Below are 102,275 nucleotides of genomic sequence, written 5' to 3'. Positions count from 1 at the left end.
CAAGAGGAGGAGGGGGAGGAGGAGGAGGAGGACAGGAAAAAAGAGGAAGAGGAAAAGGTGGAGGAGGAGGTGAAGGGGTAAGATTTACCACTATCATAGGACAAAAATGTAATACAAAAAAGGCAAAACAAAAAACACTGAAAAAAAAACCCCACTGAGCTTTAACAAAAAACAATATGCACAAACCACAATTGCAACACCTTTTATTCCCTTCTCTTTCCCATATTTATTCAACACATTTAAATTTGAAAAACAAAGAAACAAACAAAAAAGACATGTATTTTATAGTAAGTACTGTAAGACAAGTTCTTGGACACTAAGAACAAATAAAGATGCAATGACAGAAATACTAAAAAAAGATTTGACCAGTCTAATTAATCTTAAGATTTCACTATGTTATTCTGATAAAGAATGAAATTTCCACTTTCTAAATATGTTTCTATCTCTGTGTTTTAAGTATTTTTAAATGGGTTAAAAAAATTCTTGAGTATTAAATAAGATTATACATGTAAGGTGCTTAGGACCATTCCAAGTTCAGGACAACCATTTGATAACTTTTGATTTTGTTGTTTTTATCATTCCTATCACAGTTGTTATTGGTGGTGATGATGGTGGTGATATTTTCCATGTGTTTTCAAGGCTTCTAATACCATTATTTATCTTTGTAGTATATGTGTTTTGGAATGGCTTAAGTGGTATTTGTACATGCTGTTAGGAGACAAATTTATTATTTCTACTTCATGTTCAATATTTCATTAAAGCCTTGCTGTAATTCTTTACTAGGCTATACAATTTGTTGACACCAAGGGCTAATAAATGTCAAAAGTTTAATTATTTGTGATTGAGCAATCTGGCTGCTTCCAAATTTATGTTATAAAATAAAATAAAATATTTTAAATAGTTATTTACTTATAGTTATTCAATATCTATAGTAAAAGTTCATAAATTAGTAATATAAATTAACTACTTACCACTTGTAGTACTAATAAGTGAACTGATTAAAAATGCATAACATAAGCAAAATACATCAAATGGTATAAACTTGATGTTTATTAACTGTATTATATCAAAAGCCTGCTCTTAAATGGGACAGCATGAGAATTATATAAAAAGACAATGAACTATTCTCTTGTATTTGATAGTTTCTGGTTTTTTGTTTGTTTGTTTTCACTTGCTTTGTTTTGTTTTTCAAGAGCTCTGAGATAGATATAGATATAGGTATAGATATAGATATAGATATATAAAATTTCCATGGAGTCAGCCTCTTTTCTACCCAGCCTCCTGAGATAAAGCCTGAGGTAGAGAAAAGGGCTGGTTCTCTACAGTGATTTTATTTATTATTATTATCTTATATTTGTGTGTCATTTCATAGCTTCCAAAGTGCTTTCACATAATTATTTAATACTCAAAGCCACTCTGTGGAGTTGGTATTGCTTCCACTTTTAAACTGAGAAAACTGATTTTGCATTTGCAAAGTGGTTCAATCTAGGACTGAGAACAAATTACTTTCTGAACATTCTGATGCATTTATAAGCATAAATTCCTCACCATACCATGTTCTATTCCCACTGCGACAAACCTTGCTCTGTATCTATAATCTGACTCCTACTCCTCTACATCTACTCTTCTCCATGTTCTCTGGTGATTTCATGGAATATGATTGCTACAGGCCAGTGGTTCTTAACTGGGGGCAATTTTGCCACCTCTCCACCAGTGACATTTGGCAGTGTTTGGGAACATTTTTGATTGCCACAACCAGGAAGGTGCTGCTGTTGTCTAGTGGGTAGAGGTCAGAAATGCTGCTAAACATCCTGAAGTGCACAGGACAGCCCTCACAACAAAGAATGATCTGGTCCAAAATGCCAATAGTGTCATTTTGTTTTTGTGATTCTGTCTCCCTAGTTTGGGTGATGGTCCACTGACCACAGCTGGGCCCAGTCATGGTGTTTGGCTTGGGGATCCAGACAGACATTTGAGGCAGGTCCTCCTTGGTGGCTAAAATTTTAATATGTGAAGCTCTGAGGCTATGTAGCATACCGCATGGAAAGAAAGAATGAAGTCCAAACACAGAGAGAAGCAGTGAAAGACTGTTTGTTGTCTCTGATACCTAGTTTCATCCCAACATTTCACATGAACTGTTTTGTTTTGATTTTTCAGAATATATCCTAATTCCATCCAGTAAGTTTTCCTCTTTTCTTAGGTTATTTTGAATTTAATTCCTCTGATTCAACTGAAGGACATTCGTACTACAAATTTATTTTAACTAAAATTTTCATTATTCTGAAACAGCATGAACAAAAACTCAATTTATAGATGTTCTTCATATCATCATGTGGTCAAAGGAACAGTTTCTTCTTAAGTTTTATTTCCCAAATCTTTGTTTTTGGTATCATCTCTAGCTCTCGTAGAACCACACACCCTATGTGCTTAGAATACTTGTTTTTATCTTTATTACACAAGTCACAGGTGGACTCCTTCAGCTAGATCAAGGGATTATTTGTATGAATCCCAGAGGTGTCTGGGAAAATTTTTCCATGGCACTGAGTTCAGGAATGTACTTTAACCAGGATATTCTAGCATAGATAGGCTGGGGTGATAGATGAGCATTTGCTTAATTCCTTAAAGTACTGTGTATTCTATTCTTCATTGTATAACTGAGAATATAGAAATGCTCCTGGCCCTGGTAAGGTGATCTCCAGAAAGTGTCTATACTACATTATGTGCAGGTTCGCCCTGGTATATGACTAGGCCAGAAGAAGACAGATATGCTTCTAGCCCTTCAGTCATTTACATTTTAACCTCTGCAACCATACATCTGCTGATGAGGTGTAGTACTAGGAAGTTTGCACTCTTTGGTGCTGGAGAATGTTGCTACTCTCTGCCATATATCCTGACATCCTTTTGTGTCCTTTACATGAGTAAAAACTGTTTGATGTTCTCAAGTGTTTATGCCTTGTTTATCCGTCAATCCATTTACATTGTTATTGTAGCAGTTGTGCAGAATGGAAATGACACAAAGACTCCATATCCAATATGGATAAATCTCTGTAGGGAAAACTTTCGGATAATAAAGGGGACAGAGATGATACCATGTGATACCATGTTGGTTTTCTATTTGCCTTTGATTTAGCTAAGGGCTGGAAAAAAAGAGTGTGAAAGAATCAGTATACTTTGTCAATAAATATTGACAAAATGTTAGTGATCCAATGCTATCTTGAGTCCTCCATTTAAATGGTCAAAGATCAGTTTGTTATTCCTTAAAACCAGATAAAAGTGAAGATAGTTGGGTTTGCTATAGGTTCCTCAGTCTCCCTTAGCAATGGACTACAGTGCTGTGTGGTAATAGACACTACACAAAGGGAGTCTGGGGAAGAGCAGGACGTTTACAAGGAACAACACACAGCAATGGGGGGAGGAACTACAGTCACAGGGCTTGATGACTCTAGACGTGGTAGGACCTGCAATTATTTATTATAATGATGAACCCTCTTCTAGATCATTCAACATAATGTTGCTGGGAAACCAGGTTAGTCAGCTGCAGGGGGCTGGGATGGAGTGAGGGGGCACTGGACAGTACCTTTCTTTGCCTTCCTTAGCAGAAATTCAACATTTTCGTCCTGAAAGAGGAAATTGCCAAAAGCACATGCCAACTTAAATTCAAAGTACCACCTGAGTGAAGGAAATATGATTATGGGCACCTAAAAATATTTAAAATCTAGGACTTCCCTGGCGGTCCAGTGGTTAAGATGCTACACTCCCAATGCAGGGGGCATGGATTCAATCCCTGGTCAGGAAACTAAGATCCCGCATGCCGCACAACACAGCCAAAATAATAATAATAATAATAAAATAAAAATATTTAAAATCTGAGGAGTACTAATGATATTCCCCTCATTAAACAGACTTTATAGACCTTATCATTAGAGAAAATTATAATCACTAACCTTCTGACTCACTCAAGTTGGGACAGTGCAGTGTGGTGACAAACCTGTGCAATAATTCATGTGAGTTCATGTGAGTAGGTAACTCTGCTGCTGCATTAGGAGAGAGTAAGGAAGGGTTCATTGAATGGAAACCTTGGAGTAGTCAAAGCTGAAAGACACAGGAAAGCTTTAACAATACAGACTTCCTTGGGGCACAATAGGAAATTGTACTTCTGGCTGAAAGCAGAGAGAGTGCTACAGGAAAGAACAATGGGCTTTGAGACCAAACCATCCTTGATCCAGCTACTCACCGTTTTCCCTTTGAAGTACAATCATAGACATTCTACAGAGCACACTCAAGACTACAGTTGACCCGTGTATAACACAGGTTTGAACTGCCCTGGTCCACGTATCTGTGGATATTTTTCAGTAATAAATAATACAGTACTACATGGTCCATGTTTGGTTGAATCTGCTGATGCAGAGCCATGGATACACATGGCTGACTATAAATTATACATGGATTAACCCCCACGTTGTCATGTAAGCTACTAATGAGGGACTCCAATAATTTTAAGATCAAAGATTCCAAGAAGAACCTGGGCATTGTCAGAAAAGCATTTAAACAAACAAAAAAAAGAAACAAGCAGCTCATCAAAGAGAATTGATTAAATGGAAATGATATATTCAGAAACCTGTCTACAAATAACAGGAAGTCACTTTCCAGGGGACAAGACTGTCCTTGTGAGAGGATTTACTTCTGACATTGAAGGCTTGTACTACACCGTGTGAGTTTCTGTATTCAGAAAAAAAAAAAAAGTGAGGGAACTTAGTTTATGGATGGCAATACTTGGTTAATGGAGAGGATTTGTGTCTGAAAGAATACCAGCTAACTGAAAATTTCTAGTAAAAGGAAAAAAGATGGGGTACATCAGCAAAATGGACAGAGATATATACAGTGTGGCTAGCATAAACCCCCTCTGAGATAACCAGATGAGATAGATAGATAGGTAGATAGATAGATAGATAGATAGATAGATAGACAGATAGATAGATGATAGATAGATGATAGATAGACAGATATATTTACGTATACATATAATGACTCAGTCAATGACCAGTGGTCTAACCACTTGTTTTGGCAAGTGGGATACAGGGAACCAGACTTTAAAATAACCTCATTTGGATGCTGGACTTAACAAGAAAAAGCCATGAGCTTTATCTAAAAATACAGATTAGTCATGTTGATGCCCATCAGTCACATTTAGAGGAGAAATCTGCTCGTGATTGAGATAAGATATATATGTTCGTGTAAGCTTTGGCAGTGTTAGTTTCCTGAGATGGGTGTGCTCAGGGCTGTAAGCTATGTTTCAATGGACACATCTCCAGAAATTGCTCTTCTTCCTTGGGATTGTCCAACTTCTAAACAGTCAAAGACATGTTTATATTTCAGTCAGTAAACAGGTCCCAAGGTTACATGGTTTATCACCCATGGGAGCAACAAGTTATACATAGGTTTTCTCTGGTATTGACAATTTTTTTGGTTTTGACTTTGTGACTCAGGCCTTGACAAAGACAAAAAAGGCTAAAAGACAAGACTATCCACAAATACAGACCCAAACTTAGATATCATCAGATCAGGAAGTAGCATTTTATAGCACAAACAGTATAAGAAAGGAAGGACAGGGAGTTTCCTGGTGGCCTAGGGGCTAGGATTTGGCACTTTCACTGCAGAGGCCCAGGTTTGATCCCTGGTCAAGAAACTATCCCACATGCTTCATGGCACGGCCAAAAATATAAAAAGAAAAAAAAAAAAAAAAGAGGAAGGACAAGGAAATACAATGGTGAAGTAATCCTCTCAACAATTCATATCAAACACAAAGTGGAGGAATAAGTAAAAATTTAAATGGGCACTTCAAGCAATTACTAGCCAAAATAGGAGAAGTGATAGAGCATTAAGTAATGTTCCAGATTAAAAGAATGTGTTTCAATTCATGTTGAAGGATGATAAAGGTAGATCACCAGTTGAATTGTTTCTAAGAGATGGAGTTGACAATGAGGGGATAGAGATGAAAGATGTAACTCATATCATAATTACCCAGGTAAGTTTTTAGACAATTGTTATTCCAGTCATTATATTAAGAGCAGAGATTCAGTTATATGTCTCCAAGATAGAAACATTAGAATTCCAGTAATCTGTGACTTGTTATACAAATGTGACTACTAGGATTTCATTAATAAGAGTGATAGGCTGGATCAGCCCTGTCTCTCATAACTAAGGCAGATATCATTCTCACAGAGTCTCCCTACCCAGGGGAAGGGAAACTCCATGGAGTTTGGAATGTAGGTTGGAATGAAGAGAGGAGAGAGTTTGGTCATACCATTTTTGCTGTTCACCATTTGGAGTATTTCTCAAGTATATCTCCTCCAATAGGGCAAAGGAAAGATGCAGATGGAGAATCAGGCAACACTAAATTGGCATTTTAAAGAAGTAGAGAACAAGAGAATGTGCCCTAAGCATTCTTACTCTGTATGTCTGCGCCCCTTAAGGAAGGATCTTGAGCGAAGACTCCAGCGCTGATTCAATAACTCTGAGTCTATTGCTATGGACTTGGACAAAAGGCAATCCCTGTGTGGGCAATAATGAGTGAACACTGTGAATGTGTCAATTCCTAGTGCAATAGTGTAATTTGAAAATAGAAGTGGGAATAATAGTTTATTTAATCAGTGTTGAGATTTTTCCCCTAAGAACCCAGGGGGAAAATTCCCTGACAAAATAGCCAGCCAGACCATGAACAGAAATGCAAAGCAGATACCATGTTTTAGAATACATCAAGGTATTGAAATGTATGCCAAGTTCCTAAATACAATGGAGAGGATTAGAAAGTGGCTTACATTACATAAATGACTATATTTTGTGCATAAAGCAAAATAACATTGCTTTTGTAGATGGTTTCTAAATCCTATATAAAAAGTATAGTCTTGGCATAACATGGTGCAATGATAATTGGTTTAGAGGCCATGAATCTGAATAAAAAAGAAAACTGATTTTTTATGAATCAGAGATATAATAAAGAAAAAAAACAGTAAAATGGGAACCCATGAAGAGTTTCTGTTTCTGGATCTTGGTCAAGAGTTAGAGCTGCAGAAGCTTTGTGAACATGGACAATCTAAACTTAGAAAGTTTTCAGACAGTAAGGTTATGGACAGCTAATCCTTTTAGATAGTCGGAAGAACTATTGATAATGCCAGGAGATCAAATGTCCATAGTTGGGGACAATGGCTGGGGATTCTGGGATCACAATTTAAGGGAGAACAAATCCTGACTCACTTTGGGTCAACAGTGACATAGCAGGCCATTAGTGGACCTTGTGAAGTGAGATATACCCCAAGAGAATGGCTCTCAGGCCCATCCTATTTTCCCACTGGTGAGACTAGGCTTACTGCCTGATAATGCCCCTATTGGGAGACAAGTCTCAATGTACCATGTGTTCTTGTCTCATATTAATAAGATATATCTAAATACTATTTAATGGCTGCAAAAATGTCTACTATGTGAATGCTCTCTACATCACCTGCCTCCTTTTATTGGGTGTTTGTGTTCTTTCTAACACATTACACGAACAACAGAGGCTATTGATTTTCCTGCTCCAAAGGAGATTCCCTACTACTTGAGTTCAGTTCTAACTTGATGGGGACATGGGAGAAATTTCTTCCTTTATGCCCCATCTCCACATAAGTTCTGTAAAGAGGGGATAACAAAGTCCAGGACTGTTCAATTGTAAGTTTTCTACAAGTGACCAGTTGATAGGAAAAGAGAGCAGGGACAACGTGTCCTAAGTCCTTTCTGCTTTGCTCACTGGTCTCCTCCAGACCTTCCCCCAACTCTGTTTTGTTTTGATTTGGCACACTGGTTGTTCCCCTCTCTAACCCAGGGCTTATATCTAGGGCTGACTTAACCAGTAGGCACAGTAGGCAAGGGCCTAGGGCCAATTACACTTTCAGGGACCCATGAAAATGTTTTAATTTTAATTTATTTTAAAATCAGAAGAAAATTGATATGATAATAATAATAAACATATAATGACACATCCAACCTAGATTATATTCACCTTTACACCAACACAGTTATAAAATATAATTTTCAATATTTTTTATGACGGAGGGCCTACGAAGGTAAAAGAGCCTAGGGACCAGCCCTGCTTAGATCTAGCACCGAGGTTGGTAATTTCTTTGAGTCTTTGGTGTGAGTTTGGGACATAAAATTATCCCTTGAGATACATGTGAGAGAAAATAGGGAGAAACAATTAGATAAATATTCTGAGATCAAGCCCTGCCACAAACACTCATATCTGAGCACTTGTCCAATTATTTCCTTGGGATAAATTAACTGGGATATCGAGAAATACAAATGCTGAAGATATTTGATTTGTTTTACCACAGTAACTGTTCACAAAATGTTAACAATTTATACTCCTATAATTAGTGGCTGAGATTACCTGTTTTTCACCTCTCGTCCAATGTAGAATGCTATCATTGTTTTTACTGTCTGTAAATCTGATTGATTACAAATTCTATCTTCATATTTTAATTTATTTTTTAAATACTACTGAAGTAGTACTTTTTTTTCCCTTAGGCTTATTGACCATTTCAGTTTTTCTATTGTTTGTCTGGATTTCTTACCCATTCCTCAGCTGGAGTTTTTATCGTTTTCTTATTGATAAATGAGACTATATTTAAGAATGATAACCATGCTATATCACGTGGGTAGCAATATCTGTCCACAGTTTGTTACTTGCCTTTATATTTGTCTGTGGTGCTGTTTTAAATCTCACTGTCAATAACCCCAGGCCTATATTCTTATATCTCACAAAGAAAGAGGGGCAATCTGCCTTACCAGCTCCAGCCCCAAACTCAAGAAGTACTGATTGGCTTAGCTTGGATCATGTTCTCATTCCTGAACTAATCACCATACCCAGAGAATGCAAAGAGAGACCAAGCAAGACTCTGATTGGCCCAATCTAGACTCTGTGCATATTCCAGTACATGGAGATGGAGGAGCAGGGCATCATGATAGACAGTCAAACCCTGGCTACACAGAGGTAGTAGATGGGAGGGTTCTGTATACAGAAACCACAAACACCATAGTTACTACAATTAATTGCAGCAATGTGCCACTGCAGTTTTTCCCAAATTGATTGTTGCCTTGAAATCACTTCTTGAATAATCAGTTAATCCCCAGATATGTTAGGCACATACCAAGACCAAAACAAATTTGCACTGCAATTCTGGCAAAATACAATTTTGAATTCGAAATTTCTGCAGTTGAAAATGCTGAATTTAAAAATTTAAACAGACTTCTTTACTAGATACTACAAGAATTCTCAGAGACTTAGGCAAAATGTGAATTAGGAATTTCTAAAGTGTGTGTAGGAGTAGAAAATAACACAACATTGTAAAGCAACTATACTCCAATAAAATTTTTTTAAAAATAACACATCATAAAAAAATAAAAATAAAAAATAAATAAAGTGTGTTTAGAATATGAAGAGCTTTTCACCCTTCTTACCATTAAGTACTTTCTCACATATCTGCTCTGTTTTCAAGAGAATATAGTTTGATAAAAGGCTACCATATATTAAATTCTTATAAACACTTGCATTTAGTTTTGAACTTTTAATTTTATTCCACTGATTTGTCTAGTTAGGTTAATGGTAAGAAATGGATTATACTGAGGTGATGGTTAATTGTATGTGTCAGCTTTACTGGGCCGGGATGCCCAGATAGCAGGTGAAACATTATTTCTGGGTATGTCTTTGAGAGTATGTCCAGAAGACATGAGCATTTGAATCAGTAGACTGAGTAAAAAAGATCCCGTCACCAATGTGGGTGAGCATTATCCAATTTGCTGAGGGCTACAATAGAACAAAAAGTTAGAGGAAAGGTAAATTAGCTTTCTGCTTGAGCGGGGTCTTCCATCCTCTCCCGCCCTCAGACATCAGCACTCCAGGTGCTTAGGCCTTCAGACTCAGATTCGGACTTAAAACCATTGGCTCTCCTAGTTCTCAGGCCTTCAGGTTTGAACTAAGACTGTACTGCCAGCTTTCCTGAGTCTCCAGCTTGCAGATGGCAAATCATGAGACTTCTCAACCTCTGTAATCATGTGAGCCTATCCCTCATAGTGGATCCCTTTCTACATATCTATATATGTCCTGTTGGTTGTGTTTCTCTGGAGAAGCATAATACAACTGAGATGCTGTTAACCAGGAGACCTAGTAGTATCATGGCTATCTCACTTCCCTCCATTCCTCAACACACACTCCCTAGCTGAGTGAGAATTATGGAAGGCAATGTAACTCTTTACTGTTAGCAAAGACTTTGTCCCCAAGCTCCCACTAAAGAACCATAGTGAGCTTGATTAAGCTATGTCCAACTATGGCCTGTGCACTCTCTCTCCCCAATACCTATCCCTAGATCTCAGGATTTAGCATTGAGTAGAACTGAAAGCCATACCAGAGGAAACAGAGCAAATGAATTTAGCACATGTATATCCCAGGCATATCTTAAGTGAGTAAAGACGGAAGTACTACAGACTCCAGAAGGAGATGTCCCCAAGCATGGAAGAAAAATAGTGAAGAGATCACACCCATGTTTATTATGACTTTTTTTCCTTTGAATGCTCCATTCCAAATAACATGGCCCAGCCAGTGCAATGACATATGACTAATGAAGTTTATTTTTTTCTAATTTTTATTGGAGTATAGTTGCTTTACAATGTTGTATTAATTTCTACTGTACAGCAAAGTGAATCAGCTATACATATACATATATCCCCTCTTTTTTGGATTTCCTTCCCATTTAGATCACCACAGAGCACTGAGTAGAGTTCCCTGTGCTATATAGTAGGTTCTCATTGGTTATCTATTTTATACATGGTATCAATAGTGTATATATGTGAATCCCAATCTCCCAATTTATCCCACCCCCCTTTCCCCCTTGGTATTCATATGTTTGTTCTCTATGTCTGTGTCTCTATTTCTGCTTTGTAAATAAGATCATCTATACCAATTTTTTCAGATTCCACATATATGCATTAATATACAATATTTGTTTTTCTCTTTCCTACTTACTTCAGTATGACAATATTACTCAGTATGACAATCTCTAGGTCCATCCATGTCTCTACAAATGACCCACCTTCGTTCTTTTTTATGGCCGAGTAATATTCCATTGTATATATGTACCACATCTTCTTTATCCATTCTTCTGTTGATGGACATTTAGGTTGTTTCCATGTCCGGGCTATTGTAAATAATGCTGCAATGAACATTGGGGTGCATGTGTCTTTTTGAATTATGGTTTTCTCTGGGTATATGCCCAGTAGTGGGATTGCTGGGTCACATGCTAGTACTATTTTTAGTTTTTTAAGTAACCTCCATACTGTTCTCCATAGTGGCTGTATCAATTTACATTCCCACCAACAGTGTAAGAGGGTTCCCTTTTCTCCACATCCTCTCCAACATTTATTGTTTGTAGATTTTTTTTTCTTTTTTTTTTTTTAATTATTTATTTATTTTTTATTTTTGGCTGTGTTGGGTCTTCATTTCTGTGCGAGGGCTTTCTCTAGTTGCGGCGAGCAGGGGCCACTCTTCATCGCTGTGCACGGGCCTCTCACTATTGTGGCCTCTCTTGTTGCGGAGCACAGGCTTCAGACGCGCAGGCTCAGTAGTTGTGGCTCACGGGCCTAGTTGCTCCGCGGCACGTGGGATCCTCCCAGACCAGGGCTCGAACCCATGTCCCCTGCATTGGCAGGCAGACTCTCAGCCACTGCGCCACCAGGGAAGCCCCATTTGTAGATTTTTTTGATGATGGCCATTCTGACCGGTGTGAGGTGATACTTCATTGTAGTTTTGATTTACATTTCTCTGATAATTAGTGATGTTGAGCATCTTTTTCATGTTGTTTGTTGGCCATCTGTATGTCTTCTTTGGAGAAATGTCTGTTTAGGTCTTCTGCCCATTTTCTGATGGGGTTGTTTGTTTTTGTAATTTTTTTTAACACCTTTATTGGAGTATAATTGCTTTACAATGATGTGTTAGTTTCTGCTTTATAACAAAGTGAATCAGATATACATATACATATATCCCCATATCTCCTCCCTCTTGTGTCTCCCTCCCACCCTCCCAATCCCACCCCTCTAGGTGGTCACAAGGCACTGAGCTGATCTCCCTGTGCCATGCGGCTACTTCCCACTAGCTATCTATTTTACATTTGGTAGTGTATGTAAGTCCATGCCATTCTCTTACTTCGTCCCAGCTTCCCCTTCCCCCTCCCCATATCCTCAAATCCATTCTCTATGTCTACGTCTTTATTCCTGTCCTGGCCCTAGGTTCTTCATAAACTTTTTTTTTTTTTAGATTCCATATATGTGTGTTAGCGTATGGTATTTGTTTTTCTCTTTCTGACTTACTTCACTCTGTATGACAGACTCTAGGTCCATCCACGTCACTACAAATAACTCAATTTTGTTTCTTTTTATGGCTGAGTAATATTCCATTGTATATATGTGCCACATCTTCTTTATCCATTTATCTGTCGATGGACACTTAGGTTGCTTCCATGTCCTGGCTATTGTAGATAGAGCTGCAATGAACATTGTGGTACATGAGTTTTTTTGAATTATGGTTTTCTCAGGGTATATGCCCAGTAGTGGGATTGCTGGGTTGTATGGTATTTCTATTTTTAGTTTTTTAAGGAACCTCCATACTGTTCTCCATAGTGGCTGTATCAGTTTGCATTCCCACCAACAGTACAAGGGGGTTCCCTTTTCTCCTCACCCTCTCCAGCATTTGTTTGTAGATTTTTTGATGATGGGCATTCTGACTGGTGTGAGGTGATACCTCATTGTAGTTTTGATTTGCATTTCTCTAACGATTAGTGATGTTGAGCATTCTTTCATGTGTTTGTTGGCCATCTGTATGTCTTCTTTGGAGAAATGTCTGTTTAGGTCTTCTGCCCATTTTTGGATTGAGTTGTTTGTTTTTTTGATATTGAGCTGCATGAGCTGTTTATATATTTTGGAAATTAGTCCTTTGTCTGTTGCTTCATTTGCAAACAGATAGAGAGATATACCATGTTCTTGGATTGGAAGAATCAATATTGTGAAAATGACTATACTACCCAAAGCAATCTACAGATTCAATGCAATCCCTATCAAATTACCAATGGTATTTCTCACAGAACTAGAAAAAAAATTTTTACAATTTGTATGGAAACACAAAAGACCTCGAATAACAAAAGCAATCTTGAGAAAGAAAAAAAAAAAAAACGGAGCTGGAGGAATCAGGCTCCCTGACTTCAGACTATACTACAAAGCTACAGTAGTCAAGACAGTATGGTACTGGCACAAAAACAGAAATATAACCAATGGTACAGGATAGAAAGCCTAGAGATAAACCCACACACCTATGGTCACCTAATCTATGACAAAGGAGGCCAGAATATATGATAGAGCAAAGACAGCCTCTTCAATAAGTGGTGCTGGGAAAACTGGACAGCTACATGTAAAAGAATGAAATTAGAACACTCCCTAAAACCATACACAAAAATAAACTCAAAATGGATTAAAGACCTAAATGTAAGGCCAGACACTATAAAACTCTTAGAGGAAAACTTAGGCAGAACACTCTTTGACATAAATAGCAGCAAGATCTTTTTTGACCCACCTCCTAGAGTAATGAGAATAAGAACAAAAATAAACAAATGAGAGCTAATTAAACTTGAAAGCTTTTGCACAGTAAAGGAAACCATAAACAAGATGAAAAGACAACCCTCAGAATGGGAGAAAATATTTGCAAATGATTAATGAAGTTTAATAGTCCTGCTTGGGGTGGAGTAAAAGGACTAGAATGAATATGAGAAGTTTGAGGCCAATTTGTTCATTCTTTCACTGGTAAGATTCTTATTCTTATAGTAATCTAGTGCATTTTCTCATCTTTCTCGGAGGAATGTCTCCTTATCCTTTCCTTTTTCAAAATTTTTTTGCTATTCCCAATCTTCTGAATTGGGATTATTTTGTCAAGTTACAAAGAAATCATTAGTATCTTTAATTGGGATTATTATAATTGTGATTGTATTCAATTTATATTATACATTAGTGAAATTGACACTTCTCAGTGTAGTTTTCCAATTCAAGATATTAGTTCCATATTTATCCAATGTATTTTTGTACTGTCACTCATTTCTTAGTTGCTTTTCTCTAGGGGACACTATTTTTGCTCTGTCTCTTGGCTCCTTTTCTTCCACTCTTTTTTCTATTTCTTCCCTGAGGCCTTCTTCCCCACATTCCTTGCTTTTTCCTCAACTCCTGCTGTCATGATACATTATTGTATTATAACCAGGTAATAGAAGTGTATGTATATATTTGAGTCCAGCTTAATAGTTTTATAATTTATGCAAAATTATTAGGACTTAAATAAAAGTTAATGGTCTCAATTAATAGTTCATTTAATGTCAAAGGGACTTTTGCATAAACATTATTCTGTACCTATTTTAATGCTAAATTTATTATTTATATTCTAATAAAAAATTATGACCATTAATTTTATTAAACTTGTATTAAATATTTACCTCTCCTTATAAAATAGATTATAATTGCAGCTTTAGAATGAGGTGTTCTATTGAACTATTTATATAACTTAAAAGCAAGACAAAAATAGTATTTTTGTAAATATAATAACTTAAAAACTTTGTCCTATTCTAAAATCTCAGTACTCTGTGTTTATTTATTTCTTTACTATTTCTACTTCTGATTCCCTTAGAGAGGTATAATAATGTTTATGTTGCTACCCTTCCAGGATGACACCCAAGAAAACTTTCCTCTAAGCAGGTTCTATCTTATTATTGTCCTCTCAAGTTCTGGAGCTCAAGAGTTAACATCCGGTCTTCCCTGGTGGCACAGTGGTTAAGAATCCGCCTGCCAATGCAGGGGACACAGGTTTGAGCCCTGGTCCGGGAAGATCCCACATGCCACGGATCAGCTAAGCCCATGCGCCACAACTACTGAGCCTGCTCTCTAGAGCCTGTGAGCCACAACTACAGAAGCCCGCACCCCTAGAGCCCATGCTCTGCAACAAGAGAAGCCACTGCAATGAGAAGCCTGCGCACCACAATGAAGAGTAACCCCCGCTCGCCGCAACTAGAGAAAAGCCTGAGCGCAGCAACGAAGACCCAATGCAGCCAAAAATAAATAAATAAATATTTTAAAAATAAAAAAAAATAAAAAGAATTAACATCCCTCAAATCTGGGTTGAATGCCATGTCAGCTTCCTGGGGCTACGGTAACAAACTACCACAAACTGGGTGGCTTAAAACAAGAGAAATTTATTCTCTCACATTTTTGGAGGTTAGAAGTTCAAAATTAAGGTGTAGGCTGGGCTGTCCTCCCATTGAAGCCTCAAAGAGATTAAGCTTCCTTCCCTCTTCCAGCTGCTAGTAGCCCAATGTATTCCTTACCTTGTGGCAGCATGATTCCAGTCTCTGCCTCTGTCTTCACATGGTCTTATGTCTCTTTGCCTCTGTGTCTTCACATGGAATTCTCTTCTCTGTATCTCTTCTCCACTTCTTATAAGGACATTAGTCATATTGGATTACAGTCCATCCTAACAACCTCATTTTAACTTGATTACATCTGTAAGGACCCCATTTCTAAATGTCATTCTGAGGTTCATGGGGTTAGGGCTTCCACATATCTTTTGAAGGGGCTCAATCCAATCCATAATAGGTGCCTTGACTGGGGATGCTGATATTTCTCTGAATAACTTCTGTTAAAGTAGCTTTTATCTTTCAGCCTCCTACACAAAGCAGAAACTAGCTATCTCCATCGTATCCCCAGTCTGATATAGGCACCATCCCTTCCTTTCTTTTTCTTCTTCATACTTAGAATGTGGATGTGAAACTGTAGATGGAGCACCTGTCTTGTGACCATGAGATAAGAAGCATGAGTGGAAAAGCCACATGCTAAAGATGATTAAGCAGAAAAATAGGAAGAGCTAGAAACATTGACATCATGTTGCCACTGCACCAGCCCTGGACTCCCCACCTTTGGACTATTATTTTAGAAAAAGTATAGCCCATTGTAGTTAAGCCACAGTAGATGAGTTTTTGTGCAACCCTCCCCCCCTTCAAAAACAACCTCAAAACAAAACTGCTGTGTTAATGGCCTGCTTCCCCTGACCTAATTGCTCATGCAAGCTTAATGAAGTGAATAATGTTTATCAGTGATTTAGTATTGGCACATCTTAGCAGCTCAACACAAGCAGCTGGCATCTTACTTTAAATAACAAATAGTATATGTTTTAGTTCTGTTTTTTGTTTTCTTTCTGTTTTAAATCAAAGTGTGACCTTCTCCATTTCCACACCTGTCCACCTCACAAAAGGACTATCAGTACCAGCTCACTTGTTCACGTGTCTGACTTCATCTTTGCCAACTTTGATTCTAGATGTCAGACAACCTCAGACACTGCCCACTGACAAATTTCCTGTTTTGGTTTCTGAGTTGACTGGCTAAATTTCTCAATCCTTTCTTTCTGCCTGGTTCAGCTTTCCTAACACTGACTTTGGCAGAAGCTTTTAACTCTCCTTACAACAGTCAGCCTCATGGCATCCTGGCTGAGCCTACCTATAATGAGAAAGGCTGACTGAGAAAAAAAAGAGACAGAAAACAAAAATCACCAATATCAGGAATAAACAAGGGACACTACTAGAGTTCTAGAGAAATTAAAAGAATGATAAGTGAACATAATGAATAACTTTTTGTCAATAGATTCAACAATTTAGATGGAATGAGCAAATTCTTGAATGAGTCCACTTCCAAAACCAACATAAGAATAAAGAAAAATATTTGAAATGGCCGCCTGTCAAAAACTGTGAAAGGTCTGAGACTGTATCCTGCCAGCAAGTTAACAAGTTAGTCAAGGATACTTAGAGAAAATGCAAGACTTCTGGGTCAGAGACAAAGGACAGTATTTTACTCACAACAATGATAATAAAGCTTTTAAAAACATTTTTGTTTCTTAAATTTTATTTATATTAAAGACATACATATGCATACTTTAAGAAATCAAATAATCCTATAAGGCCTGTAATAAAAACAGAGCGTAGTTGCCCAGAACTACACCTGACAAAACATGCTTTAGAAGATGCTTTAGTAATGAAACTGAAAAAAAAAAAAAACATTCAAAGGAAACAGCTAAATTGCTGTTGAAACCACCATTTCCTTAGAGTAGAGCAAGTTCAAAATAATTTCCTTCTCAGAAGTGAGAAGTTAACTAGACTAAAATGTGTAGCTAGTTGAATAGTGTTAACATTGGATAAGTCTCAATGCTACAAGATTATATTGGCTACATTATCTGTTTGACCATTTATATCTTGTATTCCTACCTGTAAACACTCAGTTTATATTTAGAATGACTAACAAGTTTAACTCAGGAATGACTAAATCTAGCAGTGTTATTCAGTATAATGTAAGCACTTCATAAACACAAGCATTAATCTATTAATATTTATTCATTTCTGGATGTTTATTGATTTGGAAAGTACATTTATATCGTGTTTGAATTTATAATGATTTTGAAAACGTGGCCATCATAATTATCTTATGATAACTGGCACTGTATCAGAAAAGGACTGTTTAAAGAAAACATACATTAAATGAGGATCAAAAATTCAAAATAAAATGTGGGAGAAAATTATTTAAATGGGGTTTTCTTTTAAAAAATGAAAGTGCAAGGATTAGGTGTTAGTGATAAGAGAATAGGAATGTTTGAATTGGAAGTAATTGTATATAAGTTTATTAACAAATTTGTGTGTGTGTTATAACTGCTTTAGACCCGTGCCACCTTGTAACTGTGGTGACTTGAATATGAACACTTGGATAATGAGGATGCTATATTTTAATTGTTATGCAAGAATATGTTAGGACAGAATCTATAGAACCTTCTGATAATGAGGTGGACTAGGCTTGTCACTAAGTTCTTTCTAATTTTAATCTCATATTGAGAAGAAACTAGAATTTACTGTATAGAATTTACTATATATTTTTATAATTTGGAGAATTATAAAAAATGAAATATTCTTATAAGTACAGTTTTATACACAAAGTTCCTAGGTGATAATTAATATTCCTTAACTCTACCAGTCCATACTTTTGTGTTAGTCAGTATATTCATACTGATCATCATGGGTTATTTACTTAAAACATCACTGTCTAAAGAAATATAATGCAAGCCACACGTGTTATTTTAAATTTTCTTGTAGCTACTTAAAAAAGTAAAAAGAAGCAGGTGAAATTAATTTTAATACTAGATCTTATTTAGTCCAACAAATTCAAAATATTATTTCAGCATGTAATCAATATTAAAAGTATTAAGGAGATGTTTTATATCCTTTGTTTCATACAAATTCTTTAAAATCCGATGTGTATTTTACATTTCAAATACCTCTCAATTTAGACTAGCCACATTTCAAGTGCTCATTAGCCCAGGTGGCTAGTGGTTACAACACTAGACAGCACAGATTTAAGGACTGAGCTCTTGAAAGTGCTTTAGCTCTAAAGCACATCTTATCCAATATCCAAATAAGCTTCTGTTTACTTTCTATGATTTGAGGTGGGGATTCCAAATTAGAGGGTGTATGGACTGAATGTTTGTGTCCCCTCCAAATTCATATGTTGAAGCCCTAACCCCCAGGGTGATGGTATTAGGAGGTGGGGCTTTTGGGAAGATGAGGTCATGAAAGTGGAGCGCCCATGATGGGATCAGTGTCTTTTCTCTCTCTCTCTTTCCCTCTCTCTCCCCCTTTTCCTCTCCCTCTTTCTCTCCCTCTCCCTCTTCACCATGTGAGGACAGAGTGAGAAGGTGACCTTCTGCAAGCCAGGAAGAGGGCCTCACCAAGAGCCGAACCAGCTGGCACACAGATGGTGGGACATCTCAGTCTCCAGAAATGTGAGAAATAAAATTCTGTTGATTAAAACATTGGGAAGAGCTGATTAAAAGCAGTGATGGGTTGTTACGGTGTGGACATTCTAATGCACACCAAGGTGTGTGAGTCATTGGTGTAAAGAAGAGAGATAACCTTAAGTTTAATTCACTTCTTTCATTTACAAACTGTGTGAACGTGAGCAACTTACTTAATGCTGGCCCCCAAATGTAGCTGTGTAATACATACTTTCCAGGACCATAATGAAGTAAACATTAACTGAGAACAGGCTGGGTCACGCTATGCCATGTCATGGATCTCTGTCTTGTGAATGGACCATAGTCCTTTCTGGCAGAAGAAACCTGCCTCTTGGAGTAAGTGGAGTAGTCCAGCATGCAATTAGCAGGCTTCCCCAGTCTTGGGCAGGGCAGAAGCTAAAGGCAGAAAGCGAAGGCACAGTGCTAAGGCAACTGCACGCCAGCTCCCTCAGCCTCTCCACGTGGCAGCTGATTTTCTTGCACACAATCTGCAGTTTGTACAGAGATCTTAGCTCAGCTGCTGAGGCCAGTAGTATAAACACTGAAGCATATGAGTCATTCTCTGAGGTCACCCCAGCAGAGAGGCCCTGAAGGAACTTGACGGAGTACACGATAAAAACTTCTCTCTTGCCTTACGAAATCAGAACAGCATTACTCCATAGTGAAACAGAAAAGGAAGCACCAGGCAGACTTTTACACTGAAATTGAGTTAACTCAAATTTGGACTCTTATGAAATTAAGAAATGCAACAAGAGGAGGTGAACCCTCAGTAAATGTTTTCCTCTGAAACATATCTATGCTAAAGAAAGTGTTTAGAAATATTTATAGAAAGACAAGTGCAGCTATGTTTAAGAGTTTAGAAATGTTATGTTAGTCAATTCTCACGTTAACATTATCTTTGAATTCATACTTTTAAAAGTGACCACTCTGTTTAAGTATGAGCAGAATTGATCCCAGTGCTTATAACTTTGTTTGGGTGCTGTTTCTTTTGCCATATCGTACAACAAATCAAAGGCAAAATTTAGAAATTCCACTCTGGCCTCCTCTTTGGACAAAATATGCCTCAAAGTCAGCTAAAGTTAGGAGATGATAAACTAAAATCCGGCATAGACAGGGAGAGAAAATGGGAAGCACTCAAATATGCATATTGACAAGACACTCTCCCTGACCAAACTCTTTAGTCAGACTTCTCTAAACCCTGTTCCTGACTAAGCCTTGACTTGGCATCCTTATCCCCATCCTTGCCAAATGTGCATAGCCCAGTTTTAGCTAGAATCCTGCCAAATCAGTTTAGAGAAAATCTCCCCCACTCTTCAGATCTGATCACTCTAAATAGCTCATCAAATATCTCCTCCCCCACCCTTGCCACCTGATTACTCTGGCCTGCTACTAGTAATTTTCCATCCACCAAATCTCTCCCTCCCCCAACTCTGTTCCTTGGCTATAAATCTTGGCTGCCTTGTATTCTGAATTGAGCTCAGTTCTAAACTGAAGTCTCTTCATGGAAGCAACCTAAATGTCCATCAACAGATGAATGGATAAAGAAGATGTGGTACATATATACAACGGAATATTACTCAGCCATTAAAAAGAATGAAATAATGCCATTTGCAGCAACATGGATGGATCTAGAGATTGTCATACTGAGTGAAGTAAGTCAGGAAGAGGAAGACAAATATTGTATGATATCGCTTATATGCAGAATCTTAAAATGATGCAAATGAACTTATTTACAAAACAGAAACAGACTCACAGACTTAGAGAATGAACTTATGGTTACCAGGGGGGAAGGCTGGGGGGAAGGGATAGTTAGGGAGTTTGGGATTGACAAGTACACACTGCTATATTTAAAATGGATAACCAACAAGGACCTACAGTATAGCACAGGGAACTCTGTTCAGTGTTATGTAACAACCTAAATGGGAAAAGATTTTGAAAAAGAAAAGATACAAGTATATGTAAAAAAAAAAAAATTGTTCCACCTCCAATAATAAAGGGTAAATTAAAACAAAAGGAAAAAATAACAACTGAAGTCTCTTTTTCCCTATTGCAATAGTTTCTGAATTAAATCTATCTTTCCTGCTTTAACTAGTGTCTGGCTCTGGTTCTCTTTGACAATATGCACAAACAGGTACATATATACACATAGTTCTGATGTTAAAGGTCATATATGGTCTCAATGTCCATATGATGATGATGGAAGTATAAATTAGTACAAGTTCTGAGAGGGTAATTGGACATTCTGTATCTGAAATCTTTATAACACTCATACCTTGTTACTCAGTAATTCTATTTCTAGGAATCAATCCTACTATATATGCCTTATATATAAAGATATCCACAGCAGCATTATTTATAATAAAGAAAAATTGAAAAGAATCTGAATATCCAACAATAATTTGCTATGTAAGTTATGAGGCACTCATAATGGTTTGAGGAAACATTGTGCAGCCCTCAAAATGTTTGTGAAAAGTCATAATAACAAAAAACATACTTATGAAATGGTGGTAAGTAGAGAAAAAAGCAAGATACTAAATTGCATAAAACTATGCCCTCATTTAACAAATTTCTGCACGTGTATTATATAGATATTGAAAACATACATATGTATGTGAATGTATATATATGAACGTAAAACACTGAAAGAAGTACACCAAAATGTTAAAAGGTGGGGAGGGTCTTCTGAGGTGGACTGATAGATTTTTTTTTTCCTCCTCAAAAAGTCAGGATTCTTGGGACTTCCCTGGTGGTCCAGTGGTTAGGACTCTGCACTTTCACTGCCAAGGGCCCAGGTTCAATCCCTGGTTGGGGAACTAAGATCCCGCAAGACACTGGGTGTGAGAAAAAAAAGAAAAAAAAAGAAGTCAGGATTCTTAGTTGCAAACAAAAGAAGCCACTCTGGCAAAATTAAGCAGAAAAATCATTTATTAAAACAAATAAGGTAGCTGACAGAATGATTGAGGGGGCTGGAAAAACAATCCCCAGACTCAGCTTCCTAGAGCAATGCCCAGGTCTGGTTGATAAGAAAACCATCATCACCGCTGATGCTATGTTAAAAATGCCAACAACAGGACTTTTCTACAACTGCTGGCTGTCAGCAATTCTAGAAAGCTGGCTGTCAGCAACTAAACTGCAAACCCCAGAAGCTGTATGTGTCTGATGCCACCCATCCAGCAAAAATGGAAAAACTGCGGAGGCTATTTCCTCATGTTGCTCATCTCCAAGTGATCAGAGGAGTGACATAACTGACTTACACTGTAAAAGGATAATTCTGACTACTGGGAGGAGAACATAATGTAGGGGACAGAGGAGGAAGCGAGAAGACTGCTTAGGAGGTCATCGTGATAATCCAGGTGAGAGGTGAAGATAGATTGGTAGAAGGGGAATGGTGAGAAGTTGTTGAATTCTGGATATATTTCAAGGGTGACTCCTAGATGTTGGCCTGAGAATTTGGAAGACTGGGCTGTAATGTACTGAGACGGGAAAGATCATAGGTGGAGATTGTAACCAAGCAACGGGCTGGTGTGCCCGCAGCGCAGAAAGCCAAACTCTGACAGCAGGTGCTTGGAGCAAAGTAAGGGTTTATCGCAGGGTGATTTTGCAAAACTTTGTGGTCTTATTTTAGGCAGTTGTGAGCAAGAGACAGTGAGGTGTGTGTTACTAATCTAACTTGATATGGTTGGCTCTGCTTGAGAAGAAAACTCTGGTGTCTCAAGAGGAAGCAGTCTACACTGATATCAGCTACTTCTCATCAATGTGATCTGAAGGTCTCCAGCATTTGTACCAGAGCAGATGTCAGGTGTAGTCTTCTTTAGCTGTGAAATGTGTACCCAAGGCTCAAGCCCCTGAAGTTTGCCTGCCATCTAGGTAGTGAGGAGGACCTTTCAAGGAGATTCAAGGGTAGTCTTTGTTCTTACTGATTCCAAATCAGAAGGATGGGAAAAAATTGGAAATGTTAGTTTGGAGAGTCCAGATATTTGAGGAAATTAGAATTCAGGATCCAGTCCAATTTACAGATATGTACAAATCCACAAAGATAATTAACAGGATTAGAATCTAATATAGAGAAAGGTAAAAACAAAACTTTTCTCTCTACCATCCCCCCCATTTTTATCAAAGATAACCTTGGTAAAACTAATTTGTTTGCATTAAACTTGGCCTGGTAATTTATATTGACTATATAAGCTCCTTTTAAGACTGCCTTGCTGAAACAAGGTACCAGGTTGATTTTTCCAAGGGGATTTATTGGCTCCATAAAGTCAACCTTAGTTCCTTAAAGCTGTCTGGCCATATCTGCGTCTATGCATATCTCTGTCAAACATGACAATCCAGTCAAATCCTGGTAATATAGCCCATGTTTTCAACTGTGTCCTGTTACAAGGAGAACAGATTCTTATTGAACTTATGCAAATAACTAACTGTATTGCCACGAGAAGAATACTTAAGGGTTTCCAAATTCTGGAAGGATCAGGTATGGAGAAAAAGTAAATATTTCATCTTTGTTTACAAAGGTATATTTTACGAAAATGCTGCAAGACATAGATAGCTTGAGAGAAGTTTCCTTAAATTTGGAAAAACAAAACCTGAAAGAATTGTCAATATTTAAAACAGAAAGTCATAAAAATTATAATCATCCTCATCAGTTTATTCAGTCTGATGTAATTAATACTTGTTCTGCTTGAATCTAGTTGTTCCATTAGTTTTGGAAATTTTACCCAGTTCAGTTTTATGATCTTAAAGTTATCAGAAACCTGTACTTGTCAAAATCCTTTGCATGAATTTCTCTGAAGATGAAATATTTTTGCAGAAACACCTCTGCAAAAGCATCTGAGTAAAACAGTAACTCTGTAAATGACAAAAGACTTTTGAAAAATGTTCATTATTAAAGATCTGAAGAGAGTGCATTATAATGAAATTTTCAAGGATATTTGGTTATTTCTGTAACACATAATGTTTTATGATAATATCTGATCAGTTCACCCAAGATGGTCGTTCTCTTGCTCTCTGTACAGCCCTTGCTCCTAGTTCTGCTTTACCTACACCCTCCTCACAGGACTGATCTTTCCTCTTAATCATAGATCCTAATCAGTAAATGCCTAGATACTTGTCCCAGGCCCCAGCTAGTGATTGTTCTAAAGATTAGGGATAGCTTATCAAAGGGACAGACAGTTAAGGGCACACTCCTCTGCTGTTCTCCCTGGTAACCAAAGAGCCAACCTGAAGTCAATTCCCTCTATAACTGGTAACTTCTCCCCTTTGCCCCAGTGCCCCTGCCCCTTGCCCACCACCCCGTAACAAGGACTACTGCCATGTCCTGCCTGCTGTCTGCCACACACAGTGGGGTGTTGCCCCAGGACCTTGCTTCAGACACGGAAGATCCCCCCCCTACCCACTAAACCATTGACGTCTCTGTCACTGACTCTGTAAGAGGGAAGAAACTGTATTCTGTTTCAAGTTAATCACTAAAAGGATGTTGCCTATAAGCTTAAATTATACATAAGGGTTCATCTGTGGGAACTCTGCCTCCCAGGTAATGAGCATTAAGCTAAAATACCTTCGTTTAGCTCACAGAAAACATCCTGACCAGGCCCACCTGTGAATGACAGCAGGAGGGAAGAAATTAACACATCCCCTCCAGAGGCTGATGGGAACCAGGAAATGAGGGACTTTACTTCCTCCCCTTTTAGTATAAAAGAAGCTTGAATTCTAACTCAGGCAAGATGGTTCTTTGAGAGAGGAGCTAATCATCTTCTTGGTCTGCTGACTTCCCAGGTAAAGTCGGCATTCCTTGCCCTAACAATTCCTCTCTTGGTTTATTGGCCTGTCATGTGGTGAGCAGTACAAGCTTGGACTAGGATACAAATTGTGGCACAGCCAGCCAGGATCCTTGCTACTCCTGGCTAGCCGGTCGGATTGGGGAATTTTCGGGTTAGGCCCTAGCAGCTGCGGGATCACTTGTCCTGAGGATCTTCCCTTCAAAATTCCCCAAAGCCAGAAACTAGCACAATATTGTAAAGCAATTATACTCCAATAAAGATATTAAAAAAAAAAATTCCCCAAAGCAGCACCAGCTGCCCCAGTGCTTGGCATTTGGAACAGGAATCAACGTTTGGGAGCAGCTGACAGACTCCATGCAGTAGGGTAAGTCCCTCCGGTGTGTACAACTGGAAACTTTATTTCCTCTCCGTCTGGGGCTTTTTCTCTGGAATAAGCAAATCTGTTTTGTATTTGAGTAGGGTACCTGTTGGAGAGAGGAATGAGTTTTTGGACTTTTACCGGATTTGTGAACTTGTTCATTTGTTTATTTGGATACTAGCATTTGTGTGTACAGTTTGTGTTTTGTTTGTCTTGAATTTCTGTCTTTAAAAATGGGGAATGTTTCAACTATCCCTAAAGAAAGTCCTCTGAGGCGCATTTTGGATAAGTGATCTGATTATAGCTGTGAACTCATGGGTGAGAGGAAGATGCTATTTTATTTTAACAATGTGTGACCACAGTACCTGTTAGGATCTCCACAAGGGGTGTAGGCAGGGTTATCTTGGGACCCTGTGCACCATGTACTGCTACTGTTGCTGTGTTCATTACGTTGTTTATGGTCTCCTGTGTCATTGGTACGTGTAAAGCCCCAAGACCAAACTTGAGGGTTTATTTAGGATTTTCTGTTTGCCCTTTGGGTTTTTCATTTTGTTTAGTACTGTTTCTCCATTTACACCTGATCTCGGGTGGTCTTGGCCTGCAGCGGCTTGAAGCAGGGTTTCGGTTCCTGGCCAGTGATTGAGGTCGGGACACAGCAATGAGAGTACCGAATCCTAGCCACTAGACCAGTGGTCAGTGACAAGGCCCTGGCCCTATGGCTTTGCAGAAGAAGAATTCCCACAAAGACGGAAAGTAGTGAAACAAGTAAAGTATTTATTAGGAGAAAAAAGAAGTACAGTACATGTGGATAGACACACGGGCGGGCTCAGGGAGAGAGAATCGCACCCTCATGGCAATTTGAATCACTTCTCTGGGGCATTTCTTCCGGATTTCCTTTGGCCAATCATTTTGATTTGCCTGGTTCAAAGTCTGTATTTAGTATAGCTCAGGATTTTCCCATGTGTGAACGCGCATCTCTTAGCCAAGATGGATTCTACCGAAGAAGCCTAAGGGTAGGTTTGGCAACTTGGCATCACTCCCCTTTTGACCTCCAGGGAGCCCTTCTGCACATGTGTAGTCGGGAAGGTCTCCTGACTTCGAGAATGAAGAATATGTGGTCTCTTATCTTGGCAGGGCCCAGCTTCCTCTCTCAATTGTCCTGTTATTCTGGTCTCGGAGTATCGAACTCTGACCATTTGCCCTGAGGGCCCATCTGTCTCCTGCCTCACACTCAAATCAGCTTTGTGATATTTAAAACTTTTACTGATGTCAAATGGAGGAAAAGAACAGGAAAAAACAAAAAACAAAAAAGCTGTCCTTGTTGAAGAGTGAGACATTCCCAGGAAGAAAAGTTTCCACTTGGTTCCTAAAATCAGCAAAAGCTACAAATAGAAATAGACGAGTCTTTTCCATAAATATTAGTAAAAAGGGCTTAGCCATGTAAACAGGTGAGCTTGATTTGTCTCATCTGCTAGAAACCCAATTTGAATCCAATCTGTTTTGTAACTGAGTTTTACGTTGTTGTATCTGATTCATGGCTGAAATTTTGGAATGGGAGCTATGAGGTCTGTGTTTGTAGGTGTGTTATAGATGTGTGGCATTACCAATATTAATTTGTAAAAGAGCTCTGCTTGATTGACTTAAAGGAAATTAAGTGCTTATATAAATGCTCAAAATATAAAATTGGCCAGAATAAATTTTGGGTTCATGTGATCTAGGAAATATTCAGTATTGAATTAGTATCTAGTATTAAAGTTAGCTTGAGCTTGTTGGTTTGATTAATACGGACCTATCTTTAGGGTTATCAACATTAAGTATAATACTTTTATTGCACCCAGGTTTACTAGAAATCAAATAAGACCTTATTATTCCTGTTACAAAGTTTGTCAGCAAGAAAAATAACAATATGACAAAGCTTTTAAGTAAGTAAAATAGAGGTAAATGTGGTAAGAGTTTTAGGTGAACTCTATAGGAATAATTATGTTTTGGGAATGTCTATCTATAATAGTCTCTCCAGATTTTTATAGCTTTAAACTAAGTTAAAAGAAGAGAATTCATCGACTATCTGGGTCATTTCAAATAGGACAAAATATTAGAACATACGTTTATCAATCAGGAAATGCTGGTATGACAGTTTACAATTACTTGCATCTTGGTTTTCACTAGAGATTAAGGTTTTAAGGTTAAGAATTATAAGGGAAACATTTCAGTATGAAAAACTGTAGGATGTTTGTCTTCAACAAAGAATGAATGAGGAATTGAAACAGGAGGGAAGAGGACAGAGCACAACCTTTGGAAGAATGACATAGCCCGAGAACATGACATAAACTGATTAGAAACAAATGGGTCCAAGATGGCGGACAAGTTGACTTTCACTAGACCTTGAGCCTCAGTTTAGCTCACTGTAACACATCAGCGAGCTAAATGACACACCCACAGGCACCATGACAGTTCTAAGTCTGACCCTAAAGGTCAAAAAGTGAGCGGTGGCCCAATTTCTGGTAATCCCCACCCCTTCCCCAAAATAGCTGGAATATTCCTCCCACTCATTAGCCTATGAAATTACCCACCCCTATAAAAACTGACAACTCCATACTCTGGTGCCTTTTCTCACCTTCTGAGATGGCCCACACTCTGTCTGTGGAGTGTGTTTCTCTCTAAATAAATCCACTTCTCACCAATCACTTTGTCACTCACTGAATTCTTCCTGTGATGAGACATCAAGAACCTGATGTTTCATTAAGTCCCGAAACCAGGTGTGTGATCTCAGTTGGAAGGCTGTGGGTTTTGGCTGGGTTCGAGTCCTGGCCACGTGGGTTCAAGTCCCAGTCTGACGTGCATGGTTTCAGCATGAAAATACATTTTGTTAAAGGGAAAAAGGTGGTTCTGTCCTAGAGCTGGTTGTTTCTAAATGGAAAAGAAAGGAACAGATGAATAAGGATACAGAAAGTTGTGGAACGCTTGTGGAGGAGGAACGCTGAAAGAGTTTTGTGCATTGTCAGGATTGGCTAAGGTAAGATTGAACTTAAGAAATAGAATTTTAAAGGTAAAGTGGTACAAAACCTGAATTTGGTTCTCTAAGAGGACAAAGTTTTCTTGAAATATTGAACTTTTGGTAACTGAGTTTAAGTGATCTGTATTTGCCATTGAGATCTTTTATTATCACTGGTTAAAAATTTAGAGATATATATATATTTTTATAAATATTTATTTATTTATTTATTTATGGCTGTCTTGGGTCTTCGTTTCTGTGCGAGGGCTTTCTCCAGTTGCGGCGAGCGGGGGCCACTTTTCATCGCGGTGCGCGGGCCTCTCACTGTCACGGCCTCTCGTTGCGGAGCACAAGCTCCAGACACGCAGGCTTACGGGCCCAGTTGTTCCGCGGCATGTGGGATCCTCCCAGACCAGGGCTCGAACCAGTGTCCCCTGAATTGGCAGGCAGACTCTCAACCACTGCGCCACCAGGGAAGCCCCAATTTTTGATATTTTTGACAAGCTTCCCAAAGATCAAATTCTAAATGAAGCTCACTTGACCTCTAGTTAACTTTTGAGATTTTCCAAAGGGTCCCTGGAACACCTCAAATTATTTGGATTCTGTCCATCTCAGAGAGAGGAATATTTAACTAACTAGGCTTACTTGGTATGTTAAATTACATGGGAAGCACTGTCAAATAAATGGTGATAAAACTTCTTAGATTGTATCATGGGTAAACACTTAATATACACATTCTGGAAATGATATGGAACTTCTAAAGTCCTGGAATATCCTGGTAAATGATATCACTAATAATTTGAGTAATTATCTTAAACTATGTCACAGCAGTAACCAAGTTTCTTTTCAATTGCATTGTAATCCCAGCTGGTTGATGCCAAAACAAAAAGGCATCCCTTTAATGGTTAGAGATGATCAACTGCTATTTATGATTTTACAGTGGCTTTTGAATGACTATAGCAATTTTGTACAGAAGCGGGGAAGAATGATGAAATCCTTTATGTTCAAGTATTTGTCTTATTACATCAGGGAAAATAAAAGGAAGGGAATGAGAGTGAGAATATGTTGCTTCAAACCTAACTCCACTGACTGAGCTCACGACTTCCCTTCCTTCTAAGGATCAATTAGAAAATCCTGTGTTGACGTAGAGAACTGACTTATAGTTGCCAAGGGAGGGGGGGTGGAGGAGGGATAGATTTGGAGTTTGAGATTAGCAGATGCAAACTATCATATATAGAATGGATAAACAAGGTCCTACTGTATAGCAAAGGGAACAACAGTCAATATCCTGCAATTAACCATAATGGAAAAGAATATGAAAAGAAGTTATACATAACTGAATCACTTAGATGTACAGCAGAAATTAATACAAAATTGTAAATCAACTATACTTCAGATAACTTAAAAAAAGAAAAAATCCCGTGTTAGTTTCTGGGGCACAGGGACTTGGTCAGGTGTCACCATCTAAGACCCAACAGGGCACCCAGTTTGGGCCAGGAGCCACTCCCAGGGCAGGGCACTTTCCATTCCTGTTACCTCACATGAGGGCTAAATGCAAATGACCAGCCAGCGGGGTTTCTCAGACTTGTTTAACTGGAAAGACTGCAACACTCATTTATAGGGAGGATCCTCTACGCCTGAAGGCCAACTGGCAGCACCCACAGCTGAGCCAAATTGGAGCCCCAATGAGGGAAGAATGCCCATATTAGAGCAGTATGTATTAGTGCATCTTGGCAGGGCTTTGAAAGAGGGAACCAAAGCAAAAGAGTTTGAACAAAATTCAGGAAACTCAGCAAAAAAACAAATGAAGACCTCTCTGAATTTTTGGAAAGGATTTATCAGGCCTACTGACATCATCTTAATGCAGATTGTGAGGCCCCTGAAAATATAAGAATGGTAAACTTGCTCTTTTTTGGGTGGGGGGGCAGGGAGGGCAAACTGCTTCAGATACCAGGAGAAATTGCAAGAATTAGATGGTACATTTGGAATAAATCCTTCTCAATTGGTGGATGTTGCTTTTAAAGCGTTCAACAGGGTGAACAAAGAAAGAAGATGCAAACAAAACGCCACTTTTTGGACAGCAATATTGGATTCCCAGAAGGCTAGTTACTTGAAGAGAGGTAAGCCACTATTCGAGAAGGAACATGTGCTTCCTGTAAGGAGAAAGAACATTGGAAAACAGATTGCCCTAGGCCAAACCATAAGAAAAACAATAAAAGAGGCTCTCATATAGTAGAAAGAGAGGAACATGATGAACAAAGAAGCCCAGGGTCTCCCTTGGACTTGAGGTGCCTAATTCCCCACAGGAGCCCCATTTAAAACTTGACAGTGGGGAATGAGCTGATTAACTTTCTGATAGACCTCACCCTGAAGCTTTCCACCAGAACAGCTTGACATCACAGTCTAAAAATAGTAAAAAGACTGCCATCAGACCTCCCCAGATGGGGGACTCGAAAACAGAGGAACCTGCCACACCAAGGACTGGAAAATAGACTTTACTCAAATACCCTGACTGCAGGAAATTTCTGATAACCTGCTAGTGTTTATGGATACTTTTTCAGGATGGGAGGTAGCATATCCCACCTGGACAGAAGTCTCTGAAGTGGTTAAAGCCCTCCTAAGGGAAATTAGCCCCGGATTTGGGTTAAGGCATTGAAACTACTTTCATCCTGCAGACCACAATCAACAGGAAAAACCAAGAAAGTGAATCATACATTAAAAAAGAACATCTCTAAAATATGTCGAGACTAATTTAACCTGGGATAAGGCCTTGCCAGTTGCCCTGATACAGATTGGTGGCACCCAGAAGCAGGTTTAAATTAAGCCCCTTTGAAATATTGTATGGTAGGCCATTTCCAGGTGTCTGCCCAGGCGAGAGAATCTATAAATGCTCTAAGAGACCCAGCAGTTGCCAATTACATTAAAACTTTGGGCACTATACTAACCTCTTCATGAGTTTGCCCCCAACAGGTCTGCCTATCCAGCTGAAGTAGATGGTAATTTCACTGTAGCTGGAGAAGAGTCAACCTACCTATTTATGTCCAAATAAATAGCACAGGAATTTAGTATATGTATTGGGAACTGGAACAAAAACCCCAAGTTCAATTACAAATTAGATAAAGTGCTAAGGGGTTTCATCAGGTTCAAATAGTTGTAGATAAAAAAGGCCTGACTAAAGATTCTAAGGAATATTCATCACCTCCATTCAGCAGAAAGCCAGGGAAGTCTTCATCCCTTTCCCCACAAGACTGGAAGGGATATTGACAGTAGGGTACTGTAATAGGGAAGAACCTTTTGTATTTCAAGTTAATCACTAAAGGGATGTTGCCCATCAGCTTAAGTTATACATAAGGGTCCACCTCCCCGGGAACTCTGCCTCCCAGGTAATGAGCATTAAGCTAAAATACCTTTGTTTAGCTCACAGAAAACATCCTGACCAGGCCCACCTGTGAATGACAGCAGGTGGGAAGAAATTAGCACAACCCCTCCAGAGGCTGATGGGAACCAGGAAATGCTGGTCTTCACTCCCTCCCTTTTTAGTATAAAAGAAGCCTGAATTCTAACTCAGGCAAGATGGTTCTTTGGGACATGAGCCCAACATCTTGGTCTGGTGGCTTTCCAAATAAAGTCACTATTGCTTGTCCCAACAACTTGTCTCTTGATTTATTAGCCTGCCAAAGGGTGAGCAGTACAAGCTTGGACTGGGTAACATCTCCGGGCTCTTTCTTTGATCTTGAGGCTGGGCAAGTACAGGACTTGCAGGCCCGAGGGATGCAGCCCAATAGATAATAACTGGCCTTAGGACTGATAATATTATATCGGGACATATCAGATTTTCAGGAATTTCACATAATTTCCAAAACATTTATGTACCTATGTAAACACAACATAATCCTAGATCACATTAGCTTAGTTTCTGTTATTTTAATTTATATAAGTGCTTTTTAAGCCAATTAGATAGAGCTCTTCTGCAAATTAATCTTAGCAATACCATCCAGTGATAGATATATATCTCACATCTACTATCTATATAAACACACATGAACATACAGACAGATGCAAAGACCTTATAGACTTGTTCTAAAATTTCAGCCATGAGACAGGTACAATCATGTAAAGCTCATTAGTTATAAAAGTTGAATCTAAGTTTTTCTGGTAGATGGAATAAGTTAAGATTACCTGGTTAAAGCCTTTCAATAATATCTGTGGAGAAGCACTTAAAAGATTTTTCTATTTGCCCAAGTTTCAAATTACCTTTCCCCCTTTTGTTTTCCTTCTAACAAGAATGACTTCCTTTAAGTTTATAGAATATTTATATCTCAAAGCACAGGGAAGGAATGCAAGTTCCTCCAAGAAGGACTTTGGTTTCCCAAGGCTAATATTTACAGACCTCTGAGAGGGGGGGTTTTGGGATTGGTAAAGGAATAAGTGAACTTTGAACTGCCTCCAAAACTGCATTTCTAGTTTTACAAGGAATTTAGAGATAAGGAATTAAGATCAACTGTCTTTAAGCAATTGGGTTGTAACTTAAATGACACCAGAGGCTGATACACCCAAAATCCTTTTATGAGGGTTTTAGGTAGTTCTTCTTTCTCTCTGGGGACATGGTTTCACTTTAGCTTAGAGGAGGAGACTTAAGAAAATTCCCTTTAGGCTCTGAATATCAGTTTCCAATTCAGCCAAATTTCTGATCATAAAGTTATTAAATCCTTTCAGAGAAAAACAAATACCGTATGCTAACACATATATATGGAATCTAAAAAAAAATGGTTCTGATGAACTTAGGGGCAGGAGAGGAATAAAGGCAGACTCCTAGAGAATGGACTTGAGGACACAGGGAGGGGAAAGGGTAAGCTGGGAGGAAGTGAGAGTAACATTGACATATATACTCTATCAAATGTAAGATAGATAGCCAGTGGGAAGAAACCACATAGCACAGGGAGATCAGCTCGGTGCTTTTCAACCACCTAGAGGGGTGGGATGAGGAGGGTGGGAGGGAGACGCAAGAGGGAGGGGATATGGGGATATACATATGCATACAGCTGATTCACTTTGTTATACAACAGAAACTAACACAACATTGTAAAACAATTATACTCCAATAAAGATGTTAAAAAAATAAAATAAAAAAATAAAGTTATTAAATCCTTTCAAATATCTTGCTAGGTTTCAGCTGGAACAGACAGTAAATATTTCTGGCAGTATTAAGTAACTCCACGGACCCAAAAGGCATCTTAGTGTGCAAGTTACCACCTTCCCAAGATCTAGAGTCACTCCCATAGATAGCTAAAGAACCAATAGCCTGCTTGTCCCAGGCAGGCAGAAAGCCAAGCCAAGCTCTTAGGACACAAAACTAGACAAGCAAGAAAGTAATAGTTGTCCCTGGGAGAGGAAGCATCAATAACCAATAGGTCTGGATTTGGAAAGAAAGGGACAACGTGAAATTTTACTTTTCTCTCTCAGCTGAGCATTACAGAGATTCAGGAGATTGTGGTAAGAATTCTCACCCTTCAACTGGCTTCTGCCAGTTTTTCCAGGAATCCCCTCTGCAGACTCTGGTTTCTTATTCATTTTAATTTTAACTTCCCTTGGCTGTTTAAGAAAATAGCATAGCTTAAAACTTTCCCAGGGAATCCTTTGGAGTCTTGGAGTCCCATCAATTCTGGAAGGGGCCTATAAGGGAGCATAACTTTAGGGGTGGATTATGAAGGCATTTGAATTGATGTTGACAAATCATCATAGGCCCTTGAAGGGCAACCTCTTTTCTAGTGTCCCAGTTGATTACAACTAAAACAACAGTCTGTAGGTCAGCGTTTTAATGACGGGCCCCTAGGAATGTGCCCTGTGGGGGGCCAGGTATTTTAGGTGCCTGGCCCTGAAGCTCTTGTACCTGTAAAGATAATGGTTTAGGTGAACTTTTACTTATGATCTCCTGTCTTTAAATCTTCATTTGTCTTCTGCAACAATCTTTTTTTTATTTTTCCCCCATGAAGCTATTTTGGAATTTTGAAGCCTTTTGAATTCCTTTGTGTACTAATTAAAATAGGTATCCCATTCTGCTTGCTTAATTTGAGAACCCTTACTTTCAAGTGCACTTTTTAAATGACCTTGTCTAATCTGAATGTTCTGTCATGGCCATTGTAATCTAGGTTGTAACTCCCCAAGAGCTGGCAGCAATTTGGTAGGACCTGGGCTGAAAATGGAGATTCACCCACATCTCTGTCCAGCCCCCAAACTGTTTGACCCCCAACCTCATGGTTACCAAGCCAAATTCTTGGAGCTTCCACGACAAATATTTCTCACCTATAAAATAGGTGGGTGTGCTGTAAGGTAGTACACTTAGCTCTTTGGATTTTAAGGAACGCATTTTTGATTTATTTAGTTAAGCTTTTGGGTCTCTCGGTGTCAAACTAACATCTAAAAAGTGATGTGCTGCTGAGTTGGAAATTGTGTGATGTTTCACAGTGCACCTTCTCGCACAGAAATTTTCTAGAGGTTGGCGGGTGACCTAGTGTCAATCTAACCCATTCCGTGACCAACTTACTCTAACACAGGAGTTTTCAGGTTAAGTGGTGAGTGCTGTAACAGTTCTTAAATGCTCAATGCATGCCCAACCATTTTTGCAGCTTTTTGTGACTCTCAAGTTTCTCCCATTATCAACTAGACTTTGCTGGACTTAGTCCAGTTCAAGTGGGACCCAGTCCAACCTCAGACTCAGTTTGGTTTTTAAGTTGGACCCAGTCAACTCTGGCCAGTAACCACCATGGAATCTGGGGATTGGGAGACAAAACCAAGGTCAGAGTTTCCAACCAAATAGGGAATTGCAGAAAGCCAGTTAGATGGGGGGCTCCATGCAGAGAGAGTGGAGCTTAAAACCAAAAGGAACTTACCAATGGCCCTCGAAAATAACAGGAAAGACAGTGAACTCAAAGGTTGTATGGGGTACCACACCTGTGTTTCTCTTTGTCCCTAAATGCCATCAGAAGATAACTTTGGATCCCACTGTCACTGCCACCAAATCTGTTAAGTAACAAAAATTCAACTGAGTAAATGTGAAGGTCTAACTGGCTTTATCCAAGAATTCATGAATTGGGCAGCAACCCATCTAACAGAGAGAAGCTCAGAGGAGCTGTACAAAATGGAAAGCTCATCTTCTTTTGGCTGATGGAAAAGGGCACCGACCTCATTGGCACCGACCAGAAAATTCCAGACTGAGCAATTAAGACTACATTTCTGGGGGAGGTTCTAATTGCAATTAGGTTAGGTATTAAGTCTTTGTGAGCGCAACATAAGTGACTCCATTTTGGGCCTGTGGTTTCTTTTTTTAACAATTATACAGATCCCATGATTCTCTGAAATAAAAATTTCAGTTTATTTTCTAATTATAAAGATAGTTGGGCTTCCCTGGTGGCGCAGTGGTTGAGAATCTGCCTGCCAATGCAGGGGACACGGGTTCGAGCCCTGGTCTGGGAAGATCCCACATGCTGCGGAGCAATTGGGCCCTTGGGCCACAGCTGCTGAGCCTGCACGTCTGGAGCTTGTGCTCCGCAACGAGAGGGGTCGCGAGAGTGAGAGGCCCGCGCACCGCGATGAAGAGTGGCCCCACTCGCCGCAACTGGAGAAGGCCCTCGCACAGAAACGAAGACCCAACACAGCCAAAATAAATAAATAAATAAATAGCGTTCCCTTTAAAAAAAAAAAAAAAGATAGTATATGCTTATTGGAAAAAAAAACAAAAACAAAAAAAACCATAAACAACAGAGAAAGAAATAAAAAAGTGTCACTATTCAGAGATAAACCCTGAAAACAAATCTTTCTTAACACACACATACTTTTCAAGGAGATTATGGTGAAGACCCAAGATAAGAAAAGGAAAGACTTGGCAAAGTTGTGAGCCTGTTGAAACAGGTAAAAGTTCCTGTTGTTCTGAGCAAATGACTTCTTTGGGCTTTTGTTGTGGGAATGTAGTATGAATTAAGAAGTTTGAGGGTTGTAGCTTTGAGGAGCTAAGTTGCTCTGCAGAATCGTGTAAAAAATGGTCTCAGTAATAGCAGACTCCATTTTGCTTATTTTTGGAAATTAGAGAAAAGTAATTAGTTTATTTCATTACCAAGATAATATTGCTTATTCCTAGGAGTTGTACATGTACAGTGTGGTTTGCTCAAGCAACCACAAAACATCACGGAATTTCCTTGCTTGCAAGTTCTCACCTCTCTTGTTCTTGTGTTCAAAACCCAGGCAGTCTAGTTCAGAGACCCACAACAAGATGGAAAGCAGGCTTCAGGCCTGGTTACCAACTCAAGCTGGAGGAAGGTCTAACTGTTGATTGTCACTCCCTTGATCAAAAGCTTGCCTCTGAGCCCTACCCAAGGAGATGCTTCCCCTAGGTCAATATAATGGAAAGGAATGCTGGTATAAATTAGGCAGCCTGAACATAATTGAAATTATAATATATGAGTACCTTGTGAGGTGATTTTTTGTGCATGTGTGTGGCAACAATAATTCCACCTTAGGTTTCTGTAATGTTTCTTTACTTTTTAAGAGTTGCCATTAGATATTAATACCTCCCCCACCCCATTCCATTCTCCATATCTCTTGATTTTCTAAAACACTGGTGTTTTCTAAAACCAGATTACACCCCACCTATAGCCCTATAGTAAAATCTCTCTTATAACTTCCCAGCAGCTTTGTGATAAAATCCAAATCACTGGCAGAATCCAGAAGTCCTCCTTAATCTGAGTCTTATAGCTCTTCCTGATTGGCATAAAAGCACCATTTGGATTCTAAATTCCATGAGACCAGGTACCATGTTTCCTACCAGACGTAAGCAATACTTGAAGTCATCTTTATAGAGAGAGACAATGTGAACTGGCTCTTTCTCTCTTCTTGCCATGACATCATGTTTCCAACTTCACAACTAGAAATCCAGTTCCTATCCCCCAAATTTCTTTCATCTCTCCATCCCTTTTTCATTTGATCAACACCAATCCAGCTCAGTGAAGACCTCACTGCTATATGTAGGAAGCCATCTCTACTTTTCCCAGAATGGGTTAGGCATCCTCACCTGTGAGTCCTTAGCCCTTGTTCTCCTCTACCCTGGTCTTCAACTCTCCCTGTCTTTGTCACCACCAGCTCACAGCTCTTACCACTGTCAGCTTCTTGAAGGCAGTGACTATGTTTTTATCTTGTATTACTAACTTGAATACACAGAGCAGGAATTTAGTTGTGTTGAATTAATATGTTAACTAGTTCATTTGATCCTCCCAAACCCTCTCTGATTAAGAAGGTATAACAGAAAAGGTCCTCTTAGTCTCATTCAGTAAAGGATTAGAGAGGATTCAGCTGAGGATTAGAGAGTTTGATAATTCATCTGAGGTTTTACAGCTAGTTAGGAACAGAGCTTAAACTGAAATCTGAAATTGAGACCAGTATTCTTTGTACTGTTCTCTCTCTCTTTGCCCCCTCTTTCTCATGGGCACGCTCTGTCACCCCCCTCCACACACATATATTACACACATGCATCTGTGGGGAGGGGAAAGTTACCCCCTTCCCCTCTTGATTCTTTTTGGCTTGTCATATAATTAAAATGGCAAAAAGCAGATTAAGAGGAGAAAATCAAGCTTAATACGTACATATGGGGAATTCACATAAGCATGAGAAATTACAAAGATAATAAGGCAAGATGAGGTATATATGTCCTTCTGGACCAAGGAGAAGGCGGTAGAGGTCTGGGACTTCTAGGGGAAGTAAGATAATCCACAGGAAGATGAAAAGAGTTAATGCTTGGTAAACAAGTGTTTGCTGGGACCTCTAGAGATAGTGGGACTCAAAGAAGACTTTGATCAAACAGGCCTTGCCAGGTTCTTTCCTGTCTACCACACCTAGTTTATATTATACTCTAGTTATCTATGATGATAGCCCCTTCTTGGAGCGGGCCTTCTATCTTAAATTCTTTTAGGCAGTTAGGGGGACAGTCAGATGTTCTTCCCGAGTCTTTTGTGCCTTGCTTGTTTTCAGTTTGATGATAATCTGCACTTTGGGGCGGCCTGCCCTGAGCCCCATCAGTTCCCTCCTCTGAAACCTCCTTAATTTCATGTATAAAAAGCTGACCTGGTGACAGTGGAGATACAAGTAAGTAATAAATTGGTAAGAGATCAGCAAAGGGAGAAGAGAACATATATTAGAATGAAGATACACAAACAGGAAGGAACAAATTGGAGAACATTTCCCCCATGCCCTGGTAAACCAGTTCCCCAGTCCTGGGACTAAGTCCAATGATATGTGTGAGCTCCCTTTATCTGATGAAAAATGTTAATCTTCTCTTTTAGTAGATGTAAGTTAGATATTACTTGTCCTGTGATTCACAGAAAGCAACACTTTTCACCAACGACTGCACAAACTCTCCTCCTTGCTGGGCAGTCAGTGTATTTAGGGCATGATGATTTTGGAGCACCACAGAGGCTAAGGTATTAACTTCTTTTTTTTTTTTTTTAATTTCCTTTCCCATCTTCAAGCAGTTTGGTTTTTGTGTGTGTGTGTGTGTGTATTTTAATCTATCTATTTATTTATTTATTTATTTTTGGCTGTGTTGGGTCTTCGTTTCTGTGCGAGGGCTTTCTCCAGTTGGGGCGAGCGGGGGCCACTCTTCATCGCCGTACGCGGGCCTCTCACCGTCGCGGCCTCTCTTGCTGCGGAGCACGGGCTCCAGACGCGCAGGCTCAGTAGCTGTGGCTCACGGGCCCAGCCGCTCCGCGGCATGTGGGATCGTCCCAGACCAGGGCTCGAACCCGTGTCGCCTGCACCGGCAGGCAGACTCTCAACCACTGCGCCACCAGGGAAGCCCTAAGCTATTAACTTCTGATTGGAGTATTTTCAGGGTTTGCATAGCAGTGTTGAACTCTTCTTCCATTACTGCAGAGAGATTGCTTTTTCCAATTCATAATCTTTAAAGCTTGGGAATAAGACCCTCAGTGCTGAAAAGACATTGGGATTGTGATACGCAGCAGATTCCCTGTGATTTCTCAGCAAGCATGTTTATGTGGCACAACTTTATGAACAAAGGAACTCATGTTTGTAATTTGGCTGGCATTTAGGGTGGAGTATTTGGTGACAGAAGGAGACTGGTATCCAAATCCACATGGTCCTGACCATTTAGTCAGGAACCCTTTATGCATTTGGTTGTCACATAAAATAAAAAGACTAGAGTGGTTTACAGACAAGGTTAGAATGGAAGCTGTAATTCCCAGGGTCTGGGGTATTCCATGACTTTTGCCAGTGGTGCTGTAGTGTCCAAACGCCTCCATTCTCCATGCGCTCCTGTCAACATGTGAGAGTGAAACAGATTGCAAAATAGCTGATATAGGAGATCTGTTGTCGGGTTTTGGCAGCTGTAAAGCTTATTTCTGTCACCTAACCAGAGTAAGTCCAGATTTTTGATCCACACGTATATAGTTTGTGGTTTGGGGCAGCTTAATCATGGGGGCAGCTGCAGTATCCTAAATTGTACAAGGGTGACTTCTGAGACATCCGGAACATGTGGTGATTTGGCAGACATTTGTTCCCAAAATGGTGGTGCTAGAGTCATTTGCAATTTCCTTGAGAGGTTTAAAGATGTCACCTGTGGAACCAAACCACAGAATTTGATTTGCAATATTGTCCTGGTATGTCACCCAAGAAAGGTCCAGTGTCATGTTTGCTTTTAATGCAAAGGGAAAAATTTTCACCTATTTATCTGGGTAAGGGACAGTCTTTGGGCTTCTACAGATTTTTTTCTGGGGCCCAAATGACTCACTAAAAGAAGATGCAGAGTGATGATTTTCTTGTCATGGATATCATACCCTGCCGCTCATCCATCTTACGTACTTAGCCCACCACGTTCACATCAGCAGGAACCAAGACTAGTTCAGGCTCTCTTGCACTATCCAGATGTTGACATAATCAACAGTTAGGCTGAGTTAGCGTGGCCAGGGTTTGGTAAGTTAGCATAAGGGGGTAAGGGAGGGTTAGTAAGAACAAAACACAGGTTGAAAACGAGCCCAGAGTGGAGACTTAGAGGAGAAATAAGATAGAAAGAGACAAGCACTCTCCAGCTAGCCTTCTAATAAATGATTAATAAATGCAGAGAAAGGATTTGTTAATAAGAAAAAGTGGGGTTTTTTTTGTTTTTTCTTTTTAATGTGTGTGTATAGGGAGTCTTAAAAGTGGGGAAAGGGAGATAGGTGAAAGTGAGGCTTCTTGATCTGTGATCTTGGGGAAAGCTGTCTACTTCATGATGCTGGCTGCTTCTGGGGCCTGGGAATTGGCCCTGCAAATCTTTAAAAGTCACCTGGGGGATCTGTCTCCCACTTGTCTTGAGAGGGATGTTCTGGGCCTATATTGGCATGGCTTGCATGGATCCAGGAGGATTTTCCTTTTGACGACAGTGTAGGTGGTTGGCAGTACCTCATAACGTCCTTCCCAGGGAGGTGACAGCACATGTTTTCTTCTAAAGACCTTGAGGTACACTTGGTCTCCTGGTCGAAACGATGGCGAGGCTTATCAGTTGGTGGAAGCCAAGCCCCTTTTACCTGCTTCAAGTACATTTGTTGTTGTATCTAGCTAGTCATATCATCAGGTTGTTCACTTAAGTTCCCATAATCTTCACTTAACCCAGGAACGGAAGGTTTAGAAATACCAATGGACATTGGGTATCCAAAGACCATTTCAAAAGGGGTCAGTCCATCTGTCCTATTTGGAGTATTCTGGATCTTTATAAGGGCCAAGGGCAAAGCTTCTGGCCATTTAAGTCCAGTTTCTTGACAGATCTTTCCTAAAGTTTTTTTATGTCTAGATTTTTACGTTCCACTTTCCCTGAGGATTGAGAATGATATGGGGTCTGAAATTGTAATGAGTACCCCAGAGTTTTTGCAAGCAAGTGCTTTATGTTGTAAAATGAGTTCCTTGATCTGATTCAATCCATAAAGGAATGCCAAAGTGAGGAATAACCTCAGTTATTAATGTCTTTACCACTGTTGTGGTTGAGGCACGTCTAGTCCAATAGGATTCAGTACATCCACGAAACATGTGGACAACAGCCAAACAGTGAGAATAGCCTAAAGTTGGGGGGAAATCTATAAAATTCATTTGGAGTGCCACAAAGGGGAACGTGGGCCTTGGAGGATTTCTTGGGGGTATCCCAGGTATTTCCCAGAAATTTGGGGAGATTTACAAGTAGTGCACAGGGAAATACTTTGGTCAGAAATTTTATGGATGCCAGGGCAAGACCAATTGTCTTGTAGTCCCTTAATTCTCCCCCATCTGCACATATATCCCACTTGATGGGATATAAGCCAAAAGGTTAAAGGAAAGGGGGCTATAGGAAGTCCATTTGACCTGATGTATCCACCTGGTAATTGTTTAGCACCCTTTTGCACCCATTTGCCTTTTTCAGACTGTGGGGCATTTGCTTAACAGTTGATAAAATCAGTCAAGAATAAAGGCGCAAGTTTAAAAATTCGGTAGAGGAGGAATAAGGGTGTCCATTTTGAGCTGGATTTTAGCAACTCTGTCAGCCTGATCATTTCCTAAAGATATAGCATTTCCTTGGTATGGGCTGAACAATGAACAACAGCAGTTTTAGAAGAGAGGTGAATATCTTGTAATAAGGCAGCTGCTATATGGTCATTAGCAATAAGATTACCTGCAGAAGTTAAGCGGCCACGGGATCTGCAAATTGTGCCAACAGCAAGGCAGACTCCAAAAGCACATCTGGAATCTGTATAAATAGCGGCAGTTTTCCCTTCTGCTAAGGTACAAGCTCTAGTAAGAGCTATGAGCTCAGCAGCTTGGGCTGATTTTACTGTGGCATCAGAACGAGCATCAGGAGTCCCATGAGGGGAAACTGCAGCGTAACCAGTTATGTTTCCCAAGAAATTTCATTGACAGGAGCCATCACAAAATAGAAGTCAGTCTGGGTTACCTAAAGTGGTGTCTGAGAGAGCCTCTCGTGGCTTTGAGACCATTTCTGCGGCTGCAAGGCAATCATGTGTGATACAGCGGGGCTCTCCATCAGGGAGGGGTAGTAAAGTAGCTGGATTCAAAGGGTTACAACGACGTAAGATGATGAGAAAGTCAGCTCATAAGTGGCCTGTCACCGTGTAGAGAGTTGCTGTATCCTTTGAACTTGTAGAATAGCTGACACCGCCTGGGGAACATAGAGATGAATAGGGGAGCCTAACATGCCTAATTGGCTTTGTCAATCAAGGCGGCAGCTGCAGCCACCGCACAGAAGCATGGGGCACACCTAATGCCGCAGGAGCTAACTGGTATGAGAAACACGCTACAGGGACGTATCTTGAGAAGCAGAAGATTGTCCTAGAATGCCTGCAGCAGTCCCGTTATTTTCATGGCAGTATAGATGAACAGGTTTGTCAAAATTAGGTAAGCCAAGAATTTGGAGTGTGGACAAAGCTTATATTAAAGCTTCAAAGGAGATTAATGCCTCTGAAGGGCCAGGAAATAGGCTCTGTGTTGTGATCTAGGAGAAGAGCACACACAGAGGTTTAGCAAAGGCTGCAAAATTAGGAATCCACTGGCAGCAGTAGCCAGCTGCCTCCAGAAGTTCACGTAACTGTTTTTTTCATTTGGGGGAGGGGAATGGACAAAATCGACTCAACCCCATCACATTCAGCATTGTGAATGAATTCTAGGTCGAGCGATGATGTTAACCAGATATTCTAACCACGGTGTGCTGATGGGACTCCAAAAAAAATGTTTTTAAAAAGTATTTGGCAAGACCTTTATTGAAATAAGAGATGTTTTTGTTTAACCACCAGAACCTCAGTAAAAATTGGGACTATTATTTCTGGAGATTCCAGAACTTCCTTTGGAAACATCCCCCAACTCAAAAGAAAGTCTGATGTAGCCTCGTAAAAATCCATGTTGTAATAGGTGCTGTGTCACTGAGAACCACCGAAAAGACAGGGTTAAGGGCACAAAACGAGCTGCAAACCATATATGGAGAAACCCTTTTCTTCACACTTGTGATGAACTCATGTTCTGCTTTCCGTTTTCTCAAAGCAGAAGTCGACTGTGCTTTGTAAAACTGGCTCACCCACCCTCGGGACCTGCAGTGCCTCTGGATTCCAGCCTCCGGGGCTCCACGCCAGACAGTCTGAGCATGCGAGTCACACTTGCTGTGACAGCCTGCATGCTCTCTGTGGTCTCCAGTTCTTCCTCTCCAGCAAATACTTTGCCAGATATCGAAAATGAAGGTTTCATCAAAGACTGTGTTCGAATGCACAACAAGTTCCGATCAGAAGTGACTCCAAAAGCCAGTAATATGCTGTACATGGTAAGAAAAACATGAGTGCTTGTGGCAGAAGTCAGTCGAAAACAACAAATGTGGATTGATTTTGGTGGTGAATCCTTGCTAATCCTGACCAGTGCTCTCGCGGTGATGAAGGTGTGCTTTAAATTCACCACCTGCGATCAAAACGAACCCAGTTTCGCTCTGCCTACTCAATTCTTGTTATAAAGCAAGTATGTTTTACTTCTCTTTTTGGACACTTCCTTTGCACACGTCCTCAGGTGCAATTTATGTCTCTTTTTTGCCTGTTAATTTTTATGAGGTTTTTTTGGTTTCATTTTTTGTCTCTAAGTTGACTTTTTTTGTTGCCGGCAGAGTACTGACTTTCTCAGGAAGGCCGCAGGGCGTCTGGGGGAAAGGCTAGGATTCTGATTCAGTCAGGCTTGGGTTTGAATCCTAGGTCTGTGGCTTTGGCCTGGTTTTTAACGTTTCTGAGCTTCTTACGATAGGGGCTACTGTAGGTATGAAATTATAGAAAATATGTGAAACCAGCATATGTTATTTGGCAACATAATAGACCTTCAGTGAAATGTTGTTCTGTGTCACTCACTTTGATTCTAAATTCCTCGAAACTAGATTATCATGTCTCCCACTAACCCTAGTCAAAACTTGAAGACCGTAATATGATCCTTCTCATATGGAGGACCTACATGTTTGTGGTCCTTCTCCATTCTGGACATTGCACGTCACCTCCCATGCAAATTCCCACTTTGCTCACTGCGGTTACAGCGTTGGGTAACAAGTTCCATTCTTGACCCTCCTAGTGTTTCATATTTATTTCTGCAGACTTGGGACCCAGTACTAGCCCGAATTGCAAAAGCATGGGCAAGAAACTGTCAGTTTGCACACAACACACAGCTGAAGCCACCCCACAAGCTGCACCCAAATTTCACTTCGCTGGGAGAAAACCTCTGGACTGGGTCTCTGTCCCTCTTTTCTGTGTCTTCAGCCGTCACAGACTGGTACAACGAAATTCAATACTATGACTTCAAGACTCAGAAATGTGACAAGGTCTGTGGCCATTATACTCAGGTAAGTATCTGCCTTATATTCTCTTGAAGCTTTCATTTCAAGGGTAAGGAGAAAGCTGGAATCTGGTGTTAAGAAAAATATAGAGTAAGCTAGTGTCCCTGTAAATATGAGAGAGTAGGGGTTACAGGCTTACTTTAAAAATAAATAAATGGGACAGACTCCAATACCAGAGGAGATAGTGCTTGAAGAGTGTAGTTACCTGGACATAGGTAAAATGTGAGGCCCACCAATCTGCACAGCCTTTAAATAATTTTAATCACACCTGTCTTCCCATGGTATTTTGTTCCACTTGTGAGCAATCAAAGGACCTTATGAGTGAACGGATTTATTCCAGGTACGAGTTCTCTAGGAAATTTGAGTCAGTTGTTCTGGGACTATAAAACTGGGAGAAATAAGCCTCTCAGACAGAAGCATCAATAAGAATTGAAGGGGACTTCCCTGGTGGTCCAGTAGTTAAGACTCCACGCTTCCACTGCAGGGGGGGCATGGGTTCGATCCCTGGTCCGGGAAGATCCGCATGCTGCGCAGTGTGGCCAAAAGAAAAAAAAATTGTGGTAATAATAGTTGATGCTTCCATATCCTCTTAGTCTTTCAAACATGGACTGAGAATCTATGATGTGCCACATAAAGAGGAAAAAAAAAAAAAAAAGTCCCAGACCCAGTGGAGAGGTCAACATATAAATTTGTACAAATAATCCTGTAGCTACCCTGCACCCACATCTACAGTATTAGTCTCAATAGCCACATTCAGAGCTTCTCGATGAGATTTTTTTTTTTATTTAATTTTTGTTTGTTTGTTTTTTTGTTTTGTTTTTTTTTTCACTCGATGGGATTTTTTCTTTTTTTTTTTTTTTTTAATTCAAGTTGGTTTTGGCTTCCTAACTCTAACTCACATTTGCAACATGGTGGAAACAAATCCCTAGGAAAAGTCTTCTATAATCTTCTTAATATACTGCCTCCCTATATTGGCCCCATTTTATTTATTTTATTTCCTGGCAGTCCTTGTCAAACCAGTAACTAAAGGTAGTGAACCTATGTTTGACTGGTTTTAATGTAGAAAAAAATTGTTGGGGCTTCCCTGGTGGCGCAGTGGTTGAGAATCTGCCTGCCAATGCAGGGGACACGGGTTCGAGCCCTGGTCTGGGAAGATCCCACATGCCACGGAGCAACTAGGCCCGTGAGCCACAATTACTGAGCCTGCGCGTCTGGAGCCTGTGCTCCGCAATAAGAGAGGCCGCGATAGTGAGAGGCCCGCGCACCGCGATGAAGAGTGGCCCCTGCTCACCACAACTAGAGAAAGCCCTCGCACAGAAACGAAGACCCAACAAAACCAAAAATAAATATATAAATAAATAAATTTATTTAAAAAAAAAAAATTGTTGAAATGACATCTGAGGGCAAAAGCATTTCTAACAAGCCAGTTAACTTGGAATATTAGGTGTTTTTAAAGAGCAAAATGTTGGTAGAAAAACTCTCAATATAGTTCAGCCTTATAAAGATTCTGACCTCACTGGTGGTGTTATAGGTGAAACACGTTTGGCACAGTTATAGGAAATTGTTATAATGAGAGGGAAAGGGTTGATTTCAGTGAAATTTTCACCTTAAGGTTATTGTAATCAAGGAGGAGCTATCAAATCATCAGTAGCCTCTCGGTCCCTTTCTTGGAAATATAAGTAAGGGCTCCCCTAGACTTGCCCAATAAACCATCAATTTTGGTTTATATTAACAAATAAACTTAACCAGAAAATAAATTTCATTGGATTCCCACAAATCCTAAAGGGCAAGAAAGCTAAATCCAGAGTGCCTACAAATGGTATCTGGTGCCATTATGCACTGCGGTGTTAATCTCCAGAAGTAATTGTCAGTCTGAAGGTGCTGACTCTCACTCAGTCGGTGTTTAAGCTTCTCCCCTATTCTAGGCACTTTGTAAGGTACAGGTCATGCGTTTTAGTCCAGACTCCTGAAAAAACAGAGGCTGAGATCATAGCTTACGTGCTAAGATTTTACTGGGGAGTACAATCGCAGAGAAGTGAAAGGGAGGAGAAATGGCTTGTGGGGCAGGGAATGAGGGACGCAGCTGGGAATGGCCCCTGACCCTTAGGAGGTGACTTTTATTTGGAAGAGACGTGTGTAAGTGGATGTATTATAGCATATAGCTAGTGCAGCTCAGAGAAACTGACAAGGTGCCATGGGAGCAATGGGGACAGAGCAACTGACCTGGCCAAAGGGAGGTATGGAGACACAGGACTTGTTCATACAGCAGGAGACATATAAGTTGGTTCTTAAACTGAGTGAGAGTTTGTGAAATGAAAAGGAATGTAAAAAGAACTCCAGGCAAAATTAACAAGGTGTAGAAGACGTACAATGTGTACAAATGAACTTGGCATTTCAGAAGAATGGCAAGCAGCTTAACCCACCAAATACACAGTGATCCAAAGACTGTTAAATTGACAACAATCTCCTAAACCCTGCAAGTTAAAAGACACTTCATGTCCATCATTCCAGGAAGTCAAAACAAGAGGAGGAAACTTCATTATATGTCATAGAGGCCTGAGATCTCAGAGACGGCCCTCCCCAAATTAACAGCTTACTTGTAAATCTTCCTCTTGCATCTAGGGGGAAAAAAAAGAGGGCTAATATTTGGGACATAAGAAAACATTTCCTAAAATCCAGTTCCTTTCAGACAGGTAGCAGAGCCCAAAGTGAGTGATCCTAACCTGTTCTCTTTAAGAGACCACTACAGTCTACCCCCAACTCAAATGATGGAGAGGATGTCCAGGGCCCCCCTGGGTCTGGGAAGATGCAGCACCAGCAACTACTTTTTAAGTGAATGTGGTACTTAGCTCTCTACATTTAAGATCTCATTCAACTCTCACCACACACCTCTAAGAGATGCTATTATCCATAGATGAATAAACAGGCTCAGAGGGGTCAAGATGTTGTTATCCCAGTGTCATTTAGCTAGTAAAAGGAAGAGTTGGGATTCAGAAATAAGATACGTTGCTTATCTAGTAAAGTACTAGTATTTAGTAGTCATTGAACAAAGTTTAGATTTCTTCCATGAGCTATTTTTCCATCAATTGGAAGAAGGCTCTGACAGCTTGAAGACTTCCTGTTTTTATCCTTGCAAGAAATCTTGCTGGGAGGTCCAAGATTACTCAGTTGCCATTTTAAATTCATGCTGGAAATTACCTCAAGTGGGTATTTATAACTTCCCACTTACCCTCATCTTAATTGTTAATAAAAAACAAGCTATTTTCAGATTTTGGCCAGTGAGCAGTGGTTGTACAGAGTAAAGACAATAGATTCAGATGCATTATTTATTTATTTTTTGGCTGCGTTGGGTCTTCGTTGCTGTGCGCGGGCTTTCTTTAGTTGCTGCGGGGGGGGGGGCTACTCTTCATTGTGGTGCGCGGGCTTCTCATTGCGGTGGCTTATCTTGTTGTGGAGCATGGCCTCTAGGTGCGCGAGCTTCAGTAGTTGCAGCACCCGGGCGCTGTAGTTGCGGCACGTGGGCCCTAGAGCGCATGGGCTTCAGTAGTCGGGGTGCGTGGGCTTAGTAGTTGTGGCGCACAGGCTTCAGTAGTTGTGGCACGCAGACTCTAGGTGTGGCTCACGGGCTTAGTTGCTCCGCGGCACGTGGGATCTTCCCAGGCCAGAAATCGAACCCATGTCCCCTGCATTGGCAGACGGATTCTTAACCACTGCACCACCAGGGAAGTCCCCAGATGCATTATTACTTCATGAGAGTGTGATATTTCTTGACATGTTAATTCAATACTTTAGTTCTGTCTTCACTAGAGATTTAAATTGTGGAAGAATTCTGGTGTATTAATATGGAAGATTATTTAGGTTAGATATTTTGTTGCCGACAGTTCATCTTTGTAAAGTTTGGGAATAGTTTGACTTAAATAGCTGGGCGGCAGACTCCTCTGGTGGTCCAGTGGCTAAGACTCCACGCTCCCAATGCAGGGGACCATTTTAAATTCATGCTGGAAATTAACCTGCTCAGGGAACTAGATCCCACGTACCGTGACTAAAAGATCCCGCGTGCCACAACTGAGACCCGGTGCAGCCAAATAACTAACGAAATATTTAAAAAGTAGCTGGGTGGGCAGCAGCTCAGGTTTGATAGTGCTAAGAATGCCCACTAGATGGCACTATTGACCTCATTTCTTTTTATCCCCACCCGTTGAAATTTTTATTTTTACACCCTCCCAGAACCAACGGAAGTGTGCGATGTTTCACTGTTTGTCTAGCTGATTTTGTACATGTTGCATATTACTGATAATGAGTCAGATGGACTCATACTGAGAATTGAAAGGGGAAGATGGTGTAAAGGGGTTGTTAGCTAGGAGGAAGAGACATGCCTGCCCCCACTGGGTTGGGTTCCCCAGATGCAATGTTTTTGTTAGGTATAGGTTCCTGATTCTGCTAAAAAGGAAAGCACTCTGGAAGCATCTTGCTTAGGGCGTGGACTGTCCTCACAGCACTTTGTGGTCAAGTAGCATTAGGTTCCACCCCTCATCTAGGAAAAATTGGGGCAGGATGTATTTATTGATGTGTTATGAGGTTAAACATGTTGCATGTAACATGCTGAACACTACCCCGCCACTAGGAAAATTCTCAATGAGTAGCTCTTAATATTTTTTAATTATTTTTGTTTACCATATTAAAAAAGGAAAACATGCAACAGGAATCTGCCTGATTAAAAAAAAGTTTCAGAAGTTTTAAAGCAGAAGAATATTAATCATAAGAGAATAAAACATGAACATCTGCTGAGAGCTTGCTATGTTCCATAAGCTGTTCTAATCACTTTCTTATTAGCCCATTTAAAATGTCAAAATAAGCCTCTGGAGTAGGTGGTGTTGCCCTCATTTAATAGACGAGGACGCTGAGGCCAAGGTCACACAGTGGGTGGCTGAGCTGGAATATAAACTTGGTCTTTGTAACCCCAGAGCCCACAGAGTTGAACCCAGAACCTGAATGCCCATGAAGCTATTAAAAAGAGGCCAACTTGAATGGATAAATAAACTGATACATCCATGCAATAAATATTACTCGGCAATGAAAAGGAGAGTGACGAGTAATGAATTCAACAACATGAGTGAATCTCAAATGCTTATGCTTAGTGAAAGAAGCCAGATTGAAAAAGCTACATTTAAACTGATTCCATTTATGTAACATTCTGGAAAAAGCAAAACCACAAGGACAGGAAATAGATTAGTGATTGCCAGGGGCTGGGGGTGGGAGCTGACCACAAAGGGGCACAAGGGAGCTTTTGGGGAAATGTTCTAGATATTGAATATGGTGGCGGCTGCACAAGTACATGCTTTTGTCAAAATTCATAACCTAAAAAGGATGGCCTCTATGTTAATTGCAACCTGATTTAAAGAGAGCCCGACTAAAACACAAGATGAATGGTAACTAACACTTGCACTGTCTTGGAAAAAAGATCAGAAATGTAAAAGAAAGTAGAATAAAAGAAATAGCATAAAGCATTAAGTGTGTGTGGAGGAACCCAAAGATTAAGAATACTTGAGACTTGAGGTACAACACTGGAGGAAAGTGCTCAAAGACCAAAGGATCAAAATATAAAATGATTGACTCAGGCGCTCGTACTCCCAACATGGCCAGTTAGCATGCATAAGAATCACCTGAGGAACTTGTTAAACTAGAGAAACTTTTTGGCTGAATAATGTTCCAATATGTGTGTGTGTGTACCTGTGTGTATGTGTGTGTATATAAATATACTACCTTTTCCTTAAGGAAATCCTGTCATTAGCATGGATAGATCTACAGGTATTAGGCTAAGTGAAGTAAGTCAGACAGAGAGAGACAAATACCATATGATCTCATTTATGTGTGGAATCTTAAAACGAACTCTTAGAAAACAGATTGGTGGTTGCCAGAGGTGGGGCATGAGTGAAATGGGTGAACGTGGTTAAAAGGTACAAACTTCCAGTTATAAGACAAATAAGTCCTGGGGATGTAACGTACAGCGTGGTGACCATAGTCAACAATACGGTATTATGTATTTGAAAATTGCTAAGAGTGTATCTTAAAAGTTCACATAATTGTGTGTAGTGATAGGTGTTAACTAGATATTGTGGTGACCATTTTGTAATATATACAAATACTGGATCATTGATTACATTGTACACCTGCAACTAATATAATTTTGTAGTCAGTTATATCTCAATTTTTAAAAAATACAGATTTCAAGGACAATTCCAGTGACTCTTATGCAGTAGGACTGAGATGGGCCCAGAAATCTGCATTTTAAACAAAGCACCCCAGAGGAAGTCACTTCGAGATGCAGTGAATAGAAACGAAGAAATTTAAAAATAAATACAAAAATGATTGGGAAATTAAAGTACAAGCATCAAACCTGAGAATGAATGGCCATAAAACTAGGTGCTCTCGGGGAGATAGAGGCCTGATTTACTTGGTTACCTGGAGTTCCCTGCAGGGGATTCTAGGGTGTGAGATGGGAAGGGAGACACCCCACCTCAACCAGGGAGGGCCGTCCTTCACCAAAGGAGAGCACTGATCCTCTGTGGGAGACCAGTACCTGCCTCCCCAGCTCCTGCCCAGTTGTCACACAAGGAGGAGGACAGAATGCAAAGTGTCCCAGCCCCCCTGACACTGCCCACCCCTCCCTAGCTCCTCCCCCACCGCCTACTCCATCCACAGGCCTTGGAGGAGCTGCCTCCATCCTAATCCTCTTCCCCTACGCTACACACTCTCCCCGGAGAGCTCTTCTTAATTGATTATTTTTTTTCTTTTTGAGTAAGTTTGACCTTTTTCAGCAGACACACCGGCCTTGTCTCAGTTCTGTGAGTCTTTCCCACCTCGGGGTTGGTTCACACAGGTGTGCCCCCTGCTGCGAATCTTCTCTGGGCTCCCAGACCAGCTCGCTTTCAGCACCGGCCTCACTAACTCAGAGCAGGACCCCTGCTGCAAACTCCCTGAGCACCCTCTGCTTCCCCTTCACAGAGCTCAAAACCCTAGCATAACGCTTGCTTGACTGCTTCTCTCTACGTTTTGTGAAGGCACCCACTGGCTCCAGCTCATTCACCTTTCCATCTCCCTGTATTTGGTACAACTAGTCACAAAGTTGCTAAAAATAATTTAAAATTCAATTTCGTATCACTGTAAAAAGGAGTGCATTTAATTGCTGGCTTAAATCCACATACTAGATTTTTAAAATACTTTAAATACTTTTTTCTTCAGCCTTCTACTACAGCCAACAGTCTCAGTTAGGATGAGCCGTGTAATCTGTGTGGCCTAATGCAAAATGAAAACGTGGATCCCCTTGTCCAAAAATCATGGGGAAAGTGCCACTGAAAGTGCTAAAATGCGTGACAGCACTGAATTAAACCAAGTACGGGGCCCTTCTGATCATGGGGTCCAGGGGGACAGCACATCCCTCTCCCAGAAGCTGGCCCTGTTCCTGGCTTCCCTCCTATGCCACCAGCCACTCCTTTTCAATGTTTTGCTGGCTGTTTTTCTTTTTTTCTTTATCCCATGCTCTCATTTAGTTGTTTATCTATTATCTTTGCCTACATGATCTAATCCATTCCCACGTCTTCCAGGTTTGTGTCTCGAGCCATGCTCTGTCCTCTGACTTGCAGATGGTCGTCTGACGGGCATCTCAAGAGTAGCAGGAACTGAACAGAACCCCTTGTCTGTGTTCCCACCCACCTCCTCCTTCCCTCATTTTCCCTGTCTCAGCAAATGTTGTTCAGACCCAAACATTAACTTGATTTTTCTCTTTCCCTCTTACCCCACCCTCAAACCAAAAGCAAATTCTTTCAGCTTTACGCCTAAGCTGAACCATGAACCTGGTCAGTTCTAGGGAACCCCACTACCATCACCGAAGTGAGAGTCACCACCTGCTCTTTCCAGTACCAGTGAAGCAGTCTCCCAAATTCCCTCCCTCTTTTCACCCTTGTTCTTCTCAGTCCATCTAGTTTAACAACCAAAGTGACCTTCCTAAGACCTGAAAAAGGGACTCTCGCTCCCTCCACTACAAGATTCTCCATGAGCTGCTCCTCTGTCTCTGACCTCATTGCCTGTGATTCTCCCCCACTCCTGGATCCCAGCTCTGCTTGCCTTTATTTATTTATTTATTTATTTATTTTTGGCTGTGTTGGGTCTTCGTTGCTGCGCGTGGGCTTTCTCTAGTTGCGGCAAGCGGGGGCTACTCTTCGTTGCGGTGCACGGGCTTCTCATTGCGGTGGCTTCTCTTATTGCGGAGCACGGGCTCTAGGCGCGCGGGCTTCAGTAGTTGTGGCTCACGGGCTCTAGGTGTGCGGGCTTCAGTAGTTGTGGCACGCGGGCTCTGTAGTTGTGACTCACGGGCTCTAGCACGCAGGCTCAGTAGTTGTGGCACACGGGCTTAGTTGCTCCGCGGCATGTGGGATCTTCCCGGACCAGGGCTCGAACCCGAGTGCTCTGCATTGGCAGGCGGATCCTTAACCACTGCACCACCAGGGAAGCCCCTCTGCTTGCCTTCTTTCTGCCACTCTTGCACGCAAGCAGACTCCACGCCAGGGCCTTTGCCCCAAGGGCTCCCTCTGCACGGATGCTCTTCCTCCATCAGTTGGTCTCCTGCACGTTTTGAGCGCTGCCTCTTCATCATTCAGGCCTCACCTCAAATGCCGCCTCCACACTCGAGACGCCTTCCCTGCACACCCAAGTGAAAGCAGCCCTCTTCCTCCCCAGCAGTCACTCTCTATCCTGTTAGCCTGTTTTATTTCTTCATTGCGCTAGCTGTCAAAATTAGTTATTATTTATGTTTATTTCACACACACCTTGTACACACACACCTTGTACACACACAATTTCCAACGAAATTCTGACTACCTAAAACTTCCCTGGTGGTAACTGCTTTACCTAAGTAGAGTTAATATGCCTCACTGTGTTTATGAAGGCCTAATCATACTCAAGTGTTCATTTTAGTATCTCTCTCTTCTTAACAATCCGTATTTTCTTTCAGATTGTTTGGGCAGATAGTTACAAAGTTGGCTGTGCAGTACAGTTTTGTCCTCGAGTTTCTGGCTTTGAAACTCTTCGCAATGGAGCACATTTTATATGCAACTATGGACCAGGGTAAGTGCCCAAATTAACCTCTTTCTGGGAAAAAAAAAAAACTATTTTAGAAGTATTTATCTTCATTATAGAAAATAAATCTGGGTAATAAATAAAGTGTAAAAGAGAAAATTAACATTACCCTTAATTCCTCTGTCCAGAGATCTACTCCATTTACATTCTGATACGTTTTTCTTTGTATGTGTGTTTGTGTGTCTGTGTGGACACCTTTATAAACACTACATAAACACACACACACGAACACATTTTTAAGAGTAGGAGGACTAAAATGTTTTCAGGGACATAGATTAATTGGATATTGTAATAACACCACAAGATGGGAAGATTAATATTCCATTATATTTATTAACTTATTAAAAACTTTTCAAACCAGAAAACCCACTCTGAATTTAATTTCTCAATTTATATAACTTATTTCATTTACTTTTGACAGTTTTATTTTTGAAAGACATCATTTTTCTCCCTTTGGAAAATGGGAAGACACATGACATTCTCCCCCAACTTCCTTTAAACTTATATATGTGTGCTTATGCATTGTACACATACTTAGAAAACTGAGATAATGGAAATACACGTTTTCTATTTTTACTTAAAATTACATATGAGCATTTCCCATGGCATTGAAGTTTTAAACATGATTACGATAATTAAAAACAATGCCATAACGTTTGTATAAAGTTTACTATGTACTCTAAGCACAGTTCTAAGTGCTTCGCATATATTAAACTTATTTAACCTTCATGAAAAGTCTGTAAGTTCTACTATTACCCCTGCTTTGCAGATAAGACAACTGAGGCCCTGATAGGCAACCAGGGGAAACTAAAACTTCCTACTTCTTTATTGGGCAGAATACTTTAGGTCCCTTTGTCTTTCTGTGTTTTTAATTTATTGAAGTGTAGTTGATTTACAGTGTTGTATTAGTTTCTGGTGTACAGCAAAGTGATTCAGCTATACACGTATGTAATAGTTTGCATCTGCTAATCCCAGACTCCCACTCCATCCCTCCCTGACGTCCCCACCGGCTCTTGGCAACCACAAGTCTGTTCTCTGTGAGTCTGTTTCTGTTTTGTAGGTAAGTTTGTTTGTGTCGTATTTTAGTTTCCAAATACAAGTGATAGTATATGGTATTTGTCTTTCTCTTTCTTACTTCACTTAGTTTGATAATCTCTAGGTCCCTCCATGTTGCTGCAAATGGCATTATTTCATTCTTCTTTTATGGCTGAGAAGTATTCCATATATATATATACACCACATCTTCCATCTTCTTTATCCATTCATCGTAGATGGACATTTAGGTTGTTTCCATGTCCTGGCTATTGTAAATAGTGCTGCAATGAACATTAGGGTGCATGTTATCTTTTCGAATTATAGTTCTGTCCACATATATGCCCAGGAGTGGGATTGCTGGATAATATAGCAACTCTATTTTTAGTTTTCTGAGGACCCTCCATACTGTTTTCCATAGTGGCTGCACCAATTTACATTCCCAGGGAGGGAACGTAAACCCTCACTGTTGGAGGGTTCCCCTTCCTCCACACCCTCTCCAGCATTTGTTATTTGTAGACTTTTTGAGGATGGCCATTCTGAGCGGTGTGAGGTGGTACCTCACTGTAGTTTTGGTTTGCATTTCTCTGATCATTAGTGATCCTGAGCATCTTTTCATGTGCCTATTGGCCATCTCCATGTGTTCTTTGGAGAAATGTCAATTTAGATCTTCTGCCCATTTTTTGGGTTTTCTTTTTGTTGTTCTTGTTATTGAGTTGTATGAACTTCCCTTCATCGGTTGCATCATTTGCAAATATTTTCTCCCAGTCCATAGTTTGTTTTTTCGTTTGTCTATGATTTCCTTTGCTGTGCAAAAGCTTTTAAGTTTGATTAGGTCTCATTTGTTTATTTTTGCTTTTATTTCTATTACCTTGAGAGACTGTAGATATCTTTGTCCTAATCATTCCCATCTAGACAAGTCAGGCCTTTCCAGTAGCATGTTTCTCCCAAGATGAATTCTATTTCCCTAGAAGTCACAACTGCCTTGTTTTTAGCTTGTTTTTGAAGTAGCAATTTTCCCCTCTTCTTTATAGTATGGAATGCACAATTAAACAAAGTATGAAGTAGCATAAATGACTGCATTAAAAACATTCTAGAATTTAACTACTCAATGAGTACTGTGCTTTTTAACAATGAAAGATACTCCAGTGATTAATGTCCATTTTGGATATCTTTTATAATTATCAGAATCTCTACTATATTCCTTTGACTATTTTCCACAGGGTAGCATAAACATGAGGGTAAATTTGAGACAGCCTAAATTAATTTGGAGCCAAACGAGATTTGAACATATCTTTTTAGTTGGAAATGAGGTGTTAATAAAAAGTAATGTCTTAACTCTGAAGATTAATGTATAGTATTAAGGGAGAGGAGTCCATGAACTTGGATTAGAAAAAAGTTACATCTTTTTCACTAACTTCTATTGAAAGTAACATTTCTTTATGAAGATAACACTCCAATCATTATCAGCAATAGCTATGACTGTACTGCACTACCTGTATCTTTATCACAGATGTGTTCATATCACTTTCTAGTTGCTGCATCTCTCTCAAAATAGTTTTTATCACTACCTTGAAATTACTGTAATTATTAGACTCCCTGCTAGCTCTTACCTAATACTTAATAGAGAAGTACATATTAGTATATCACAAATATTTTTAACATGTTAATAACTATTTCAACTTAATTTGTTTCCTTTATAATCCTATGAACTTTATTTTAGGTATTTTAAAACTATTTTGAGAAAGAGCCCATAGGCTCCACCAGGCTGCCAGAGGGTACATGACATGAAAAAGTTAAGAACTCCTTTCCAAAAGTAGAGTTCCAAAAAAAATTAGAGCAATGGCAGGTTCATTGAAATAAATGTACAGCCTTTCATCATTACTACTCCAGAGATATTCATGGGGATATAAAATGTTTGGTTATTATTTCATTTTCTAATCTGTGATCTTGGTCAATTACTTACACTCTGTGCCTCAGCCTCTAGCTATGGGGATTAAAAAAATATAGTATCTTCCTCATAGGGTTATTGTGAAGATTGATTCATTCGAGGATGCTTAGAACAGTGCCTAGTACATGAAGAGTATTCAGTAATTATTATCTATTATTCTATCACATCTTTTATGTGAAAACAAATTACATTTTAGAAACTCCCCCATATTTCTTGTTATTTTCTTTCGGAAAGCCCTTTCCCCAGACAAATGGCTCCTATCCAATAAAAACTATGGAGGTTTGCTAGACTGAGGAGAACAAAAATGTGGGTCATGGTAGCTTTTCTAAGGTGGACAGTTTTTTGGATGGCAGTGATCACATAGGCCAGACAGTAAGTAGAGGGAGTATTGCTCTGAAATCAGACAAATCTAGGTTTCGTTCTGACTCTGACATCTGTACCTGGTGATTTTTGGCAAGTTACTTAATTTTTTAGAGGTTTAGTTGCCTTATCTGTAAAACAGAAATAAAAATAACTTCCTCCCCGAGTTGTCTTAAGAATTAACTGAGATGATTAAGACATAGGTTCCTAAACACGGGCACCTAGAATGAACTCTGCAAATATTAGCAGGCTTCCATTTCTGCTTCCCCCTCTCCTCTTCTCTTACCAACCCTCTGAATCTGCGGACTTCCATCCTAGGATTTAGCCCAGGACCATAATAAATTGCGATCGGAAAAAAAAAAAAGACAGAAACCAAAAACTCTCCTAATGGACAGTTTTCCTCTACTTCACAGAGGCAATTACCCAACCTGGCCATATAAAAAAGGATCCACATGCAGTGCCTGCCCCAGTAATGACAACTGTCTGGACAATCTCTGCGGTGAGTAAAAGGAGCAATCTACCAATAATACAATGTGTTCAAAACTCTTGTGACTTTCTACAGAGCTAAGAATGGAAACATTTGTTTTATCCTAACAGCTATTTTCAGGGAAAGTGGCATCAGGTAGCAATCAAACCAGTGGCTTACTGTCCTGGGAATGAATATATATGGTTCAAGAGAAATTTAAAGAAGCAAATAATATTCTTTAGTTAGCGCTAATCAGAAAAACAACAAAGCGACTCTGATGCTGGGAAACTGTAGACCCAAGATTTGCTAATTTCAGCAAGATCAAAAATTTGTATAACAAAGTTAACCGAAAGAATTCTGAATTGTGTGCTACTACCTGTACAAGCACTCAAGACTTGCATTTTCATCTGTAGAATTAAATAAATGAAATAAAGCTGCAACGTGGCACTTTTTCCTAGTTAGACAGCATTTACTGAGGAACAGTGTAGGCCAATGAAGATACGTTTCCAAGGATGTTTTACATAACTTTGAAATATTAATACACAACTGGCCAAGAGTCTATTTATGGTTCCTGTCCCAGACACATTCCTTTCCATCTCAGTATGTTTTGTTTTTTTTTTTACTTTTTGCCATGGTGTGAAGGAAAACCTCAATCAAGCTATTGCAGCTCTGCAAATCCTCTAGGACTTTTGTGTCCAGATCTGTAACCAACTGAACCCCTCAGGGCTGCAGGGCTGGGGTGGGGCTTAATTGCATAAATTTTTGTTTGGCCAAAGTGCTGCATTGCTTGCACATTTCCTAAGGTCCCTTCTGGGTTTAAAATTATAAAATTCTTTTCAACTGCTTTTCCCTTCCTCCTGATTTGTAAACACTGAGTTCTCACTTTTACTCCAGCTACAGAGACGTTTTTTCTACCGGCTTTCTGAGCCAGTCATTTCTCTCCAGTTCAACCATTCTTTCCCTCCTAATTAGTTTTGTTTAGAGAACTCACTAACATGTAGCCATAGTGCAACAAATCCCTTCTCAGAGCACCAATATGTTAACTGAATTTTTCATGTTGCTCCAACACTACGAAAGCATGTCTTTTTTTCTTCCAAGTTAGGCAGTATGACATAAGAGTTAAAACCACAGATTTCAGAAACAATATTTCTGAGTTCAATTTCCAGTTCCACCACTGTGACGCTGGGCAAGTGTCTGGACCTGTTTCCTCAATAATGAAATGTAGACGGTGGCACCTCTTCACAGGTTTCGTGAAACGAATGGAAAAAAACTATATCTAGAACAAGTGCCTGGCATACAGTATCACTCAGTAAATATTATCTATTATCCCCAAATTCATCCTTCCTGTAATCTCAGATCTTGAGTTTACTCTTGGTATTTTGGTGTCTTCTTTATGCCCAAAGTTTTAGATGGTATGTTTTTATGCTCATGAACAAGACTCATAATGCTTCTTTAGAATCTGTGATGAAAACTGAGACAATAATTTTAAATTATGTAAAAAGTAATTTAACTGTTGCCACTGGTTAGCTGTCTTTCCCACTAGACCCTGAATTCCAAACAGGCAGGAATTATGCCTATCTAATTCAACTTTGTAACCAAAGTGCCTAGTCTGGAAGGCAAATAATTGCTAATTTGCATATTTCCTAAAAAAAAATCATTCATTCTCTATAAAAATCTAGACAGTAACACCACCACCAGCACAATGATAACAAGAAGAAAACCGCTGGAGTTTTAGCTTTTGATCTTAGAGATCTAGCTTGAAATGGTCTCTAACCTTGTGGGATAAAATTCAGAAAATTAAGGCTGTAGTCCAATAATGAAAAGCCCCTGGGCTCTTAAGAAAGACAAAGGAAAACACACGCTAATTTGCAGGGGAGAAGGGTTAGAGGATAAAAGCTTTTATTTATCAGATTTCGTCTCTGACAAATTACGGCAAACACTGGAGGAAAAAAATCCCTTTGTGGTCTTCTAGATACTGGTAGGTTCAATAAATACCAATGGAGGCCAAATCAGGATGGTTTTGCAAAATGTGCTGGGCACACCAGTGGTACACAAGCTGATTTTAGCTAGTGCATGGATGACATTTGTTTCAATATTCAAAAGTTGAATGTTTAAAACAAACATTTAAAAAATATATATGTAAGAAAAAATATAACTAGCAAGCATATCATACCTTGATTTCATGGATGTAACTGCCAAGAAAAGTTAAAGCAGCAGAAGGTTCGTGGCAATTCACCACAAAGGCCAGTCAGTCAGTCACAGGTACGACAACCAGGGATGCTCACGAGTACCAGAGGGTCAGCTCCGTGATGGGTTCCACCACAGGAATGCAACAGCAGCTGGCACAGAACCAGTGTAAAAGAGGTGTCTGACCATTTAAAAAGTATAAGAAGGCTATGGCAGATGTGGAATTCTCTTCCCAGTGCTCTGAATGTCAAAATCTTAATAAAGCTCAGTGGAAGGAGAGGAGTAAATATGACTTTGATATCCAAATGCCCTACTGATATACTAATGACAGACCGGAATGCATGAGAGGCCACTGTCTCTTCATTACTGACTGATCATAGATAGTATCATTCTTCTCAGGAGAAACTTATTTTCAGGAAAATATTTTAATAAATTGCTCACACTGATTATTACTAATACTTATTTTTAATTGTTTTATTTTAATTGCATTTATTTTATCTGCCAGTTACGTTATGTAAAATGATTTTCCATTTATAGTAGTGGTATATAAAAAGTTTATATATAAAGGTTATATAAACAAGTTGATTGCAACAGTCAATGGTTATAATTAAGAGACTTGGCTTTTAAAAAGAAAACAAAACAAAAGCCTCACCAGTATCTATTCTTTTAATTTTTTTCTTTCTTCTGATTTTATAGCTAACCCACAACGAGACAAAGTGACACGTATGTATATAAACCTTAAATTGTATACAGTCATCTATCTGAGCTACGTTACTACTGCATTATGAGGAATAACATTTAAGAGGATATTTTATGTTTGTTTCACAGGTTACTACTCTGTTGTGTTTCCAGACTGGCCAGTATTTCCACGTAACAGATACACATCTCTTTTCCTCATTGTTACTCCACCAATCCTAATACTGAGTGTTATAATTATCAGTTTGGTCAAGCACAAATACCCTCATTTAGTTCTTCTGAACTAATACAATCCGGGGGAAAAAAGCCTCATTAATACATGGCTTTAAAAAATAAATAAAAATTGGGTGTATTTCTAATTTGCAGCAAATCCTTACTCAAAAGAAGCAATGGTTCAATTTCCTAACATTATAAGGTAAACTCATCTTTACGTTCCGCTTTTTATGAAGAAGCATTGTCTTCAGACTGCCACAGCTGCGACTTTCAGTGAGTAACCTATCCCCTGTATGCCTTAGCTTCTAAATATGTAAAATCAGTGAGCTAGATTTAGGTGAGTCCTGGCCCTCGTCAGTAAAAACATTTCTGTATAACCTGTTGCATGCTGCTTCGACTCTAAATATCTGGTTTTCCCTGTTCTCTTGCAAATTTGATGTCTTTCTGGTTTACTACTTCCTCAGACTCATACTGGTACAGTAATTAAGGGAATTAATTTAAAAGGCCTTGCTTTTTTGGATTATGGATTAATCTTGGAACAAAATGTAAAATGAGATTACAAAAAGGGATAAACCTAAATGTTTACTTGTTGCCATTAGAGCACTGGAAAATCTATTTTCCTCAAAACCAAATGCTGGGACATGATTATATTTAAAGACTAACCAATGGCCTCAGACATTGGATTTGATGGATAATTACAGTAGCCACACTGCAAAAATCTTTATATAAACAATCTTAAGAATTACCCCTAAAACCATGCCTAGACAAAACCTGCCTGGAATAGATTAGGTGCAATGCATATAAGCACATATAGACCACCTTCTAGTATAAAATTTTTCAAAAAACATGGAGCATACAATAATTTATAAAGAATTGCTGTTTATATAAACACTGTTATAAAGAACAAAACAAACTCAGAAAAAAGTGATCAGGGTATTACTTCTCATGGATAAGGCAACTAATGCCCTAGTATCTCAAAATCCTTTACAAAAGGAGATAGATAGCTTAATAAATTCTAGCTCAGGGTTTTTTGTTTTTGTATGTTACTTTTTTTTCTTCTTTTTCTTTTCATCTGCTTCCATTTTAAGCTTAACTTCTTCAGCTGTAAGAGCTCCCAGTTTCTTACTCTTTGCTTTCTTAACCTTTTCCTTGATGGCAGCCACATCAATTTTAGTTTCAGTAGAAGCTAAATAAATTAAAAACAATACATGTAATTCTTTAGATTATACCAAATAAAACAAAGAATACATATATAAGACAAAAATTTCAGAGTACTGTTACAACTGAAAGATCATCTTATAAAATATAAAACACTTGCTTAAAGGAAAGTTAGAAATTTCTTCTAACTAGGAGAAAACAAAGTACTTTAAAAATACATTAGTGAAAATATACACGAAAATGGCATTACACTTTAACTATTTGAACCAATTACTGGATTCAACTATATTAAAACTACATTTTTTCCCTTAAATTGTTTGAGATAAGATTTTTATTTATATTCTTTTCCGTATTTTGGAACTTTAGAGTATTCCTTAAAAAACTTAGTTTTCCTAATATTCAATTAATGACTAGTAGTATTTCATTTAACAAGATTTTGGTAATAAAGACAATAATCTGAGAGTATCTGGAGGTCCTCCTAACAGAACCCAACCCCATGTATTTAACACAAAAAGTGTGAACAAACCAGAGAAAAGCAGTGAAAAAAAATGCAACTTTTTCTTATTATTTAAAGAACAGCGCTCAGGACATAAAAGAACCACAAGATAAAATGTCATCAAACAACCCAGCAACTTGAGAGCAGACTTAAAGCCTCCACTAGAGTGGAATAGCTACACTTTAATCAGTAATAAACTGAGATTAAACTAGCTATTGAATACCTAACTGACCGATTGTACAAACTAGAAATTATAATGCTTAAGATATTTTTAACTTTTATATAACCAAGGATCTAAATAGTAGAATACAATACTTTTAAAGCTGTTAACACTGATATAAATTAACAAAATAGTAATGTTACATCTGGCTTTGACCAACAGGTCATGTGCAATGCTGCTGGTGACCTCCCTCCCCTCATTGTGCTACTGACCACTTTGGAGAGTTACCTTACAGAAGAGTACACGTGTTACTAGTGGAAAAGAAAATGCGAAAGAGGAGAAGATGGGTCAAAATGAGGCTAGGAATGAGAAGAAAAGGCATCAGAGTGTTTTCTCTGAGTGTCTTTTTAAAAGCCCCTGAGTAAGAAAGATCGTCCTGCCATTTTGTTGGTGCCTTTTAGCCCAAGTGATGAGAAATCCACGTTAACCATACAGGAATCAAATTTTAAGCCACAGATCACACAAGTAAAGGAAGTACAACTTCTGATAAGCTCTTTTTAAAGGGCATGATAGCAGAGCTCAGGGATCTTACTGTTTTATTTTTACAGAAGATTCACTGCTCTGGTTTATATCTTTCACAACAGAGTCCTTCCTCAGCACAGAGGTCAGGAAGGGACTGTCAATCTGGGATACTCTTAAATAGGCATTAGCTGCTACTAAATTATAAACTATCTCAGTCACCGCTTTTCCCTAGGATTTGTGATTAATGAAATGCTAAGAGAATTGATGAAACACATGGTTATTTCTTAACACTCAAAGAGCTTCAGACAAATCCACTATGGGTTTACTTTTCCTCTAACAGACTTTTACAGCATACCAAGAGTTGGAAAACAAGCATTACCTTCCTTAGGTTTCACAACTGGTTTTTCTTTAGGTGGAATAAACGCTTTGTTTCTTTCCTCTTGTCTCCTACTAAGAGCTTCTGCTTGTTTAGCCTACATCATTAATAAAAAAACTACATTAAAAAACGCTTCTGTAGTTAAATAAGAATTCAAGTATCTATAAACTTTGCAATTAGTGTTGTAAGCTAGACATAGTCTTACCTTTATTGCTTCCATTTTCTGTCTCTTCTTTTGACTTGCCTTCAGAAAGTATTCACCAGTAGCCAATTCTTTATCAATCTGTTGAAATCAGTATTTACAATACATCATAAATAATGTAGATGAGAAGTCAATTCCTAAGAAACTCACAATGACCTTGAGGTAAAGACAGTGGGGTCAAAACTATGATTACTCCATAAAGGTAGCAACATAAAAAGAAGGAAATGTCCTCTAAGCTGACGGGAATATATATGCACAAAAGCATGGAGGTAGGAAAGTAGGTGATGTGTTCATGGAATACACAACAAACTGCTTGAGGTGGGGTGGAAGGTCAATGATTCAGAAAAGTGTGAGAGGAAACTGGAAAGACAGTTTCGGGGAAGCATGAATGACAAGTAAGGGAGGTGGGATATGATTTAGAAATGACTGAAGGTTCCTGAAAAGAGTGAAGAGAGCAAAGTAGCACTTTATAAAAGGTACAGAAGAAAGGAGAAGAGATAAAAGCCTGTTTTAAAAAAAAAAAAAAGGTTGCAGCATACAAAATGAAAAGCAAGAATTGTCAGGATGTGGAGGCTAATTAAGTACTAATTAGACCAAGCAATAGCAAATTCATTAAGTAGATAGTCAACATATAATTAATTGGTCTACCTAAGGTAATGTTCTACTAAACTCTAATACTAAGCTCTCTACAATTACTAACTCACTTAATCCTCATTAACAATTCTTTGAGACAGGTATGATCATTATCCCCATTTTATGTACAAAGAAACTGAGGCATGGATGGGTTAAATAAATTATGCCCATAATTACAGAGCAAGTAAGTGGCAGAATAAGTCAAATGAGACATTGCTGATTCAAGAAGCTTACAGTCATAGAGAAAACAGATAAAAGGACAACTACTAACTACAGTACAGGGCTATACAAAATATATCGGGTGTTACAGAAGCATGGTTTAGTAGCTGGATCACTCCACTTTCCCCCAACTAACACTTTCTTTCTGGCTTCACTTTCTTTGTTTTCCAAAGTAGACCTCAAGATCCAACACTTCCACTGTTTTTTTTTTACTATGATGATCATCATTCCTTTTTTACCTTTGACCTTTCATCAAAACTTCCTGGAAAACTACAAACACAGGGCTGTGGGGAAGACAAGATATAGTACACAAAAAGAGATGGGTTTACATGCTGAGCACAAAGAACTCGTAAAAAGGAAAGACTTTAACATACAGCCAAGGAAGGGAATAATGAAGCAAGACACCTCAGAAGACAGGTGAGGACAGAATTCAAAGAACAGGCAAAGAAAGGATTGATGCAGATGGAAAAAAAAAAATTGTGAGATAAGAGGAAGTTGAAAGAGTTCTTGCCTCGTAGTCTCAAATACTTCTAGTAGATGACATTGCATTTTATTTTACTGGAGTGGGAGGGTGGCTAAAGAATTAAGAGGACACAGAGCTGCCAGAGAATACTGAAGACCTATCTGAGGTTGGAAACGTGAATTTTCAAGGGATATAATCCAAAGATACGACTTTCTTCAGCTATGTTTAGTAGCCACGTTATGGGAAAGAAGTCAAGTTTTAGGACTGATCCAAGTTTTAGTTTTGTTGGGCAGGTGTGATAGAAGAAAAGGGAGTATGAAAGAAAACAGTGATGGGCAAGAGAGAAAAGGAAATTTTAGAAAGGGAATGATGCCAGAAGACAGTTGACAAAATTAGAGGCATTCATGTCTTAAAAAAAGGATAGATATTAGACTTAAGATTTCAAATCCAGAGCAATCATATAGGACATGGTCACATGAATGATGCTAAAGCAGAGTAGAAAGCATTGTGGACTAAATCGTTGAATTTTTTTAAACCATGGAAAATTTATAGTGGCTACAGGTACACAACTGACACCACCCACCTTGACGGAGTTTACACTCACAGTATGAAGCTTCCACTCCCCACCCCCATACGATTAGTTCAAAATAAGCCTATTTACACTTACCTTCAGTTTCTTATATCTCTACACACCCAAACGTACATACACAGACATTCCACCCAAAATATCCTCAAAGTTTCTGACAAAAATAGATTAAAATGGTTTCCCCCTCATGTAAAGAAATTCAACATTTAATACTGACCTGACTTTCTGGCTGTGGTGGTGGGAATGGTGTATACTCCTTCTTAACAGTTTTCTTCTTTGGTTCCTTGCGTTTATTCACATTTTTGTGCTTGAACTGTGGCAAAAATCTTTCCCAACTCTGTGATCTTAACTCAGAATCTTTCGCCAACTCTCGTTTAATCATTAAGGTCTTCAACCATGGCAATATATGAACAAAATAAACTTTTAATTTAATTTAATTTTTTTTAAAGATTTTTTTTTTTGATGTGGACCATTTTTAAAGTCTTTATTGAATTTGTTACAATATTGCTTCTGTTTTATGCTTTTTGGTTTTTTGGCCGTGAGGCATGTGAGATCTTAGCTCTCCGACCAGGGATCGAACCTGCACCCCCTGCATTGGAAGGCGAAGTCTTAACCACTGGACTGCCAGGGAAGTCCCAAACATTTTTAATTTTAGAAGTCGTATGTTTCTCAACCTAAGACATTATCAACATTGTTCCTATAAATAATAAAATTAAAAGGAACAATTCTTAGTCTCTTCAGTAGGATTAAACCAATTCCGGAAAGAAAAAATATATAATCCCAAACATGCATAATTAACCAAGCATCAGAAAACCATTAGAAATTTAGACAGAATTGTTAAAACAAACTGACATGAAAATAAGACTAACTCAGTTTTTCAACCATTATTTCATTAAAACCTTTAAAATTCAACCTAACAATAGCAGGGAGAGTTCTTAATTACTGATGTTTCCTACAAGCAGGTAGCTTTCAGTAGCATCTGAAATATCACAGGGCAAGAAAAAAATAGTTTCTCATGATCAACAAAACGAATGTTTTCACACTTCCCCTACTCCATCTGAATTTTATAGACACTGAAACATCAGAGGATGCAGACTAGGCATCAGATGCAAGACGAGCTCTCTTTATCTTTAATGTCCCAATGTAACTCAAAATCGTTTTTTCACCCCAATCTAAGAGTGACTTTTCAACTTAACTTCATTAAATTCAAGGATTGTTTAACAAATATCCATCATAAAACAAATCATTATGCCATGATTACATTTCCAAGAACAATCATGAACTTTATGCATACAGGGATATAACAGATCTCTTTCGAAGAGCCTGTAATTTGAGTGTTAAATTCCAAAATAGGTTTTAATGCAATCCGAAATATTCCAGACTTTACTTACAGAAAAAGGCAAAATTCAGGACTTCCCCGGTGGTTCAGTGGTAAAGAATCCACCTTCCAATGCAGGGGACACGGGTTCGATCCCTGGTCAGGGAAGATCCCATATGCCCCGGGGCAACTAAGCCCGGGTGCCTCAACAAGAGAGCCCATGCGCCCTGGAGTTGGCGCGCCACTAGAGAAAACCCGCACGCCACAACTATAGAGAAGCCCGTGCGCTGCAACAAAGGATCCTGCGTGCTACAATCAAAGATCCTGTGTGCCGCAACGAAGACTCAACACAGCCAAAAAAAAATCTTTTTAAATAAATTAATTAATTAAAAAAAAAGAAAAAAGCAGAATTGTAAAAGATCACATCTTTAAATATAATATGTGGGCTCATAACCTAAGAAAACTGGATTGGTACCATCTACTACAAATCCTATGAAGCTTATTTTATTTGTATTGGAAGTGAATCACTACATTACACTGTCCCCTTCAATAGCTTTCAAACTGTACTCCAAAGAGACCTAAACTTCCAAAGAAGTAACTATAGGGGACTGGGATAGAGTTGAGTGGGCTGAACTCTACCCCAATTTACCCAAAATAGCTCTGCTTTATCTGTTTTGTATATTAGGCTTTCATAAAAGATTTACTTTCAAGAAAGGTTTCTGTAGCTAAAAACAATTTGATAACCACTGTGTAGTAATATATACTGAACACTCACTTTAATGTTATAAATTGGATGAATATTCTTCATAGTGTCTAGGACTACTTTTCGAACCTGAAATTTGCAAAGAAAAATGAATCAGTCATGTATAAAGATTTTGGTGAACTAGGTAGACGAGGATTAATATAACACAAAATAGCCTATGAACCAGGCAATGGCTACAAAATTGGGTACTGCAGTCCCTTCAACTGTTCTGAGTGGCTTCTAGATCTTTCATAATAGTCAACCTCCCTTGGATACAATGAAGTCTCTCAACTTTACTGATAAAAAGCTATACACAGAATTAACACAACACTCTGGAGCTGTAAAATTTAGGGGGAAGAGGGCTGGATTTAGAGTTAGAAAATATGCACTCAAAGAGTGGGACTGCCACTTCATACGGCAAAGGCACTTAATTTTCCTATTCTAGCTTTTTCATTTGTAATATGGAAATAAAACTACTTTAAGGATCTGTCATAAGAATTAAATAATATATTTAGATTCTACAAAACTGTGAAATATTCAAAATATTTAAGTTATTATTGCCCCATGAGAAAAAAGCAGATAACTTATGAAAAAGAGGTCCAATAGAATTAAGGTTAAAGGCCCTGGAAAGCAAGTAAGACCTCGCTGCCAGATACAGACAACAAAAGCCTCAAAAGGAGTTAATAGAAACAGTATCTGCTCCACAGATTTTCTCATAACATCTGACAAGCTAAAGAAGATGTTCATAAAAACATTAACATTCAAAGAAAATATATCTTAAAGGAAGTTTTCTGAGCCTGACCTGTACTGGCTGAATACATTACTGCAAAGAACAAGATCTGTTCAATTCTCCAGTCATTTAAATGCATGTAATTACTTCGTGTTTCTTATGTTTGCTACAGACTGAGACCTTAAATGCCCACTTAAAATTTGAGTGGAGGGAGTAATGATGTGCAGACCTCCTAATTCAGAAATGGATCTCTCTTCAGTTACCAAACGTTGGCCATAAATGTTAGGGTCCAGGAAATTACATGAATTCCCTCAAATTACAAGAAGAATTTACTAATGGAAAATCAAACAAAGCATATTCTAAAAATACATATATAAAACAATATATTATCCAATGAACTACTATATTATTTCATTTAGTCTCTGTGGAAAATTAACTGAAGAGAACAAATAGTTCTCACCTCTTTTAAGCCACTAAAAGGTCCAATGGCTGAAACCGTGTTCCCCTGTACCATAATGTAACAGTTTGTTAAGAGTTCCAACGCCTATATCAAAAGAGCAATAAGTTGAAGTTCAGTACACTTAAAAACTAACAAAAAAGGAAGACATACTTTTTCACTAATAAAAAGTACCTTCAACGTAGATCCTTTGGGACCAATAAGCCGTTGTCTTCTTTTTACAAATCTTTCTTTATTTCTTACTAAAGAACCTATTTTAATGATGTCACATGCAACATCATCCTGAAGAATTCGTACTGCCTTTTGGGAAAATAAAAAAGAATACCCCATCAATATTCTTGACAAGTACATATCTTCTCCAAGCCAAGAAATTTAAGCACAAAATGATATTTAAGCACAAAAACGAAAACTTTATGGTGCAGGAGGGGACACAGTGCTATATATTGTCTCTAATGTTGATGCAAATAAAGCAAAGTCTCTGTAAGTCTAAATTTACCTGTTCAAATGAAACACTCCTTGCTAACAGCTTTATTAGGTCTCTGGCCCTAACGATGATATATGGATCAAATGTCTTCTTTGTTGTACAGACAGTCATGCTGCCCTCGATCAGGTCCAGGGTTGCATTAACATGCTACAATACAAAGAGAGCAAACAAGCAGTTGTCTGAAAATGATTTCAATTTTAGATAATTACAGAGCCGATCCTAACCAAATTAATAATTTCTGTGCCATTAAGCTATCTCAAAATTCATTAACTCCCTCCTTGAAGAAGCTAGAAAGTTAATGTAAATAATGAATACTTGATTACTTTTAGACTTCAAAAAATATTAAAAACTCAGGCAATTGAAAACATTTATAATTGGCTTTAGAATAATTTATACTTATTGGAATAAAGATTATCTCTAGTTTAAAATATATATATCAATCAAAATGAGACTACATTTAAAAATTAAGGTAAAAATGTAAAGCTATATAATTTCCCTACCCTGGCTGGATCCAGCTCTAATCTCCAATCTGCTCCCTAGACTGAGAATGGACTTTCCCTTTCAAACTTTTTTCTAGCTGGTTTGTATTAGCTAAATACAAAGTAAAAACAAATTATCATAGGTTTAAAAATAAAAGCAGTGATTATGATTACTACAGTGATTAAAACTATGCATTAATTTTCAAATGGAAGAATCAAATTGCAACAAAGCAAATAAAAATGCTGTTTTCTAACTTGTGAGCATAATCTGAAGAATATTTCAATATAGTGAATGATGAACAATTAAACCTAAGGTTAGGTGTTTATGAGTTTACAAAAAAAACACAAAAATTGAGTCTAATCTCCACTGTAGACAGCTGTAAAACATGCCTGCAGTTTGCTAAACCACCCTCACACCTAATGGGCACAAATGACTCTAGAGCAGTGCCAAAGCTGAGAAATACATTTTCTATCAATCTAGTGTACACACACACACAGGTGAACCAAAAGCTTCATAAAATGATACTTATCCTTACCACATGTGATACACTGATGTATTTTTTTCTGAAGGCTCATTATATCCACTAAATTGACTTCTTGATTCACTAAGGGGTCTCAATCCAGTTTGAAAAATAAAATCAAATACACTGCTCTAAGGGCACGGCAGAGGAAAGTTGGTCACATCCACATCTTTCATTTACAATGAAAAGATAAACAATGCCAGGAGTATGCCTCAGCTCAAACTGTATAGGTTCATGGCAACCATTATAGCAGAGAGTAGACTAGACATTCTGAAATTTGGAGTTCACAAGTGAGTTTCAGACCATCTGTGAATCCCCTAAATATTTAAAGGCATGTGAATTTTTCCAAGTAATCTATTATTCACAAAACTAAAAATGACCTGTAAGGATAAAGCTTACCTAGTCTGTTTAAAATATCAAAGGAATCAAATTAACCAGCTATGGTAGCACCTTTAAAAAAAAATCCATCAGCACACATTCAGTTACTTAAAAGATATAAGCAAAAACAAAATCTCAAAGAAATACATAAGATATGCATACATGTTCACTCAAGGCTTTCTGTACCAATGGCCAGCACTCTTTCAAGTAAGCCTCTCTATATTTTGGAAACAAAGTTGCAAAACTGCTCTCCTCCAAGAGTCCTCTGGGATTGTCCTCTTTGGAAAAAGCTGGCTCCTTCCAACCATCAGGAACAGTGAGGAGTTCTGATTCATCTACAAAGGGGGAAAAAATCTATACATCAGATTTAACTTCTTTTGGACACTTTCTGAACACTTGTATGCATACATTCACAAGCTTCCCAATACTCTCCATTTCCTTTTCCCCTGCTTTTTATATTATTCAACAGTCCAAGAACATGCCTCTGTCATTATCACCAAAATACTGTATTAAAATTGTATGTTGGGGCTTCCCTGGTGGCGCAGTGGTTGAGAGTCTGTCCGCCAATGCAGGGGACACGGGTTCGGGCCCTGGTCTGGGAGGATCCCACATACCGCGGAGCAACTGGGCCCGTGAGCTACAATTACTGAGCCTGCGCGTCTGGAGCCTGTGCTCCACAACAAGAGAGGCCACGAAAGTGAGAGGCCCACGCACCGCGATGAAGAGTGGCCCCTGCTTGCCACAACTAGAGAAAGCCCTTGCACAGAAACGAAGACCCAACACAGCCATAAATAAATAAATAAATTTAAAAATATAAAAGAAAATTGGCTACAACCCCGACACAATAGCATTAAAAAAAAAAATTGTATTTCAGGCGTCTCATAAGACAAAGTTCCTTAAGAGCAAGGACTCTTCTTCGATCCACACTTATTGGCATACACCTGGTACACAGTCAATACTCACAAACTTCTACTGCACCACACTATCTTAGAGTTGAAGATCCAAACACCATTTTGTTTACATTACTATTTTAAATATAAGTAACCTTTCAGATTCAATGAAGTGCAGCCTATGTGTATATATATATATGTGCATGTGTGTGTACATAAAACTTTCAAAAGTTTGAGCCCCGTGTACCCTTTCAGTTAATATTCACTAGTACAGGGTTTTAGGTTTTGCAAAGAGCTTTCACGTGCCTTATTTCTGTATACTCACAACTACAAAAGGTAGGAAGAACTGGTATTATTATTCCCATTTTATAAAAGATATTCAGTTCAAAAAGTTTAAGTGACTTGTGTAAGGGAATATGAAGCTCAGTCTAGGTCTCCTCTCACTAGAACAAAATGCCTCCTAAGGGCTATAAATTATTTCCCATATCATTTATCAAAACTCCTGGTCCTGGATTTTAAGAATCTCTTAAATCCAACAGCTGTACTTTAATTCAGTACTACTCAAAGATATGATCCATAGGCCTGCACCACCAGCATAAACTGAGCGTTTGTTAGAAATGCAGTTCTTGGGCTCCATCCAGACCTACTAAATGTGAAGCTCTGGGATGAAGCCCAGGAATCTTTCTTAACAGTCTCATGAGAAGATTCCTATGCATGCTAAAGTTTAAGAAGGAGATCTTATAGTTCATGTTATCCACTCCAGTCAGGTAAACTTGCTTTCTGTTTCTTATACTCACATCTACTTTGTTACTTCTGGTTCAAATCACAGAGAATTAGCTAGTTTTATTTATCATTCACTTCTCAATATCCCCCCGCAAAACCCTCAAATTCTACAATAGTGATTACTTAAAATGCATATCTGACCAAGATCCTACCCAATTTAAACACTTCAATGGTTATGCATTAAAAAAAAACAAAGAAAAAAAAAACCCACTGGCTAAGGAAATAAACAGGAGTTTCACAATAGAGGAAGTACAAATAGCCCCAAAACATGTAAAGATGTGTAACCTCATTAGTACTCAGGAAAGTTTGAATTGAAACTACAACCAGATATGATTTCACACTTAACAAAATGACAGAAATTCAAAATTCAGATAACAGCAAGTGTTAGTGCTCATCTACTGATAATGGGAGTGTAAAGCGGCACAACTCCTTTGGGAAGATTTAGCATTATTTGCGCATCCCCTACCCTACAATTCAAGGATTCCAATCCCATGTAAGGTATATAACCAGAGAAACTCTCTAACATGTCAACCAGGAAGTATGTAGACAGATATTTATACCACATTGTTTATAATAACAAACAATAGGAACAATCCAAATGTCCAGCAACATTAAAATGAAAATATAGAGATAGCCTCATCCACCAGAGGGCAGACAGCAGAAGCAAGAAGAACTACAATCCTGCAGCCTGTGGAACAAAAACCACATTCACAGAAAGATAGACAAGATGAAAAGGCAGAGGGCTACGTACCAGATGAAGGAACAAGATAAAACCCCAAGAAAACAACTAAATGAAGTGGAGATGGGCAACCTTCCAGAAAAAGAATTCAGAATAATGATAGTGAAGATGATCCAGGACCTCGGAAAAAGAATGGAGGCCAAGATCGAGAAGATGCAAGAAATGTTTAACAAAGACCTAGAAGAATTAAAGAACAAACAAACAGAGATGAACAAAACAATAACTGAAATGAAAACTACACTACAAGGAATCAACAATAGAATAACTGAGGCAGAAGAACGGATAAGTGACCTGGAAGACAGAATGGTGGAATTCACTGCTGTGGAACAGAATACAGAAAAAAGAATGAAACGAAATGAAGACAGCCTAAGAGACCTCTGGGACAACATTAAACGCAACAACATTCGCATTACAGGGGCCCCAGAAGGAGAAAAGAGAGAGAAAGGACTGGAGAAAATATATGAAGAGATTATAGTCGAAAACTTCCCTAACATGGGAAGGAAATAACCACCCAAGCCCAGGAAGCGCAGCGAGTCCCACAGAGGATAAACCCAAGGAGAAACACGCCGAGACACACAGTAATCAAATTGGCAAAAATTAAAGACAAAGAAAAATTATTGAAAGCAAGGGAAAAACGACAAACAACATACAAGGGAACTCCCATAAGGTTGGCAGCTAATTTCTCAGCAGAAACTCTACAAGCCAGAAGGGAGTGGCATGATATGCTTAAAGTGATGAACGGGAAGAACCTACAAGCAAGATTACTCTCCCAGCAAGGATCTCATTCAGATTTGATGGAGAAATCAAAAGCTTTACAGACAAGTAAAAGCTAAGAGAATTAAGCACCATCAAACCAGCTCTACAACAAATGCTAAAGGAACTTCTCCAAGTGGGAAACACAAAAGAAGAAAAGGACCTACAAAAACGAACCCAAAACAATTAGAAAAATGGTCATAGGAACATACATATAGATAATTATCTTAAATGTGAATGGATTAAATGCTCCAACCAAAAGACAAAGGCTTGCTAAACGGATACAAATACAAGACCCATATATATATGCTGTCTACAAGAGACCCACTTCAGACCTGGGGACACATACAGACCAAAAGTGAGGGGATGGAAAAAGATATTCCATGCAAATGGAAATCAAAACAAAGCTGGAGGGGCTTCGCTGGTGGCGCAGTGGTTGAGAATCTGCCTGCCAATGCAGGGGACACGGGTTCAAGCCCTGGTCTGGGAAGATCCCACATGCCGCGGAGCGACTAGGCCCGTGAGCCACAACTGCTAAGCCTGAGCGTCTGGAGCCTGTGCTCCACAACAAGAGAGGCCGCGATAGTGAGAGGCCCGCGCACCGTGATGAGGAGTGGCCCCCACCTGCCGCAACTAGAGAAAGCCCTCGCACAGAAATGAAGACCCAACACAGCCATAAATAAATAAATAAATAAATAAATAAATAAATAAATAAATAAAATTTAAAAAAAAAAGCTGGAGTAGCAATACTCATATCAGATAAAATAGACTTTAAAATAAAGAATGTTACAAGAGACAAGGAAGGACACTACATAACGATCAAGGGATCAATCCAAAAAGACATAACAATTATAAATATATATGCACCCAACACAGGAGCACCTCAATACCTAAGGCAACTGCTAACAGCTATAAAAGAGGAAATCGACAGTAACACAATACTAGTGGGGGACTTTAATACCTCACTTACACCAATGGACAGATCATCCAAAATGAAAATAAATAAGGAAACAGAAGCTTTAAATGACACAATAGACCAGATAGATTTCACTGATATTTATAGGACATTCCATCCAAAAACAGCAGATTACACTTTCTTCTCAAGTGCACATGGAACATTCTCCAGGATAGATCACATCTTGGGTCACAAACCAAGGCTTAGTAAATTTAAGAAAATTGAAATCATATCAAGCATCTTTTCTGACCACAATGCTATGAGATTAGAAATGAATTATGGGGAAAAAAACGTAAAAAACACAAACACATGGAGGCTAAACAACATGTTACTAAATAACCAAGAGATCACTGAAGAAATCAAAGAGGAAATCAAAAAATACCTAAAGACAAATGACAATGAAAACACGACGATCCAAAACCTATAGGATGCAGCAAAAGCAGTTCTAAGAGGGAAGTTTATAGTTATACAAGCCTACCTCAGGAAACAAGAAAAATCTCAAATAAACAATCTAAACTTACACCTAAAAGAACTAGAGAAAGAAGAACAAACAAAACCCAAAGTTAGCAGAAGGAAAGAAATCATAAAGATCAGAGTAGAAATAAATGAAATAGAAACAAAGAAAACAATAGCAAAGATCAATAAAACTAAAAACTGGTTCTTCGAGAAAATAAACAAAATTGATAAACCATTAGCCAGACTCATCAAGAAAAAGAGGGAGAGGACTCAAATCAATAAAATTAGAAAGGAAAAAGGAGAAGTTACAACAGACACTGCAGAAATACAAAGCTTCCTAAGAGACCACTACAAGCAACTCTATGCCAATAAAATGGACAACCTGGAAGAAATGAACAAATTCTTAGAAAGGTATAACCTTCCAAGACTGAACCAGGAAGAAATAGAAAATATAAACAGACCAATCACAAGTAATGAAATTGAAACTGTTATTAAAAATCTTCCAACAAACAAAAGTCCAGGACCAGATGGCTTCACAGATGAATTCTATCAAACATTTAGAGAAAAGCTAACACCCATCCTTCTCAAACTCTTCCAAAAAATTACAGAGAAAGGAACACTCCCAAACTCATTCTATGAGGCCACCATTACCCTGATACCAAAACCAAAGATACTACAAAAAAAGAAACTTACAGACCAATATCACTGATGAATATAGATGCAAAAATCCTCAACAAAATACTAGCAAACAGAATCCAACAACACATTAAAAGGATCATACACCATAATCAAGTGGGATTTATCCCAGGGATGCAAGGATTCTTCAATATACACAAATCAATCAATGTGACACACCATATTAACAAATTGAAGAATAAAAACCATATGATCATCTCAATAGGTGCAGAAAAAGCTTTTGACAAAATTCAACACCCATTTATGATAAAAACTCTCCAGAAAGTGGGCACAGAGGGAACCTACCTCAACATAATAAAGGCCATATATGACAAACCCACAGCAAACATCATTCTCAATGGTGAAAAACTGAAAGCATTTCCTCTAAGATCAGGAACAAGACAAGGATGTCCACTCTCACCACTATTATTCAACATAGTTCTGTAAGTCCTAGCCACGGCAATCAGAGAAGAAAAAGAAATAAAAGGAATACAAATTGGAAAAGAAGAAGTAAAACTGTCACTGTTTGCAGGTGACATGATACTATATATAGAGAATCCTAAAAATGCCACCAGAAAACTACTAGAGCTAATCAATGAATTTGGTAAAGTTGCAGGATACAAAATTTTTTTTTCTTGTTTTATTTTTTATTTTGACCCCGTTTACTTTTTAAATTAAATTTTCATTTGAGATCATTGTAGAGTCACATAAAGTTAAGAAATAGAGAGGAATCCTGTATTGTTCACCCTGTTCTCCCCAATGGTAAAATTTCACATAACTATAGTACAGGATATTGACATTGACACAATCCTTTGATATTATTCAGATATCACTAGTTTCATGCATGTAATCACCACCACAGTCATGACAAAAAGCAGTTTCATTGTCGCAAGCATCTCTTGTGCTGCCCCTTTATAACTACATCTATCTCCTTCAACTACCCTCATTCCTAACCCCTGGCAACCACTAATCTGTTCATCTGTATAATTTTGGCATTTCAGAAATGTTATATAAATGGAATCATATAATATATAGTCTTTGGGGATTGGCTTTTCTCAGTCTGCATAATTTTCTGAAGATACATCCAAGTTTTTGCAAGTACCAATGGCTTGTTCCTTTTTATTGCTGAGTAATATTCCATGGTATGGATGAACCAGTTTGTTTAACAATTTACCCATTGAAGGACATTTGGGATGTTTCTAGTTCTAGGCTATTACAAGTAAAGCTTCTGTGAACATTCACATACAGGATGCTGTGTGAATATAAGTTTCATTTGTCTGGGATAAATGTTCATGTTCAAGAATGCAATTGCTGGGTCATACGGCAATTGCACATTTAGTTGTATAAGAATTTGCCAAACTCTTTCCCAGAGTGGTTGTATCATTTTTAAGGTCCTATTAGCAATGTATGAATGATCCAGTTTCTCCACATATTCTCCAGCATTTGCTGTTATTTTTTTAATTTTAGTCATTTCAATAGGTATGCAGTGATATCTCTTTGAAGCTTACATTTGCATTTCCCTAATAGCTAATGATGTCAAACATCTATTCATGTGCTTATTTGCCACCTGTACATACTTTTTTTTGTTCACACACACACACTGTATTTTATTTTTACAAGAGAAAAATAAACTGACACCAAGCATTGTAAATGGATGACCACAACAAAAGCAACAATGATTGCAATTACCAAACACGAAACACACTCATACTATGTCATAATATTGATATTCAGTCCAGTAATCCTCCACTGTAACAGGTCCTTTACTTTGCAGTTAAAATTGATTTGTATATTTTTTGCCTCTGAGTCCTTGTGGGATTTTTTTTTTTAATTCACACAGAAAATTAATGCACAGCAATCTTTTGCACTCCTATACACTAATGGTGAAAAATCTGAAAGAGAAATTAAGGAAACACTCCCATTTACCACTGCAACAAAAAGAATAAAATACCTAGGAATAAACCTACCTAGGGAGACAAAAGACCTGTATGCAGAAAACTGTAAGACACAAATGAAAGAAATTGAAGATGATACCAAAAGATGGAGAGATATACCATGTTCTTGGATTGGAAGAATCAATATTATGAAAATGACTATACTACCCAAAGCAATCTACAGATTCAATGCAATCCCTATCAAATTACCAATAGCATTTTTTATGGAAGTAGAACAAAAAAATCTTAAAATTTGTATGGAGACACAAAAGACCCCGAATAGCCAAAGCAGTCTTGAGGGGAAAAAAACAGAGCTAGAGGAATCAGACTGACTTCAGACTATACTACAAGGCTACAGTAATCAAGACAATATGGTACTGGCACAAAAACAGAAACATAGATCAATGGAACAAGATAGAAAGCTCAGCGTTAAACCCACGCACCTATGGTCAACTAATCTATGACAAAGGAGGCAAGGATATACAATGGAAAAAAGGCAGTCTCTTTAATAAGTGGTGTTGGGAAAACTAGACAGCTACATGTAAAAGAATGAAATTAGAACACTCCCTAACACCATACACAAAAATAAACTCAGAATGGATTAGAGACCTAAATGTAAGACCAAACACTATAAAATTCTTAGAGGAAAACATAGAAAGAACACTCTTTGACATAAATCACAGCAAGATCTTTTTTGATCCACCTCCTAGAATAATGGAAATAAAAACAAAAATAAATGGACCTAATGAAACTTCAAAGCTTTTGCACAGCAAAGGAAACCATAAACAAGATGAAAAGACAACCCTCAGAATGGGAGAAAATATTTGCAAACGGATCAACGGACAAAGGATTAATCTCCAAAGCTCTTATATAAAGAGCTCATGCAGCTCAATGTTAAAGAAACAAACAACCCAATACAAAAATGGGCAGAGGACCTAAATAGACCTTTCTCCAAAGAAGACATACAGATAGCCAGGAAGCACATGAAAAGCTGCTCAACATCACTAATTATTAGAGAAATGCAAACCAAAACTATAATGAGGTATCACTTCACACCTGTTAGAATGGGCATCATCAGAAAATCTACAAACAACAAATGCTGGAGAGGGTGTGGAGAAAAGGGAACCCTCTTGCACTGTTGGTGGGAATGTAAATTGATACAGTCACTATGGAGAACAATATGGAGGTTCCTTAAAAAACTAAAAATAGAATTACCATATGCTCCAGCAATCCCACTACTGGGCATATACCCAGAGGAAACCATAATTCAAAAAGACGCATGCACCCTGATGTTCACTGCAGCACTATTTACAATAGCCAGGTCCTGGAAGCAACCTAAATACCCATCAAAAGACGAATTGATAAAGAAGTTGTGGTACATATATACAGTGGACTATTAGCCATAAAAAGGAACGAAATTGGGTCATTTGTTGAGACGTGGATGGATCTAGAGACTGTCATACAGAGTAAGTCAGAAAGAGAAAAACAAATATCGTATATTAACACATGTATGTGGAACCTAGAAAAATGGTACAGATGAACCGGTTTGCAGGGCAGAAGTTGAGACACAGATGTAGAGAACAAACGTATGGACACCATGTGGGGAAAGCCGCGGGGGGGTGGGGATGGTGGTGTGATGAATTGGGCGATTGGGATTGACATGTATACACTGATGTGTATAAAACTGATGACTAATAAGAACCTGCTGTATAAAAAAATAAATAAAATAAAATTAAAAAATTTTTTAAAAACCGAATACTAAACTTACTTTGGGTTATTTGTATGGAAATGTATTAATATAAATGTTTCAGACATTACATGAAGTTCCTAAAAATCTTATATGTTCTGGTATAATGTTGTAAGTCATAATTCTAGTTATAATTTTAAAATGTATATCTCAGAAATAACTAAATTTCCCTGTCAATAGCATTATTATGAACTTTCATCAAATCTTTAACCGTGGTCATTTTTAAGTCTTTTGTCATTTACAGACAGTTCTGGGTGTTCTCTAATGCTTTTGCAAAAGTGTTCCTATAAAAGGGTTTCATCTTCAAGGAATTCATGGAAAAGACTCTGACAAGTACAGGTTTCTGGTAACTGACTATACTGCTGAACTGAAGGAATAAGTATTTTCAGAACTCTAATGGAAAACTGATGAATTCATAAAAGTGCTAACAAAAGATCAAGATGAAAAAAAATTACATGGGACTGAGTGTACTGATGAGGATGATTATAATTTTTGTGACTTTCTGTTTGAAGAAAGAAAAAGACACTGTCAAACGTTGTTTAAATTGTATTGCTTTTGTGGATTTAAAGTGGGTTTATAATTGTATATTATATTTAGTATAAAAATAGAATGTAAAAAAAAAAAAAAAAAAGACACATGCACCCCAATGTTCATTGCAGCACTGTTTACAATAGCCAGGTCATGGAAGCAACCAAAATACCCATTGACAGACGAATGGATAAAGAAGATGTGGTACATATATACAGTGGAATATTACTCAGCCATAAAAAGGAACGAAATTGGGTCATTTGTTGAGATGTGGATGTATCTAGAGACTGTCATACAGCGTGAAGTAAGTCAGAAAGAGAAAAACAAATATCGTATATTAAGGCATATATGTGGAACCTAGAAAAATGGTACAGATTAACTGCTTTGCAGAGCAGAAATTGAGACACAGATGTAGGGAACAAACGTATGGACACCAACGGGGGAAAGTGGCGGGGGGGTGGAGGTGGTGGTGTGATAGAAAAAAAAAAAAAAAGAAAATATAAATTAGCCTGTATTCATACAAGGGAACATCATACAGTAGGGAAAAGAATAAACTACAGCTACAAGTATTGCCCTGATTGAAAAATAACAACAAAGTTTAGCCTAAGAAGCAAGACACAAAAGAATATCTACAATCCTTTCTCATTCATGTAAAATTCAAAAACTGACGAAATTAAAACATTTTGTGCATAGGTGGTAAAGATTATGAAAAAAGAAAACAGAATAATCAACACGATTCAGAATGGTTACTTTAGGGCACGTAGGGGGCTTTGGGGGTATGGTAATGCTCTATTCTACTTAACGGTCTGAGTGATCCTTTTCACCTGTTGGTTTTATTCTTTAACCTGCATATATACTCTCCTCTCTGCCATACACTTAATTAAAACAACAGCGAATCACGTTTAATATGTCCCTTATGCCTACAGAATGAGAGTTCAAGGTTTTTAACACTTCCAGTAAGTCTGGTTGAGCAGGCCCCGAGCTATTTCTCTGGCCTCTCTTTCTGTCAATCATACAGAAGTTAATGGATAAAACAAGATTGCAAAGCAAGAGAGTAATTAACGCAGTTGAAAGAACAGGAACTGTGTTGGCTAATACTTCAACAACGTGATAAACAGGAACAATATATAAACGTTCCAAAATTTCTTCACTGGCTGACAAACTAGCGCTAAAGACACGCCTGGTATCTCCTTCTATCACTATGTCTATCTCAGTCCTTCATTATCACTCTATCACTCGTTCACTCATACGCATAACGACCTCCTACTCCCACCTCATCCCATCCCTCATTCTGCCAGCGATTTCCAGACACCGCCGCGAGTTTAAGGTCCCGAAGCGCCTTCCTCATCCCTTCACAGAAGACGCATCCAGCAAGACCCCTACGTTGGGGGCTTCCAGCAAAAGCGATTAGTTAGGAACACGCGGCCGGCACCATACAGGCCAGTCGTTCCTGCGAGTCCGGCCAACAACCCCAACCTTCAGCAATTACAGGTACTTAACTTCAAGGCGGCGTTACACGTTCCCAGCCAGCGAAAGGAAAAAACCCCAACTCAAAACCCCCAAACCCCAGTCTTTGGTTTTCAAACAACCTCACCTCGGCTCTCCGGCTTCGGCTTCTGGCTACGAAATTCACTTTTCCTAGACGCTGTAGCTGGCCCGCCCTGCTTGGAAGACGCCATCTTCAAACTGCTTCCGGTGCTACCGGAAGTGAACCCTTTCTTAAAACCTACCGGCTAAAATCCCCGCGCTCAAAATGAGTTCCGGAGAACTCAGACGAGATCTGCGCAGTCTCCGTGCGTGCGTAAGCTGGAGCCCGCGTATTTGCATAAACTACTACGCTTCTCCCGCGGAGCCAATGGCGAGCTGGAGACGTCTCTTCCCGGACGCACTGCAACTACGGAGTTTCACAGCATGCTGGGAATTGTAGTTTAGCACTGGGGGTGAGTCGGGGACGGTTTTATCTATTTTTTTCTCGTGGCCTCAGGGTCTAACGCGGAACGCATTTAGCCAGAGTGCAACCTGAATCTTATTGATATCACTCGTTCACTCATTCGATAAATATTTATATGATCGACCAATATGTGCTAGGCGTTGGGAGGTGGTACAGATATGAGAATATATGGTCCATGACGGCAAGAAGCGACAGTAATAGCTACCATTTATTGTGAGACTACTTTGTGCCGGGCACTTTATTTGCATTATTTCTAATCCTTAAAACAAAAACAAAGTTAAAACTTCTCTAAGGTTGATTTTTTTTTGGAAAGTAAGCTTTCAAAGTCATTGCTTCTGATGGTTACTTTCTAGGATCGTGGCGTTTCTCTTTGTAAGCCAGAGGTGTAGTAACTAAGCGACCCTTCTGAAGTTTTTCACCTAGCCTAACATTTCCCCAAATGACTAACTCCTGTCTATCCCAACACTGCATATATAGCTGACGTCAAGATGTGAGGTTCATCTCTACTACAAATCTTTATACTTCTCGGAACCTAAAAGTTCTTACACACGATAAAGGTAAGACTTCTTTTGATGAATTGTCTTATTGCTTGCCGTTTTAAAATTTTTCGGCAGCACAAATAGGGAAAGTGTTTGATAGGTTGAATTTCTTGCATTAGTGAAATGGGGAACGTTTATCTGAAAATCACCCTCTTGTATCTTCTATAAAAGATTTTCTTTTATAAGGTACATGAATAAAATAGACAATTACTTAGGGACAGAAAATCACGAGACACATAATTATGTAAAGGTTTTTGCTTTTATCCTGTGTGTCTTCTAAATGACAGGCAGTGATTTTATCCCTATATTCTTAGCAATTTGCTAAAATTTAAAAAAAAATTCTTTTTAAAAAGGACAAATCCCTAAAACCTAAAATAGAACAAATAGCAGCAGGTGAATGTTATAAAGTGAGAAGCAACAGCTTCAGTGTTTCCAGAAACCCTATGAGGCAGGTTTTTGGTATCCTTATTTTAAGGAACTCAGTCACTAGTAAGTGGAGAGCTAGACTTCAGGTCCAAGCAGTCTGACCTTTAATAGCTCCAGAAAGGCTACTATACCAAAAGGATTAGTTGTTGCAAATATGTTGGCAGGAGGACTCGGTTTTCTGCCTCATAGCTTTTGGACTTGAGCTGCAGTATCGACTCCCTTGGGTCTCCAGCCTGCTGGCCCACCCTGCCAAAAGCCCACATTTTGGACTATCCATGCCTCCATAATCACCTAAGTAATTATATATTCTGTGTCTCTGGAGAACCCTGACAAATATAGCAATTTATAGTAGAGCAAATCCAAACGACTGATGAACATGACACTCTACCTCACTGTCAGAAAAGCACAGAGACATAACAATAAAATATCACTTCTCACCCACTACATTGGTAAAAAAAACATATATATATAAAATATTTTTTAAATGATAATCTGCTGAAGGAAAGAACTCTCATATACTGTTGGTAGAAAGGTAAACTGTTACTGCCTTTTTGCAAAGCAACTATCAATATAAAGTATACAGGTAATGTTCCACAGTAATTCCACTCCTGGGAAACTGTCAACTAGAAATAAAGCACCATTCCATTAGGATGTATGTACAATGGTGTTGATTACTGCCTTGTATAGAACTAGTTCTGTGAAAGGTACTTTGGAGCCATACTGACTAGTTTGCCATCTACTAGCTATACAGCCTTGGGCAAGTTTCTTATCCACTCCTGTTCAGTTTCCTGCAATGGCGAGAATAACCTTAATTCAGTGACTTTATACACATAAAATGCTTACAAAAAAATGCTCTGCATGTGGTACACACTCAGTAGGTGTTAGCTATTATTTTTTTACTGTGGCAAAAAAGTAAAATCATCTTGACTATCAATTAGGGATATAGTTAAATAAATTGGTGTTGCCTTCATAACTGTGAGATATTATGCAGCCATTCATGAGAATTAATTAAATCTATATGGAGAGATTACCTAGAGGCATTGAGGGATAAAAGCCAGATACAGAAAGATGGGATAATTATATATATAGGGAGAGAATAATTATAATTATATATACATGTATATAATTATCCCACTTTTATGAAGCAAACCATTCATTCATTTAACATATTTATTGAGCATCTATAATGCTGCAGACACTGTTTTAAATACTTGGTTCTGTTCTTTGTTCTGGACATAATAATAATTATGTGTGTGTATGTGATTATACAATGAACAAAGATTTGGAAGGATACACATTAAGCTTTCAAGGCTACCTTAAGGATGAAGGCGATTAGAAAAGAAAAAGGAACTAGGCAAAAAGACTAAAAAAAATAGACGTCCATGATAAAACAGCAGGCATATGAATCTATTTATGTAAAACTGTCCATATGTTTGTGCGCTCCTGTGCTCATAAGGAAGTCTATGAAAAAACGGTCACCAAACTGTTGACTATGTTACCTCTCCATATAGAGACATTTCAAAGGATGGCAATTTAAGTAGCAGTACAATGTAAATCAGTCACAATTTACATCATTTTATTTTAACTTCCTTGGATATCTGAATATAAATATGTACTCAGATCTGCAAGGTTATTTCCAGAAATTGCACAAACAACACTAAAAGGGGAAAGCAAAATCGCTGTCTCTAGAGTTTCCTGGCACAAATCAGGCTGGGAAGGTCTCTCTGGCAGGCAGACCCATTTTGGTTTTGACTTCTCCCCTCCTTGGCCTGTTAAGCAACCTAGACCCACATGCGGCTATCCTCCTATAGATGATACCTTTCACCAGTTCTTACCCTGCTTTTTCATTTTCCCATGAAAAGCAAATTGGCCTCACAACTCTCCTTTGGAATTAGAGACCTTAATTCCCACAAAATTAACCCAGAGGGTAATGGGCAGAGAAGTCAGGATGTGTGGCTTGACAATGTCAGGGGTGTCCATTTATTTCTTACTTTAAAAAGCAAAAAAAAGTAGGCAAATAAGTGTGATTTGTTTTCCATTTAACATTTCTATACTCACTTATCAGAGATAAAAATATTTTTTCACAGTAATCTATTGTGGGGTTTTTTTTTGCTAATTTTTAAAAAATAAGCAATCAAGAGTGGGTTTCTCAAATACAAAGCTTTGACACATTTTAATTTTCTAACACGGATAAGCTGCTTTCTATTCCAGTCAACCTCACAGACAGGTTTGAAATCTTCAATCAACTTTTATCCATCAACATGAATAACAGTAATTTAATAACTGTGGCTGTAAAAATAAGGCCTCTTCTAACTCCAAGTGATCGCATATTAAAAAGGGACCTCATGATAACAGTTGAAAAGAAAAAACACAATAAAGCAGCCCAGCTGTAAACTAATCATGTTATTACCCTATCTTTTAAAAAGTAATGTCAATAAAAGTGAAGTATTCTGCATGAAAGCCTAGGAAACCTGGGAATCCAGGAGAGAGACCAAATTAGAGAAACATATTCATCCAGACTTGGAATGTTTTCTGCTGTGCAGCAGAATGTTTCATGTGTCAGGGTGCTGGGAACTATGTGCAGGATTTCCACCTCCTCCTGCAAGGCCATGCTTAGCAAACTCTCTGCATAAGGAGTCGTGGTGTACTGCCTGGGCTGCTAACCAGCTGTTGGATCTTGAGTAGGCACTTACTCAACCTCTGTTTCTTCAGTCGTGAAATGAAGGAGTTGAGTTAGATTACTGTTTCTCAAACCTTAGGCAACATCAGAATCACATGGAGGGGTGACCCCACTCCAAGTTTATAGTTCAGCAGGTCCAAGAATTTGCAGCCCGGACAACAATTACACAACCCCCAAATGTCAATAAGGCTAAGGTTGTAACACTCGGGTCTACAGGTGTTCTTAATTTCTATGATTCTACCTCAAAGGGCCAGTTAGGGTTTTACGCTCCTAATCAGGCACACAATGAAAGTCAAGTTATTTTCCTCTCTTTTTACCTACCTAGGGCAGAGCTTGCCTGGTATCAAAAGCCAGAGTTTCCAGATGGCTGTTCATTATTATGCTGGGATACTCGGTAGACAATCCTGCTCCATTTCCCTCAACTCTGCCCCTGTCCTTCTGGAATTCTCTTGTCTTATTACCCAAATGAACAATGGGACTTGTACATACAGTAGATGCTTGGGGTCTAAACCACTCATTACTGCTTGAGTATTAGTCTCTCCAGGCCCCAGCCCCACAAAACATCAATATTTCACTGGGAATCCAATCTAGCCTCTCCAACTGTTTCCAGGGCAATCTTCCTTCTTTCTCTTCCAGATTGTTCTTGTTGATAAGCAACAGCTTTTGATTTAATGTTCAGTTATAATATTCTTCTCCCTAAAGGAAAGCTGGGACACATTTCATGATATGAGGTTCCACCATAGCAACAGAAGGCTTTTTAATGCATGCATGAATATTCAAGATCTAATCAGTGGCATGTGAATGTATTGATACTGCTGAGAATTATTATTTTATGCAGATAGAACAAGCAAACTACAATCTTTTGTTTGTTTACATGACACTGGGGGGATATTTGAACTTTTCTAGGGTGCAATTTCTAGTCATTTGTTAAATCTATATGCCTCTTCCATCCTTCAGATAGTGGAAACCACAGATGGCCCACAATGAAATGAACTTTTAGATGAAGTATTTTAAACATTTAGTGGGTTTTTATTTAAACAAGTAATTTCATGGTGTTAATAAGATGGTGACATTGCTTCTTCATTGTTTCAAATCCTCTAATTAAAAAGTCTAGCTACCTGACACACTTAGAGTCATGGAAACTCAGACTTTAACACTATACTTTGCCTTTGATCATCTATCAGAGATATAACCTCTTTTGGTTTACCAGTCCCTTTACTAATGTGATGAAATCTACAAACCCTTTCCCCAGAAAGCACATATATTTGGGTACACATAACATTTCACCCACAATTTGATGGGATGTTCACACATTCTTCATAGAACCCCCAGAAGATCAGGTTATTGGGTTAAGGACCCTTGCCTTAAAGCAGCATGGGAGGAGTGTCTCAGAAGCCTGGATCTGATCTTATGAGCTCTCCAGTTCCCTGCTCTTAGAGCTCCCCAGGAGAGGCAGGGGGTTGGAGGGGCTCCTTTACCTTAAATAGGCACATATCTTCTACAGTTAGAATTTTAGGATGCTTTAGTACTTGCATATAGGTATGTGCAAGTATCCTTTGACTGCAGGTCATAGAAACTCAAAGTAACAAGTGAAAAAGAGGATTTATTGTCCTACATACCTGGGAACTGGATCTAGGACTTCAACAATGTCATGGAGACATTCATGCTTTTTCTCAATCATGATCTCGAGACCTCTCTCTCCCTCCCTCCCTCCCTCCCTCCTTCCCTCCCTTATCTTTTGGCTCTGCTTCCTCTCTGTTGTCTTTATTCTGAAGCAAAAATGTCTACCAGCAGCTCCAGGATTAAATTCTCAACCGAAGAGGAGTTTCTTTCTTTCTAAGAGTTCCATAAAAAAGTCCCAGGAAGACTCTCAGTTACCAGTCCCAGATCACATGCTGCAGCCAGAGGTAGATCATAAACCATGTGGGCTGGGAACAGGAAGGAATGATCGCTAAGGGGAGATTGAGAGCTGCTGCTAAAGGAAGGGGAATGGATGCTGGCCAGAGGGGCAAACACACAATGTGTACTACCATACGGAGAGCAAGTTACCAAGGGATTAATAAAATGTCAGGCTTTATCCATCATCATCCCTCATTCTCATGTCACCATTTCATTAAAATAAGCCACACACTTAAAGAATCACTTAGACTCAGTCACAATATAGATGGAGGAATTATTTGCTAAAATTTTACTGGGGGAGGAGGATAATAATTCTCCATATTTGCTGTGAGGTTTTAAAAATGCATTGATTGGTCTAATAAGTTGATTAATATTTCTCCAGGTACATGTGGTGATACTGAAAGGTTGATCTCCTGAAGTTGTGGTGACTTGGTGTAAATTTCTTTAAAAGGATTATTCTCCCATGTAGCATATTTCCCTATGGTAAATAACTATATTTTTTTCTTTTAATTTTGAAAAAAAAAGAAAAAGGAAAATGCAAGGAACAATGCAGTTGTCATCCAAGACCCCTCTACCTATAATTAATAAATGTTAGTATTTTGTCATTTTTGCTCCAGATTTACACAAATGTTTATACAATAAAATCTTACATAAATGCAAAATGAAGTCACTCTCTCCACAGTCCTATTTCTCTATTTTCTAGAGGCAATAACTATATAATTTGATATTTTAAGAAACTATTTCAGACTTAAAAAAAGCAGATAGACTAATATAACAGATGCTTTGTAGTCATAATTAAACTTAAGACATAAAATATTGCCAGTTAATGCCCCTGTGTATACACTTCCCTAATCTCATTCCTCCCCCTTTCCACCAGAGGTGACCACTATGCTGAGTTTGGTGTTTATCACTTCCATGACTATTTTTGTTTCTACGGCTACTACTGCTACTACACATACACACACACACACACAATTTTTAATCAAGATAAAGTAGACTTTAAATATTTTATATATGACATTTATATATTATACATTAATAAATTTATATTTAATTATATAATCATATAAGTTTTTATATTAGTTATAGGTATATAAATTATTTACTATACATATACAAAGTTCTATACATATAAATGCTGTATGTACTTGTGCAACTTGCTTTTTTAGTGGAATAGTTTGTTTTGAGATTTACTTATGTTGAAGCTATGTAATTCTAGTACATTCACCCATGGTATGTTACATTTGAAATTAATCTGTAAAAGACATTGCAGCTTCTGGCTTTCCCTCTCTCTCTCTCTCTCTCTCTCTCTCTCTCTCTCTCTCTCTCTCTCGTGCTCCCCCTGGGGAAGCCAGCTGCTGTATCTTCAGCAGCCCCGTGGACAGACCCACATGGTAAGGAGCTGATGCCTCCAGCCATCAGCCTCCTGAAAGGCACTGGAAGCACATCTTGTAGTGTAGGCAAGCTCTCCAGTGACTGCAGTCTCCTGAGAGACCCTGAGCCAGAAGCACCCAGCTAAGCTGCTCACGAATTCCTGACCCTCAAAGAAACTGTATATATGTTGTTTCCAGCTGCTAATTTGTTGGGGGGGGGGGAATTTTTACATGACACAACTAGAACGATATTGAAGCAGGTCTAAGCATTCATTAAAACACCACATTTTGATGGAGTGCAGACGTGAAACTTTTTCTTAGGAGGAATAAATTTCCTTGATTCTTACCACTAGAGGGCAAAATAGTCACAAATGATGGCTTGAGGAAAGAACTGAAAGGCTTTTTCTCTTTCCATGGAACTACAGATGTCAGAGACACACAAAAAAAAAAACCTTAGAGATCATCTGGTGCAGCCTGTGAGGTCACAGATGAGGATTCTAATGCCCAGAGATATAAATTGACTGGTTTGAGGTCACAGACTTAGGTCTAAATGTACACACTCAGCTGCATATAATAACATGTAGACCAGGTAACTGTTAATCAGTTCTGTTGTTTTTTTTTAAAATCGCTAGGTACAGAATAGAGAGAGAAGGCTTTTTAAAATCCTCTGTATTTCAATTAACCTATTAATATCCCTAAGACCAAAAAATGTATAATTGGGTGCCTATTATGAGCCACTTACCAGACCTTATGTACTATATGTCTTCTCATTTAATCTGCACAACAAAGCTTTGAAACTTATACTTATCAATGCATGAGGGACAGTACTTTCCAAGGACATATAGCTAGAAAGAAGGAAAACAAATTTGAATCTGGTGCAAGTTAAATCTCACTACAATAATTTTGGCAGGGGTGAGGGGACAACTCAGTCTTTGATTATACCAGAAGTTTGTTGCTTCTGGAAATCTTTTAGTACGTTAAGATACTTAGGTGGGGGCTTCCCTGGTGGCGCAGTGGTTGAGAATCTGCCTGCCAATGCAGGGGACACGGGTTCGAGCCCTGGTCTGGGAAGATCCCACATGCCACGGAGCAACTAGGCCCGTGAGCCACAACTACTGAGCCTGTGCGTCTGGAGCCCGTGCTCCGCAACAAGAGAGGCCGCGATAATGAGAGGCCCGCGCACCGCGATGAAGAGTGGCCCCCACTTGCCGCAACTAGAGAAAGCCCTCGCACAGAAACGAAGACCCGACACAGCCATAAATAAATAAAAATAAATAAAAATTAAAAAAAAAAAAAAAAAGATACTTAGGTGGTTGCCATATAGCATTAAAGAGGAAAGAAAAGAATAATTTTGATGACTCTCCTTCATTTTTTCCCCGAGGATACACTCTTTCTCTCTCTCTCTCTCCTCTCTCTCTCTCCCCCCTTGCCTCTTCCCTTCTTTCTATCTGACCAGCTGTGTGATCTTGGTTAACCTTCCTGGAGCTTCATTTTGTTGCACCTCCTTCATTTCCAAAATGAGAATACATCTACCTCCTTCAGACTTTCAACAGCGGTGCTGTGATGATTAATGAGGAAGTCTTTACGAATCTCATTTGATTTTGCTGAAGACAGGTGTTTAATAAAGCTGAAGAATCATTATAATGGTAATTAGTCATATTTTAGGACAGATGGGCAGGTGTCTGGCAGCAGTGACTTGGCCGGAGCTGTCACCACACCAAAGCGATAAAGCGCTGTCAACATGTCAACTGCATCAAGCTAGGAACAAAAAGAGTGCAATACCTGCCCGACTCACACACTGCTTTGATCACCATCCCTGCCTGGCACATACTGGTGCACAGTCACAACAGTCCCAAGGCAGGCAGGCGTGCAGACAACCCTGGAAGACAACCTTATTACTGTGATATATAGTCTCCAAGGAGAGCCGCCATTGATGCCTTCTCTCCTTGTATATGCACACCACTCCTCGTATATGCATGTATAGGCACGTCACACCAAGAGACTGAGCCTATTTCTCCTCCCCTTGAATCTGGACTGACTTAGACCAGTGGGTTGCTCTGGCTATGACTCTGCTTATTCCAGGTCAGGCCTTCAGGAGGATGGCAGCTTCTGCTTCCTGCCTCTTGGAAGAGAGCTGCAGTGCAAGGAGTCACTAGGAGGAGGCCCGAGCTAGCCAAGTGGAGAGACAGAGACAGAGACATGCCAACCAGCTCTCAGATGTTCTAGACATGACATCTGATGTTATGGACATGCGGAGTGAAGAAGCAGTCTTAAACATTTCAGCTCTAGTACCCACCATGTGAAGCCAAAGAACTCTCCAGCCCAGACTGCAGAAACAGGATAATTAATACATATTTGGGGACTTCCCTGGTGGCGCAGTGGTTAAGAATCCGCCTGCCAATGCAAGGGACATGGGTTTGAGCCCTGGTCCGGGAAGATCCCACATGCGGCGGAGCAACTAAGCCTGTGCGCCACAACTACTGAGCCTGCGCTCTAGAGTCCGTGAGCCACAACTACTGAGCCCGCGTGCCACAACTACTGCAGTCCGTGTGCCTAAAGCCTGTGCTCCACAACCAAGAGAAGCCACCGCAATGAGAAGCCTGCACACCGCAACAAAGAGTACCCCCCGCTCGCCACAACTAGAGAAAGCCCGCACACAGCAATCAAGACCCAACGCAGCCAAAAAAATTAAATAAATAAATAAATAAATCTGAGAGGGACCTAAAAAAAAAAAAAACATATTTGGTACTGGGAAGCCATTTTGTCCTCAGGATGTTTGTTACCTGGCGATAGATATTTGAAACACCTATCATCATTTAAAATAGGGTTATATACCTCTTGACACTCTCTTTGCTAAAGGAAATAGAATATTCCTTCAGAGAAATGAAATGAGAAAAAAGTTTCAGTTGGGTAAAATGGAGGGGAGTAATTCCTTTTTAGAGGATAGTTTTTAGCTTCATAAAAGTTCTGTTAAAATAGAGCATTTATTCCTTTCTGCATTCATTCACTCAATAAATATTTGTTGAATAAACTTATTGTCTGTTGTATACCTGGTACAGTTCTGGGCATGGAGTACATAGTGCTAAATGAGACACATATAGTGCTGACACCCTAATTGGAGAAGACAAACAACAACTACAAAATAAGATTATTGCAGCCAATGATAATGCATCTGAGAGGGGGTAATGTGATAGCATTATCATAATCTTTCCAAGGGTCAACTTCCTCATGTATCTGCAATAAACAGAAATAAAGAAAGAGTTCCCCCTAAGCTTGTAATACAGTTTAATTATCTGCAACCTAATTAGCAGTTTCTTGGTGTGGGTACACACTCACAATTTAGGGCCTTCCTATTTTAGACTTCATGTCTGTAGCTTTGCTAACACTGAAATAGATCTGATAAGGAAGGTTTTTTTCTGCTACCTTATCACTTTGGGGGAGGTGAAGGTGGGATGTGCTAACATTGAAGGAATAGGTGCTGTGAAGCCCAGGGCGGGTCTATTAACACAATCTCTGAGCCATGGCCACCTCTGTGCTCAAAGAAAGTAAGTTTGAATTAGGAAAGAAACAAGGAGCTAGATATTTGATAGTCCTAAATTTCTGGAAGGCTTAACTTACTGATTTTCTTCTAAAGGAAGGGTATTTTTCAAAAGAGAATTCAAGTGGGAAAACCACTCTTCTTTCATACATAACATGGCTCTCTGTGCTATCCTGTGACTTACTTTCTTTGCTTCTTCAGCCTTTCACACAATATCCCTCCCATAGCACATGCTTAATAAATATTTGTTGAACAAGCAGATATTGGATAAAGAGAGCAGTATCTGCATTTGAATCCTAGCTCTGCAACGTACTAGCAGTGTGATCTTGGTCGAGTTACTTAATTTTTCTATATTTCCATTTTCTCAATTGTAAAGTAGGAAAAATAATATTTTACATGATTGGTTGTAATAAAAATGAACTATTCACATACCTATAATACATACATAATGCAATTAATGCAGAGGTTACATGTGGTTGAAGCTAATTAAATGTAGTTCCTCCCCAAAGAGGGTATTTGCCTTTAGATAAAATCTGGGAAAAGTGGAGATCACTGCTATGATCTGAATGTTTCTGTTCCCCACCCCCCAAATTTATATGTTGAATCCTAACCCCCAAGTTGATGGTAGTAGAGGTGAGGCCTTTGGGAGGTGATTAGGTCTAACTAGGTGGATGGGGTTAGTGCCCTTCGAAAAGAGGCCAGAGAAAGCTCCCCTGTCTCCTTCTGCCATGTGAGGACACAGCAAAAAGACAGCTGTCTTTGAACCAAAAAAGCTGGCTCTCACCAGACACTGAATCTGCAAGCACCTTGATCTTGGATCTCCCAACCTCCGCAACTGTGAGAAATCAATTCCTGTTGTTATGAACCATTCGGTCTATGGTATATTGTTATGGCAGCCCAAATAGACTAGAAGGGTTACTATTGCTAGAATTCAATTTGAGTTTTTTTTTATTTAAATGGTGACTTTTCAAACTCTGCTTTCACCTAAGATAAATTTCTTATTTGGCCGCTATTAGTTGCAATATATGAGTATCTATTATAATTTATCAAGTCACTATTTTGGAAACAATAATATTAAGCTTTAAATCGACCATGTAGTGATCAAAGTTTGCTAAGGCAAAAGAGTTGGAAGGACAGAAAAACAAAGCAGCAAACTTGACTCCTTCTACAAACTATAGTCTAATACCAGAAGAGTTAATCTTGAACTGTCTGTTCATAGGAAACTCATTGTAAAGTCCCATGATGTTAATGGGATAAGCAATATATCCTTGCCAAAAAGACACCCAGGTAGATATTTTGGAAAAATGTGTCTTCAATGAAAGGCTATTACCTAAAGAGAAAAAAATGACACAAATAAATAGTTTTTGTCACTTTTTTGTTTATCTCATATTTGTGGAATAAGTGAAAATGGAATTATTGATACAAAATTTGAAAAATTCAAATGAGGTGATTATTATAATTTTTAAATAATAAGCTTTATTTGGCAAGGTGAGAACATACAAGAGCTGAGATTCACCAGTATTTTAAAATGAATGATAATGAGAAAAAATTATGACTAGGATAATCAGCTTAACATTAAAAGCCACTTGTTTTAGACTGTAACTTAACAGGAAACAAAATGATGATATTCAATTTACAGCATAATCTCTTTAAGTGGTAGAAACTATAACCTTTAAGAAGATTCAAACCTTTTCTTCTCTAACTACTAGGGAAAGACTTATCTGTTCTCAGGAATTACTGAAATAAGCATTCTGATCTTTCAAAATCTGTATGATTGCTAATTCCATGGTGCTTCATCCTGCATGAACATAAAGGTTTGTAAATAGATTTAGAGATAAAAAACTAAAAACAGAGCTACCATATGATTCAGCAATCCCACTCCTGGGTGTATATCCAGAGAAAAACATGGTTCAAAAGGATACATGCACCCCAATGTTCACAGCAGCGCTATTTACAATAGCCAAGACATGGAAGCAACCTAAATGTCCATCAACAGATGAATGGATAAAGAAGATGTGGTGTGTATGTATGTGTGTGTGTGTGTGTGTGTGTGTGTGTGTATATATATATATATATATAATGGAATATTACTCAGCTATTAAAAAAGAATGAAATAATGCCATTTGCAGCAACATGGATGGACCTGGAGATTAGCATACTAAGTGAAGTAAGTCAGACAGAGAAAGACAAACATCCCATGATATTGCGGAATCTAAAAAAAAAAATGATATAAATGAACTTATTTACAAAACAGAAATAGACTCACAGCCTTAGAGAATGAACTTACGGTTACCAGGGGGGAAGGGTGGGGGACAGGGATAGATTGGGATTTGGGGATTGACGTATACACACTGCTATATTTAAAATAGATAAGCAGGGAATTCCCTGGCGGTCCAGTGGTTAGGACTCCATGCTTTCACTGCCCACTGCTGAGGGCGCAGGTTCGATCCCTGGTCAAGGAACTAAGATCCTGCAAGCCACGTGGTGTGGCCAATAAATAAATAAATAAATAACCAACAAGGACCTACTGTATAGCAAAGGAACTCTGCCCAATATTCTGTAATAACCTAAATGGGAAAAGAATTTGAAGAAGAAAAATACATATATATGTATAACTGAATCACTATGCTGTACACCTGAAACTAACACATTGTTAATCAACTACACTCCAATATAAAATAAAATTTTTAAATAAATGTAAGCTAAAAAAAAGAGAGATAGCAACAAGTGATTTGTCTTCCTATAACGCACTCTTACTTGGGTAACAAATGACTGAAAGATTTCCAACAACTCATGTGCCTTGCTGACTAGGCAATCTGCAATCTGAGAGTTTTCTCTGGCTCTCAGTATTCTAGATGGCATCTCTGTTTGGGATGAAATTAGAACGATTACCTCTGTAACCTTAAAAACACTTTGCCATCTCCCAAAAGCAAGCCGCTAAAAACATAAGATAAACAACAGACCCCAAGGATATGGCAAAAATAAAATGAGGTGTTTTTGTCACTGGGCTCCAGCTGGATACAGGGTATAAGGTAGAAGAGTTCGTGAACTGGTTATGCATTCTGTACCACACCAGACAGATCAATGACGATCCCTTAGGATTTACCGTGACAGACATTATTATAATCTCTTTAACTCTGCACTTAAAAGTATATGTTTGGTTCAATTTCTACCCAGAATTCCTGGGTCTGTGTCATTGTCAGGTAACTAGTACCTTCTCAGAGAATGGAACATTTCACTGAAGATCTCCCTATTTCCCTTCACTCACGGATTCACAAACAGGGGGTACTTAAATGCTCCTCAGTCCTGGGAAAGTGGGTGATGGTGAAGGTCAGGAATGGAATAGGTAGAAAAATCTTCCCTAGTCTAACACTGTATTGGCTCTTTACCCAATTTCTGCTAATGATCTGAATCACAATGTCCTTGAAAATACTGATATTTGGGAAAAAAAGATTTCAACCTCTATCAGGTGTTGCTTAGCCTCTTCAGACCATCTAGTCTTCCATTTACTGATTCCATAAAAATACATCAAGTATTTACTTTATCCCCAAAGTTGTACCAGCCCCTAGAAAAATACTGCATTTAATAAGATGGACATAGTCTGTGCCTGCACTAGAGTTTACAGTGTAGAGGTGAAGGATGCTAAACAGATGTTTGCAGTTAAGTGTTGCATATACACTGTGGAAGTGTTCCCACTTCTTCCAACTGGTAGAGTAGAAAAGGACACCAAAGTTACCCTCGTCTGGGTATCCCGGTGCAAATAATTTCATGGAATTCAATCAATTTCCTCAGATGAAAGTAAGAGGGCTTGGACTAAATGAATTCTAAAGGTTCCTTCCGGTGAAAAGGTGCTAGAATTCTATTCAAATCTCTTCAATCCCAATGGTATACTCAAGGTCTTTCTCTTAAAGGATAATTTGAGAACTTCCTGGGGACTAAGGACAGACAATAGTTATGTCTTTTGTCATCCCTAGAGTGGCAGCTGTGAAGCTCCGATTCAGAATCCCGAGATGCTCAACAACCTCTTGTGGAAATGCTCTGGGAATAAGGTCCCTATGGTACCCCATACAGTTTTACTTTCTGTTTCCCAAAGGCCCCCTTTCCTGTGTATGTACCAAGCTGGGTGGGGACACTACTCTCTTCTGGTTCATAGTGAGCTCTCACATGCCCCAAAGGTGCCACCTCAAAAGGTTGCACCCTATCATTTTCTCCCTGAAGTAACCAAATGGATTAGCAAGAACCCAAATTATCTTCTTAGACCTTTCACTTACCAAAATATGTGATGAGTCATACACACAAACAGAGACAAAGAAACATCCCTATGCTCTCCACAGTTTCTGAGGTAAACATGCAAATGACTTCTGTAGTCAACGCCATCGTATGGCTCTTCCAATACCTTTTCCAACCCTTCTCTCTTGTTTTCTACATTCTTGAGGCTAGAAAACAAAAATGTTCAACTCTCAACCTTTCTCTCACCTAAGAGTAGCTATGTAGCTCAATTCTGGCTTATGAGATGTAGACGGAAGTCCCTGGGGACCGAGGGCTTCTTGTTGCTTTACTTTCCCCTACTTTTCCTGCTCGAAACATGCCTGTGATGTCTGGAAGTATAGCAGCCATCATGAAACCATGAAGATGAAAGTCATCACTAAGGTTGATGGAGCAGAAAGAGAACAAATTTAGTTCTTTGCTGACATTTAGAGATGCTGCCTCAGCCTTGGACAGTCTACACTAAACCTGATAGTTTAAATGTCTTTTGGGTTCTTGTTTCTCACAGATTAATATCATCCTAACTTACCAACATCTACTAATAATGCTGATTATATACAGAAGGGTCGTATATAGAAACTTCAGAGTGGCTTGGTGTACTTAGCAAGAGCCTGAAATTGATCGGAACATGCTTGCATGTGTTTGAGTGGTGTAAAATCATCTTGGTTCTTTCATAGCACTTTATCTTTTAAGTATGAGATTGTAATCAATAAACATTGGACTATCTGAACTGAATGGAAACAAAGGTACCAGCACCAACCTATCTCAACAAGAAGATAAAAATACTTTTAATTTTGAGAAGCCCAGAGTTGTGACCACTCTGAATTCAATGGTGAGATGTTGTGCCCCATTTTGAGGAAGAGTCTGAGCCTGAAATATGTGTTTTTAAAAATGCAAGGCTGCCACAAGTTGCATATTATGGGACATATTAGATACAAGTTTCCACTCTGGAGAAGACATTTCTCAGGTCTTTAAACATTTGAGGAATATGAGCAGTTCCTTGTGTCTTATTAAACAAAATGTGTTTTGAAAATATTAATAACTCCACTCTAGGCTCTAGAGTCAGACTACCTGGTTCAAATCCTTGCTTAAATTCTTACTGGTGGTGTGATTTTGGACAAGTAATGGAACTTCAGCAATGCTCAGTTTCCTCATTTGTATAAAAGAGTAATAACGGCAATTACCTCCTAAGACTGTATACATTGTGCAGTGAACTGAATGTTTGTGTCCCTCCAAAATTCATATGTTGAAATCCCACTCCTAAATGTGATGGTATTAGGAGGTGGGTCTTTGGGAGGTAATTAGGTCATTAGGGTGAAGCCCTCAGGAGTAGGATTAGTGCCCTCATAAAAGGGACCCCAGAGAGCTCTCTTAACCCTCTTTCCATCAAATGAGGATACAACAAGAAGATGGCCATCTGCAGCCTAGAAGAGGGTCCTCACCAGAACCTCACCCATGTTGGCATCCTGTTCTTGGTCTTCCAGCTTCCAGAACATCAATAAATAAATTCCTGTTGTTTCTGAGCCACCCAGTCTATGGTAGTTTGTTATAGCAGCACAAACTGGCAAAGCCATATTGTATGCAGGTAAATTTCCAAGTATTATCTATTATTATAATTGTCAGGATAGAAGCTTTACTTTGAAGGTTTGTTTATGTTTCATTTTAGTTGATATAAAATTTCTTTGTGTGTGTTTAAGGTATATCAGTCTTTATGTGGTCATCAGTTATATTTTTAATAGATGAAATATAAGCCCACTACACTTGTTGAAGTCATTGGAACTCCTTGGAGGCAAAAAATATTTTTGTCCAGTGTCAAACATAGTGTCTGACACATAGTAGGCGTGTAACAAACATTTGTTAAATAATCAACTGAATGAATGCTAGGAAAGAAGGTAAGAGGAATTCCCATTGGCAACTTTTTATCACATTACATTTTTGAAGGGCCAAATACAAGAGCTATCATTAAAGCATCAAGCCCGCAATGTCTCTGTGTACTAATTTCTGAGTTCCCAGAACTTGTTTTCAGCTACAGTATTATTAGCATTATGAAAAGACCTCAAATTGCCTGGGTTCTCTTTGTTATTTATTTATTAACATTGTTTGGTTTGTTCAAGTGGGATAGCAGTGGTGTGGGAATTAACTTTAAGCCACTGAATTATTCATTAAAATCTAATGTTCTCATGCAGGGAAGAACAGAAACACAAAACAAGAAACAAATTTCATCAACTCTCAATAAGCTATTTTTGGGTTTCTGCTGATACCACACATAGAATCTAGGCACCTAATTAACAATAGATTAATACTTTAGATAACAATAACCTAAACAGAAACTCTTGAAAGTAAAATTAAACAAAAATCATGAAAAATTATTTGGTTAGCCACAGGCCTTCTATGAAGTTTTTAGGCTATATTTTTTGGTATTCATTGTTCATGAACACAATCTAAAATTGTAGATGAAAATATAAACTAAGAGGAGTGAGTTCAACTGTTGACCCTGATTACCCTAGGCATGCAGGGGTTAGCCAGAAACTCTTGCAAAGAGACAATAAAATGATGATTTCAGATTCTGTCACTACAGAACAGGAAGACTAAAGAAATTCCTGAAGATACTGAATTACAATTTTCTGAACTTCAGGTTAGATAAAAAGTTGATGTCTGCCACTTTGTTGACATAGGACATATTCTTAGGTACTCTATATACATTCTTAATTGCATTAATTTTGTTTGGTTACAAGTTTTAAAATAACCCCAAATAGTCACAGCTTAAACTAGATAGTTAATTTCTCTTTCATGTAAAGGGGTCCAGAGTGAAGCAGTCCTCGATTGGAGTAGACATTCTTGATAAACATTTATATCCAAGGCTAGGGAGAAACTCATGTATTTTAAGCAGAATTTTGGCAGATCAGGGAGATCCCATGTGATGGTTTTGCTATGTTTTGATTCCAGTGAACTCTATGTGGCTCTTAGCTAATTCCAAAACTCACATTCACCCTGAAATAACAAAACTTTGTCACAAGTTAGAATATTTTTAAAAAGTAATACAGAACACTCCATCAATTTAGGGAAGATGTAACAGAGACATTAATATAAAAAGAAAGCAGGTTCAAAAATATGTTCAGACACACACACACACGTGTGTGTGTGTGTGTGTGTGTGTGTATGTGTTTCTGGACGATTAAATTGGAATAGACAAAGACATTTTTTTATATATGATCCTACAATTTCTTTTTTATTGTATCCATTCAACAGATATATTTGCCCTCAAACATCCTAGGTCTGCAATGAGCAAGTCACCTGAATATTTTTTAAGATGTAGTACTGGCCCTAAAGGAGCTCCAAATCATAAACATAGAATTCCAAAGACACAAGCTATGTTCCAAGTGGCAAGGGCTATCCCAGAAGTAAACACAGATTGGGGGGTGGTTGGTAGGGGAATCCAGAGGGGCTTGCAGCTTTCTTTGCCAGGTGATAGGAGAGAGACAAGGGCTGCAGAGAAGGGGATCTGGCAGAGCTTGAGAGTCTTGGGCCAAATGGCAGAGCACCTTGCAGCCATAATTTTTATTCAGTCAGATCACGTCTTTAATCAGCTTTGCCAACAGCACCTTTGAGGCAGTTCAGCACCCCCAAAGAAAGAATTCCTAAATCTGGCTTACGGGGAGTGAATAGGAAAAGCCCATCAGTGCTTAGCAGCCAAACATCTCTTTAGCAAGCATGCAAGGCTGGAGCCTCACTGCCAAACGAGAGGCAGCAGGGTGTGACCAAGAGAGACAAAAATACTGAAGTAGCCCTGTTCTTCATGCCCTTATCTGCATCCTCATTTAAAAGAAAAATGTAAACTGAAAATTCTCCAAACATAAATTCAACTCAGCCATTCATAACTCTCTGCTTTATGCTGAATTTGCTAATATCAATAAGTTGTCTGTGTCCTTTGACATTTTCAGTAATTCAGTTTATTAGGAGACTAGATTTATCTACCTCCAATTTTCAGTTCCATTCTGACCATTTTCCATACCCTCATCATCTGCAGAGACAGCATTACACAGGGACACAGACGTGCGCCCAGGCTGAAAACATGGTTTGCTCATTCTTCTACTGATCAAAGCTCTTTACCAAATATAGCTTTAACTGTTGGGTAATGTATGTAATATGTCCAGAATAAGGCATAAGACTCTTTTATAAGAATAATTTTTTCCATTCTTTCTTTAAAAAATCCAATATAATGTTGAATAGAAGTATCACACACTGTGTTTAAACATCCTCTGATTAATCAAATATATGCATACATGTGTATAAATATATTTCATTTAAAAGTCAATGTCTGTTTAGATTTTAATTACGAAATATTTTAGACACACAGAAAAGTACAGAAAAAATTAAATTGTCACCTACTAGCCACTACCTAGAATAACATTTTGTCATATTGGCTTTCGGAATTCCTAATTCTTCACGCCCAATGATTACCACTGTCCTAAGGTTGGCAAGTGTCTTCTCCATGCATATCTTTACACTTTTATAACATATAAATACACCCATAATATCATACAGTATTGTTTAGTGCAATTGTAATGAACATAAGTATTGTACTGAACATATTTTACAGCATGCTTTTTTTCTCAATATGCATCCTCATCAACATTTTACCAATCAGATAGTCACAAAATAGTATTACATTGCGTTGCAAACAACTTCTCCCAGTATACAGCTTTTCTTTTCACTTTTTTGTGGCATCCTTTGATGAACAGACATTTAAATTTTAATACAATCTAATTTGTAACACTCTTCCTTTACGATTTGCAATTTTTGTGTCTTGTTTAAAAATTTTCTCTCCGTAAAGTATGATTATAAAATATTCTCATTTTTTTCTCCTATAGCTTTCAGGGTTTCAGGGTTTTATTTTTACATTTTGGTCTTAATTCACCTTGAATTGACTTTTCTGTGTGATGTAAAGTGGGAATCAAATTGTATTATTTCCAAATGGAAAACCATTTGTCCTAAGACTATTGATTACACTGTCCTTTCCTGTGGCTTTGCAATGCCTCCTCTGTCATAAATCAAATTTCCACGTACGGGTTTTCTAGTCTGTTTCACTGGTTTACTTAGCTATACTAACTCTCTGTACTAACACTATGCTTTTTAAAAAAATATAAATAACAATATGTAGTAGTGAGATTTTCTGCATCTTAATCCTTAAAAAAAAATTTGCCTGGGCTATTCCTGCTTCTTTATCGGTTAATTAAATGTTTTAGAATCAGTTCTTTAGTTACAGACACACACACACACACACACACATATTGGGATTTTATTGTGATTGAAGCGAATTTAAAATTAATGGAAGGGACTGACATCTTTATGTATTGAATTTTTTATCGATAAGCATGGTATAATCTTCCCACTTAAGTCTTCTTTAAGGTCTTTGCATAATATTTCATACACTTCTGCATATTTTAAGAGGTATTCCAAGGTATCTAGCAATTGTGTTATTTTATTTATTTACTTAAATTTATTTATTTGTTTGTTAATTTGTTTATTTGTTTATTTATTTATTTTTGGCTGCATTGGGTCTTTGTTGCAGTGCATGGGCTTCTCATTGTGGTGGTTTCTCTTGTTGCAGACCATGGGCTCTAGGCGTGCGGGCTCGCCTAATAGTTGTGGCTCGTGGGCTCTAGAGTGCAGGCTCAGTAGTTGTGGTGCACGGGCTTAGTTGCTCCACGGCATGTGGGACCTTCCTGGACCAGGGCTCGAA

General features: G+C 38.7%; 2 protein-coding genes across 11 annotated transcripts; one reads left to right on the top strand and one right to left on the bottom strand.

Moving 5' to 3' along the window:
* Nucleotides 1-22,147: 22,147 nt before the first annotated feature.
* On the top strand, nt 22,148-61,202 carry GLIPR1 (GLI pathogenesis related 1). 7 transcript variants are annotated; one of them, XM_082419093.1, is made up of 9 exons: nt 22,148-22,290; nt 24,502-24,709; nt 25,003-25,078; nt 43,125-43,395; nt 44,197-44,442; nt 53,447-53,559; nt 57,328-57,413; nt 60,264-60,290; nt 60,396-61,202. In XM_082419093.1, exons 4-9 carry the CDS (start codon nt 43,222-43,224, stop codon nt 60,548-60,550), a joined length of 801 nt encoding a protein of 266 aa, XP_082275219.1. In that variant the 5' UTR covers nt 22,148-22,290; nt 24,502-24,709; nt 25,003-25,078; nt 43,125-43,221; the 3' UTR covers nt 60,551-61,202. The 7 variants fall into 7 exon arrangements, with proteins under 7 accessions (XP_082275219.1, XP_082275217.1, XP_082275216.1 ...); XM_082419091.1 differs by lacking the exon at nt 25,003-25,078; XM_082419090.1 differs by lacking the exons at nt 24,502-24,709; nt 25,003-25,078.
* Nucleotides 61,203-61,338: 136 nt separating this feature from the next.
* On the bottom strand, nt 61,339-81,603 carry KRR1 (KRR1 small subunit processome component homolog). Of its 4 annotated transcripts, XM_082419045.1 has the most exons (10): nt 81,455-81,603; nt 70,563-70,735; nt 69,035-69,169; nt 68,713-68,838; nt 68,542-68,625; nt 67,385-67,441; nt 65,509-65,679; nt 63,394-63,471; nt 63,192-63,285; nt 61,339-61,662 (listed from the first exon to the last, which is right to left on the bottom strand). In XM_082419045.1, exons 1-10 carry the CDS (start codon nt 81,537-81,539, stop codon nt 61,520-61,522), a joined length of 1,146 nt encoding a protein of 381 aa, XP_082275171.1. In that variant the 5' UTR covers nt 81,540-81,603; the 3' UTR covers nt 61,339-61,519. The 4 variants fall into 4 exon arrangements, with proteins under 4 accessions (XP_082275171.1, XP_082275173.1, XP_082275172.1 ...); XM_082419047.1 differs by lacking the exon at nt 65,509-65,679; XM_082419046.1 differs by lacking the exon at nt 68,542-68,625.
* Between the last annotated feature and the right edge of the window lie 20,672 nt (nt 81,604-102,275).

The sequence above is a fragment of the Balaenoptera physalus genome (genome assembly GCF_965194825.1).
Source record: "Balaenoptera physalus genome assembly, chromosome: 13".
Lineage (NCBI taxonomy): Eukaryota > Metazoa > Chordata > Mammalia > Artiodactyla > Balaenopteridae > Balaenoptera > Balaenoptera physalus.
This window is presented reverse-complemented; position numbering and strand designations above follow the sequence as displayed.

Excerpts from the sequence above, each read along its gene's own strand:
- KRR1 (XM_082419045.1), bottom strand. The coding sequence starts at position 81,539 with ATGGCGTCTTCCAAGCAGGGCGGGCCAGCTACAGCGTCTAGGAAAAGT. Across the intron at positions 68,626-68,712 it reads CCAAAGGATCTACGTTGAAG|GCGTTGGAACTCTTAACAAA; the intron begins GTACTTTTTATT and ends CTTTTGATATAG. Across the intron at positions 65,680-67,384 it reads ATCCAATTTATAACATTAAA|ACCTTAATGATTAAACGAGA; the intron begins GTGAGTGTTCAG and ends CCATGGTTGAAG.
- GLIPR1 (XM_082419090.1), top strand. The coding sequence starts at position 43,222 with ATGCGAGTCACACTTGCTGTGACAGCCTGCATGCTCTCTGTGGTCTCC. Across the intron at positions 57,414-60,263 it reads CTGTCTGGACAATCTCTGCG|CTAACCCACAACGAGACAAA; the intron begins GTGAGTAAAAGG and ends CTGATTTTATAG. Across the intron at positions 60,291-60,395 it reads ACAACGAGACAAAGTGACAC|GTTACTACTCTGTTGTGTTT; the intron begins GTATGTATATAA and ends TTTGTTTCACAG.